The sequence below is a fragment of the Leptodactylus fuscus genome, chromosome 1, assembly GCF_031893055.1.
Source record: "Leptodactylus fuscus isolate aLepFus1 chromosome 1, aLepFus1.hap2, whole genome shotgun sequence".
Taxonomy (NCBI): Eukaryota; Metazoa; Chordata; class Amphibia; order Anura; family Leptodactylidae; genus Leptodactylus; species Leptodactylus fuscus.
In genome coordinates, this window is record NC_134265.1 from 121,930,912 (window position 1) to 122,075,090 (window position 144,179).

At 41.5% G+C, this 144,179-nt stretch overlaps 1 protein-coding gene across 2 annotated transcripts; it reads right to left on the bottom strand.

Annotated features, from left to right (window-relative positions):
- Positions 1-13,722: 13,722 nt before the first annotated feature.
- FAM222A (family with sequence similarity 222 member A) lies at positions 13,723-92,506 on the bottom strand. 2 transcript variants are annotated; one of them, XM_075276611.1, is made up of 3 exons: positions 91,613-92,506; positions 50,848-50,968; positions 13,723-15,527 (listed from the first exon to the last, which is right to left on the bottom strand). In XM_075276611.1, exons 2-3 carry the CDS (start codon positions 50,927-50,929, stop codon positions 14,287-14,289), a joined length of 1,323 nt encoding a protein of 440 aa, XP_075132712.1. In that variant the 5' UTR covers positions 50,930-50,968; positions 91,613-92,506; the 3' UTR covers positions 13,723-14,286. The 2 variants fall into 2 exon arrangements, with proteins under 2 accessions (XP_075132712.1, XP_075132713.1); XM_075276612.1 differs by lacking the exon at positions 91,613-92,506 and adding an exon at positions 88,598-89,011.
- Positions 92,507-144,179: the final 51,673 nt, after the last annotated feature.

A 144,179-nucleotide genomic window follows, 5' to 3' on the forward strand; every position in this document is an offset into this window, starting at 1 on the left:
GGCCCAAGTACCCGGGTTTTTTTGTTTGTTTTTTAATCACTACACAGTGGAGTCCAAAAATTGAAACATTTTTTTGGACTACATGCTGTGTAGTGAATAGGATAGTTTTTAAAATCCGATCTTAGATTATTAAAAAAAATCCCTTTGACTTGCATTGGGATCGGAATTGTGATTGGGTTCAAATGGAAAATGATCGGAAATCGGATTTTAAAAATGATCCTGAAATTTCAAGATCGGCTCCACCCCACTTCTCGCTCTAAGATAATGTCAAGCACCAAAAAGAGGCCTATATGTTTCTTTACTGTAGGCTCACTGGTTTTCTATATACACCAGATAAGATGGAGCCTTAGTATTACTGATAAAAACATATAGTTGTGATATTGAGGTTATGCATCAGATGGCATTGGTACGTCACCAGTATAACTAGGACTTGGAGGTAGCGTTATAAAAGCTGGTCCTTTATCTGGTGTCTGGGAGCCCTAAGTATTAAAGTACTGGGGCTTATTGAGGACTGTTTTGAGAAACACTGCCCTAACTGATCAATGAGTGATCCAGAAGATGATCATGATACTTTATTGATAAACTGTGAAATGTAAAGATTAAGAGTTCTCAGTAGTTGATACCTTTTTTAATGGCTAACAAAAATGATGACAGATTGCAAGCTTTCGAGACTACTCAGGTCCCTTCATCAGGTACGATATGGCAATATCTGAAGGCATGCACATTTATACAGGAATAGAGTGTTTGATGCACAATTGATGGAAAGCAGTGTGAACAAATAAATAGATAAGTTCCATTAATTGTGCATCAAACACTATTCCTATATAAATATGCTTGCCTTCAGATATTGTGTCATACCATGCCTGATGAAGAGACCTGAGTAGTCTTGAAAGCTTGCAATCTATCATTAAATAAAAAAGGTATCAACTACTGAGGATTCTCAATCTTTACATTTCATATTCACTGGCTAATACAATACAAAGATATATTTTCTCTCATATGATAAACTGTGGGGATTGTTACAAAGCCCTTCAAAACTAGGATATCTTGTGAATCCTGGAATGATAATGAGGCAGATATGTATCTTAAAGAGCTGTTGCACTAATTTCAGCACAGTTCTATTTTTTTCTCTAGCCCCTACAGATTCTGAGACATCAGTGCATTAAGTTTTGGTGCCCGATATGCTAATTAGGTTATCTACCATGTAGTGGGTGGTGTCAGGCAGGAGCTCTGACAGAATCACACCCCCTTGCCTGTCCCCAGCCCCTAAAAGGCAAAGTGAACGGATAGCTCAAAATTATATATAAAAAAAAATCTAATTGTGCTGGAATGAGTGGTGATGTATGTATGTATTAAGGGATGCAAAGAGCTGGAGTTGATAGAAGTAGTTAATGGTTCTCTTTAATATGGTTTGAACAGCGTGCAAAAAAAAAAAAAAAAAAAAAGTTTATGCAAAGGGTATGTTCACACGTAGGAATTTGGCACTGATTTTGAAGTGGATTCCGATCGATCTTCGCATAGAATCAGTGGCTTATTGACCGTAGAACCAGCATTGTGAAATACTCAGCCGAATATCTGCACTCCCAGAGTAGAATAATTTCAGTTCTGATTCGGAAGTGTTCGGTCTGAATTAAATTGCCGATAGAATCTAGTAAATATTGTAATAAATGAACTGAAATAACCAATGTGAACAAAAGCACATCAGTTATCCTGGTTGACATTCGGTTATGGTTGTTTTCTGACTAATCACCAAGCCCTATCACAATATCATATGTATGAAGCAGTAAAAGCAGAGGTGCTGTATTCTATTGCAGTCTGATGATGAAATAAGTATATTTCAACTACATGACAGCGAATGATAGTCTATTTGCTATATGAACAAGTAATTCAAGTGCTGACAACATGTGATTATAAATTATTACTATATAATTAAAGCTCACTGTTCTAAGTTCTTCATGCTAAATTACATTGCACTTAAGGTTAACCAGAGATGGATTTAAGGAGCAGGAAGACTAGTACAAGTGTTAGAAAAGTATAGTTTATATGTGTCTCTCACAGGTGTATGGAAAGGAGCCATGTACTTCATATTCCACCTAACCCTGAACATGCATGCTCAGTTCAGTTAAGCATGCATGTGTCCTGAATGGGGAGAGGGAAGAAAACGGCTATCAGATACCTCTGGCAGTGACTTGTCTCTCCTAACAGCCAAAGGGCAGAGCATGCAAAAGACTTATCATTCTTTCCTCTGACATCAGAGAAAAGTCAGGACATCCATCCTACATACACATAAATGAATAGTACAGGTGAACTCAAGAAACTTTCTTTTATATCTTACCCAAGAATAAAGTTCCTTCTCGGTCCATTCACTCAGACATTTACCTCTGATTGCATCTATATCAGGATCTAGCTTCATACACAGGTCTATGGAGAGGGCAGGGGAAGGAGATGACTGCAGTCAGCCTGTAACTGATTTATTGCCTCATTGTGTACAGTGTATCTTATTATAGTAAAAGTCACAATAGTTGTGTCTTAGTTACTAAGTATAGTAGCTTCTTCGCCTCCCATCTCCTTTATAGACTTGTTAAAAATAATACAGCCAGTATGTAAATGGAGAACAAAGGAGTAATTTCTCTTTAACAGGTTATACTTATTTCAATGAAAGACCAGTTGAGTTTCAGAACAAACTTCCAGATGTGGTTTAGGAATCCACAGTAAGTGAATTTAGGCATGTCTGGGATATGCACGATTATCCTAAGATGGTATTATCATCAAGGGCGGATTAGATGGACCATTTCTGGTTTTTACCACCAATCTTCTATGTTTCCTATATGCATTATTTACTTGTACTATTCACTTATGAGTAGAGATGAGCGAGTACTATTCGAAACGGCAGTTTCGAATAGCACGCACCCATAGGAATGAATGGATGCAGCCGGCCGTCTCCATTCATTGCTATGGGTGCATGCTATTCGAAACTGCTATTCGAATACTACTCGCTCATCTCTACTTATGAGTAATGTTTTACAAATTGGAGGTGCTCATTAAACCAAATGGACAAACTGTTATTAAGCAAACTACTAATAAGCCTGTGCACCCACCAACCACACATCAGGTACAAAGCAATACAACTGCATATGACCATAGACCATATCTGCTGGAGAGTGCCAGAGCTGCAAAGTATCCCAGCCAGAGAGACCTTATGTCCACATCCTCCACTTCAATTTCCTATGCTGTTTAGGAGATACTGACCAGTCAATCATGAATTGATAGTTTGTAGAAAAGAATGCAGGACTGTAGCTTAAAATCCACAAGGATCCATGTTTTCTTTGGTGCACCCTGCATCTGCATGCAAAAAAGTATAGGCAAGCTGATAATAACCTCTTATCACCATTGTTGGTGCTATAATGAAGACTGCTGAAAGTGCCAGAAATATCCCTATACTTAAGCTGGCAATGTACAGACAACAATCGGTCAATACGCAGCTGATTGATCGATGGCTGGATTGTTTGGACGAGAAATCCCACCACCAGCCAACAACTAAACTGGTAGATATGGGACTAGCTGGGGAGCCTGGCAAAAAAAAAAGCCCAATTACTCTCAGTCGGTGTAACTTGGCAATTGACAATTACATTTTTTACTAAACCAGAAAGTTCTCTGGAAAAAAAAATAAATAAATGGGGGGGGGGGGGGGGCAGACAGTCTCTAAACCGCTAATAGTTCTAATGATCACTAGATAAAATGTTTATTTTGGCTGGATAAGATCTGCTGTATAGGGCCAACTTAAATTGGTTTGTAGTAGATCGATAAGAGATCAGTACAGAAGCATGGATAAGGACAGGTTTATTGCCCTGCTGGTTATGTTATGGAGACACCGCTTGTCATTTAGGTGGGTATGAGTATAGGGAGCAAGGTATAAGCCTTTGTTTAGGTGACTATTATAGAGAACGTCCTATAATATCTAATGGTGAATGTTGCGTCCTATTGTATGCTGTTGATCTGCTTCCTCTCACCAGGATCCGTCTGCAGTAGTAATGAACTATGGGTCTACCGTCTAACGGGTTACAGACTTCATTAACTGGAACAAAATGCCTTCTTTTCAGAAGCCTGAAGACTGAATAAAAACAAATCTAAACAAATTCCTTCTAAGATAAAACATTCCCTCTAATGAGGAGAGAACCTTCAAATACATCTGTTTGTCTTAGTGTTAAGCTTTCTTTATTTTCTGCTAGGCCTCAGGCCCTGGTAATGACACACCATATGCTCCTCTCTTTAAGGCAGCTGAGATAGACAAGCCCCAGAGTGATAGCGGCAGTGAGTATGTGTGGCGTTTAATACAATTATACTAATGCAAGCGTCTCTATTGTTCACGGCAGAAATCTGTGTGCTGTGCCAGAGCAGGCCAGGTCAGTATTACTCCGGATTACCCACATTGTGAAGGATATAGTGCAGTCAGCAATTGAGGGGATTTTTTTTTCATGCTGTGGGTTTTTAGCTCTAGAAAGTTCTCCCCTTTCCATAAGTGATTCTGAGTTATTGAAGCATCACATTCTGTCATGTTCTGGTACACACAGGAGAAAAACAATATGTGCAAGCAAATTGGAATTTTCCTAAACAGTTGACTATACGTGACCTTGTTAGATTTGCTACCAAAATTAACTAACAGCATAAGGTACATATGATGTCCAGGACATTTACAACATTATATAACTTCATATATCTAGGTCCCAATACAACAAATATAACCCTGTACCCCCTTCTATTAAGGCCTTTTTATAATACTGGGGACTTATGTGGACCCCATCAGACACCAGAGCCCAAGTGCCACTGCTACCTTTGCTCTACATACCCTATACCTAGGTCAATGGGTTTTAAGATAACCATGGTCTCATTTTATCATATTATCAGGGCTATGGAGTGGGATAGTTGGATCCGAGCTAGTTTTGGGTACAGTCAGAAAGAGAGTTACCAACTCTGGCTACAAAATAAAATTTTTTGTTATATTATACAATTGTACAATTAGATGGTATTGAGTGTTGTAGAATTTCTGTTATATTTTATGAAAGTCAGGATGTGGAAGAATAGGGGAATAGGAGTTGGTGGTCTGACCAACTGTCCGTGAGTAATGTAGCAAACAATTCAGATAAATTTACATCTATTTTATGTTGTTGTAAGATGTATTAATGTTCATCATATATAAAAGTCTCATTGGTAAAAGTTTGTGAATATTTTATAGACTAGCATGTAGTATCTGATATTTGACAGCAAAGGACGTTTCAAAGTGTACTATACCAAGTAATATACATGCTTTAAAGAGGACCTTTCATGTCCTCAGTCACATACGGTTTTATATACTGCTAGGAAGTTGACAGTGCGCTTAATTCAGTGCACTGTCTGTTTTCCCGTTATGTGTCCTGGGTGAAGAGCTATCGGTGCCATTACCGATAGCTCTCCATCAGCAGAAGCGCATTCCTGACAGTCTAGCTGGGAACGCCCCTCCTGACAGTACTGTCCATAGCTCTATAATGTCAGAGGGGCGTTTCTTACCGCCCAGCCGTGACGCTGAGTGGTCAAGAATGCTCCCCAGTACCCGTCTTTGGACAAGTACTGTCAAGAAAGGATTCCTCACCACTCCGCGTCACTGTCTGCTTTCTAGCGGTATATAAAACAGTGTGTGCCGAGGACATGAAAGGTCTTCTTTAAAGCGTAAATCCAGTTATACACAGCTTTACATAAATGAATACTATAGGTGAAATTAAACTATGTAATATATCTTATTAAAAGTAATAGGTTTTCTTCTCCACTTTTCAAGCAGTTACTTTCTCCATATTAGTCTATGAAGAGAGAAGGGGATTAGAAAAGACACACTAATAATTGCTGCTGTTACACTCCTAAGTGTAGAAGCTGATAATATAATACACAGAATGAGGCAGTAAATCAGTTAACCAGCCAGCAAGAGAATTCTGCTCAGCTGCTCCATAGAGTTATATGAGCGAGGCTGAATATGGAGATAGACAGAATGTAAACTAGCAGTCAGATTGAAGATAAGGAGCAGTAGTAATAAGTGAAGAAGGGAACAGATCTCCTTAAGATAGATTGGAATCTATTTTATATTTAAATGTACTCATAATTATTTATCTATGTATATGTATATGATGCTACAAAGCATCTTACCTCTGTCCCTTTAAGTACACAGCAATGCACATTTTGGTTCCAGAGATTTATCAGAATGACTAGCTCAGGTCAGGTCAGCAAACTGGGATTTTACACAATTTGTCAGCATGCCATTTCATAGCTCTTAGAGTAAAATGATTAAAAAGTAAACATCATTTATAATCTCAGTAGATAAATTGCACTTTTAATAAACTATCCAATAAATACAGAGATCTGCAATGAGAGACTTGAGACGCACAGTTCAAATAAAATTTCAGTTTTACTCTGGGAAAATCAACATCAGAAGGTACATGTCCATTTTTGAGCTTTTGATTTTTTTTTTCTTTTTAAACAATTGTAGTGCAGACTGTTGGGTTCACAGTGGCATGTTATAAAAGAGAGCAAACCTTTAACCTACACACTTCTATTCACGTTCAATGCAGTGACGCAGACTCGAAATTCTCCATTATTAAATGCCTGGAGGGTAAATAAATAAAAGGCCTAATATTTATATATAAATTACTCATTGTTCATAAATAGGATTTTTTTCTAATAACATAATATGTAGAGATTAGAATGTCATTTATATTTTTAAATAAAAGAAATGTTAAAATTATGTAAAATAAATAGCATAGGAGGAGTAGTAAGTATGTAAAAGGAAGTTCATTTACAAAGCAAAATTCCTTTAAATATGGCATCATATAGGCGATCTTCACACCCAAATCAGAGACTACGTAGCAGATTCCATTATGTTTCATGGATAAAAGACGAACGGCTAATTTTCCTCTGTAAATAAAACTTAGTGGACATCTTGGGCTTTGGTGGCACTGGCATAACTACAGGAGTTGCACCAACAACCGGGCCTAGAAGCCAAGGGGTCCCACAGCTCACACTTAACACACTAGGGCTGGGTAAACTTCTTTTACCTCCTTTCTGATTTAACTGGATGCCTGACAGTCTGTGCATCACAAATTTCTTACTGTTCCTCTATAGTGTTCTAGAGTGCGAATATTTATGATACATAACCTTCCACTGTCAGAAAGGAGAAAATTACCCCTATAATGGCTAATATACCAATTGCTCAGTGGCATATAGTAAAGAAGGGATTCTGTGGGCAAGGCTGTGGTACTAAAGGTGAGCATGAGTATTATGGGCACTGATGGATACGGAGGGAATGATAGAAACTTTGTATGCACAGATATGTTGTGAACAAGTCTTAATGGCGATTAGGGACTAGATGAGAAGAATTAATAAGAAGAAATTACGCAGTGGGGCCCAAACTGGACTTTTGTACAAGGGTTCATGAGCCTTTAGTTATGCTCCTGTTTGGTGATGTGCATCCTACTGGCACTTTGTTATGGCTTCCATTATAAACAGAAACCAGGTTACAAGTGTGAACAGGAGCTTAAAGGGGTTGGCCATTTTCAGACCAATATTGACAAACAAATGTACAATAAAAAGATACAGTTTTCCAATATACTTTCTGTATCAATTCCTCACGGTTTTCTAGATCTCTGCTTGCTGTCATTCATTCTGTTACTTCTAGAGGATAAAAGTCTGACCATGGTCATGTGATTTACGGTCCATGGTCATGTGATTTACGGTCCATGGTCATGTGATTTATAGTCCATGGTCATGTGATGAGCACACAGGTGCCGCTCGTTACCAGGCAAATGTCTGATTATTGTGCTGTGACTATAACGAGCAGCACCTGTGTCCTCATCACATGACCATGGACCGTAAATCACATGACCATGGTCAGACTTTTATCCACTAGAAGTAACAGAATGAATGACAGCAAGCAGAGATCTAGAAAACCGTGAGGAACTGATACAGAAAATATATTGGAAAATCGGGGGCCACACGGTGGCTCAGTGGTTAGCACTGCAGCCTTGCAGTGCTGGAGTCCTGGTGTTCAAATCCCGCCAAGGGCAAAAAAACCATCTGCAAGGAGTTTGTATGTTCTCCCCGTGTTTGCATGGATTTCCATCCCATATTCCAAAGAGACATACTGATAGGGAAAAGTGGGCTCACAATCTACATAAAAAAAAAAAAAAAAAAAAAAAAAAAAAATATTGGAAAACTGTATATCTTTTTATTGTACATTTGTTTGCCAATATTGGTCTGAAAGTGGCCAACCCCTTTAAGTATAGTTTGTTTGAGGCACAGAACTTCAGGTTAGGCTATAGCAGTGTTCATGGATCATGTATATCATAGGGTGTCTGTGTGACAAAATCATATGCTATCCCAGAAGCAAAGCTTCTAGGCTGAGGGAGGGGGTAGGGGACAAAAAAAAACCCAAACAAAAAAAAAGCCACAGCAGTGTGCAAATGTGAAGCAGTGTGCACAAAACCTACATCTGGAGGCAGAAGAAAGAACCAAAGCCTTGTCAGAATTATGATAGAATTATTTTTCTCTCATTGGTTATATTTTTTTTTCCAATAAACTAATGAAGTCTGGTCACTGTAATCCAAAACATATGGTATTTTGGCACCTATTTGGTTAATACCATGATAAATGAGTTAGTTGATGCCACATTAAATGAATTCCACTGCAAATATATATATTGCCCTTCTTAACAGAATGAAGATATTAATACGGTATAAGTTTTAGACACCGCAAATTTAGGTAGTCTTAAACTGTGCCAGATTTATCAAAGTGTCTAATGTGGTTTGAGAACAACTTTGGTCACATCCACATTTATACATTAAGCCATGCCACTTTCCATGAAGTCAGACCCCTTTATCATACAAGCTGTAAATGTGTAAATCAAAAATGTGGCGCAAGGCATCTTACAGTTTCTGGTGCAAATGATGGTGCACTCTGCTTAGTATATCTACCCCAAAGAGCTCTATATGTGAAATAAGAGCCTATGAGGTACAGTAGAGCCCTCCAGAACTCTTGTGGGCACAGTATAACGTCTCTGTAAAACTCCTACACTTCCACAACACGACTTGACATTTACAACCAATCACCAAGTAAAATTCTTAGGACTTTTGCACATGGGTCAGTCATTTCTTTTTTGGCCTCAAATTGAAATTTCATACAAATTACCCCACAGGATAGGTTATCAGTATGTGATCTGTGGGGGTCCATCACCCAGATCTTGAACATGTCATCTGTTACAGCAGCATCTGTGAGCTGGAAGCCGATAGTGGACGGGCAGTATGTGAAGGATTGCTATTTGAGTAACAGCTTCTGCATGGCTCCTTTTACTTAAATAGATGCAGCAATGCATGTGCTATCCCACCATTAGCAGCTTCCAGTACACAGAGGACGCTACCACAGCTGACCCATGAGAGATCCAGGCATTGGATCCCACAGATCATATACTGATGACCTATCCTGTGGATAGGTCATAGAAATATAAATGCACAATTTGGGACCACAAAACCCATTTAAGGGGGCATTCACACGGAGGAAGTTAGCACTGATTCTGGCATGGTAACTCGTGGCAGAATCAGCGCTGAAAAAGAGACCCCCATTTACTTCAATGGGTTCTGCGTGGAAAACGGAACCCATTGAAGTCAATGGGATTTTTTTTCCAGCGCTGATTCTGCCGCAAATTATTGTGCCAGAATTGGCGCCAAGTTCCTCTGTGTGAATTCCCCCTAATGCCCTCCTTCAAGAGAAAGCCAATAGACATTTTAATAGGTATATTAGCTAAGAAATGCACAGCATACACTAATACACTTATAAGACAAGAACACATTTGCATGACAAGATTAATATCATTACATTTAGTATGCGCATTTTAGTGAGCAGTGTGCAGTATTTAATGACCCCCATGTGCACGAGCCCTTAGGAAGGGATGAGTATTGGGTCCCCAAAAGTGCTACAGCAGGCAAAAATCAATGGTACTAAAGCAGCACTGAAAGCAGTCCTGGGGTGTTGACAATTTTTTTTTTTTTTTAGAAAATTTGAGATTTCAGTCAATTTTTAGACTGGGTTCAGGCAAAATCAGAAAACTATGTTCCTTGGTTTATAAACCCACTGAGGTATGAAAAAGATATGTACAGTTGCTAAAATCATTAAGATGGCGTGTGAGCAGAAGTGCCAACAAAAGTATGCAGTGCTTTGCCCTATTCAAGAGGTTCATCAGAGGTCGAGGTTGGGGTAAGAGGCTATTGTAGTAAGTGGGTATTACTGGTTAAAGAGTGTGTGTGTGTGTGTGTGTGTGTGTGTGTGTGTGTGTGTGTGTGTGTGTGTGTGTGTGTGTGTGTGTGTGTGTGTGTGTGTGTGTGTGTGTGTGTGTGTGTATGTGTATATATATATATTTTTTTTTTTCTGTTAGGGTCTATGAATGTTCTTACGGTTTTATTACTTAGTTTAGAAGGAGAGAAAAAAAAAAAAAAAAAAAAAGTGTTTTCTGGAGAAGTAAAGGCTTCAAATGTGTCCACCCCTAGCGTAAGGCGGTTCTGTGATGTTCCCCTATCTGAGAGCAGTATAGACATTCTCTGTGCTCTTGGATTTATAGTCAGACATGTAATGATAATCTTCCTCTGAGCCAGAGCAAAGAGCTGCATTACATAGATGTCCATCCATACAATTGACCGGCATAATGATGCACTTCCCCTGAAACTCACATGGCAGGGAAATATGTGACCTCATGGGTCTTTCCTCCATTAGGTCACATAGGGCAACAGCTTATTAGTAGTAACTATGAGACACTGCACCTGCACTGCCAGCGTCCATTTAAAAGTGGTAAAAAAAAAAAAAAAAAAAAAGACAAGACAACCTTACAAAAAAAAAAAAGTGGGAATGATGATCCGCTTATTATTATGGTCTGACTTCTCTCATCCATGGTGTCTGGCTGCAACTTTCCCAGGGATAACAGCTGAAGAACCGCTACATGTAATGCATGGAAGCGTTGGGTCAGTTTTCAAGCTTCTTACATACTATGCTGCATTCAGACACAGAGCTGTGTCAACCATATAACAAATTTCCTCCTCTTCATTGAGAGAGGGTACGAGATGCAAACAAGACTGAAATGGAGAATATTTCTATTAAGCACTGTGCATCAATGAAGAAACTGGCAATTGGTGGATTAAAATAAAAGGTTAACTCCCCAAAGATATCCACAGATTAAAAAACTAGGCACCCCAGTGTCTCAATTTCATGAATCTTCTTGACCACTTGAAACAATGGAATACAACTGAAAATAAAAATATACACGGAAACCCCCCCAAAATGAATAGTATGTCTATTTTCAAGCATATAGAGCATGGGATATGAGGAAATGCTTTCAGTATTTTTGTATAGCAGCCAACAAGTAAATTATACAATATTATCACACTACAAAAATTATATTCAAGTTTTCAAGTTTTTTTTAATTATTATTTTGTGTGTATTTTAAATATCCTCCTGCATTCACTGTTCACTTCTACAATTTTTTTTTACTAGTGCAAGTAATGGACTTAAAAAAAAAAAAATAAAAAAAAAATAAAAAAAAAAAAATTAAAAATTCACGTTAAAACAAGTTTTGTTTAATTATCCCATTTTCTGCCATAACACTGACAGAACCAAAATTATTTTTTTAAAATCAGTAATGTGACATTGGTAAGATTATATAGATTTTTTTTGGATAATACATATATATTTTTTATTTTTTTTCATTTTTGAGCAAAAAGAAAGTTTATTTTTTCATTTGTTTCCAAAATAGCAGCAACTATGAAGCTTTAACCCTCATTCACATTCTTTGCATGTATTTTTGTTGTTAAGTTGAATATACTGGGCAAAAAGCATCACAGATCCAGTGGAAACATGGTAAAATGTCACAATAAAATGTATAAATAAATTAATCCTTTCACTGCCAGATACACCTGAAATGCATTGTCGGTCAGATAGGCAGTTGAATTAGGAAACAAAAAAAAAAAAACTAAAAGGAAAAAAAAAACCCCAAATCAATTAGTTCTTGAGAAAGATAATGATCCAGACACTTTTTTCCACTGAAGACTATTTTTATCAATTTTGCTTTAATGAAATAAGATAACTATTTGAATCTAGGACTAGGTCATTATCTTCCTGATCTCCCGGGGTTAGTTGGCTTCGTCTTGTTCTTTAATCCATGCCCTTGGAAATGGAGGTATTGAAATCACACTTATGCAAAATGTATATGAAAGAACTGCAAAAAAATTGTACAAAGGCGCATTTCTGTCAAAAACACTTTCTACAACGAGTTAAGCTTCTTTTCCACATACTATGGGTTTAGTGCGATACTGGCTGTTTTTGCTGTTAAAGAATATTCGTATGCCAGGACAACTTAAATTAATGTATATTGGTTAACTGTGTATATAGGTTAATTTAAAAACAAACAAACAAGTTAATCTGTATGGACCGGTCAACAACTCCAATTGATATTGCAAGTGTTGTAGTGACTAATCCAGCCAAGCTTATATATGTAACTGTGGTGTCTAATAGGGTCTTATTTAATAAATTGCTGAAATGCAAGTACTTTATAATAACAAACCATTAGAAGCAAGATGAGTGCGTAGAGCTGGCCACACAATTGTGATATAACCTAGTGATCTTGGCAGGATCGGTTAGTAATCTGGTACGTTTGGGGGGAGGGGAGGGGGGTGCGGGTCCCATCCATGCCCAGAGGGTATATAGCAGAGAGAATAGGGAATGGGCATTTTGATTTTCAACATGATCTTCCTGTGAAAAATTCCTTCTGCAGATGTCTGGTAAAGGTTTCCTCCTTTCCCACTACCAATGGAGTAGTTGACTAAAATAGCTGTTCGCTAAATAAGCATACAACTATAGAAGTTACCATATGAGTTCAAGGCACTGATGTTCCTTTTTCCTGGAAGGTAAGAGTTTTCTTAAATTGGCCTGAGTCTGTTTACTAACTTCTGCCATCTTTTAAGGCCACCATGCCCATACAAGGAAAGTCAGCCAAAGTCACAGATTTTAGCAGAACTTTTAGATATATGGTGGCCTCCCAAAAGTTGATTGCCAGAGTTGTGAGTGGCAGTTTACCCTCCATTCAGAACACTGATCTAAGTGGTGAACTCAATCCTTTATTGTTATAACAAGGACTCCAGCCATTAGATTACATTATCATCTTGTTCCTACATGGAGCAGTGACTGCCAAAATGGTGGATCTTGCTTCTGATTTGGGTTGGTTATAGACAGTATAAACCACTGAAAATGAAGTATCTCACACGAGTTTGTACTTTGTACAGTCTCTTCCCTTTATTTCCACTGGAAGCCAATGTTCTAGTGATAGGGATTAATAGTCATTTACTTAATGACATTTCTGCTTAGAACTTCCAGTGGTTTATTCTGCATACAAACCAAATAACCACAGCGCTAGATTTACGTAACTGTGCGTGATGTCATATAGCGCTCAGCAATAGTTATGGGTGGTCCAAACAGATTTTTATGCAAGGTCAACTACATTATATAGCTTTTTTGAACTGTGTTGAATCCTGATGCATTATTTTCAAGTAACTTCTTACTGATGTGAAAATAAAAAGCTGACTGATTGTTAGTAAATGTTACATGTAGAATGTACATTCAGTGGTTTTAGAATGGCCTTGCTATTAAAAAAAAAATAAAAAAAATAAAATAAAGCCTTTTCACAATGAGGTCAGGAAAGTTGGCAGTGGAGGGGTTACAGAAAAAATGATTCCAGATAAGATAAGTACCGTACCTATTCTATTGTTAACCTTCATTTCCTGCCATAATGCGGAGAAATGATGCTGCATTCAGACCAAGTTTACGATTTCAAAGCAAAAAATAAAATAATTAGGATGTCAATTATTACAGAATATCAGCAATTAAATAAATTGGAGAGTTAAAATTGCATTCAGTACGGGTATGGCCACCAATTCTTTCATTGTAACGGCATAAGACATGGAATAAAGAACCTGCATTTTGGACTAAGCCATTCTCTTCCATTTACTTGCAAGATAATATAAAGTGCAGGAGCAAAGGCAGCATAACCAGAGCAGAAAACCCTTTTGCTGCCAGGACTCTCATTACTATGCACTCTGACTGCAAAGGATGAGGGGTGGCTAGTCTCACCTCTGCCCTCTGCACTGATAAAACATGCCTTCTTATGGCTAAGTAGCATTATCTAGTGTACTGAACCAGTGTTGGCCACCTTTACATAGAAAAGAGAAAAGAACTTTATCTGTAAATGGGCAGGCGGATGTGGGCATGCTGATGATCAAGAAGCCTTGGCACAGAGACTGTTTCATAACCCTTGCCAAGCATTTGCTCCTTAATACAGGGTGGGTGAATGTCATTGATGAGATACTCCAAAGACTGAAGGCTACTGCTAAGAATAGAGGTATTGCAGAGGGTCTTGCTGGGGATGCTGGTTAGTCCATCTGATGGATGTACCCCTAAATCCCTGTGACCATTGGCAAGTTCCTGTGGATTGTAACAGTCACTGTTGGGTGTGACCAAGATACTGTTCCAAGGAGGGGCAAAGTACTGACCAACAGAGAAATTGCCATGCATACCAACACAGTTCAGTGGGGAGGAACTGACTTTCTCAACGGCACTGGCAAGAGTATAAGGACGAGACACTCCTGGGCAGACTTCAGGCGACTTGCTGACTGCTCCTCCTCCTCCACTGCCACTACTGTATATCCGGAGTTGCTGCTGTTGTTTCTGTTGCCAAATAAGGTAGTCCATGCCATCCTGGTAGGATCCAGCTTTGGCTACCACTGGGGCAGATCCCAATGCCATTTCTGTGCCAGACCTACAGTCTTGTAGGACAGTGCCTGCATAAGCCACAGTGCCACCGGTCATAGCAGTAAAGCCACTGGTCATTCCCTGCTTAGCTGGGCTGGAGTTAGTAACTACCACACCTTGACAAGCTTGGTGAGAAGCCTGAGCCTGGCACTGTTGGTTGATCTGGTAAATGATGCTTTGAATAGAGGGTAAGTTGGACTGCTGGAGTGTTAAATTTCGACCTGTTAAAGGAATGACTGAAGTTGCCACTGTCACATTGGGCGGCACTGGTGCATCCATCTGTTTCTGATTCGTAATGTAACTCAATTGTCCATTGCAAGGTTGGCCTTGTGTTAAAGTGCTTGACATGGGGTAGGGAGCAACACCAACCTGCGCTGAAGAAATTTTAGTCCGTTTTCCCTCTACATTCTTTACCACACTCTTACTAGAAGACTTAACAATAGCAAGAAGGCCTTGGTAGCCACTTGTGTGTATTGGGTAAGGGCTATAACGTTGGCCTGTAGTGTCATAGCCATTTACAGTCCTGTTTAGGTGCTTGTGCTGGGGAACCCTGATGTTGGTGGGGAAGATCTTGATAGTCAGTGGGCTGTTAGCTACTTTTTGTGCGTAGGCATCTAGTTCGGCAGGGCTTGGGTATCTTGTGGTCTGTACTGGTGTAGCAGTTTCACCTGTAACAGAAGAGAGAAATGTCATTGTATTTAAAATACTGTACACAAAATGGACAAAATACAGTGTTATTAATCTGCAAAAAAAATTAGAAGGTAGAACTGTGAAGATGTATGCAGGAGATATTGAAACTTGAACATATACTGGAAAGGGCCACAAGGCTGAACAACCGCGCGTACTAGTCCACACTTAGGGCTCGTTCACACGTGAGCCTAGGGGAGGTTTTTGACAGCGGATTTCGCGTCAAAAAACTCCCCTTACAATGGTGGTCTATGCAGACCGCCAGGCTTCTTTTTTCCGCTAGTGGCGGGCTGCTGCTAGCGGAGAAAAGAAGCGACCTGCCCTATCTTCAGGCAGAAGCCGCGCGGGTTGTTGTTTCGGGAATGTATACACTTAGACCAGCAATAAAGTAAGAGTAATTACCAGAGGTTTATTGTAGAATGGCATAAAAAAGGTAAAAAAGGAAAAAGTTTAAAAACATTTTTTAGAAGAAAAATAGGCAAGCATTAGCAACATGGTCAAACACAACAGATCTGTTATTAGATTTGCCTAAAGCCTTATTTCAGCCATTTGGAAACTTCTGTCACTCAAAGAGATTAAACATTCTCCAACTATTTAAGAAAAACATCAAAAATGCAAAATGTAGAATGTTCCACGATGCATTGTTAATGATTATAGCTGTAAATTATGTCTAATGCCTTGTGTCTTCAGAAAGAGAGCATTTTTGATTACTAAAAAAAAGTCCATATTTTGTGAGATGGCAGTTAATAATTTAATGACAGGGGAGGAAAGAGCTGTCAGCTCAGAACACGTTTGTCTCTATTCTTCTGTTAAAACAGACAAAAAGAGCCTTAGAACTGTGGCATTTGGTTCCACCCAAAGTACTTGGGGAGACAAAAATGACTGAACCGCTGTCGTTAAAAATCCCCTATAATTAATGAAAAAAATCTGTAATTTAAAATTTAACCTCTTAAAGTCTGCCTGCACAAGGATGCTACAATACTGGGAGGGTTAATAGTGCTTTAGCAGCAAATGTTTTGACTATTAATGATAACTTTCTAAGCATTATTAAAGGTTGGCCTCCAAAGTCTCATGTATACCACCATATTCTAGCACTGGATAACCTCAGAGCAATATGGATCCATAATACAGGACCCAAAAGATATGTTCTCTCCTGTAACAGTAGGCTTCTGAATTCATGGGGAATATTTTCCGTAAAACTGTGTAGAACTCTGAAAACAAATCTAACATAAATCTTACCATATTAGGCTAAGAAGCTCTGCGCAAAAGACCGCTTTTTTTTTCCCCCTGCAGCACTTTTTACAGATGGTCCACAGATTTTTCCATTGCAGACTTTGGCCATATTATATCTATACCAAAAACACTGGCGTTTAAGTAGGTGTAGTTGGCATGCTGGGATTTACAAAAATGCAACGTTTTTTGAAATCGCAACATTTCCAGTGAGCATATTTTTCTGTAATGTGTGCATGGGATTAGCCAGAATCCCATCTACTTTGCAGCTGCTGTAAAGCATCGCAATTTTTTCATAACATGGAGCCCTGGCTTATGGAGCCCCCCTTCCCCACCAGAATCAATGCAGAGATCAGCTTCATGACATGATTCCAAATGAAGGCACTATACAGTGGAATGCATGAGGCCTCTTGACATTGTAGAAACAGCAGTTTTTGTAAGACCTTAAAGGGGTTGTCCAGAAATTTATTTTTTTAAATGACAAAAGACCAAATATTTTTTATCAAATTATATATATACATATGTTTTTAATTATGGACAACTCAAACAACATTTAACCTCAATAACAGAGCAGTATGTAGAATTTTTTGGAATTTCACACAATCAAGATGTGTTAAGACTACAACAGAGAAGTCAGTGAGAATACATATCAAAAATACAAGACTTTCTAGATTCAAATTCTGCGCTCTATATCATTTTTCAAATTTAAGCATCTCTCACTTTCTGCCAGAGATAGATTTTGGGAAATGCATGTATCTGAATGTATTCCGAGATTTTGTGTTAATGTTGCAATGTTTATATTTTGTTCCACAGTATTCTTGTCGGTTTTGTGGTGCTGTAGCACAATGTATTATATCAGCTGGTATAATGCGTTACGCATTCTAAATTATTCTTGTATAGAGGACAGATTAAATTATACATTGGAAACAGATTTGCCTTTAATTGGTACATATTTCATGCGTAGATAGAAGATAGGAGAAAAAATTGCCTTGCCGTAATAACGAAAACAAATATAAAAAGAACATGATCAAATAAGAATGGATCCCAACCAAACTTCCAAAAATGAATACAGCACTTGGCTAGTGTTGTCATCAGTTTTAGGAAGTCTCCTTTTGTCTTCTGCTCTGCCTACGATGCAAAGATGAGTGCTTATTGTTTCTTTATAATACAAGTGAGGATAACATGCTGCAATAACAATCTCAAATCAATCTGATCATTCTTTTGAGATACAGAGACAGATTTGGCTTGCTGAATAAAAGCCACCAAGTTATCTTCCAAGCAACTTTACATTTTTTTTAATTTTTTTTTTTTTAACAGATTGTGATATTTGTGAGAATCGGAACAAAAGTTTTCAGAATGATCACTTGTTACTGTCAGTCATCTGAATTTAGCCAAAGTCAGGAGTTGATATGGAAGGGGAGAGGGGTGGGGGAATTATTATTTTTTTTTAGATTTGGTTAAAAAAAACCAAAAAACAAAAAAAAAACCCTGCATGTCTGTGTGCTTACAGGCATTTCCTTCTTTTCTTTTTCTAGCAGAACAACTTCTAATTTAATCGTTGGACACCTTGCTTGTCAATGAAACCAACATATAATTAGGCCAAGGCCTGTGTAGTGAAACACAGCAAAAAATAGTAAAGAAAAAAAACCTTGGCAGAAACATGTTTTTTTTTCCATAGCATTTTTCTTTAGGTTTTCGCAGAGTTTTTCTCTGCGGATTTTCTGCCCTCATTATACCTGCATTTCCGCAAGTATAATTCATATGCTGCGATTTTCGAATTTCATTTTTAAATGCAGTTGATCTGCTGCTGAGTTTTGTCTGCAATGTGTGGTTGGGATTAGCCAGAATCCCATTCACTTTGCAGGTACTCTAAAATGCTGCGTTTTGCAATTCTTCAGCATAAGGATGGATCGCTAAAAGTAAAAAAAAAACAAAAAAAAAAAAACAAACAAAAAAAAACAAACACATCAGTGTGGACAGTAATACTATATTATTTGGTGACAAAATACAACCAAATGCAAAAATCTGATTAAAAATGATACAATTTATTAGACAAATGCATCGAGGTGGACGTTTATGGGATATTTATTCATGAATATCAAGTGAATTTGATTTTACTGTGAATTATCAGTTTCCAAATTGCAATTTAAAAGTGTATATCTCGATATGGCCGAGCATATTATGTGCTATGGATTCAATTTTTACCATGGGTCATTAGCGCTGATGTATTCTCATGTTTTAACAGTTAATCATTCATGAATATGTGCACGCTTTCAATAAAAAGCCTACATACTGATGACATATTTCCCTGGTGTGCTGACTTGTTATATGACAACTAAAAACATAAATGCTGTAACATCTTGGATTTTAACCCATCGCTATACTCCAGTTCGTCATCTAATGTTTTTTTTTTTATAAATTTTTTTTTTTTTTTTTTTGACATGTTGTAGAAAAGCTGTTTTTCTTTCTTACAGATTTTGCTGAGGTTTTTTGAGCTAAAGCCATGAGTGGATAAAACATAATGCTTCCTTTATATTGCAGTGTAAGTGTGATATATTAGGTACTGGTAGAAAAATGCCCCAGAGTGGGCATACCATATGTGAATGTTGAGCCACTCCACTGGCATGAAGGCCCAGTGCGATCCATGAAAGATAATCGTATTTTTATTTTGTGCATTATGTGATCTAGTAGACAGTAACACATTCACACAACAAAATATTCAGTGAATCAAAACCATTGGCTTAAAGAGGTTGTGCCATTACTGTCACTTATCGCCTATCTACGCAGTAGGGGATAAGTGTAAGATTGCTAGGGGTCCGACCACTTGAATCTTCAGCAATCATTCAAAAGGTGGTCTGAAAGTCCCCCCAAGAATGAAGCAACATTATGCTGGTAGTCTGTTCACAACCATCTCCGGCAGCCCCATAGAACAGAGCCTGATAACCCAACCGTTTCGTTCACATAAAGGATTTGGGGGGGGGGGAGTGTTATGGGTGAGACTTTCAGGCCGCCATTTTCCTGATCAACAGTCAGATACTCTGCGGTCTGACACCGATCCTATGGAGAGGGGATAACTGTCTATAGATACAACCCCTTTAAGGCCCATTTATAAATCTACGTATACAACTTTTTCTACATACATATAAATCTATACAAAACTGTAAATCTCACTCCAGCAGTTTATGCATATTGCAATAAAATGAGATAAACCAAACACCAGCCTGGTAATTTAAGGTTTCGAGGGAATGAAGTCCAACACAACACAAACCTCATTTTAACCCAGGCAAAATAAAATGAATGTAAAATACATTATAGAAGTAATTTCATGGGTGTTTAACCCCCTCCAAAATACACACAAGCGCTATTTATGGAGTAAGGAAATCAGCATTTTTATAATAGACCCAAAAAGCCCTGTACATGCAATTTTACAGATGATCAACAAAATTAACACTCAGTTTGTCAAAAGCTCTTCATCCAGATTTTATGGCCTCAATATTTGGTTTTATTGAGAAAAAGATGTGAAAAAAAAGTTTTTTTCTTACGGTTTATTATTTCCTTTCCATGGAACAAGTGGCCGCATTATAGATTTAGTATGTCTGTTTTGTCAGAGTCTACAATGAATACTTAGATTTTTTTTTTTTTTAGGTTGAGGCTCATTTGACAGTTTCTATAATTTTATATGTAGAATATGATTATTCCTATTTAGATGAACCGAGAGGTCAACAACTATGCAGATGACTGTCGCTATATTGTAGGTCCAGACATTGATCTCTAGGTGGAGAAAATGAAGTTGGTCGTAAAGTGTATATAGGTTTATGGTGAATTGAAAGAAATAGCTGTCGGTTGAACAAGCGCTTGGCTGACAGTAATTTCACGTGTATGGCCGGCTTTACTTTATGTCCTTTTGACAGCTTTCAACACCTGGTGTGCTGTAGTGTCTGACATTCTCTTTTATATTACGAGCGATCGCCATGCTGGACGCTGAGATATACTAAGCCCCATTCAACAGCAGTTCTTTTCACAGTACTTAAACCCCACCTCCTGTATGATATTAAAAAAAAAAAAAAAAAATTAGAAACAAAAAAACCCCTCACTAGTATATGGTGTTGTATGTACTATAAAATAAAACCGTATTGTTACAATGTTTTGCCATTTATTTTTTTTTATTGTCACAATAACAGTACTCTCTGTAGGTGGCTACATACTGGCAGCTTTCTATGAAAGTGCATCCTACATCTTTAGCTGTAGTGGTATACTGGCTATATTCATTATTATCCTGCTGTTTGGCCCAAGAACCAGATTTAGAGTTCAATTCGGCCACATACGTTAAGTGCCAAGTGGATGATATCCAGCTGTTCAGTGTTCAGGGCAAGCAGCAGGATCTCTTCCTGCATCAGAAGTCTGCTATGCTAGGCATACAAAGCTATTTTTTTTGTTCAATACTGAAAATATCAGATACTTCCAAATGATCTCAGATCCCTTCACTGGATATGTGCAGCTCTGCTTTTTCAGATTACAGCTTGTTGATAATGTGAGTTTCCATACACATTTTAGATTTTTACTTTTTCGGTGAGAGAATTGATTCAGGTACTCCGCGTATTGCCATCTTTCATGTACTGTATAAATCTCAGTCCTCTGAAAATACAGATTTGCAAACTTTCTTTGACTTTTTGAAGAGGATCTGATAATTGAAAAACTCATTTATCAGCCATAAATGGAGATATTGCTTTTAACCATTTATCACTCATGCATGTAGAGATATGCTTGCATTTATGTGATACCTACCAAAGAAATACATTGAACTGAAAAAATTGTGCAGTCCCATTTTAGCGGTGTAATCCACTAGTGATGACCTGACAAAAAATCATCATTATGATAGGGAATTGCGGCGAGCAGGCGGCTACATACCAGTGGCGTGGCGAGCAGGCAGCTACCTACCAGTGGCGTGGCAAGCAGGTGGCTACATACCAGTGGCATGGCGAGCAGGCAGCTACATACCAGTGGAGGGGCGAGCAGGCGGCTACATACCAGTGGCGGGGCAAGCAGACGGCTACATACCAGTGGCACGGCGAGGAGGCAGCTACACACCAGTGATGTGGCAAGGAGGCGGCGGCTACACACCAGTGGCGTGGCAAGGAGACGGCAGCTACACACCAGTGGCGTGGAGAGGATGCGGCTACACACTAATGACATGGCGAGCAGGTGGCCACATACCAGTGGTGCGGCAAGCAGACGGCCACATACCAGTGGTGCGGCAAGCAGGCGGCCACATACCAGTCATGTGGCGAGCAGATGCAGCCACTATAACTCCATGACAAGCAGACAGCCATGTGCACATAAACCCACAAAATGTTGTTGCAGTTTAAGGCACCGATAATGGAAATGTAATTTTATCTGGTAAATATCAGTTCTAACCAGTAATTATGTAGAAAAAAAAAAAACTCTTTTCCTATATGTGTTCATCATAATAATAATCATACATAATTTCTGCTGTATGATATACACAAATATATCATAGACATAAATTCGGTCCTTTAAAGCAGTTTATTGAGAAGTAGATATGCTTTGCCTACTTAAAATTTTCTTCCAGTCCTAAACTATGTCTTATCATATGATGATAAACGCTCCTTACTTACTAACCGCTCCAACGTGCACATTTTACTGCATTATTTACTATGGGAAAAATTTGCCTCTGGTTGCATGACCGGCATTTACATGTTTTTGCATATTAACAGAAGACCATGTACATTCAAATACCAGAACTCGAGAAGATTTACCTTTCAACTGAAAGCAAACAGGTGACCTTTAGGGCACTGTGAGGTCAGGGGGCCATTCAGGTTATAAAAACAGAAGAAATTGTAATGCTAGAAAGCAATTCATAGATGAAAGAATGGAATCTTAACATCCAGCGCTGGTATAATAGTGCTTTATAAATAAATGCTAGCACTGATCATCCACTAGAAGCAATGCTAATTGAACAGAAAGAATACCATCATGATGGGCCGCAGCACACTCCATTAAATCAATGTTATACGCTAGTTACAGGTGTCTGAAACAGGAACCTCTATTAACCAGTATATTAAACTCATTTAGCTACGGCCTTTAGAGTAAAATTTTATGCTGATGGAAATTGTAATAAGATCTTTCAGTGTGGAAAATAAAATGCAGTCATTTCAATGAGATGTGGCAGACATAGTACAGTCTATCATTGTCTATATTTTTCTTAGCCAGAATTCCAGAATTCAGTTCTAGTGCACACTCAGAGGCAAATTCAAGAGAATGGCTACAAGAAAAGGGTTTGTCTTGGATTTCACGGCCTCATTAAAATAGGTGAAATCCACAGCGAAAAATCAAAGAACTGACCTGCTGCAGGTATTAAAATATCCACGTCAAACCCCCCCCCCCCCAAAAAAAACAAAACAAAACCAAAACCTGAATTGGGGGACAACACAGGGGCTCAGTGTGGCCTTGCAGCGCTGGAGTTCAAATACCCCAGGAAAAACATCTGCAAGAAGTTTGTATGTTCTCCCCATGTGTGCGTGGATTTCCTCCCATTCTACAAAGACATACTGATAGGAAAAAAAAACCCGTACATGGTGATCTCTATATGGGGCTCACAATCTACAGTAAAACAAAAACAAACCCTGAATTGTACATGATTTTCTACAAAAATGCTGTGTATTTTGTACAACATGTGCATGTATCCTACACGGTGTTCCAAATACTTTTAATAGCTTTTAGCTGAATACACATTACACCAATGGCTACTCCTCCTTACGCTCCCTTATACACATATAATCAGATAGAAGGCTGATCTCACTGAAGATCACTGGGTTTGGTCAAGGTTATTGAGGCCAATGGCCCCATGTTGTGTAAACATTGCAGAAAAAAAAAACATGGCGTTTCATAGTCTCTGCAAAGTGGATGGGATTATTGCAAATCCCATCCACACATTGCAGAAAAATACATGCAGCTGACAGTTGCGGTTTTGGAAATTGCAGCATGTCAATTATACCTACAGAAACACCGGCAGTTTCCCTATAGGTATAATTGAAGCAGGAAGTCTGCAGAGGAAACCTGAGTTGTTGCTTCGCTGCGTTTCTTGCAGCGCTTTTTTTCTTTTTTTTGCTGAGGCCGCTACGTGGGGCCTATATGTGTATTTGCACATTTATTTGTAAACCACTAAAGAAAAACAATGGGTCAAACGTATTTCAGTAGCAATTGCTGGATTCAATTACAATATACAAGAAATCTAGAAGTATATGGCATCTCCACCAAGCATATTCTCCTGCCACCAGGGTCACCTACAGTGATAGACATCATACCTTTGCTATGTATGTCACTTTTGGAGATTTGGATAAAAATAGCAAAATGCAATGAGCCAGTTGCTGCTTGGACCCCTCCTCTTGCTGCTATGAGGTAACCCACCCTACTCAATGAACTTTCAGGCAAGAGGGGGGCAAGATTGGTGCTCTTATAGCTGAAGTGACATGCATAACAAAGGTATGATGTTTATCACTATAATGTGCTCTGTAACATGATGGTGTAAAGAACTCCATGAAAATCTCCAACTATCGACCACAGCTCACACAGATACCAAATTAAACCGGTGTCCGATGTTCTATACTCTAGGAATGCTACGGATATGGGATGTAAGAGCATAAATAAGCGTTAGGAATAGAGATGAGCGAACACTAAAATGTTCGAGGTTCGAAATTCGATTCGAACAGCCGCTCAATGTTCGTGTGTTCGAACGGGTTTCGAACCCCATTATAGTCTATGGGGAACAGATACTCGTTAAGGGGGAAACCCAAATCCGTGTCTGGAGGGTCACCAAGTCCACTATGACACCCCAGGAAATGATGCCAACACCTCTGGAATGACACTGGGACAGCAGGGGAAGCATGTCTGGGGGCATCTAACACACCAAAGACCCTCTATTACCCCAACATCACAGCCTAACAACTACACACTTTACACACTCAATACCACCTCTCTGACAGTAGGAAAACACCTTGAAACATGTGTATTTGGCACTTGCAGTGAGGAGAGCTTGTCACCAGCAGTGAATTTGGCCCTTGTAGTAAGTTGAGGTTGGCACCAACATTTGTTTTGAAAATCAGGGTGGATTGAGCCTCTAACCAGCAGAGTTTGGGCAAATTCATGGTGGAGGGAGCCTCTAAACACCCCAGTTTGGGCAAATTCATGGTGGAGGGAGCCTCTAAAAACCCCAGTTTGGACCAATTCATGGTGGAGGGAGCCTCTAACCAGCCCAGTTTGGGCAAATTCATGGTGGAGGGAGCCTCTAAAAAACCCAGTTTGGACCAATTCATGGTGGAGGGAGCCTCTAACCAGCCCAGTTTGGGCAAATTCATGGTGGAGGGAGCCTCTAACCAGCCCAGTTTGGACCAATTAATGGTGGAGGGAGCCTCTAACCAGCCCAGTTTGGACCAATTAATGGTGGAGGGAGCCTCTAACCAGCCCAGTTTGAACCAATTCATGGTGGAGGGAGCCTCTAAACAGCCCAGTTTGGGCAAATTCATGGTGGAGGGAGCCTCTAACCAGCCCAGTTTGGACCAATTAATGGTGGAGGGAGCCTCTAACCAGCCCAGTTTGGACCAATTCATGGTGGAGGGAGCCTCTAAACAGCCAAGTTTTGGGAAATTCATGGTGGAGGGAGCCTCTAACCAGCCCAGTTTGGACCAATTCATGGTGGAGGGAGCCTCTAAACAGCCAAGTTTTGGGAAATTCATGGTGGAGGGAGCCTCTAACCAGCCCAGTTTGGACCAATTCATGGTGGAGGGAGCCTCTAAAAAACCCAGTTTGGACCAATTCATGGTGGAGGGAGCCTCTAAACAGCCCAGTTTGGGCAAATTCATGGTGGAGGGAGCCTCTAACCAGCCCAGTTTGGACCAATTAATGGTGGAGGGAGCCTCTAAACAGCCCAGTTTGGGCAAATTCATGGTGGAGGGAGCCTCTAACCAGCCCAGTTTGGACCAATTCATGGTGGAGGGAGCCTCTAACCAGCCCAGTTTGGGCAAATTCATGGTGGAGGGAGCCTCTAAAAAACCCAGTTTGGACCAATTCATGGTGGAGGGAGCCTCTAACCAGCCCAGTTTGGGCAAATTCATGGTGGAGGGAGCCTCTAACCAGCCCAGTTTGGACCAATTAATGGTGGAGGGAGCCTCTAACCAGCCCAGTTTGGACCAATTCATGGTGGAGGGAGCCTCTAACCAGCCCAGTTTGGACCAATTAATGGTGGAGGGAGCCTCTAAACAGCCAAGTTTTGGGAAATTCATGGTGGAGGGAGCCTCTAACCAGCCCAGTTTGGACCAATTCATGGTGGAGGGAGCCTCTAAACAGCCCAGTTTGGGCAAATTCATGGTGGAGGGAGCCTCTAAAAAACCCAGTTTGGACCAATTCATGGTGGAGGGAGCCTCTAATTAGCCCAGTTTGGACCAATTAATTGTGGAGGGAGCCTCTAACCAGCCCAGTTTGGACCAATTAATGGTGGAGGGAGCCTCTAAACAGCCCAGTTTGGGCAAATTCATGGTGGAGGGAGCCTCTAACCAGCCCAGTTTGGACCAATTAATGGTGGAGGGAGCCTCTAACCAGCCCAGTTTGGACCAATTAATGGTGGAGGGAGCCTCTAACCACCCCAGTTTGGACCAATTCATGGTGGAGGGAGCCTCTAACCAGCCCAGTTTGGACCAATTCATGGTGGAGGGAGCCTCTAAAAAACCCAGTTTGGACCAATTCATGGTGGAGGGAGCCTCTAAACAGCCCAGTTTGGGCAAATTCATGGTGGAGGGAGCCTCTAAAAAACCCAGTTTGGACCAATTCATGGTGGAGGGAGCCTCTAACCAGCCCAGTTTGGACCAATTAATGGTGGAGGGAGCCTCTAAACAGCCAAGTTTGGACCAATTCATGGTGGAGGGAGCCTCTAACCAGCCCAGTTTGGACCAATTAATGGTGGAGGGAGCCTCTAACCAGCCCAGTTTGGACCAATTAATGGTGGAGGGAGCCTCTAACCACCCCAGTTTGGACCAATTCATGGTGGAGGGAGCCTCTAAACAGCCAAGTTTGGACCAATTCATGGTGAAGGGAGCCTCTAAAAACCCGTTTGGACCAATTCATGGTGGAGGGAGCCTCTAACCAGCCCAGTTTGGGCAAATTCATGGTGGAGGGAGCCTCTAAACAGCCCAGTTTGGGCAAATTCATGGTGGAGGGAGCCTCTAACCAGCCCAGTTTGGACCAATTAATGGTGGAGGGAGCCTCTAACCAGCCCAGTTTGGACCAATTAATGGTGGAGGGAGCCTCTAACCACCCCAGTTTGGACCAATTCATGGTGGAGGGAGCCTCTAAAAACCCCAGTTTGGACCAATTCATGGTGGAGGGAGCCTCTAACCAGCCCAGTTTGGACCAATTAATGGTGGAGGGAGCCTCTAAACAGCCAAGTTTTGGGAAATTCATGGTGGAGGGAGCCTCTAACCAGCCCAGTTTGGACCAATTCATGGTGGAGGGAGCCTCTAAAAAACCCAGTTTGGACCAATTCATGGTGGAGGGAGCCTCTAACCAGCCCAGTTTGGACCAATTCATGGTGGAGGGAGCCTCTAAACAGCCCAGTTTGGGCAAATTCATGGTGGAGGGAGCCTCTAAAAAACCCAGTTTGGACCAATTCATGGTGGAGGGAGCCTCTAATTAGCCCAGTTTGGACCAATTAATGGTGGAGGGAGCCTCTAACCACCCCAGTTTGGACCAATTCATGGTGGAGGGAGCCTCTAAACAGCCAAGTTTGGACCAATTCATGGTGAAGGGAGCCTCTAAAAACCCGTTTGGACCAATTCATGGTGGAGGGAGCCTCTAACCAGCCCAGTTTGGGCAAATTCATGGTGGAGGGAGCCTCTAAACAGCCCAGTTTGGGCAAATTCATGGTGGAGGGAGCCTCTAACCAGCCCAGTTTGGACCAATTCATGGTGGAGGGAGCCTCTAACCAGCCCAGTTTGGACCAATTAATGGTGGAGGGAGCCTCTAACCACCCCAGTTTGGACCAATTCATGGTGGAGGGAGCCTCTAAACAGCCAAGTTTGGACCAATTCATGGTGGAGGGAGCCTCTAAAAACCCCAGTTTGGACCAATTCATGGTGGAGGGAGCCTCTAACCAGCCCAGTTTGGACCAATTAATGGTGGAGGGAGCCTCTAAACAGCCAAGTTTTGGGAAATTCATGGTGGAGGGAGCCTCTAACCAGCCCAGTTTGGACCAATTCATGGTGGAGGGAGCCTCTAAACAGCCCAGTTTGGGCAAATTCATGGTGGAGGGAGCCTCTAAAAAACCCAGTTTGGACCAATTCATGGTGGAGGGAGCCTCTAATTAGCCCAGTTTGGACCAATTAATTGTGGAGGGAGCCTCTAACCAGCCCAGTTTGGACCAATTAATGGTGGAGGGAGCCTCTAAACAGCCCAGTTTGGACCAATTCATGGTGGAGGGAGCCTCTAACCAGCCCAGTTTGGACCAATTAATGGTGGAGGGAGCCTCTAACCACCCCAGTTTGGACCAATTCATGGTGGAGGGAGCCTCTAAAAAACCCAGTTTGGACCAATTCATGGTGGAGGGAGCCTCTAAACAGCCCAGTTTGGGCAAATTCATGGTGGAGGGAGCCTCTAAACAGCCCAGTTTGGGCAAATTCATGGTGGAGGGAGCCTCTAACCAGCCCAGTTTGGACCAATTAATGGTGGAGGGAGCCTCTAACCAGCCCAGTTTGGACCAATTCATGGTGGAGGGAGCCTCTAAACAGCCCAGTTTGGGCAAATTCATGGTGGAAGGAGCCTCTAACCAGCAGAGTTGTGGGAAAGCAGGGTGGAGGGAGCCTCTAACCAGCAGAGTTGGTGGAAATCAGGGTGGAGGGAGCCTCTAACCAGCAGAGTTGGGGGAAATCATGTTGGAGGGAGCCTAGTATTAGCAGAATTGTGCAACGCTTATGGTGGATGAGTATGAGGATGCGGAGGAATTGGAGAGGTTGAGTACAGACATGGAGTTTCATGTTGGGGTGCTTTACACAGGTGGGCACAAAAATGAAGGCTCTATCCAGTGGTGGTTCATTTTTATCAAAGTGAGCCGGTCGGCACTCTCAGCTGACAGACGGGTGCGCTTGTCAGTGATGATGCCACCGGCTGCACTGAACACCCTCTCAGATAGGACGCTGGCGGCAGGACAGGACAGCACCTCCAAGGCATATAGGGCAAGTTCAAGCCACAGGTCCAACTTCGACACCCAATACGTGTAGGGCGCAGAGGGGTCGGAGAGGACAGGGCTGTGGTCGGAAAGGTATTCCCGCAACATGCGCCTATACTTCTCACGCCTGGTGACACTAGGACCCTCCGTGGCGGCACTTTGGCGAGGGGGTGCCATCAAGGTGTCCCAGACCTTAGACAGTGTGCCCCTCGTTTGTGTGGACCGGTGAGAACTTGGTTGCCTACTGGAGGAACTGCCCTCCCTGCCGCCACTGTCACATGCTGGAAACATCTCCATCATATTCTGCACCAATTGCCTGTGGCAAGCATTGATGCGATTGGCCCTCCCCTCTACCGGAATAAAAGACGAGATGTTGTTTTTATACCGGGGGTCAAGGATAGCAAAGATCCAGTACTGGTTGTCCTCCATGATTTTGACAATACGCTTGTCGGTTGTAAAGCACCCCAACATGAACTCAGCCATGTCTGCCACAGTGTTAGTTGGCATGACTCCTCTGGCCCCACCGGAAAGTTCAATCTCCATTTCCTCCTCATCCTCCATGTCTACCCATCCGCGCTGCAACAATGGGACGATTCGAAGTTGCCCGGAAGCCTCCTGTATCACCATCACATCATCGGACAACTCTTCTTCCTCCTCCTCCTCCTCCTCCTCCTCCTCCATTAAACGCAGTGAAGCGGACAGATGTGTGGACCTACTCTCCAGCTGTGACGGATCGGATGCTATCCCTAACTCCTCTGTGTGATCTGAGTTATCCCTGATGTCAATCAGGGATTCTCTCAGAACACACAAGAGCGGGATTGTAAGGCTCACCATCGCATCCTCAGAGCTCACCCTCCTTGTGGACTCCTCAAAGACCCGTAGGATGTCACAAAGGTCTCTCATCCATGGCCACTCATGGATGTGAAACTGAGGCAGCTGACTTTGTGGCACCCTAGGGTTTTGTAGCTGGTATTCCATCAAAGGTCTCTGCTGCTCAACCACTCTATTCAACATCTGAAACGTTGAGTTCCAGCGTGTGGGGACGTCGCACAAAAGCCGGTGTTGTGGCACATGCAGGCGTTGCTGGAGAGATTTTAAGCTAGCAGCGGCTACTGTCGACTTGCGAAAGTGGGCGCACATGCGCCGCACTTTCACCAGTAGCTCTGGAACATTGGGGTAGCTCTTTAGGAAACGTTGCACCACTAGGTTGAAGACGTGGGCCAGGCATGGAACATGTTGGAGTCCGGCAAGCTCCAGAGCTGCTACCAGGTTCCGGCCGTTATCACAAACGACCATGCCTGGGCCCAGGTGCAGCGGCTCAAACCATATTGCCGTCTCATCGAGGAGGGCATCCCTCACCTCGGAGGCAGTGTGCTGTCTGTCCCCCAAGCTGATCAGCTTCAGCACAGCCTGCTGACGTCTACCAACGCCAGTGCTGCAACGTTTCCAACTCGTAGCTGGGGTCAATCTAACAGCGGAGGAGGAGGCGGTGGCGGAGGAGGAGGCGGAGGAGGCGGCGGTAGAGGAGGAGGAGGAGGGGGGTGTTCTTCTCGTGTCCCTGCCAGGAATGTTAGGCGGGGAGACGAGGTACACCGGGCCAGTTTGGGAAGCAGTCCCAGCCTCAACTACATTTACCCAGTGTGCCGTCAGTGAAATGTAGCGTCCCTGTCCGCATGCACTTGTCCACGCGTCGGTGGTCAAGTGGACCTTTGTGCAAAGCGCGGAACTAAGGGCCCGCCTGATGTTGAGTGACACGTGCTGGTGCAAGGCGGGGACGGCACACCGGGAGAAGTAGTGACGGCTAGGGACGGCATAGCGAGGTGCCGCAGTTGCCATCAGGTCCAGGAAGGCGGGAGTTTCAACAAGCCGGAACGCCAACATCTCCTGGGCCAGCAGTTTAGCGATGTTGGCGTTCAAGGCTTGCGCGTGTGGGTGGTTAGCAGTGTATTTCTGCCGCCGCTCCAATGTCTGAGAGATGGTGGGTTGTTGTAAAGAAACGCCTGATGGTGCCTTTGATGGTGCAGGAGAAGGAGATAAGACAGGACCAGGGGAGGATGAGGTAGAAGTCAACAAAGTGGCGGAGGCAGATGAAGTGGTGTCCTGGCTCGTCCTCTGGAGTGCATCGCCAGCACAGTCAGCAGTGGCAGTGGCAGAGGCAGAGGCAGAGGCAGTGGCAGTGGCGTGAACGGCAGGCGGCCTTTGTCCTGCCGTTGCTGCCTGCCACTGATTCCAGTGCTTGGATTCCAAATGACGGCGCATTGAAGTGGTGGACAGGTTGCTCTTCTCAGAGCCCCTAATCAATTTCGAGAGGCAAATTGTGCAGACAACACTATATCTGTCCTCGGCGCATTCCTTGAAAAAACTCCACACCTTCGAGAAACGTGCCCTCGAGGTGGGAGTTTTTCGGGGCTGGGTACGAACTGGAACATCTTGGGAGATTCCGGGTGTGGCCTGGCTTCGCCTAAGCTGCTGACCTCTGCCTCTGCCTCTAGCTACCCTTTTTGGTGCTGCACCTGCCTCAACATCCACACTACTTTCCCCGCTTGACATCCCCCCTGTCCAGGTCGGGTCAGTGTCCTCATCATCCACCACTTCCTCTTCCAACTCCTGTCTCATCTCCTCCTCCCGCACAATGCGCCAGTCAACTGGATGCCCTGACGGCAACTGCGTCACATCATCGTCGATGAGGGTGGGTTGCTGGTCATCCACCACCAAATCGAACGGAGATGGAGGAGACTCTAGTGTTTGAGCATCTGGACACAGATGCTCCTCTGTTAGGTTCGTGGAATCGTGACGTGGAGAGGCAGGTTGAGGGACAATGAAAGGAGCGGAGAACAGCTCTGGGGAGCAGGGACAGTTTGGGTTATTGTTCTGTAAAGCTTCGGAATTTTGGGAGGAAGGAAGACAAGACTGTTGGGTAATAGGAGGAGAGGAGGCAGAGTCTGACTGGCTGCTGGACAATGTGCTGTAAGCGTTCTCTGACAGCCATTGCAAGACCTGTTCCTGGTTCTCGGGCCTACTAAGGTTTGTACCCTGCAGTTTAGTTAATGTGGCAAGCAACCCTGGCACTGTGGAGTGGCGCAATGCTTGCTGCCCCACAGGAGTAGGCACGGGACGCCCTGTGGCTTCACTGCTACCTTGCTCCCCAGAACCATTCCCCCGACCTCGCCCACGGCCTCGTCCACGTCCCTTTCCGGGAGCCTTGCGCATTTTGAATTCCTAGTTAGAAATTGGCACTGTATACCAGTAGTAAAAATTGTGGGTGCACGTAACCCCAATATATTCTTTGAATTCCCAGTCAGACACTGGCACTATATGGCAGTAGCAAGAAATGAGGGTATTTGTATTCCCAATATACTCTTTGAATTCCCAGTCAGACAATGGCACTGTATACCAGTAGTAAAAATTGTGGGTGCACGTAACCCCAATATATTCTTTGAATTACCAGTCAGAAACTGGCACTATATGGCAGTAGCAAGAAATGAGGGTATTTATAACCCCAATATATTCTTTGAATTCCCAGTCAGACAATGGCACTGTATACCAGTAGTAAAAATTGTGGGTGCACGTAACCCCAATATATTCTTTGAATTACCAGTCAGAAACTGGCACTATATGGCAGTAGCAAGAAATGAGGGTATTTGTATTCCCAATATACTCTTTGAATTCCCAGTCAGACAATGGCACTGTATACCAGTAGTAAAAATTGTGGGTGCACGTAACCCCAATATATTCTTTGAATTACCAGTCAGAAACTGGCACTATATGGCAGTAGCAAGAAATGAGGGTATTTATAACCCCAATATATTCTTTGAATTCCCAGTCAGACAATGGCACTGTATACCAGTAGTAAAAATTGTGGGTGCACGTAACCCCAATATATTCTTTGAATTCCCAGTCAGAAACTGGCACTATATGGCAGTAGCAAGAAATGAGGGTATTTGTATTCCCAATATATTCTTTGAATTCCCAGTCAGACAATGGCACTGTATACCAGTAGTAAAAATTGTGGGTGCACGTAACCCCAATATATTCTTTGAATTACCAGTCAGAAACTGGCACTATATGGCAGTAGCAAGAAATGAGGGTATTTATAACCCCAATATATTCTTTGAATTCCCAGTCAGACAATGGCACTGTATACCAGTAGTAAAAATTGTGGGTGCACGTAACCCCAATATATTCTTTGAATTCCCAGTCAGACACTGGCACTATATGGCAGTAGCAAGAAATGAGGGTATTTGTATTCCCAATATACTCTTTGAATTCCCAGTCAGACAATGGCACTGTATACCAGTAGTAAAAATTGTGGGTGCACGTAACCCCAATATATTCTTTGAATTCCCAGTCAGACACTGGCACTATATGGCAGTAGCAAGAAATGAGGGTATTTGTATTCCCAATATACTCTTTGAATTCCCAGTCAGACAATGGCACTGTATACCAGTAGTAAAAATTGTGGGTGCACGTAACCCCAATATATTCTTTGAATTACCAGTCAGAAACTGGCACTATATGGCAGTAGCAAGAAATGAGGGTATTTATAACCCCAATATATTCTTTGAATTCCCAGTCAGACAATGGCACTGTATACCAGTAGTAAAAATTGTGGGTGCACGTAACCCCAATATATTCTTTGAATTACCAGTCAGAAACTGGCACTATATGGCAGTAGCAAGAAATGAGGGTATTTGTATTCCCAATATACTCTTTGAATTCCCAGTCAGACAATGGCACTGTATACCAGTAGTAAAAATTGTGGGTGCACGTAACCCCAATATATTCTTTGAATTACCAGTCAGAAACTGGCACTATATGGCAGTAGCAAGAAATGAGGGTATTTATAACCCCAATATATTCTTTGAATTCCCAGTCAGACAATGGCACTGTATACCAGTAGTAAAAATTGTGGGTGCACGTAACCCCAATATATTCTTTGAATTCCCAGTCAGAAACTGGCACTATATGGCAGTAGCAAGAAATGAGGGTATTTGTATTCCCAATATACTCTTTGAATTCCCAGTCAGACAATGGCACTGTATACCAGTAGTAAAAATTGTGGGTGCACGTAACCCCAATATATTCTTTGAATTACCAGTCAGAAACTGGCACTATATGGCAGTAGCAAGAAATGAGGGTATTTATAACCCCAATATATTCTTTGAATTCCCAGTCAGACAATGGCACTGTATACCAGTAGTAAAAATTGTGGGTGCACGTAACCCCAATATATTCTTTGAATTCCCAGTCAGAAACTGGCACTATATGGCAGTAGCAAGAAATGAGGGTATTTGTATTCCCAATATATTCTTTGAATTCCCAGTCAGACAATGGCACTGTATACCAGTAGTAAAAATTGTGGGTGCACGTAACCCCAATATATTCTTTGAATTACCAGTCAGAAACTGGCACTATATGGCAGTAGCAAGAAATGAGGGTATTTATAACCCCAATATATTCTTTGAATTCCCAGTCAGACAATGGCACTGTATACCAGTAGTAAAAATTGTGGGTGCACGTAACCCCAATATATTCTTTGAATTCCCAGTCAGACACTGGCACTATATGGCAGTAGCAAGAAATGAGGGTATTTGTATTCCCAATATACTCTTTGAATTCCCAGTCAGACAATGGCACTGTATACCAGTAGTAAAAATTGTGGGTGCACGTAACCCCAATATATTCTTTGAATTACCAGTCAGAAACTGGCACTATATGGCAGTAGCAAGAAATGAGGGTATTTATAACCCCAATATATTCTTTGAATTCCCAGTCAGACAATGGCACTGTATACCAGTAGTAAAAATTGTGGGTGCACGTAACCCCAATATATTCTTTGAATTACCAGTCAGAAACTGGCACTATATGGCAGTAGCAAGAAATGAGGGTATTTGTATTCCCAATATACTCTTTGAATTCCCAGTCAGACAATGGCACTGTATACCAGTAGTAAAAATTGTGGGTGCACGTAACCCCAATATATTCTTTGAATTACCAGTCAGAAACTGGCACTATATGGCAGTAGCAAGAAATGAGGGTATTTATAACCCCAATATATTCTTTGAATTCCCAGTCAGACAATGGCACTGTATACCAGTAGTAAAAATTGTGGGTGCACGTAACCCCAATATATTCTTTGAATTCCCAGTCAGAAACTGGCACTATATGGCAGTAGCAAGAAATGAGGGTATTTGTATTCCCAATATACTCTTTGAATTCCCAGTCAGACAATGGCACTGTATACCAGTAGTAAAAATTGTGGGTGCACGTAACCCCAATATATTCTTTGAATTACCAGTCAGAAACTGGCACTATATGGCAGTAGCAAGAAATGAGGGTATTTATAACCCCAATATATTCTTTGAATTCCCAGTCAGACAATGGCACTGTATACCAGTAGTAAAAATTGTGGGTGCACGTAACCCCAATATATTCTTTGAATTCCCAGTCAGACACTGGCACTATATGGCAGTAGCAAGAAATGAGGGTATTTGTATTCCCAATATACTCTTTGAATTCCCAGTCAGACAATGGCACTGTATACCAGTAGTAAAAATTGTGGGTGCACGTAACCCCAATATATTCTTTGAATTACCAGTCAGAAACTGGCACTATATGGCAGTAGCAAGAAATGAGGGTATTTATAACCCCAATATATTCTTTGAATTCCCAGTCAGACAATGGCACTGTATACCAGTAGTAAAAATTGTGGGTGCACGTAACCCCAATATATTCTTTGAATTACCAGTCAGAAACTGGCACTATATGGCAGTAGCAAGAAATGAGGGTATTTGTATTCCCAATATACTCTTTGAATTCCCAGTCAGACAATGGCACTGTATACCAGTAGTAAAAATTGTGGGTGCACGTAACCCCAATATATTCTTTGAATTACCAGTCAGAAACTGGCACTATATGGCAGTAGCAAGAAATGAGGGTATTTATAACCCCAATATATTCTTTGAATTCCCAGTCAGACAATGGCACTGTATACCAGTAGTAAAAATTGTGGGTGCACGTAACCCCAATATATTCTTTGAATTCCCAGTCAGAAACTGGCACTATATGGCAGTAGCAAGAAATGAGGGTATTTGTATTCCCAATATACTCTTTGAATTCCCAGTCAGACAATGGCACTGTATACCAGTAGTAAAAATTGTGGGTGCACGTAACCCCAATATATTCTTTGAATTACCAGTCAGAAACTGGCACTATATGGCAGTAGCAAGAAATGAGGGTATTTATAACCCCAATATATTCTTTGAATTCCCAGTCAGACAATGGCACTGTATACCAGTAGTAAAAATTGTGGGTGCACGTAACCCCAATATATTCTTTGAATTCCCAGTCAGAAACTGGCACTATATGGCAGTAGCAAGAAATGAGGGTATTTGTATTCCCAATATATTCTTTGAATTCCCAGTCAGACAATGGCACTGTATACCAGTAGTAAAAATTGTGGGTGCACGTAACCCCAATATATTCTTTGAATTACCAGTCAGAAACTGGCACTATATGGCAGTAGCAAGAAATGAGGGTATTTATAACCCCAATATATTCTTTGAATTCCCAGTCAGACAATGGCACTGTATACCAGTAGTAAAAATTGTGGGTGCACGTAACCCCAATATATTCTTTGAATTCCCAGTCAGAAACTGGCACTATATGGCAGTAGCAAGAAATGAGGGTATTTGTATTCCCAATATACTCTTTGAATTCCCAGTCAGACAATGGCACTGTATACCAGTAGTAAAAATTGTGGGTGCACGTAACCCCAATATATTCTTTGAATTACCAGTCAGAAACTGGCACTATATGGCAGTAGCAAGAAATGAGGGTATTTGTATTCCCAATATATTCTTTGAATTCCCAGTCAGACAATGGCACTGTATACCAGTAGTAAAAATTGTGGGTGTATATAGCCCCAATTCTATTGCTAGGGGACTTGCAGGGTATTTCTGGGGTGAAGGTGGGGGGGCACACCGTTGGAACGGGTATCGGGGTATATATCGGGTATACGGGAATACACTGACAGTGTATTCCATTCAGGATCCTGGGAAAGCTGGGTTGCGGCGATTGAGCCCGTCAGTGCCACGTTACACTGACAAGCTTCTCCCTGGAATTTAGCTCTTACAAGAGCTGTTGGTTGTCTTCTCCTTCCTATCCTAGCCTGTCCCTGCCTACCCAGAATCTAAGCCCTAGCTAGCTGGACGGAAACCTCCGTCCTCGGTGAATTGCAAGCTCAGAATGACGCGAAGCTGGGCGGCGCTGTTCTTTTAAATTAGAGGTCACATGTTTTCGGCAGCCAATGGGTTTTGCCTACTTTTTTCAACGTCACCGGTGTCGTAGTTCCTGTCCCACCTACCCTGCGCTGTTATTGGAGCAAAAAAGGCGCCAGGGAAGGTGGGAGGGGAATCGAGTAATGGCGCACTTTACCACGCGGTGTTCGATTCGATTCGAACATGCCGAACAGCCTAATATCCGATCGAACATGAGTTCGATAGAACACTGTTCGCTCATCTCTAGTTAGGAAGTGTAACACACAACCCTGCTGTTTTCTAACAAACCAGTTAAATTATATAAAAAAAACCAAAAAAAAAAAAAACAAACAAACCCCACCAGCGTCAATTAAAGAAACAAGATCCATAGAGGTCATACTGTGCTGTGACTTGACCTTTACCTTACCATTCCATGTCTGTGCAAATTGAATTGTGTAACTTTTCTTTATAATTATAACGACATAAACAGATTAACGTGAGTAAATGTTAAGTCTTATTTCCGGTAGCATCAAGTCCAAAGCAAGCAAACAAAGTGATCGCTTTACAAAGGTAATATAGAGGGATATTAAATCACAACACCATATAATAGACTCTAAAGCTTCAGTAGGACAATTGGCACACGGATGTCTTATAAATAATAGTGAATAGGCCTATTCACATGTCCATTTTTAAACAGACCATTTTACATGCCCATCAAAACACGGACATGCTTTCTCTTTGTCCACTTTAAGACTAAGATCCGACATAGCGAAACAGCAAACTAACACCCCAAAAAACAAAACTCCAGCAGAAACACATTGGAGTCCCTGAGTTTTAACATGAAGGTCAGGCCAGTATATGCACTGAATGAAGGTAAAGTCTTATAGACTAGGTAAGTCTCACTACATGGAGTGATCTTTACTAAGCATCTATAGCCTTTTCCCTCACAAGGAAACAGTTTGCTGAAAATCAGATGTATTGGTTCACCCAATGGCGTATCTACCAGGATTATCAGTGGTAGCGGCTGCCACAAAGACTGGGACATTAGGGGGCCCAGTGGGCCCTTTATTTCATTTTTTTTTCTAATAGGCAGTTACCTGATTGAGTAACTCATGTCAAATGTCCGCCTTGGGGCCACCATTCCTAGTTATGCACTGGGTTCACCTTTAACATACACTGTATATAGGGAAACTGAGTATATAATATTCTAATTTACTTCTACTAATGGAACTGCTCTCAGTACAACTACAGACTTACCATTTTGGACAACAGCGCTGGGAAAACAAACTCCTTTTCTTGTCCTATTAATTTTGCAGCAGACAAGGCACATTTTATAGAAGCCTTTGATGCATTAAATACCAGCTACCCCAGGAATAATACACTCATGAAGTTATATTTAAAAAAAAAAAAACCCATAAAATTGTCTTTTTTTTTTTCTTTTTTAAATATTCTACTTTATATTGGCCCCAGGTGTTGTCCCCTAGATTTTCACAATTTCTTCTGCTTCATTATTAAAGACTCTTATAGAAGCAGAACAGGTGACTTTTCTGGTGACTTCACCACACAGTGTTTGCATTGTCCTTCATTGTGTAATGGCTGTCCTTGGCTGAATACCCAAATCTCAATTAATGCGACACTAATTAGCTTTGTGACATTTGCAAAATTTTAATTAAATAAAAATCTCAATTGAGCCTTGTAGTGTGATAAAAATACTTAAAAGAGAATAAATACACCCTCCTGGACTTCTACCAAAACGTTAATAGGCCGCATGCACAGCACTTGTGGGGATTGCACCTGTGAAAAAAATAAGGGCATGTTCACATCTCTACAGAAAGGGCTTCGGCATAACATGACTTGAAATGTTGATCCTGATTTATCACTGGATAGAAAGAACTTGGGTTAGCAGCGTCCTACAATAATATGGTATTATATTAATAAAGCCTGCCTGTAGTAAGTATTGTAACTTACTACTACATACTCACAATTTCCAGTGACTATAAACATGGCTTACATTAAGAGGTTGCAAACCCATAGAGATGAGAAACTGGATCTAGTCACACACTTTACATCAGAAGTGTAGGAGGATATATGAATTACTTTGCATGTATTTTATATTTACTGTGTATTTATTGGCCCCTGGGGGTTGTCAGCCACGAACTTCCTATCTTTCTATAGATTATAGTTGTTTTTAATTGAATTTTTGCCCGTTTTATGAAGAAATTAATATATGTTGATTTATTTTGCACGGTTGGACTTATTTATTGGATTTATTGGATTATGAAATATGCATGGGACACAAATGTAGGTTTAGTTGTATATTACCAAATATGCCCTGCAGTATTACAAATTTAATAGGAATTTGTAGGATTAATAATATTGGAAGGATTAGCTAATGTATAACCTCTGATGTATGAGCCTGTATAGCCTACACAGTAACATGTCACCCACGTTCATATATTGTGAGGTGCAATTTTCTTTACAGGTCGCCAAAGATGGAACAGCACATCAGGAAGTCCTACCACAGCCAAAAAAACAAAAAACTAAAAAAAGGAGGATATTCAGCAGTTTTTGGGCCTTTGCAGGGCAAGATTTTGTGTGATATTGCATGTGGCATCAGTTGTGTTTCTATAGACTGACTAGTAATGTGGGCATCTTAAAGTGGTTCTCTTACCAGGTTAGTTTAGGCACAAACCAATATAACTATACCAGTTTCCTCCATCTGATAATGATATTACCATGCCTGACATCTTTAGGCCTGGAGTGGTCCATATTCACTATATATATATATATATATATATATATATATATATATATATATATACATACATACACACACATATATATATATATAGTGTATAGATCCACAATAATCAAACATACACTTGAGATAAAACGTACACCTAAGCCTCTGAAATTCTGTTTCAAGCATCTGCAAATATTGATGTATAGAAAGGAATAGAATTGAAGATATTTGCCTTTACGTGTAGCTGTGATCTTTCTTAACCAGCCAAGCGCCTGTTTGACCTTATGGAATAGCCGCCTGCTGTTTGCCTTCACAAAAGAACTTTCTGGTTCAGCAAAACGGAAAGTCTGGTGCGCACAGAAATGATCTGCTCCGCTGAGCCCATTCTGGAAACATTTACATATAGATTTCCAAATTTTTACCTGAAGCATTTTTGATAAAAGAAAAACCCATTGCGCCTGACTCCTCTATTAACGTCTTCTTGAAACTTTATCTTTGCAGATGTTTTTCTGCTTAAAAAGGTTAGTCAGATGTAAAACCATATTAATTGTGTCGGGGAAAGAGAATAAAGGCTGCGCACCAGATACACGAGGTAACAGGGACATGAAAGTCACAGTGACCCTGCGTATTACAGATCACAGTGGAAATTAAATAAAGCGGTGAAGGGAGCAGTAAATATTCACACACACAAAATTCAGGAACTTCTGCTCTGCATAATGGCTTCTGACAAGGCTCTCTGTGACGGCTGAGGGGACTCTCATTGAAGACTCCAGCAAGCACTTTTACCTCAGAAAGAAGACCAGGTCCTGAGCATCAGAGATCAGCACACCAATAAATAATAGAGATGAGCGAACACTAAAATGTTCGAGGTTCGAAATTCGATTCGAACAGCCGCTCACTGTTCGAGTGTTCGAATGGGTTTCGAACCCCATTATAGTCTATGGGGAACATAAACTCGTTAAGGGGGAAACCCAAATTCGTGTCTGGAGGGTCACCAAGTCCACTATGACACCCCAGGAAATGATACCAACACCCTGGAATGACACTGGGACAGCAGGGGAAGCATGTCTGGGGGCATAAAAGTCACTTTATTTCATGGAAATCCCTGTCAGTTTGCGATTTTCGCAAGCTAACTTTTCCCCATAGAAATGCATTGGCCAGTGCTGATTGGCCAGAGTACGGAACTCGACCAATCAGCGCTGGCTCTGCTGGAGGAGGCGGAGTCTAAGATCGCTCCACACCAGTCTCCATTCAGGTCCGACCTTAGACTCCGCCTCCTCCGGCAGAGCCAGCGCTGATTGGCCGAAGGCTGGCCAATGCATTCCTATGCGAATGCAGAGACTTAGCAGTGCTGAGTCAGTTTTGCTCAACTACACATCTGATGCACACTCGGCACTGCTACATCAGATGTAGCAATCTGATGTAGCAGAGCCGAGGGTGCACTAGAACCCCTGTGCAAACTCAGTTCACGCTAATAGAATGCATTGGCCAGCGCTGATTGGCCAATGCATTCTATTAGCCCGATGAAGTAGAGCTGAATGTGTGTGCTAAGCACACACATTCAGCACTGCTTCATCACGCCAATACAATGCATTAGCCAGTGCTGATTGGCCAGAGTACGGAATTCGGCCAATCAGCGCTGGCTCTGCTGGAGGAGGCGGAGTCTAAGGTCGGACCTGAATGGAGACTGGTGTGGAGCGATCTTAGACTCCGCCTCCTCCAGCAGAGCCAGCGCTGATTGGCCGAATTCCGTACTCTGGCCAATCAGCGCTGGCCAATGCATTCTATTAGCCCGATGAAGTAGAGCTGAATGTGTGTGCTTAGCACACACATTCAGCTCTACTTCATCGGGCTAATAGAATGCATTGGCCAATCAGCGCTGGCCAATGCATTCTATTAGCTTGATGAAGCAGAGTGTGCACAAGGGTTCAAGCGCACCCTCGGCTCTGATGTAGCAGAGCCGAGGGTGCACAAGGGTTCAAGTGCACCCTCGGCTCTCCTACATCAGAGCCGAGGGTGCGCTTGAACCCTTGTGCAGCCTCAGCTCTGCTACATCAGAGCCGAGGGTGCGCTTGAACCCTTGTGCACACTCTGCTTCATCAAGCTAATAGAATGCATTGGCCAGCACTGATTGGCCAGAGTACGGAATTCGGCCAATCAGCGCTGGCCAATGCATCCCTATGGGAAAAAGTTTATCTCACAAAAATCACAATTACACACCCGATAGAGCCCCAAAAAGTTATTTTTAATAACATTCCCCCCTAAATAAAGGTTATCCCTAGCTATCCCTGCCTGTACAGCTATCCCTGTCTCATAGTCACAAAGTTCACATTCTCATATGACCCGGATTTGAAATCCACTATTCGTCTAAAATGGAGGTCACCTGATTTCGGCAGCCAATGACTTTTTCCAATTTTTTTCAATGCCCCCAGTGTCGTAGTTCCTGTCCCACCTCCCCTGCGCTGTTATTGGTGCAAAAAAGGCGCCAGGGAAGGTGGGAGGGGAATCGAATTTTGGCACACTTTACCACGCTGTGTTCGATTCGATCATGGCGAACACCCTGATATCCGATCGAACATGTGTTCGATAGAACACTGTTCGCTCATCTCTAATAAATAACAGTCTGTTATTGAGCCGTATTAACTGATGGGAACCACAATGTTGGAATAATGATCCACCTCCATAGTTTTATGTGTCACTGTAATAGAAAATCTGACTGTCTATAAAATGTGGAGGCCATTCACTCAACCAAGCAGCCTTAAAATGATACTTCGGTTTTGTATTAAAAAAAAAAATAAAAAAAATAAAATAGATATTGTGCTCAGTATATACGGTAGTATTTACCATATAAACCATTTGTCAGTGCTTAGGCCCAGGGCAACCTTATGGCAGTATAGGCTGTACTCCTGTCATAAAAACAAAAATGGAGGAAGGCCCACTTTGAAACATCAGCCTGCAATAGTCACCTATCATAACTTCTGCAGATTTCACAATTGGAATTTCAATAAATCGACACACCGCACATATTTCCACAGCATCTGGATCGGATTTGTTATCGCCTATTCACTTTGCTGTTAAATGTAACCCTACAGATTTTCCAACTCCAATTGCGCCAATGTACATGTCTCATGTGCATATACTCTTGTGAAATTCCACAACACCAAACCAAGCTTATGATACCACATTCTACGGGGGCCCAGTAGTTTTGTAGTAATGGACCCAGAAATATATAGGCCACTGTGTGTGAAGAGAGGATGACATCAATTTTATGCTGGTAAAACCATTCAATTACTGATCCCTAGTAAGCAGTAGGATCCATAATGGAAGTCTGCAGTCCGAGAGATCCTGACCATTTATTTATATAGGGTCCAAAAACTACCCATGGCAGCCATTGAAACATATTTGTTGTACAGTAGCACTTCATAGCTTGTTCTAGAAGCAAGCCATCCTAGCATAAGTCTGCTTCTAGGCCAGAAAGTATGACCAAGCAGTTTTCTAATTTAAGAGCTAGTTCACACGGGGATCAATCCCCACACATTTTGGACCTGATTCTGATGCGGGAAGCCACATCAGATTTGGACCAAAATGTGCCTGCCACGACTGTCGTGGCTTCCGACAGTCGCAGATTCCTGCTTCGGAGTAGGCTCAAATGAATGCACCTAGTCCAGAGGGTGCTGCTGCGAGGTGGATGCCGGAGCTGAATCAGCCATGGCGTCCGCCTGAAGAAAGGGCAGCTCATTTCTTTTTTCCCTGAACCATAATATACAAAAAAAAGAAATCTAGCGGTCTACATAGACCTCCATTGTGAGGGGACAGATTCTGAGGTGGATTCGGCGTCAGAATCTGCCCCCTCTTGCCCCGCGTGAACGAACCCTTAAGAGAGTTTTCAGATGGCATACATTTATGCCATGGTTTCTGTAACGCTATGCAAGTTCCAGAAACAACGTAGCTTTGAGCTATGCAGTTTCTGTACAGAACGACCATGGCTGAATGTCTTCCCAGCAAGTTCACAGCCGATGCATGTCCCAGAGGTGGCACCCACTGCTATCAGTCATTTAAGACATATCCTATAGAACTGCCACAAATGTTTTTAGCTGAAAAATCCCTTTAAATGTATCTGTATTAAAAAAGACACAAAAACAACTACCCTAAAGGACCCCTTTAATTTTGAGTTGCTACCACATAAGATTATGTCTGTTTAACATGTAGTATGTAGAATATATAGTATCGTTTAATATAAAGGGAGTTATTTAATACATAAATACCTGTATTCCTGTAGTCTATTTTTAAGCATTAGACTAAATTTGGAAGGTGCATATGACGTTCTTTCCATGATGGGAGCTGCACCTTTAAACTGGTCCAGGCAGCAGACTGTGTACACATCATTTTGCATACGTCTGCTCAGCACAAACGAGGCAAGACACGTTATTAGCCCTGACTGGTGCAACAGCACAGCTTGTCATATCGTGTTATAGTCCTAGAGGCCAACACAAATCCTAAGCGAGCAGCTCAACTGACTGGTTATAAGCTTTATTAACCCCTTACATAACAAAGTTCTTGTACGCATGAAAGGCACACAGGGACACGGTATCTATTTATATCTGTTGCATCCACCTTATGGAGTCCATAAAGTGAATTAAGCATGTATGATAAGTATTGAACCAAGTTTTATCATATTCTATATATTTGTTGTAGACAGGTAGACTGTCAATTGGTCGTAAAATATCTGTGCTATATTAGCAGAAAGCTATTTTTAGTGCTGATACAAACACTTTCTGCATACAGTGTTTTGGCCTTCAGTCGAAGATACACGCTCTACGCCTATGCTGCAGTATATGTCTGAAGTGGTATATGAAGCCCAGTGAGTGTCATTTGCAGTGACCTGCTGTACAGAAAAGTATGGTCTAATATTCAATCCAATATAATGGAATCAATATAGTTGAAAAAGGTACTGTGGTGAACAGACTTAGACACCTTATAGATATGTTTAAAGGGGCTCTATCAGCAAAATCATGCTGATGAGCCCCACATATGCGTGAATAGCCTTTAAAAAGGCTATTCAGGCACTGCAAAAGTTATATTAAACTACCCCCCCATTTTAAAATAAAACCTTAAAACAGAATATGTTCATCTTACTGAACGTGCATGGGGGCCGGGCATTCAGGGTCCGACTTCAGCCACGCCTCCTCTTCCAGTGATGTCCTCAGGTCCCATCTGACTCGCGAACTGACACTGATAAAAAATGGCCGTGCACGTTCGGTAAGATGAACATTTTCCATCTTAGGGTTTTACTTTAAAACAGGAAGGGAGGGGTAAGTTTAATATAACTTTATCAATGCCTGAATAGCCTTCTTAAAGGCCATTCACGCATACGTGGACCAGGATTTTGCTGATAGAGCCCCTTTAACGTATAGTATCGGGATATTTTCTTTAGCATGGCATGTATGGTCTACAAGACCCTGAATACCTCAATGTGACATGAAAAGGCAATCTCCTTGAGGAGACAGTACCCCTCTAACCCAGATCTATGACTAAGCACTTAGCTAACTTGCTTGGTGCTGATGATAGGAAATAACACCCAAACAGTGGTCTGCAGATGGGTTTCTTTTACGTTTAGAGGGCATACACAGGTTTGGCTTTAGTTTCAGATCATGACAATAGGTTTTCAGGAAAATCAACCATTAATCTAGAGGGAGCCACCTTCTATTCCATCAAAGAGGAATTATTTGCATATTCTTTACCTAGAAGCTTTTCTCTGCATATACATTATACACAGGGCTCTCAGGCAGTATGCACAACCCACAGCTAATAAATGGAAAGCTGTTAATATATGCACATACATGTTTCAGTACGATAATATGAGACCTGGAGATTTAGGTGATAAAGCAGTGATCATGTGGACAAACATTTTTCTGGACCTCTGAAGAACACTACAAGTATCCCAGGCTGGAGCAGCTGATAACACAGAACAATACATTATATTCCAGCACACATTAAAATCTCTTAAAATAGATGAATGCATTGGTGTCTCTTTAAATATCTTGGCAGCCTTTACCAAACTGTTAATTTTTAGCCTTTCCTATGCAGTTTTCAACTGGTCCTTTTTCATGCACAACCCTTGACCTTTAGCGACCTTATGTTCTGCAGAACAAAAATAAACTTTTCAGGTGCACTCAATGCGGGTGCCAAATCCTCGCTTTTCAGCTGTGACATCAATTTACCAAGTGTTTACCTGGTGTGTGAAAGTAATCCATTCTAATAAAATAATCAAATGATGTATTTTCAATCCATTGCTATGTCCCACCTTCCCCTGTCTGTACAGAACTGGTTAACTGATGGCATGTATGCTAAACGCTTTCTTTTAAATTACATTCTCCAACACAGGCTTGTGTCTTTAAGAGACAAATGAAATATTAATAGAGAGAATATTTGCAGATCTGTCTCTTAAATGACAGTACAGAGGGGGGTTTAAACCTGCCTCCGGCGAGCCGCAGGGCCCTTCCAATCCATTTAATGCGAGAATTCTTTTTCTCTGTCTGACAGAAGCGCTGCTCCTTTCCCTGGTTCTGTAATGCTGACTTTGCTGCTGTGTCAATGGGGAAAGAAATGGTTAAGTGGGAAAAAATACTTGTTTGTTTCACAAACACTGTTTCACCTTTTACATTTGATACTGATTCTCCCTGTCACTGTGCAATCACACAGCGGAAAGCTGCTTTCCGTAATACATACCAAAACCATATTTTATAGCCTTGGCCAAAACTTGTGATTTGTTTCTATGCAATTCATGGAACGGAGCCACTAAATTAGGCACATATTCAGAACCAATTATACTACAAGAGACAAGTTTGTGGGAGCGTAGAAAATCAATGATGGGATACAGAACATTCTCCAATGGCTACAATTCTATTTTATATCTTTAAGATATATTGGATTTCAGATGCTCCCTGATTCATCAATATACAGATGCCTGACCAGCTCAGTGGAGGAATAAAGGCATACAGTACATAAGTGACATTTAATTAAACAGAAGCCGCTCCTCTCCGTTGAACAGAGCAATACAGGAATGAATTTGGCCGCACGGATTTGCAGATGATGATTTATATATAATTTAAATACGGCTCCTGCCGTGCACTCAGCCGCGTGAATCAGAGAAGATATGCCGGCTAGGTACTTTATTACTCTGCATTGCGTGGTTTGTTCTTGTAGTGGATGAGGGGTTAAACTTGCCCGACCACATACTTAGAAGTGAAAACTGGTTGATCAGTGCTTCAGATTTAGATTAGAACAAAAACAAAAGATTTATTTAGCATTTGCCAAGGAACACGAGATCTGCAATGATGGACGTGCCATGGAGCACAAGGAAAGCACTATTTTATGGAAATGTAGGACTGCATGTCAGAACCAAGAGCTGCTGGTTGTTAGTGGTTCTCCCTCTAACTCAGTGGAGTGTCTGGAGTAGAGAATATGTACAATACATATACTCATGTACAACATATTGACAAGGATTATGCTTTAGGGTATGTCCACATGGGACGTGTCAGCTGCTGGTTGTTTATTGCAGAGAATCAATGGATTTTCCCTGAATTCTATTATGGAAAAAAGTGAACATAATGGGATGGCCTTTGCAAGAGAGTACTTAGGGAAATTGATGCAGGTAAGCCACTGCCGTCACCCTTTGGATTGTATATTGGGCCTGTCTTCCCATTATTTTAGGCTTTTTTCAAATCTTTTACTGTGAGCATGTTCGGCATATGCGCCCATTCACCTGACAGAGGGCTAAAGAGTGTCCTACTCCAATGGGTTGGTACACAGTGACTACCGTATTTTACGGACTATAAGGCGCACTGGACTATAAGGCGCATTGCCCATGAGCGCCTTATAGTCCGTCTCGGTTCATATATAAGGCGCACCGGACTATAAGGAGCAGTCCGGTGCGCATTATATGTTATTGAAAGCGGCGGCAGGCAGACTTTGCCAGCGGCCGCTTAACCCCCCACGTGCCAGCCGCTTCTATTGGAAGCGCTCGGCAGGCGAGGAGGGGCTCTGTCAGCAAAATCATGCTGATAGAGCCCAACCGTAAAAGTTACATTTAAACTACCCCCCCCGTTTTAAAATAAAACCCTGAAACAGAATGTGAAACTTACCGAGCGGTGCAGGGTGGGCGGGCATTCAGGCCTCCTCTTCCTCCGATGTTTCGTCCTCCTCCTCCGGCGCTCGCTAACTGATAATGGCCTGGGCGCATGCGCAGTAGCAGTAGTAGAAGCATTATGATATTGCGCATGCGCCCAGGCCATTATCAGTTCGCGAGCGCCGGAGGAAGTGGTCAGGACATCGGAGGAAGAGGAGGGCTGAATGCCTGCCCGCCCGCTCTGCAGCGCTCGGTAAGTTTCACGTTCTGTTTCAGGGTTCTGTTTCACGCCGGCGTGACAGCAGGGCTGCCGGACACTTCCCATTCATTTCTATGGGAGCCGGCATGCGAGCGCTCCCCATAGAAATGAATGGACTGCTTTTTTCCATTCATTTCTATGGGGAGCGCTCGCATGCCGGCTCCCATAGAAATGAATGGGAAGTGTCTGTCCATTCATTTCTATGGGGAGCGCTCGCATGCCGGCTCCCATAGAAATGAATAGGAAGTGTCCGGCAGCCCTGCTGTAACGCCGGCGTGTACGGCTGTGATACATGCCGGCATTCCGTAGTGTGAATGCACCCTTACGGTGCCTTTTATGTATGTATGGAAGCGGCACGCAGACTTTGCCGCCGCTTCCATCCATATATAAGGCGCACCGGACTATAAGCCGCACTTACGATTTCTGAGGAAATCGTAGTTTTTTTATGTGCGCCTTATAGTCCGGAAAATACGGTAATATTCTACAGTATATAGTGGGGTTCTACAAATAAGAAAAAAAATACCCCAAACCTTCTCTGAGTTTTCCTGGAACTTGTTATCGCCAACTATAACATTGTTTTCTCCACCATAATTGGTCCACAGGTGTCCTACTAAGAGCACCTTCACATTTGAGGATTCTGCAGAAGAAATTGATTATCTTCCAAGAGTTGTAAATCAGAAACTTGTCTAATACTACGAGGGATGCTAGAGGGGCAACAGCTATGGAGCTTCTAAATAGCTATGGCGCAAGCTTCTAACAGAGTCAGACTTCATAGAAAGATAAAGGAGCACAAGCAATGAGACTGACATTTCATATGCCAGTCTTAATTGTGGCATATCGGAGATCAGCAGGCCACAGATTAAAAGGCGTAGGCCTCTCAACAAGAAATGTTAGTTTTCCAGCACAATTCCTCTCAATTACATAGGACTGTGAAGTCCTGCCAATATGTACCCATCCTGACCCTGCCCACATCAGTTTTTAGAAGATGACATGTGCACAAAAAGGGACATTGTTTGATCAAAATTGGTATCAAAACCACAGCATGAAGATACACCATAAATCGCTAGCCTATTTAAAGTTCCTCAGGTTTTCTCAATATAGTAGGAGCGTTATGTTAAAAAAAAAAAAATACAACAAAAGCTAATGATTGTTGCAAATTAAAACTAAATAAGAGAATAGTATTTTGATGTCTTATCCCATTTTCTGTATGCATTAACTTGGTGAAACTAGATATACAGATGCCTTAAGATTTTAATTCCAATATAGCAATTGAAAAAGGGACAAAATGTCAGCAATGGCTAAGTGGTTAGTTATATGTCACAACCCCATTGCTGCTACTTTGTTGCACGAAATAAAGCCATTCCTGTGCGCCTTCCATTACCATCACACGTTAATATTTAATGTATTTCTTTCTCCTTGGCCTGATTTATGGCAAAGTTACATGTGCTATGATTACAGGAAGCCAAATAATATCATAGGTACTTATTTCAAACAGTTTAACCTTCATTAGTAGATGCCTGTCGCTGGCTGGTAATAGATGTTCTGTAATGCTCAGACACGTGAGGAATAGACATTACACTCAAGCCTCTTTAGTCGGGAGTTAATCTGCATTATAAACCCAGCTTGACCCAAACTCTTATTTTCATGCCACAGAAACTGGTCCCTAAATCAGGGCAATGATTTACCCAAGAAATGCAAGGAGCATGGGAGTGAAGCAATATAGATTCATTAACTAGCAGGGCACTTCGCTATAAAAAGGCATTATTAACATATGTAAGCACGCTATATCAGCAGTGTATACCCTATATGGCACGGCAGGAGTTAAAAGGAACACATAATAAAGAGAGTAGGATAAGGAGCGAAATCACCCAGAATTTAGACAAAGGAAGCTGTATTAAAATAGAGGCCTATTCAAATAAGTGAAAAGGGCCTTATCAGACCCTGTCATATCTCTGAGCGGGTGCCACTGGATATGGAAGACCGTTTCAGCTGAAATCCTCAGTGCTGCATTTCGGCAGCTTAACCTATTGAGTACTAACTGTGAAAACAAAACAAAAATGACCGTATATGGACTGAATGCAAGTTAAGACACCATTTTGTTGTTGCTAATATTCGGTTTGCATTCTTTACATATACCTATGACATATGTAGAACACTCCCTTCTGTCCAATTAGAATTAAAAATGTATTTTTCAGCAAAGTTCATGAAGTCATGTTCACACAGATTACATATTCGTCTTCTGTTTTGTACCCAAGAGCAAAATGTGCAATATTCTTCTTTGGCAATGTAAGAATACTAGCATGGGTTTTATTACAGGATTACTGTTGTCAATAACAGTATACGTCCATGTAGGAGTTAACGTGCTTCTATAGTATAACAATATAAAACAAGTATATGAATACCAATAAAATACATTAGAGACCAAACGAATACATCTTATTCTTTACTTACACTTTCGAGGCTCCAGCCCCTTGTTTGAACATACGAGGTGCTTTACAGGAGGATTCTGGGTTCTTTGAAGACAGGCCAACATGGTTACAGGGACTTATGGTCACCTAGGCAGATGGTCACACTGCAAGAAGACATTAATAACATTAGTTAATACACTGCTGACCGGGTCAGGTATAACATTACTGTAATATTCCATTCTTCAGGATGAAGGAAAATAAAAGCACAGAACATTAGCTGCATAGAAACATCCATCTACAAAACATAGGATCGTCCCTGGAAATTAGGAGCTGCTGGCAATTATGAGGACCGCAAATTGAAATCCCACAATATGAAGTACTAGACTGCCGCAACATGATCTGTTGACAGGAAAAGTCTGCTGCATGTTATTCACAGCAAGGGGAGATTGCGGCCATCGACATCCGTGACTGTGAAAAGCCCTCTGTTACGTTCTATATCAATTATGTGACTGAAACAAAATCATCTATATTATAGGAATAAGACATTCACATATTTACGGTACTCAGGAGTGAAGGTGTATTCGAGGATAGAAATGCTTGTGACCTATGCGATTTTCTAGGGAGCTATGTATTTCATTGTCCAAAAATTATATAAGTGATCAAAAATCAAGAAAAACAATTGCCAGTAAAGTCCATGGGATGTCTTCTCCTTGCACATTCCACATCTATTCATTCATCTTGGATTCTAAAAATAAATTGCCCTACAGAAAGAAAAATATATATATATATATATATATATATATATATATATATATATATATATATATATATATATATATATATATATATATATATATATATATACACACACACACACATTACTCACCTGTTAAATCCCCTGAAGCTCTAGCTCTGACACTTCAATGGATCCCGACTGTCTATTTACTTTTATGCAGTAAGCACGAGGCATAGATCCATGTGATCTCTGCAGTCAATCCTTGGGCTTAGCACCCTCGCACTGTACATGCAAACATTACTAGTGAAGTTTGCCATTGTTGCGGCGCTATTGTGACAGTTATGGTCAAAGTAATTAAAAACTAGCTGGCACCACCAGAGTGTTGGAGATGGAATGAGAGGTAGTGTAATGGTTTTTATTACTTTTCTTGGTTTTTTTTTACTACTTTTACTACTTTTTTTACTACTGGAGAATACCTTTAACTGTTCTCACACTGGTTTCTAGGAAGACTGAGTAACAATTCCCTATAGCCATGAGATTCAATGATATGCGTTTCCAGCCCATATCTCTGGAAAAGCTATATGATACTATGCAAAGGGACATTATAGCACCACAGACTACTATATGTAGCTGCAATAATATAGCTCATGATTGCTCAGGGTCCTACACAGATGTGGTGGAATGTGGTAGTCCAATGACTTGTGACTATGCTTAGAGAGTAATACACCCCTTTGATATGGGGAATGGTAACACACATTTATTATTCTGCTCCTAAATATGCTGTAATATCAGGAATAGCAAAATGCAGAGTTCTACAGTACAGGAAGAATGTTCTAGAATTATCTCCACCACCACCCCCATCAGTATGTCTGGAGTGTGGAAGGAAACCCATGCTAACATGGGGAGAACATACAAACTCCTTGCAGATGTTGTCCTTGGCAGGATTTGAACCCTGGATTCCTGCACTGCAAGACTGGTGCTAACCACTGAGCCACCGCGCTGCCCTAGAATTTTTTTTATGCAGAAGTATTTCTATAAACACACACGTCAGAAGTCAGGCCCTCTTTATATACATACAGTTATAGATTATTTAATTCTGTCAGAAGTGTGGTCCGATAATGTTTTATTGTAAGATAGGATGCCATCCTCAGTACTGAAGAACACTTAGTAAAGTAGAATACATTTAAAATTTTAAAGAAATATGCTTGGTTGCATTTTCAATTGCAAATATGAATAATGACCTGTGCAACAGTAATACTGGAAAATCCTATGAATTGAAATATTTGTTGGACTTCCTGTTAGTATTTGAGACCCATAATAGCATACATACTGCGTAATTGTAATCAAAACATTCCTATCAAGTAAAATAGATATGTGCTTGTTTGGATTAAGTATGAGAAATATAAGCACATACATTCACATAATTAAATATGATAAATGGTAGCCCTTGAAGATTAATGTTACCAGGTTTTCCATTATTCCCTTGCAGTCAGTTCTGGGATAACCCTTAGCAATTTCCTTTAAAGTAAACATTTGGAGGCTGGAGTAATTGAGAGATAAACACTCCTAAGGATCAGTGGAAGGCATGTGATCTTTAAGTTCTTGTAAGTGCAACAAATAGATTCTAAAGTGCACTCCTGTGAAAAGGTTAATGAGAGAAGAAAAAAAATAAGGGAGGCCTTGGTGCAACTTGAGAAATCTTCTGTTAAAATGGATTGTCCAGTATCCAAAGGTAGTTGATACAGATTATGACCTATCTACAGGAAAAGTCCCCATTATCAAATTGGTGGTTGGCAGACACCTGGACCCCATCCCGATCAGCTGGTTAAGCCACAGGAACAGCCCTTCTTAAATTCAAGTGACTTACTCAGCTCAGGCCTTGCGTGTTATTCTACTAACACACACCACCAAAGAAATGTCACCGTGTCAATATCACGTTGCCGCACAAATACCCGCATAGCAGTGCCAAATACCAGCATCCAGCAAAAAATACCTCCCCAAAATTGCCAAACCAATACCACTGTGCAAAACAAAATACTTAAAAAGAAGCATTACACCACAGTACCACATCACTGGTAGCAGAACTGCAAAACTGGCAGGGACCTGAGCCTAACCAAGCAGTGAGCTGTTCCTCACCACCAAGGCTGGTCTCACCATTTAAATAGAACTGATATACTGGACACTGAATAATATTATATACAGATGTAGCAACGGTTAATATGAGTCAAAGTGACAATGTGGCACCGATTGTAAACTCAACTTCCAATGGGTTTTCCAATAGTTTTTGTCATCTTCAGAGATAGGATGATCACAGCACAGATAGTTATCATACTGCAGAAAGGTTAAACAGGGTTACATCTGTATGTTCCGGACTTACATGGTCTCAAATAGGGCTCACAATCTAAATTCTCCATCAGTATGTCTCTAGAGTGTGGGAAGAAACTTGAGTACCCAAAGGAAACCCACAGAAAGAGAGAGAACGTACAAGATATGAAATATATAAAATGTATGCTTAGAAATGGCTTTTTATATACCGTTGCTGTGGCATTTTTTGCTACCATCCAAGAGACAAAGTAACTCTCAGTGTAATGTGGGTGTCCGTAGCAAAACCAAAATCTAAGGCTAGTAGATAAACTGCTGCCGTTCTTGGATTTGGTTATTTGCTCAGTCCTCCATTAGGAAATGTCCTAATGGAAATCAGGAACATGGCTGAATATGGGCAAATAACAGAAGTTTATCACCAAAGAAGTGCAGCATCCTTTCTTGCATTCTGTTTTCCATCTATCCATCTAATAGGTCTCCATCTCAAATCCATCTTTTTACTTGCCTATTCATATGGGGATAATACTAAACAAAATTTTAACAGACCATTCAACAAGTAGCTCCATGGCTGGGTTATGTATTAGTACACTTCGAACTCTGCAAATTATACATTTATTCATGGACAAAACTCTTTGTATACTCAGATTCATATCCCATCTTGGCCAGCAACCTCCTTTTAAATAACACAATGGATTCTGAACTTAGAACACATCTAAGGCTGAGTTTACATGTGCTTTGTGAACAGTTTTTTTGGTTTTATCACAAGAGTAGAAAAAGTGAATTCAAGCTGTGACAGATTTGCCGAATGATAGACACCAAACAGATTCCTTTGGTATAATACGTTTCGCTACTTTCTTGGAAAAGTAGAAAACGGACAATGAAAACAAAGTTGGCAATGGTTTCCATTTCATTCTGTTCTCCAGTTGTAGAAATACATGAAATGCATCTTTGTAAAATTATACTTCTGTATTCTGCAAGAATAAAACTCTCAAGCAGCACAATATATAAACAAGCTGTGCTCACTCACAAGTGCGACATAACATAAGATGGCTTTCTACAAAGCTTACCATGTATACAGCACCTAGAGACATGTATCACACGCTATAAAGCTGGCCACACAATAATAATCATTAATACATTTCTCACAATTGCAATTGGATTTTCCATGTGCATGGGCCTTTCACAGCTTGGTATCTATAGTTGGGGAAAATTCAACCTGTCAACTGTTTCCACAGCAATATCAGTCCAACTCATCATAGAGCTAGGGAACATTGAGGTTAGAGGTCATAGTTGTCATCTAGGAAGTGAGTCAGCTTACAGCTATACACAAGGTGTTTGTATATCATGTGTGTAGAAGTTGTGTACAGCTTCACAATGTTAATAACCACTTGTAAAAGTACTTGAGATAGTACATTGGTTTGGAAAGGTTATGACAGTATCATCCACTCTAGAAGAAATCATGGCAGCTATGTATGTGCAGCAGTATGGATGAGATAATACTTGACTACTACCATATATAAAAAACAAAACTTGAGTCTTCAGTAGTCGATACCTTTTTTAATGGCTAGCTAATAAATGATGACAGATTACAAGTTTTCGAGGCTCTAGGCCTCTTCCTCAGGTATATTTAAAAACAATTTCTCAAGGAAAACATACAAAAAAAAAAACATACTACCATATATTAATAGTCAACGTTACAGTTTAGAATAGACTAGTGACGGGTATGTGCCAGTTACCGGTAAGGCAGCCAATGGGGCAGGTACATTTACCTGTCATCATATGAGAGGTTTCCAAGTATTTTTAAAGGTGAAACTTTGTGTCATGTATTTAAGTAATGGAAGTTTGCAAGTAGAAGCATTCATTTTGCCGTAGCATACATTTTTAGAATTACAGACTTTCCACGGTATGCAAAACACAAGCGATTTGTATCACTTAAACAAAGCAGTTCAGCAAAACTGATACAAGTTTTAAAAGCCGAAGGACAAAGCTGTTATTTAAAACCAGGCAGGTGTCTGCCGAGCTCCAATTGTAAACCGTCACTTCCTTTTTTTTCCTTTATTCAGATTCTTAATGAGGTATTCATCCTTTGAAAGATATCTGCGCCACCTCCTTAAGATACTAATTTCACAACAAAATCCTCGTTACAGAGTAATTACTCTAAACGCCTGTCTAAATTCCATCTGTCCTCCTGCTCTCTCAAAGGCAAATGGAGAAGCTTGCAGTACAGCATTTAAAGTGCTGCTCATTTGTTTCTTTTCATTCATTTTTTTTTAATTAACTTTTTATGTGAGTGAAGAAGTGATCATGCAAGAATTGATCCACTGGATCTGATTCATGGCCTGGAGGAACAGAAAAGAGGGGAAAAAAAAGGAGTACTAGTTCATGCAATGGTTGGCCTGTTTGGTTTTACCATTTAAAGTGAGCCTCAACTAGTGGCCAAAGCCACGCATGGGTGTGGTGTGTGTGCATATATATATATATATATATATATATATATATATATATATATATATATATATATATATATATATATGGGCAGGTTATTTTGGTGCATGACTGACTGTGCCAAAAATGCAACATTTGTTCAAGGTGGGCCAAAGGGACACCTCTGCCTATCAGATTTACTATAACACAGACCATATAACTGACATGAGTTATACCTGAAATTTATATCAGTTCTTGACAGGCATAGAGTTCAATTCTGGTGCACGAGACCTCCAGCACTGTGCCAGAATTAAGAGATTGCTCTGGTGAGCTAGTCTTAATATAGTGAGTGCTGGAGGCAATGTAGTTGTATGCCAACCATACAGGCAGGTTACCAGCTTCTTCAAGCAATAACAGAGTAAACTGGTAAGATTACAACCCTTTGTTCTCATTTCAGAGTTATGTCAATTTAAGATTATGTGCCCTCTAATCTTTATAATAAAAGAGGCTCCTACCTAAAGCTGAAAGCGTTAGGGTTTCCACCAATGTATACAATTTAAATAAGTTATAGTCCTAACTACTCTCATATCAATTTATGAAATAAAACTTCCAGATAACTTCCAAAAGTTAAAACTACATTGAAACAATAGGATACTGACTTTAATGGCGTTTGCTGGGACTGTGATATTGAGCTCTACTTCCTGTATATCAGACAGTGGCATCATATCTAGTGGTCACGGTTAGCACTGTAGCCTTGTAGTACTGGAGTCCTGGGTTCAAATCCTGCCAAGGACAATAACTGCAAGGAGTTTACATGTTCTCCCCGTGTTTGTGTGGGTTTCCTCCAGGTACTCCAGTTTCCTCCCACACTCCAAAGACATACTGATAGGGAATGTAGATTGTGAGCCCTATGTGGGACAGTGACTAACAATGTCTGTAAAGCGCTGCAGAATATGATGACGCTATATAAGTAAGCATAATAAATAAATAAATAACATATGGCCATATTGCAGCTCAGCCTCATTCAAATAAATGTGCAGAACTGCAATACCAAGCACAGCCACTGTACAGTGTATGGTGTGTTGCTAGTTAAGTAGTGATGAGGACACAGCGATCATTATCATAGTCTCTGATAACTGACACATTAAAATCTATATGTACATTCACATTATGCATATATGGTACACCAAGTATTCTGTCCTGACAACAGTACCAGGTTGTAATTTTAGTACTCCTTATGTACCACTGTGCCAAGTGTTGCCGGTGGTGAACTTTTGACAAAGATTAATGAAGACTGATGTATTCTTGATATAGAGCCAAGCTTTACTTTGACAGAATTCAAGATATTCTGTATAGTATATAAAAGAAGGGATATAAACAGTAGGTAAATAGAGACCTGTTCGCATCAGTTAGAAAAAAAATACAGATAGACAGACCTATATTAATTTACTATTATGACACAAGAGGTTTTTATTGTAGAGGCACGGATAATAGATATCTGCAGTAAAATCATACCATGGAAATGGTCAATATCACATATCGATCTAAAGATGCAGCTCTTTCATAACAGCGTTATAAAATACTCCCCCCCCCCCCCCCAAACACACAAATGTATGCAGAAAGCATATGCAGAAACACACAATATGCCCAGCATAAGACTAAAATAATTTTTCTGAATAAAAGCATATTTGCCAACAATGCAAGCCTGCCTCCAGGCAACTGCTCTTCCACCGTTCAGTAGTAAATGAATTTGCTTCCTTACCTCCAAACAAGTATGCATGAACATATACAGCCATTAACTCTGTTGTTTCCACTACCCCATCCACAAGAAGGCTGCAGCCACTCAGATGGAAACAGCAAATTATAGTGTTCCCAGGACTAATGACAAACGAATACTTCTGACCTCGAATAGAAGAGAGGTTACGGCATAGAGGCTTAATAATTAGGAAAAAATGAAAGAAAAGAATACCCCATGGAACCGAATCGCCAACAGACAGATATTTAATATGGAGGAGTGAACTCCATTTTGTCATAATATATACAGACTAGTAGGATCCGCCTAAATCTAACTCTGCTATATTAATAGCTGTGGCTTTATTTCCAAACTTGAATGTGGTATGATGAAAAGAGAAAAATGCCTTCAATAACTGATCAGAAGACATGGTCTATAAATCCAGAAGTTCTTGGTAGATTTCAATCTACTGTAGTAACTACTAGGACTGCCCACAGTCATATTCAGCTGTCCATTCTGTATTTATTCCCTGGTGATATGTAGCTAGAGAGGTGTCTGGTGGTAGCGTACTTCATTATTCCTACTAAAAACCCTGCATACTTGCTTGTGTCAAATGTGAAATTTTATGGTTGAATCCCAACTAAATGTAGTTGACAGCTTGCACGCCTATGGCCAGTTGAAGTTTTTAATATACTGTCTACTGGTAAGTGGTCCTTCAACAGTACTCCTAGTGAACTAGTGTATGGTTACGAGGTCAGCGTTGCCAATGTTTGTTTATACCCGATTGTCTATGCGTACAAGGGGATGTCCTATGTTACATACATGTGTCCTATAGTTATTAATAAGAGTAACAGACCTGTTAGGACTTGTTCACATCTGCATTCAGTATTCCATTCGGAATTCCACTTGGGGACCCTTAGAACAGAATACCAAACGCATTAAAAAGTGGTGAGCAGTGAAAGTACACGGACCCCATAGACTGTAATGGGGCCCGAACGCAGATGTGAACCAGGCCTTAGATAAAATCTTGTGCTGTGCCTAGTTCACGGACCAAGTTTCGCTTGAAACTATCCATTCCTGTAAAAAAAAAAAAAAAAAAAAAAAAAAAAAAACACGTTGCGGAAACACAGCTTTTTTTGTTGCATATATTGTTGCTTTCCAAAGCCAGGAATGGATTCAACAGAAGATAGAAGTATAAGAACTTCCTAAATATCTCCCATTCCTTTTGTAGCTACTCTTGGCTTTGGCTCAAAAAACTGCAGCAAAATCTGCAACAAAAAAAAGCTGCTATTCCTCCCAATAGAACGCTATTGGAAGGCTTTTTTTGGAGGCTGATTTTGAGGCGGATGCAGCGTCAAAATCAGCACCAAAAACTGTGTGCACTGACTCTAATAGAAGGATCTGTTGCCAATCTAAAGTTTACTTCCTCTAGCGTTCTCCAACTGGTTGTCACCCCTCTGATCCTAATGTTGTTGACCACTACCACACAATACACCCTCTTCCCTTTATGCCAATATTCATTTGGCCTAGTTGAACACATTAATCTGGGAATTAGGATTATGCCATTTCTATGTTTTATGATATATTTTCATTTGTGGGTTGAAATACGGATGTTATATTGACATGATGTGCTTCTTTACCTTGCCACTAGGCTCAAGATAGCACTCAAAGCTGGATATCTCATCTTGGGCTACCTGGAGTCAAAGAGTAAGTAAGGACACATCTGTACAAGGGACAAGATTCCTCATCGAGTTTCATTTTAGTCATTCTACGGCTTAGAAGACATTGCTTGAGAAATCAAGGTCAGTTCAACACATGAAACATGAATTAGTTCATCAACAGGGGCTATATTACTAGGCAAAAGATTAGAGGTTACTATGGACATGCTTTGATTTTGCCTGCTTTTGCAGCACTCAATAGCCGGGACATACTGAAGATACATTGATGGCTACAATCAGCCCTTAGGGGCAAGTTCATTGCAGCTGTTTTGTGAGAGGGATTAATCAGTGAGAAAGCAGAGAGATAGCATCTCTTGACATGAAGTGATCCTGGCAGTTCTGCTAATCATCAAATTAGATTTTCTGCTACAGTTGTCTATGCATAACTAAATCTGCAGTTGATGGGGTAGAGTGGGGGAGGAACCGGGAAGAATAGAGAGGAAGAGCCACAGGGGGGAGGGAGAGAAGATCAGAGGAAAACAAGAGCATACAGGGCACTGATGAGGAACACATGACTGCATTTCTATAGCGTCCCTCATATCCGGAGAACATGGAATAAAGGAGCGAGCAATGCATTCTACGTCTTACAATTCACATTGCTGAATGTGGAGAGTCCTCAATGTATAGAACTTACCTGCACCAATCCATACAGGTTCTAACAAGTGTATTCATTAAAGTGACACGGTGGGTTGAAGCTCTGTTTTTTATATCACAGATACCCCATGTATGGGGTAAAGGTATCCATACACCATACTTTTAGCAACTGTTTCCCCCGACCCCACAGCCCTTACATTCATTCATTCTCTATTCAGCCCAACATTTATAAAGAAACAAGTCACTGTCAGACATCGGTGGTGTTGGCTAACCAAGTGAGAACAAAGGATCGGGCCTGTTGAAATTCAACATGGCTGACCCTTCTTCCCCTGAGATTATTATTTGGGGTAGAGGTGGTATATCTCCCCATACACAAAAGATAGTCAGCAAATCGGGGTTTTGCTCCTGTGTGTGGGCCCTTGCAGTCACCTCTACGGGGAGGAGCCCATGACAGAGTCAGCTTCAATTCAACTCAATCATTATAAATCTATTTTCAGTATGATCCCAAGCTCTTCCATGTGATAACATATATGAAAGAAAGTTGGGAAATATGGGGGGGGGGGGGCAGTATGAGAGAAACAAAGCTCCAATCATGTATTTATCATGTCAACCAGCATAATATGCTATGTACTTATGACAAGAACATAAAACAAGCAAATGTTTCCCATTTACATCACACCTATAATCTTAGACACTACCAAATTATGGCACTTTTATGTAGAGTCAATTTGGTGGGCATTATTTTTCGTTAACAGCCAGCGCTATATAATAATGCATTGATAGAAATTCTGTATGCAGAAAAAAAATAAATCCGTAACAGGTGCACAAAAACACAAAGGACACAATAGTATAATTGTTAACCGCTGTAACTGTACGCAGTGCTTATCCGTAAAGCTGTGGCAGATTGTACTAAATGGGTCCCTACTGATCCCAAATTAATCCTAGTGCTGATGACTAATTTAATGCTAAGTACTGGGACACTGCACATCTCACGTCCCATCAGCCGATGCAAAACGTCCTGAGAGAGTTCAACTGGAACGTCCTTTCATAGTCCACCTGCCATAACTGAACTAGAATAAGCCAATCTTTTGCAGCAGCCATCATGTGTATGTATATCACTGAAGCATTTGGCACAGCAATGCTTCACATGTATGCAAAACAAATCAAAAACCGCCAGTTCACAACTATCAATCTTCAGCATTGCATATAAAAATACAAGACTGCATGCCTTTCTATCATCAGACTTTCTATGGCAACAAGCTGAGCACACAAGACAATTATACTGCACAGGTGAGTTCAAGTAAGTACAGATGTAGCAGTGCCGAGCGTGCTACTTATTACATGAACAAGTACATGCAGTTATAACACATTTCTACTATGCCCATAAACCAGAGGTGAGATACACAGTAACAGGTGCTACTCTTTTCTACAATAAAGCACCATGTAAAACCAGCCTAAAGGGCAAGTTCACACAAAGGAATTGGCCCTGGTTTTAAGGTGAATAGTGTCTTAAAATCAGCACCGAGTCCTGTCCAGAATCCATTGATCTTACTATGGATGGTTCAGCTGCAGAACATTTCACTTGAAAGTCTGCTTCAAATCCCTCTTCATTTTCTTAAGACAACGGGTAACTTTCACAATGCACCATTACTGCAAACTCCAGTGCTGAAGTCAGCACTGCTACATATGTATACAGAGGGGTAGGTTACAGTACATACACTATACTGTATACAGGCCAAGAACAAGAAGGCAATATACTCAGTGGGGCCTAAACGTATAATATACTGTAAAAGGGGTGTTATACTGTGAGGCGGTCAGTAAATGTGAGAATATACAATTGTCAGGGCGCACTATTTGAGAGCCCCCAATGATGATCACTATAAAGGGCTGCAGTACTTCTGAATGTACCAGATCTTTACATAGACAGCAGCTTGTAAACCATATGAGCTGTGATACCAGGAAATGGTATGAACAAGGCTCATTGTTCCACTCCTAGCAAAGTAAAGTCCTACTATTTCTCAGAATTGGGATATCCCTTGTAATCTTCATTTAGAATAGTATTATAGGAGTATACTAGTGATCATGGGATCCGATCCGGAAAATATTTATTCAGCTCAAAATGGGAACGTTGGATGCAACAGAATCAATCTATATGTCCATTTGAACGCTTTTCGCTATATAGCCAACCATTTGGGGTTGAATATTGACAAAAGGAAATCTGTAAAGAAAATTTGGAAAGTTTTTTTAAGCCAGTCAAATTGGATAACGTCTCTTCACTATAGGATATATCAATAGAAACCAAGCACTCTATGTAGTTAAATGTGATAGGTAACGTATGGAAATATACACATAGCGTAAAGAGTGACGTTTCGGTTCTCAGGACCTTCATCAGACTCTAGAGTGCACACTTCCTTTGAGGTTTACAGTTGGGTTGGACCCTACTCTATCCCCCCAAATCTTTTAGTACAGAGTGGCGCACACATCCGTTTCCCGTTTCTTCAGTATACTGTACTGTGGCTGACTGGACTACGCTCTAGGAGTTTAGCAGTGCCCGCTACCTATTTCTATCTGCAAGTCATATGGCAGTCACTCATGGCCTACACAAGGAGAGTTTTTTTTCCGATGAAGCCAATTAAGAAGACAGTTCCACTTTTCACTCTCTTAAAAGAATATTTTCCAGAACTGTGAGAAAGATTCCTTTCAAACTGTTCTGCTCTTTATGAAATATTACATTTTCATTTTTGATGATAAATTCACTTTGAAGAGGGCTGAATTTTAGGCAGCCAGAAAAACATTAGTATATCTTTGTAATACTTTTGTTTGTCTTCTAGATTAATTATTACTTTTTTCTATGACATTTACTATATAGATCAGTGGTTCTTAACCAGAATTCGATCGAACCCTAGGCCATATGCACAGTTCATTTTGTGTACCAGTAAAATAAAAAAAATATACCTATGTCTTGAATTTGGATATAATTCATATTTGATTCATCACTAAAGAAGCATTCGGTGAATGTGCATATGAAACTGAGGGGTTCGGTACCACTGGTATAGATTGAGAAAAAAAATAAAAGTTTTTGGGTCCAGAATCCTGAATGCAATGGCGGACTGGGCTATTATAGAGAGTGTCTATTAATTCATATAACGTGGTAAAACGGGAGAGGGAGAGGGAGAGGGAGAGGGAGAGAGAGAACTCAGCATGCCATGACTTTACAGTCCATATGCCATTTCAGTCTGTTGTGGTAAAACTCCTTTGAATGTCAGTTTGTAGATTGCAACAGTGATGACCCCCAAGCACAGAACTTTAATGGGCCACACGGTGGCTCAGTGGTTAGCACTGCAGCCTTGCAGCGCTGGAGTCCTCGGTTCGAATCCTGCCAAGGGCAAAAAACCCATCTGCAAGGAGTTTGTATGTTTCCATCCCATACTCCAAAGACATACTGATAGGGAAAATTGTACATTGTGAGCCCTATATGGGGCTCACAATCTACATAAAAAACCCAAAATATATATATATTTTTTTTTTTACACTTCAGTGTTTTTTGGCCCACTTGCTGTGCTTTTGAATCTGCAGCACGTTTTGGTAGCTTATTAGATTTCTTTTCCCTCAGGTTTTTTTCTACTGGCTATATGAAAAAAGAAACCTAAAAAGAATACAGTGCGAATTTAAAAAAACAAAACAAAACGCAAAGCAATATAGTAATTTTTATATCTTCCCTCAGCTCCAAAACACATTTGATAGTCAGGCAGGTATTTGGTTGCTATTCCTTCCAACCCCGCCATACACACTGGTAGTGGGTTATCTTCATTGAGAACAAAAAGATGGGGCATGCTAAAATCCAACTTCCTTGATCCTCCATTTACCTGACAAATCTGATTTACCTGACCAATATCCATCTAATGTTTTTGGCTACCCTTTGGCTACAATTTGCTTTTTTTTTTTTTTTTTTTTTTTTTTTAACACAGAGATTGCAGCTCTATCCAGGTATACTAAAAAAAAAAAAAAATATCGGAGAAGCCACAGGAAGCTTCTATCTGCTCAACAGCTTTCTATATCGAGTAAGTTTTTCCAGTCTAATGTGCCTCTACCAAGTTACAGATCAGGTCGCCCTTCACTTAAACAAAGTGTGTGGTTCACCTCAAGCTGCAGCATAACCTTTTAATTCCATTGACTCTATCCACTTGCCCAGCCTCAATTAAAAATACATAAGGGTATTATTTATTCAATAAGACTTACTTATGTGAAATATAATCATAACGTCTCAGCAGTCCACAGAGGATGAAAAAGGCTTTGTGCCAAGGTGGGAAGGACAGAATTGTGGAAGTCTAAAATGCCTGCTTCCAATGTTTTTACACAACAGCGTACTATACATTTCCATGACAAGACCCTGTGTCGTAGTCTAGTCAAAAAGAATTTCTGAAAATAGCAATCTAAAATATCAAATTTGTTCTGTTAAGAAAATTTGGTTTGGAAATGCGTTTGTTATTTGTAAGTATAATGTAGACATTTTTCAGGTCCCTGGAAAGTCATTTTTCTGAAGGATTCTTTTGACTGCAGTGGGATTGTGTTTGCTACTTTTGTGTCTTAAAAGGCATCTATCAGCATGAAACATTTTCTTGTAGGTCACACTGAAGTCAATTGGGCAGAGGATGAAAACTAATGTCACTCATTGCATATGTTTTTCAAATCTGTCATCCCATTGACGTCAATGTCATTTTAAGTGGCCAGCGTTTCATCGGTTCTGTTTCATTAACAAAAAGAAGGAATAAAGAAGCAGGGTACATGCGGCATTGCCACGGTCTAAACTGAGTCGTAACAGGTCGTAAACAGATTTGGGTGTCATGCTTGCAATCTACAATAGTTTACACTGAAGCAGGTAAAACAGCTCAACCCTCCTTTAAGAATGAGTACTAGGGACTTAAATAGATCCTTGGAAGGATAGCTGGATTGCTGGTTCCAATTAAATATTGGGAGAACAGAGAGTCCTACGACTTCAGAGATGGATGACCTCGAACTGTGGATATTTGGTCTGGATGTCTATACCACAATATACAATGTTCTGGATCTCTCTTTGCCACAAAATCTAAAATGTGTTGAGTCTAGTTTCAACCAGAATCATAACATGGTTTATGTAATAAAAATACAGAAATCTCAATAGTATTTCCAAGTTAAACATAATTTACAGATTTAGATATGCCTATCCTATGGTAACGTCTCAATTATAACGATTGGTGGTGAGTGAAGTCTTGAGTCAAGAGACACATTGGAAGCAATAAATCATTACAAGGAGATGTTGAATTATGATTAAATTATACTAAAATGTAGTATATAGAATTACTATAAAGCTTTATAGGACTAAAACCCAGGTCCAATTTTCACTTAGTTATACACAGCGATCACTATGAGGGTCAGTGCACACAGTTTTTTGGGCGCTGATTTTCACACTGAATCAGCCTTCAAAAAAATGTTCCCAATAGAACTCTATCGAGAGGCTCCATGTGCACTGACCCTCAGATTCTTGTTAAAAACAGAGCAGATCACCTACAGGAATGTAAACCTAAACTAATTGTAGATAGGCCGACACCCTGATGCTACTGTACTGATATGACTGAGAAGGAGCCTTGCAACATGCCAGAAGATATGCTAGCAACTATATAGCCAGCTGTCTCAGCTCATTCAGTGATCTCTAAAAGATATACACTGTAAATATATATATATATATATATATATATATATATATATATATATATATATATATATATATATATATATATATTTTTTAGACTAATGCTATTAAGACTGCTGTGTTAGAAGCCCCAGCCGATAAGTCTTGTAAATACACTTTACAGAAATTCATGCTATAGCAATATGATATTCCATTAGATGTCTGGCAGAGAGACATTCACTTTTTTTTGTTGCAGATTTTGTTGCGTTTTTTTTTAGCCACAGCCAAGAGTGGCTACAAAAAGGAATGGGAAATCTATAGGAAGTTCTGGAAAAAAAAAAAAAGCAACAAAATCTGCAATAAAAAACAAAAAAAAGCTACATTTCCGCAATGTGGGGCCTTAGCCTAAAGAGGATTTCATGTCATCTAAGATAAGGCGTGTTATATACAATTGAAAAGCTGTCGGTGCACTGAATTCAGCACATTGGCTACTGGTATTGTCGGGGGGTGGGAGGGGTGTAATGTCCCCCTAAAATTTTCTGCGACCTTGTAAAGTAAAGGGGGTGTGCACTGACAGCATCAATATCTCTGGAAGAATGGAAGGCTGAGATAAATTCAGCTCAACAACAGCTTTACTATGTTATATAACATGCACTTGAAACATCCCATCTCGATGGGGTGATACAGTGACATCTAAGCTTACTCATTGGTCTGGTTACAACTAAAGTACCTGGCACCCTCCATTGTTGGGGTCCTAAAGCAAATTTTGAAACAACAATTTGTCATGCATAGTGCATCCACTAAAGTCTTGTAGGTGACAAGTATACAACATGGATGTATGTACTGTATGACAAACAGAACATCTTTCTAAGCCGCCTATAACCAACAAGCACCAGGGTACCACAGACCTGGAAAGTGATGGGGGACACTGGAGAATCGGGAACAGGAGTGCATGTTTTTTGTTTATTTTTCACCTGTCCCCGCCAGTTCTTCCTGCACATCCCCTTTAACCCATTTAGCTAATCACAGGGCTCATGACATCATGGCATCTTTCTTTAAGCAGTATATCCCTTATTTTATCAAAAAACAACCTTGTTTAGTAACAATCCACCACCCCATGTGTCCCTTAATTTATTTTAATATAAGGCTACACATTATTTATCAAAGTCCATTTTTATTATAGTTAGCCATGTCTTTATGTAACACTTTAACATTTACCAGTGTTTGTACCGGAGGACAAGAGGCACCTGGAAAGTGGCAAGAGTTGAAAACTTCAAGTAGACACTATGGGAAAGAAATGTATTAGTTTGAGAACTCTTCGCTACAACCAGCATAACAGCAGTACATTACACAGCACTTGCTTTCTAGATCGGGATATTTCACTCCAGTACCTGACACCTCCAGCTGCTATATAAAAAAAAAGTGGAGATTTCGGATTTGTTTTAGCAGTCTCTATATAAATACTATTAGGCCAGTCCTTTAAAATAAATAGGTGAGTGAAGAAACAAGTGTGGAATGACTCTGTCACAAGGTTTGACGTGTACTTGGCGATGCCACGTTTAACATTCCTCTGCCCATTTATAAGCACAAAACCGAACAAGCCTCTTAGCGGGGCCTCATTATTAATTAAATGTTAATCTAAAAAGCAATTTACGCTGCTGCTCTTATGACACGCGAGACTACATTAACACATCTAACTTTCATGGCTAGATTTCCCCTTACAACCAAACCTGTTAAATGCTTTTATTTGAACTCACAAACTTCATCTGTCATGTCAGTGTTCACTACATACAACTGCATTTTAAGGTATGGCTGCCGACATTCTTTATATATATATTTGCTACAGACAGCTTGCTGTCAAACCGATGAACAAAGTGTATGGCAAGCAATAGTCTCGGCAGATCCCAGTGCATTACTCGCTCATCGTCTTGCTTTATTTACTGCATTTCAACAGAGTGTATATATTTTTTTTTTCCACTTTTCTTATACAGACCTTTAATAAAATATGAATTATACTTGACTCAGAACAACTTCTTTTCTTTCTAGCAGTCTAGAGCAAGTGTACCAAATTGCTTATATGATATGGCAATCTCTGGTTAGTCTGTGGTATAGCAGTCACATACCCAGTGTAAGAAAATTATATATATATATGTGTATGTATATATTTATTCAGTTCTTTGGTATATTATGAGCCCCGTATAGGGCTCACAATTAGAGATGAGCGAACAGTGTTCTATCGAACACATGTTCGATCGGATATCAGGGTGTTCGCCATGTTCGAATCGAATCGAACACCACGTGGTAAAGTGCGCCAAAATTCGATTCCCCTCCCACCTTCCCTGGCGCCTTTTTTGCACCAATAACAGCGCAGGGGAGGTGGGACAGGAACTACGACACTGGGGGCATTGAAAAAAATTGGAAAAAGTCATTGGCTGCCGAAATCAGGTGACCTCCATTTTAGACGAATAGTGGATTTCAAATCCGGGTCATATGAGAATGTGAACTTTGTGACTATGAGACAGGGATAGCTGTACAGGCAGGGATAGCTAGGGATAACCTTTATTTAGGGGGGAATGTTATTAAAAATAACTTTTTGGGGCTCTATCGGGTGTGTAATTGTGATTTTTGTGAGATAAACTTTTTCCCATAGGGATGCATTGGCCAGCGCTGATTGGCCGAATTCCGTACTCTGGCCAATCAGTGCTGGCCAATGCATTCTATTAGCTTGATGAAGCAGAGTGTGCACAAGGGTTCAAGCGCACCCTCGGCTCTGATGTAGCAGAGCCGAGGCTGCACAAGGGTTCAAGCGCACCCTCGGCTCTGATGTAGGAGAGCCGAGGGTGCACTTGAACCCTTGTGCACCCTCAGCTCTGCTACATCAGAGCCGAGGGTGCGCTTGAACCCTTGTGCACACTCTGCTTCATCAAGCTAATAGAATGCATTGGCCAGCGCTGATTGGCCAATGTATTCTATTAGCCTGATGAAGTAGAGCTGAATGTGTGTGCTAAGCACACACATTCAGCTCTACTTCATCGGGCTAATAGAATGCATTGGCCAGCGCTGATTGGCCAGAGTACGGAACTCGACCAATCAGCGCTGGCTCTGCTGGAGGAGGCGGAGTCTAAGATCGCTCCACACCAGTCTCCATTCAGGTCCGACCTTAGACTCCGCCTCCTCCGGCAGAGCCAGCGCTGATTGGCCGAATTCCGTACTCTGGCCAATCAGCACTGGCTAATGCATTGTATTGGCTTGATGAAGCAGTGCTGAATGTGTGTGCTTAGCACACACATTCAGCTCTACTTCATCGGGCTAATAGAATGCATTGGCCAGCGCTGATTGGCCGAATTCCGTACTCTGGCCAATCAGCACTGGCTAATGCATTGTATTGGCTTGATGAAGCAGTGCTGAATGTGTGTGCTTAGCACACACATTCAGCTCTACTTCATCGGGCTAATAGAATGCATTGGCCAATCAGCGCTGGCCAATGCATTCTATTAGCGTGAACTGAGTTTGCACAGGGGTTCTAGTGCACCCTCGGCTCTGCTACATCAGATTGCTACATCTGATGTAGCAGTGCCGAGTGTGCATCAGATGTGTAGTTGAGCAAAACTGACTCAGCACTGCTAAGTCTGCATTCGCATAGGAATGCATTGGCCAGCCTTCGGCCAATCAGCGCTGGCTCTGCCGGAGGAGGCGGAGTCTAAGGTCGGACCTGAATGGAGACTGGTGTGGAGCGATCTTAGACTCCGCCTCCTCCAGCAGAGCCAGCGCTGATTGGTCGAGTTCCGTACTCTGGCCAATCAGCACTGGCCAATGCATTTCTATGGGGAAAAGTTAGCTTGCGAAAATCGCAAACTGACAGGGATTTCCATGAAATAAAGTGACTTTTATGCCCCCAGACATGCTTCCCCTGCTGTCCCAGTGTCATTCCAGGGTGTTGGTATCATTTCCTGGGGTGTCATAGTGGACTTGGTGACCCTCCAGACACGAATTTGGGTTTCCCCCTTAACGAGTTTATGTTCCCCATAGACTATAATGGGGTTCGAAACCCATTCGAACACTCGAACAGTGAGCGGCTGTTCGAATCGAATTTCGAACCTCGAACATTTTAGTGTTCGCTCATCTCTACTCACAATGTAAATTTTTACCCTATCAGCACATCTTTGGAGTATGGGATGGAAATCCACACAAAATCAGGGAGAACATACAAACTCCTTGCAGATGTTGTCATTGGCAGGATTCAAACCCAGAACTCCAAGGCTGCTAGGCTGCAGTACTAACCACTGAGCCACTGTGTTGCCCCTATATCAATCAGTTGGTTATTTTAGGACGGATTCGGCTCTTCTACCAGCAGTGGCTGTCTGAACTATTGCATTTTCATGACCAGTTCTTTAGAATACTTAGACAATATGAATGTGGAACTGACAATGGTCAATAGTGAAGGAAATATTAAAGTCATCAAGATGGCAGAAATCTAAAAGTATCAGGAAATTGCTTGTAAGTTGCCCATCATTCGCAGGTATGAACAATACTTTGTAACTAGCCAAATCCTACTTGATCTGAGTCACCTCCTGACAAGTCTGGTAGAGATCTTCATTAAAGTGGATCCTTTATTCCCCAGCATAAGCAATATGGACGCAATCCAGGCAAGTTTATTGACTGCAGTAAAAACAATGACAACACATTTCCAATCTAGGATCTGATGCTTTCTCAAGTCCAAAATAACAACTGTAGGGTTGTTCTTTGTCTGTGGGAGGCTTGGAGTTTTGTGGTTGTTATTTTGGACTAGAGAAAGGGTCATATCCTTGAAACTAAGACGTTGTCCTAGTTTTTAACACATTCGTATATTTACTTGGATTGTGTCACCAATGGTAGTACTGAGAAAAGGATCTCTGTCTTCGAACTTCTGCTCCATTACCAAAAGCCAGAAACAGGATCCCAATGACCACCACAACAATGGCGCATCAAATCCATATGCAAAAGGGAGTTGTACTTACTATAATTCCAGTATCAGGGGATAATCATACACATTAGGAAGAGTGTGTGCTACATAGACGTACGGAGACTTACAAGTCATTCCTGCTCCACTAGGGGTTCTGGGTAAAAAAAAAAAATGCAAATTATTCTCAAGAATGTAATTAGGAGAACAGTGCCTCTGTATGCTGCCCTCTAGGGGCAGCCCCCTTAACATCATGCATGGCTCAGTTAATAAGCCTACTGACATGATGCAGGGTTTATTGCCAAACTAGTATTTCTGTTCCAAAAGGAACAGATTCCCAGCTATGGACTGGTCTTTTGGACCTCATCAGCATAGCGCAGGGATACTAGTTTGGCAGAGTGAGAGATTATAGACCAGGGTCAGGGGATAATCATACACATCAGGGAGAGTGTGCCTACATAGGCGTATGGATACTTACAAGTCATTCCTGCTCCGCTAGGGGTTCTGGGTAAAGAATATGCAAATCTATTCTCCAGGATCTAATTAGGAGAACAGTGCACTCTGTATGCTGCCCTCTAGGGGCAGCCCCCTTCACATCATGCATGACTCAGTTAATAAGCCTACTGACATGATGTGGGGGTGGAATTTACTGATGACCATACAAAACTGTGAAAGTCTACATATGAAGGACCCTCTCTTTTTATTTTTTTTTTTGTATACAGACAGATCTGGAATAGCAAATACTTGTACTCCCCATAAAATTACAATTCTGGCTCATATGTTTGAACTCTATATGGTGCGGTTTTCCCTGTTATTCCTTGTTTCCTGGTTAAATAATATTGAAGACTAGAGATGAGCGAGTAGTACTCGATCGAGTAGGTATTCGAAATACTCGTACTCGATCGAGTACCACTCGCTACTCGAATGTAAAAGTTCGATGCAGAACCAACATTGATTGGCTGAATGCTATACAGTCGGCCAATCAACCCTGGTTCTTCTCCTACCTTTAGAAGTCTTCTCCGTACAGCTTCCGGCTCTTCATTCACTCTGCCAGGCATCGGGCCTGGGCAGAGCCGACTGCGCATGTCCGCTTATAGTGCGGGCATGCACAGCCGGTTCTGCCCAGGCCCGATGCCTGGCAGAGTGAATGAAGAGCCGGAAGATGCCGCGGGGACGCTGCAAGGAGATGACTAAGCGGAGGATCCAGCCTGACCCTCACTCATGGACCTGGTAAGTATAATTTCATCAAACGTTGCCTACCCCTGAAACGAGCATTTTCCCCCCATAGACTATAATAGGGTTCGATATTCAATTCAAGTAGTCGAATATTGAGGTGCTACTCGAAACGAATATCGAACCTCGAACATTTTACTGTTTGCTCATCTCTATTGAAGTCTATCCTTAGCATAGGTTATCAATATATCATTGGGTGACCGATACCTGTAACGCCCACTGATCAGCTGTTTGTAGGTGTCATAGTATATGAAGTGCTGTCAGAGCACCTTTGCTTAGTATTACAGCTCAGCCCCATCCACTAAAACATTTGGGCTGGACCCAGCTTTCCACCACTATTTTACTAAGCAGATTTTAAAAAAATGGCAGTAGATTATACAATTCTGTAGACAGATAGCAACGCACCATGCTAACTCCACTCATTCATTATCTCCAATATCTCTCACTCACCAAGCCTTAAAAGGTTACCACGCTGTCCCAACTCAATTATATTATTTTCCTGTCATTGCCTGGTATTCTTCATTTTCTCCATTCCAGCAATTCCCCTCCATCTCAGGTCTCTTTTTCTTTCCATATTCTATTTTCCTTCCTGACATTTCAGCATCTCGTGGTTCATACATTTTTAGAATATTTAGACTTGACAACAATACAGATACATTAGCAGAATTAAACTTCTCTTTCTGAAGACTAGATTATATATTCTGACAGTGCCAGCTCTCAAGGAATTGTAGCGGGTGTATGTGGTGAGTACAATATATAGTTTTACACCATTTAAATTGCTGTTGACCTGTGACATATTTCAACAGCATATTTTATCGTAGAACATCCGATGTGTTAGTGCAAAGTCATTTCGCCAAAAGTAAGCACAATTTAGCAATGTAGTCCTCAACGGCTTCTCCAAGGATCATGTGGGCTAAGAATAATTTTTATCTAAAACTCCTCTGTATGGTTCAGCCGTGCCATTCACATTCAAGGAATCCACACATTTTAATAGAAACCCAGAACTGCCTGTTCTACATTGTTACTACTCCAGGCATACGTGACCCAGGAGAATTCCTTGCAAGTGGTGCAGTGTTCATCTCGAACAGAGGGCAGTATGGATGAGACAGTAGCATTGGTTTTCTGTATGCACATATTATTGTTCTTAATAAGAGAACACATGAAAATGTCAGATACTTAGGCTAAGGCCCCATGGGACGATACGCAGCGCTAAAGTGCTGCGGGAAAAACCGCGGTGGGAACGCATCATGGTTTTTCCTGCAGTGCTTTGTACAGAAAGTTCATGGAGTTTTCCTCTACGGACTTTATTACAATTATATCTAAAGGAAAGCCACCAGCGTTTCCATAGATATAATTGACATGCTGCGATTTCCAAAACTGCGCCAGTTTTGGAAATCGCAGAGTGTCCACGCTGCGGTTTTTACCGCAAACTGGGCATGGGATTCGCATGAATCTCATCCACTTTGCAATTACTGTAAAACACTGCGATTTCTCCCACCGCAGGCAAATCGTGGAGTTTCCGACGCGTGGGGCTCCGGCCTTGAAGGAAGTTATATACTGATGACTTATCCTAAAAATAGGTCATCAATATCTGGAATGGGGGGGGGGGGAAGAGATAGGTGTGAGCCCACAAAAAAGGTGGCGGCGTTCTTCTACCTCAGAGAACAGTGAAGCAGTGTTCATTCATCACAAGGCCTATTTAAACTGAGTTCCATTAAAGTGAATAGGGCTGAGCTGCAATAGCAGGTAAAATCCATACAAACAGTACATTGCCAAGCTAACATTTTGTGAGATCCTTTGCAAACCGCTGAACATAGGGGTAGACGGTTAGCCAACCCTGCCCAAATGAAAGTTTTGGCTGATGTTAATCTCATGTAGATAGGCACCTTTACAGCAGAGACGAAAGATTATAGCAGCACCAGCACTACTGGCTGCAACTGGTTTCCAGCATTGGTTCAGCAAGCGTTAAATTTCGCCATAGATATAAAATAAGTTATTCCACTGCTCTACTAGAACCATTTTTATCAACCAGCGAAATACCTTTGGGTGTATGTATCTTAAAGACAAATGTTAGGAAATAAGATTATTTGCTAATCATCTTAATGTCTATAGATACATTTACTGTATAAGCACTTGTGACAGTGTGGTAAGGTGGTTACCCTTGGCGGTTGGAATTATACAACGAGTAATGGTGACTATACGGTAGGGATAAAGGAAATGCAATTTCCTTATGGAAATATTTGGAAAAAATCATCATCATTATATAAACTGAAAAGATCTCCGATGTCTAACCTAGAGAAAAAAAAAAATCTAGCATTTCTATGCATTATTGCCCTTATTAAATTAATGAAATAGAGCTCCCTTATTGAATATTCTAAAATCTATTAGTAAAGACAACGTGACTTATCTGCCGCTTCAGATGTTTTGCAGAGGTCTGCGGTTTTATTAAACAAGAATAAGCATGTTTTTGATGGACCACTTCTTTCTAAACTGTAACGATTAATGAATCTCGGTTTAGCAAGCATTTTCTACAGCGTCTGGCAGTTCCTGTACTACAATGTTATCCAGTAGCATTTGGAGAAGCTGTAAGTCCACCTCTCCTACAGTAGCCTCTCTACCCACATTTCGGTTTGCACAAAGCAATGAAAGTAAATCAATGCAATGGATTGGCTTTAATACAGAGACAGCAGACAGGAGCCATCTGCTTATCTACAAGATAGCACACAAGAGACTTCCATTTAACCTGTTTTTTGCCAAAATGGATTTGTATCCCAGGGATGCAACTCAGCAAATGCAAGACAATCTGTCCCTAGCAAGTAAGAGTACAATGAATTTGATGACATAATACAAATTGCTCAAAAACAATTCATATCTAAATTATACTGGGTCCTGTCCACATATTAAATATATAATGTTATATGAATACAACTACATTACATCAGAAATATAAGAACAGAATAGTTATTTAATGGACAAGATTTTAAACGACAATGTGATATCAATAATCAATATTAAAAAAATAAAATAAAATATTAGACCTATATTGGCTGTGCACATATTCCCATTTCATTTCTGTATGATGAGCATGTCCATTGTACAGCACAGAATCATTACTACAACGCTTATATATAATCTCTATATACAGTGTGGTCACTGATACAGGAAGGCATAATATGCAGAGAGGTGGAAATAAAAAGATACTGTGTTTTTACAAGTCTAGAAAGATGGATCTATTTAGATTGAAAACCACTAAAAGCTTAGCTCTCACCCACACTGGGCAATATACTGTATACAGTTCAACACATTGATAAAGGAGCCATCTAAATATGGATTCCTCCTTAACTCAACAAGGTCTTAAGTAATGAAAAATCAAAAAAACAAAAACAAAAAACAAAACCAGACATGGTTGATTCCCTTGGCCTATGACAAAGATCTGCATAAGTATTTTAAAGAGGACCTTTCACCATATCTGGGCACAGGCAGTGTTATATACTGCCAGAAAGCTGACAGTGCGCTGAATTCAGCGCACTGTCGGCTTTCCCGATCCGTGCCCGGTGTAAAGCGCTATCGGTCCTGGTACCGTAGCGCTTTACAGTCAGAAGGGCGTTTCTGACCATTAGCCAGAGACGTCCTTCTGCCTCGCGGCGCCAATCGCGCTGTGCTGTGGAGCCGGGAGGAACGCCCCCTCCCTCTCCTGATAATGCTAGTCTACGGACAAGCTGTGTGAGCAGAGGGAGGGGGCGTTCCTCCCCGCTCCACAGCACAGCGAGATTGGCGCCGCGAGGCAGAAGGACGTCTCTGGCTAACAGTCAGAAACGCCCTTCTGACCATAGAAGAGCTACGGTACCGGGCCGTAAGCTCTGTACACCGGGCACAGATCGGGAAAGCCGACAGTGCGCTGAACTCAGCGCACTGTCAGCTTTCTGGCAGTATATAGAACTGCCTGTGCCCGGATATGGTGAAAGGTCCTCTTTAAGGGTGTCTGGCTGTCTCCTATGACTATTGGTATTAAAATGCATGGGAGCTTAAGGCTAAAGCCCCACGTAGTAGGCTTCAGTGGCGTTTTTGTAGGCAGGATTGACATGCTGCAATTTCCAGAGCTGTGACTGTTTTGGAAATCACAGCGTTCCGCTGCTTGTATTTTTCCATAATATGCGGGTGGGATTCGCTAGTGCAGGGACTGTAAAACGCTGCTGTTTTTGACACAGCTAAACCGCAGCGTTTACGCCACATGGACCCCCTGCCTATCAAAGAAGTCATTTACAAGGAATCTACAAATGCTCCATTTTGCATTCTTTTTTATGGTAAATCCACAGTTTTCTCCTCTGTGGACTTTCTGCTTCTATTATATCTATACGGAAATCACAGCAAATCAAATACTGACAAATTTTTTTGTGTAGTGTGTGGATGGGATTAGCCAGGATCTTATCCACTTTGCAAGTAATGTAAAATGCTGCATTTCCTAGAGTCAAAACGCTGCATTTTTGCATCGTGGGACCTTAAAGTTTTTGGGGTTTTTTTGTAGATTGTGAGCCCTCTATAGGGCTCACAATGTCAATTTTTTCCCCTATCAGTATGTTTTTGGAGTGAGTATGGGAGGAAATCCACGCAAACACAGCGAGAACATACAAACTCCTTGCAGATGTTGTTCCTAGCGGGATTCAAACCTAGGACTACAGCGCTGCAAGGCTGAGGTGCTAACCACTGGGCCACTGTGTTGCCACTGACTTGGCCTTAAAGTTGCCAAATTTTAATCTGGTTACATTTGCAGGAAAACCACTTTAGGCTGGGTCCCCACATTGCAAAAATGCGGCATTTTACAGTACCTGAAAAATGGATGGGATTCTGGCTAATCACATCCACATATTGCAGAAACAAAATCTACAGCAGAAAAGCATTTTTGAGACTTGCAGCATGTCAGTTATACCTACAGATATACTGCCATTTTCCGTATAGGTATAACAGGTTCAGAAAGTCCGCAGGAAAAAAAAACTCTGCGAGATCACAATGAAGACCAATGCAGAAAAAAAAAAAAAAAAAAAAAAAAAAATCACTATGCGCTTTCACGGTGGTCTTCGCCACAACTTTTTTTTTTACTCCGTCTCGCTACATGGGGCCTTCGCTTTAAGGAATCACCATGTTTTGTTTACTAGCAACCTATAGTTAAAAGCAAATAGTTGATATATTTTAACCAAATAAATACATAAAATAAGATCAAATTTTAACAAACATATTTCCTTATTTGATATTCTAAATCAAAATACTACATTGAACACAAGGACAATTCTGCTATTTCTCACAGTAGTTTATAATATTGAAATATACAGTTTATGGAATTTCAACAGTTTTCTTTCTTTAGAAACGTTGTACTGTACACATATGACAGGCCAGACTGCTTGTACAAGCAAGTTGACATATGACATATGAAATGCCTCACAATGTAGTATAATTCTGTCAAACATGCCATTTTCTGCACCACTGCAACAAAAACAGTGTCACAAAACATGACACTTTTTGGTATGTGACCCCACATAACACTTAAGCGAAAAACATATTTTAGTGAATTATATTTCTGCCGCATTCACAGACATAAAATACTTCCGTTTATCCATATACACAGAGGCTGAGCTATAAGGAGCCTGATCTATAAAATAGATTATAAAGTTTACAATATACTTTTGTCTGGACATAGTGAAAAGTGAATTTTGTCCTCCATACAAGAGTTGTGTTTCCTAGTAAATCCCCTTTGAAATGGAACTATTTGGCAATTAGGGAAGCAGTGGGTAAGAGTAATAAGGTAGGACACCTGCCGCTTTCCCAGCAGGTCTTTTCAATCAGAGACTGGTAGACTATGCTGTGCAAATTTCCATGACAGCTCAAAATACACATGTGTCTTAAAGGGACAACCCCCCCCCCCCCCCCCCTAAAGTCGGTCTTATCTCCCTGCAATGTGTAGATGAATGCAAGCTATTGTTCTCTGCTATTAGCCATTTTAGCCTGGGGAGAGATTGACTGTAGTATTATCCAATCCCTGCCCACATGGTCACTACTTCATCTCATATATCCTCAGATCTGAGTGAATACAAGTGACACTGGCTATCTGTTCTTGTAAAGTATATACTGATAGAATCCACACTAAATATACTGTACAGGTGTATTTGTCAGGGCCATAATGGGGACTTCCACCAATTTGACACATTTTAACATTAATATTTTTAGCCTGAAAAACTCCTTTAGGCTAAGGCCCCACGGGCCGGAACCGCCGCGCTAAAGCGGTTCTTCCCGCAGCGCTTTGAACAGAGAGTTGGCATAGCTTTCCTCCATGGACTTTGTTACAATTATATCTATGGGAAAGCCACCTGCGTTTCCGTACATATAATTGACATGCTGCAATTTTCAAAACCGTTCTGTATAGTTAGTTGCTCAGACGAGTATTTTGTTTTTGTCAAAGTTAAGACTGTAGTCCAGGTTTATTTATCTTCCTATTTTTTCTAAATAAACCTGTTTGCTGCATGTTTTGTGTCCCTGTCTTGACTGTTTGGGTCCGCACCCCTGAATAATAAATAATAATAATAATAATAATAATAATAATAATAATAATAATAATAAATATATATATATATATATATATATATATATATATACACACACACACACACACACACACACCCCATGTAAGTAAAAAAAATAAAAATAAACTTCTAAACGATTCTTTGTCTTACTCTAGATATACTGATGAAAGCCTATGCATTCTGTAATAGGCATTTGTTCATGTACCACAGCACAAATTTGCCCCACCATTTCCCTCCACAAGGACATTTATTTTTCTGTTCACATGGTCATGAAATCATTGAAGCCTTGTCTTAAGAAAAGGGTGATCCATAGGAAATTCTAGAGAGCAGCAATGCACATACTATTTATTGCAGCCGTGTAAACAAACTCTCAATGAAAAAAAGTTAATGACCTGTATCTGACAAGAGCCTGCTGGGAATGTTTTAGAGCAGTGAGGATACTTTCGCTAAGCAGAGAAACTCTTACATTATACACACACTGGGCTTCTAACAAAAGGCCCTGCATGAAGCACCAACAGGAAATAATGGATTCCACAGAATTATTTTAAGATAATAATTCTTAGGGCATCAGTGAGACAGATTTATCAATGCGTGGGAAGTTACAGGTGACCTAGTCTTCATTTATCATAAAGCAAATCAGAATGAAAGACTATACCTACATTTGAAGCATTTTTTACTGAAACAGTGTAATTGTTTTATTAAAAATCTTCAATTGTTTAGCTTCTGATGCTTTTATGCATCACAGTACATAGAAAGCTACAAAATGCCCCTCCAAGTCAAACCCAAGACAGCTTGCCTAGCAGCTCAACCTGCAGCCCCTCGTGCGTTTCTCCTGAGCGATCATCTAAACTGAAATTATGATCCAATGAAAACTGATTAGTTTTAATTTGATCAAAATTCAGATGATCCCTAAGGAAAACATAGGCGTGGCTAGAGTTCAAGTCAGCTGATAAGCCCTATGAGTGATTTAATTGTGATATCACACTGCAGCTTTCTATGTATTGTAATGCATACAAGCTGCAGAAACCAAAGCAATCTACATTTTTCCCCATCAGTATGCCTTTGGGGTATGGGAGGAAATCCACGCAGACATGGGGAGAACTCCTTGCAGATGTTGTTCTTGGCAGGATTCGAACCTAGGACTCCTGTGCTGCAAGGCTCCAGTGCTAACTACCGAGCCACTGTGTTACCCCCTGGGTTGAAATATTTCAATGAAAACAATTATAAAATAAATTAAGCACAAAATATCTGCATTTCATTACAACTATGCCCTATAATCCTATATACACACCTTATAAAAGAAAAAAAAAAAAAAAAAGCTAAATATTCTAAAATGTCAGCAATGAGTGAGTTTGGATTATCAGAGAAAAAAAAAAAAAAAAAACCACACCCAACCATTTGTTTTCATGCAGTTTACCATTATTTACACAAGATTTTAGGAAAATAGACAGAGTTGTATAACGTGAGAAAGAAAATTTCTATGAAAAACTTTGAGTGGAGTCAAAGAGGTTTAGTCAAACCATAATTTTAATGTTCAGTGGAGGTTTTGAGGTTGACAGAACAAATTATCACCTTCAAGATCACATGCATGAACACCATTTTAGAAAAATCAGAGAGAGAGTCATGTATTCAGTATAACAGATTCAATGTGCAATGCTTCAGTTTCCCTATGGTGGCGCTGCAGGGAAACAGAACACTTACTACTTTCTCGCACAAATTACAGTTGATGGCTGGGGGTCCCAACAGAAGGACACTATAATAAGCTTATTGTCAAGGGAATCTAAACAAGTCGAGACTGTTCAAAGCAGAGAATCATGAATCTTATGACACTACAACTAGAAATTCCTAGCTTGAAGAATAGTCAGACAACACATATCTTCAAAGAATTCCAAAATTAAATAACAAAAGCGTTGTGTGGCTTCACACACCTGCACAAAGCATAATGTTCAGTTACACCCAGCCATAAACACTACAGAGGTCTTGGATCACTGATAGGACAAGTAAATACATAGATCAACCTCAGCAAAGGAAAATGCTTGCCTAAACATTAGTCTATTTTCCCTATGGAAAGTACCAAAACCTTCAAACCTTGGAGTGGAATGTCATGAATAGAGTTTGTTTCCTTCCAGAATACCTTGCCACTTGTAACAACTTCAAGAGTCAGTGAGCAATGCAATGGTTAATATATTAGGTTGCTGTCTTGAAATTAAATTTTATTCACATAGCCAAGTAGGATAAAACTGATTAACTATGGATTGTGATCACTTAGCAACATGGACCAAACCACAACAGTGCGTCCCCCTCCATGTGGAATAGCAACCTGATCCTCAGCATACAAGTAGGAGCAATGTTACATTCAAGATGAATTCATGTAATGATGGTTCCATAAATTATAAGATAAGATATTCCTTTAATAGTCCCACAATGGGGAAATTTCAGTGATACAGTTTCATAGATGGTACAGTAGTATATAACAAGAAAGAAACACATAGAAGCTCATGGCAGATAGAGAAATCCTAGGAATCAGAGCAACTAAAAAAGAAAGAAACACAGACACACTGCAGGATCATTTAGTTCTCTGTGCAGATTGATGTTAATAATATATATATTTTTTTTTTGCTTACTTATGTAGTGCCCTCATACTTCACAGTGCTTTACAGATATTGTCAGTCACTGTCCCATACAGGGCTCACAATCTACATTACCTATCAGTATGTCTTTGGTGTGTGGGAGGATATATAGGTCACAAATTCAGCATACAAAATATTACAGAATTTTAATACTGTATAATCAAGTGTATAGTTTGTTGTCCCCAAACGTAAACCTAATTTGCATAAAAACTGGTTACCTAAGGAAACCCGTGGACCTCACAGACCAAAATGAGGTCCATGTGGTTTCATTGCTCACCGCTTTTTAATGCGCTCAGTATTCTGTTCAGGGAGTTCCCATGCAAACTCCTCGAACAGAATACGGAACGCAGATGTGAAACGGGCTTTACAGAAAAGAAACTTGACGTAACACTGTTAGGCTCGGTTTACATCTGCATCTGGTATCTGTGCGGGCATTCCATTCACCTCTCCGCATGAAAAGGTAACCGCTTCTTCATGCGGGTTTCTGTTCGGGGAAGGGGGGGGGGGGGCAAACCAGATTCTCCCCCCCCTTCCCCCGGATGGAAACCCGTGCGCAAATGTGAACAGAGCCTTAGCTGGTTAAGGACCCACAGTTTTAGAGGATGTTCTCCATCTTTGGTGCCTTTCCTCTCCAGGAAATAAATCACTGCCAGGCAATTGGGAAATAACCTTACTTAATATTTAGCGCTAAAAGCTCTACATGTCTCATATCAATACTAGTGGTCATCTGCTCAACATATTTATAGATATTACCCATAATAATGCAGAACCATCAAGCAGAGACTGACCATATGGTCCTATTTTGTACATTTCTACATGTAGCACAGTTGCTCAGTAGTTTGTACCTGTATAGAGTATGAATACACCGCACACATCTGTAATTGTTTCTCCAATTGGTACTCTGGTTTTGAGATAAGGAAACTATAAGAGAAACCTCTGTACCGTGTTGCAGTAATGTGTTAGCACTATGTAACATCTGCTCAGCTGATCCCTGGCCACAGCGGTGACCTACCTCAACCAGGTATTGGATGGGCGAGCATTTCCTGCCATGTCCATATGGGACCAGGCATTAGAGACCAGTCCAGAGATTGATTTTTATTTATTTTAATTCAGCCCAATCTGTTGCTTTGTCCTAAGACACACACACACACACACACACACACACACACACACACACACACGTAAAACAATATATATTTTAGATGACTCCCCAGTGGTGTTGATGTTTGCAGAATAGCTTGAAGTAAATCTTTTATTTTCCAAGAGCTTACAATCAAATTATTTTAACCCAGGTTGCGAGAGATTAAAAGATTTGCCTTAAGGTCATGTAGCTACTGAGTAACTGAAATCCAGACACTTCAAAGGCAGTAAAATCACATTGCCTTAATGAAATATCTTTACCCTATTTACCAAAGGTTAAATGTATCAAAGGGTAAGACACTGAAAACAGCAATAGATCAGAGACCACATAGAACACTGATTTGGAAGATTATCTATCACTTCAAGCTTCATCCCAATGAAAATATTTATTTAGCTAGCAAACAGTCAAAATTAAAATGGCAAAGAGCCCTAAATGTAAACTGCTAGTGTCTGGGTCCACGCATGTTTATGTAGGCCTAATGGATGGAGAACAGGTTGGACACCTAGAATTCCAATTTATGACATGGCCAGCTGTGACCAAGGAATGTTTCAGATCATGGTATAGCTTTCATTTTTAGGCACCTAAATGTTTCAAAAGAAAATAATCTAATGATTGCAATTGCACCCATAAGTCCAGTTATAAAGAGTTACTTGGAGCTCAATAAGAAGGCCACCTATGGTAATGAGAAAGACTGCTCCTTCCAGCCTGGTCCCCAAGGCATCCATGCTGTCTTGAAACAATCATGTATGTTAAGACCAAAAAAAAAAAAAAACGGCCTACAGCTTCATCGCAGACCACTAAAGTCCTGGGGTATATTAAGATACAGCAAATTTATTGCAGAAATCCCAACAACTGTCCCATTCATCTCAATGGGGTGTGCACTGAAAAAGTATCAGATCTACTGAATGCCAGTTTGTAGTTGCAAATTTCAGAATGGACTATGGCTCCAGATCAGTAAGCAGTACAGTCCGCGTGAACTGCAGTATAAGCTTTCTATCCATGTGCAAAAAGTCTAAAAGTGTAACTAACAGAGCGCAAATAGTTTATAGTCAATAACCTACTGGTTCCAAAAAGAATAAAGCAGAGACAGATACTTTAGAAATAGTACAAATACCATGGTGTCACCTATCACAAATAAAGTAAAGCAGTGTGCAGCATATATCACTTGGACTACTTAAAAAGGGTTTATATAAGAATTGATAAGGACGTGCCTCCTCCACTGTTTATCTAAGTGTCATTGCCCTCCATAACATTGATAATGTAAACTGCAAGTCTGTACTGGCGTCTTAGGTTTTAGCAAATGGGTTAAATTTAGTCTTGTATGTGGCTGCTGGATTTACATAAAGAGTACCAGTTACTGTTCCTTGCACCCGATGACAGAATGAAGGAGTTATGTATCCGTAAGACAGAGGGCTGACATTGCTGTCAGGTTACACACTGAACCAGAGGTAACACTCCAGTTACTCTGGAACTGAAATCTCTGGTTTTAAGACTAACAGAAGGGGGTCGGCTGAGGATGTGCTTGGAAAATGCCATCAGCAAAATCAGTCTTCAAAAACAAGTGTTGTAGTGCAGAATTGAAAGGCCACAGTTCACAAAGGAGGATGCTTCTAGAAAATAGAAAGCACATATATGGGAACGAGGCACCTATACATAAACTAACATGGCAGACAATCATTCATGGACAGATGCATCATTAAGGAAGCTATTGGTGAATTGCTGCACCCATAAACCAGTCCTAATTTACATAGCTATCCAAGAGTACCATTAAAACACAAGGTCACAAAGCTTTTACATCAATGGCTTGCAGAGAACAATTTGCTGGAAAGCCTTTATTGTAAAAGCACATTATACATTGTTTTTCAATGTGAGCAATTAGCGATAGACAACTACCAAAACTGCAGTCAATGTTTTCACGACTATTGTGCGTAATACAAAGAATTTCCTTCACATATTTGACTGCATTAGTAATACAGCATAGTAGCAATAAGCAGGAGGATTATTGCCAACGTAATTATTCTTCAATAGAAAGGGTTTGTGTTCCTTCAAAGAAACAATTCAAAGTATCTGAAGGTAAAATATCAATTATTACCCAGAAAGGAGTCAGACAGGGTCAATTTTAATAAATCTAATCTCCCTTGGAGATAAGTGGTGCCAGTGGAACCTGCATCCACCGCCTTCATTTCTTATGCTGAAACACCAAGTCAACATGAATAGGTATGCTTATGGAGATTGGTGGAAGATGGCAGTCACCTGAATAATCACGTGTACGTCCAACTTCATTTAAGCATGTCGTATAACCCCCTTAGTTCTGATGAATGTCTAGGAGGGCCAACAACAACAAGTCATTGATGCTTAATATCTTCGCTCCCTTAACAGAGAATTTAGTAGGTAACATTTTGCTCTAAGTCAGTGTACACCTGCAAGAAGCTATAATGTTACAAGGCTGCCTAGAAAAGCTTACTTTTAGGAAAAGGCTTTAGGTTCATGCTGGACTGTAAGAAAACATCCTGCTCAAGTCTGTAACTTATTTTATATAACATCAATATATTCCGCAGCACAGTAATAAATATAGGTTTATATGATTTAGAGCTGAATTTCTGACTAAAAAGCAAATTAAAATCCTGACAGGACTCCTAGTAGAGACAGTAAGAGTCCTGGATGATCAATGGGTATACACAGAAGACTGGTAAACATCCTATATGGTTGGAGGAGGCATTACTCACTGCATTTTACTCAGAAATCCTGCTCCCAATTAAATAAACCTCCATAACAGAACTTGGCTTCTGTCCCTATGGTATATGTAATGTACTTAGACACTACTCCTACCGGGATGAATGCTTGCTTAAATTCAGGTAAGGCCAAGTTCACATCTACGCCAAAGTCTCCTTTAGAAACACCGCCACATAAACCTCCAGAAATCAGAGAAGAGAAAAGTTCTGCATGGAGGACTTCTCTCTCTCTGCTGGCTTCTGTACAAAAACAGTGGACACCTGGATGACTCCATTATAGTCTATGGGGTACACCAATGTCCATGGGTAACCGCTGTTTTAGTGGTCGGGCTGTCCAGTGCTGTAAGAACCTAGCCTTAATCTACTACATACAGTGTTGGCCAAAAGTATTGGCACCCCTGCAATTGTCAGATAATACTCATTTTCTTCCAGAAAATGATTGCAATCACCAATTCTTTGGTATTATCTTCATTTAATTTGTCTTCAATGGAAAACCACAAAAAGAATTGTCAAAAAGCCAAATTGGATATAATTCCACACCAAACATAAAAAGGGGGTGGACAAAAGTATTGGCACTGTTTGAAAAACCATGTGATGCTTCTGTAATTTGTGTAATTAACAGCACCTGTTACTTACCTGAGGCACCTAACAGGTGGTCGCAATAACTAAATGACACTTGCAGCCAGTTGAAATGGATTCAAGTTGACTCAACCTCTGTCCTGTGTCCTTGTGTGTACCACATTGAGCATGGAGAAAAGAAAGAAGACCAAAGAACTGTCTGAGGACTTGAGAAGCAAAATTATGAGGAAGCATGAGCAATCTCAAGGCTACAAGTCCATCTCCAAAGACCTGAATGTTCCTGTGTCTACCGTGCACAGTGTCATCAAGAAGATTAAAGCCCATGGCACTGTGGCTAACCTCCCTAGATGTGGATGGAAAAGAAAAATTGATGATAGAATTCAACGCAAGATTGTGCGGATGGTGGATAAAGAACCTCGACTAACATCCATACAAGTTCAAGTTGCCCTGCAGTCTGAGGGTACAACAGTGTCAACCCGTACTTTCCGTCGGCATCTGAATGAAAAGGGACTGTATGGTAGGATACCCAGGAAGCCCCCACTTCTTACCCAGAGACATAAAAAAGCCAGGCTGGAGTTTGCCAAAACTCACCTGAGAAAGCCAAAAACATTTTGGAAGAATGTTCTCTGGTCAGATGAGACAAAAGTAGAGCTTTTTGGTAAAAGGCATCAACATAGAGTTTACAGGGGAAAAAAAAAAAAAAAAAAAAAAAGCGGCCTTCAAAGAAAAGGACACGGTCCTTACAGTCAAACATGGCGGAGGTTCCCTGAGGTTTTGGGGTTGCTTTGCTGCCTCTTTGTTGGTAGTCTGAAGACTACCAACAAATTTTGCAGCATAATGTAGAGCCCAGTGTGAGAAAGCTGGGTCTCCCTCAGAGGTCATGGGTCTTCCAGCAGGACAATAACCCAAAACACACTTCAAAAAGCACTAGAAAATGGTTTGAGAGAAAGCACTGGAGACTTCTAAAGTGGCCAGCAATGAGTCCAGACCTGAATCCCATAGAACACCTGTGGAGAGATCTCAAAATGGCAGTTTGGAGAAGGCCCCCTTCACATCTCAGGGACCTGGAGCAGTTTGCCAAAGAAGAATGGTCTAAAATTCCAGCAGAGCATTGTAAGAAACTCATTGATGGTTACCGGAAGCGGTTATTCGCAGTTTTGTCTAAAGGTTGTGCTACCAAGTATTAGGCTGAGGGTGCCAATACTTTTGTCCAGCCCATTTTTGGAGTTTTGTGTAAAATGATCAATGATTTGACTTTTTTTTTTTCATTCTCTTTTGTGGTTTTTCATTGCAAGCAAAATAAATGAAGATATTAATACCAAAGAGTTTGTGCTTGCAATAATTTTCTAGAAGAAAACGAGTATTATCTGACAGAATTGCAGGGGGGCCAATACTTTTGGCCAACACTGCACATTAATAATTAGTACTAAGTTTGTTGCATTTTTCTACCTTAAAAAAAAACAACCCAAAACAACCCTGGTTACGCACTCCCTAAACCGGCATCTCAATGAACAATTTGCATATGCATTGTTGATTTTAACACTCTTTTGTATGTTTTATATATTCCTAAAATTCATCATTAATCTTTCCACCTATAACTAGCACTATGTCACGTGGGCTCTTAAAAGGACAGGCTTAATCTTGGCCTGGTTAATCTCTTTTTCCCTGATAGACTCCACAAAAGAACAAAAAAACTCCAGATTGTTTTTACTATTTAGATGGCCTAATAGGTCATCCAAGCTGAAATACCTAAAGTACCTGCCTGCGGCAGTCATTTCCACATCATCACACGTATGATCTAGAGGTCAACCATGTTAATGTGAAAACAAGAGAATTAAGCCACATAGATTATTGTACTCCTGATCTAGGAATCTAGTTTCTTCTCCTTTAGGACACTTTCCCCATTCTCCACAAATCTCTATACTTACAACTTCTCATTATAAACAGACAATAAATTCCATCCAGACAAAGTGTAAATCCCCATATCATGGGACAGTCCTAACCAGGACAAAATGCTAGATTCACTAAATGCCTTGGACCAAGTTTTACCCCAAATGACCTTGAAATAAATTTATCATATCCAAAACCTTTACCAGAACAGAATTTAATTTTTTCTAGAAAAAAAACAAAAACAAAAAACACTTCAAAGCTGATTTATTTCTCCCATCCTGCAATATTATCCAATACATTATACAGTACTGTAGTAGTACACCAAGTGTGAACGCAGCCAGTACCAGCCTTACTATATAGGTCTTTTTATTTGTATATGTGCATTTTACTGTCAAAGTGCTGTATCTTTATATACCTTCCATATCCTATATATTACCAATTATGTCCTTAGTCTCACACATATACATCTACTATGAACTTAATAGAAAGCTTATATAGATTTATTACCATTTTCTTGGAAGTTTAATATTAAAAAGCAGTAAAAGGGAAAAAAATAAAAGACGTAGACATAGGGAGAACATAAATGTTTTATGAAGATACTGCCCAGGTTAGATTCACGTTCAGCCAAGGCAATACCTGAGCGATATTCATACGTGCTGCCTATGCTTGTGTGGGTTTCTTCTGTATCATGAAACCTTCTATTTCAGATCTAAATGGCGATTAAAACTTAGAACGTTAGTTTATTCAGGACAATAATACCACCTTCGAGATACTGCTGAGTAAATACACATACAGTTCACATTCCACGGTACAAACATTTAGTCAAGCTGTGTATCCCGAAGAAATATATTATACATTATATAAACCCCCTATAGCTGTTTACCTTTAAACCATCTATTTTCCAAAGAGCTAATTCAGATACCCTCTCCCAGGCTTTTCAGCCTCCGCTTGTTTGTAGATGGTTACTAGGCCATATGCCATTAAGCCCTTTCATTTCCTCTCTGCCTTGTTATCTGTTTGGAGGTTGAAAGGCAGAACAGAGTTTTATTGTGTCTACCTTCATAAGTAAAACAAGGACAGACAAAAGAAGGAATGACCCATCTGCAAGCCTGATCATCAAGATGCCTACTAATCTGACTGTTCCCATTAAATCCCTAGCTAAACAAACGCAAACTGAACCAATCCTGTTCCCTATTAGCAGAGGAAACTCAATAACTATTACACTGTATTCACATGTCACTTCGAAAAATGCAGACACCCAACTTTCATTAATAAGGGCAACAACTAGGTACCCCAAGATACAAAATACTGAAGCATCAGGCCCTCTAAAATAGAAGTCTGGGCTTTTCTATGAAACTTATATAGGTAGAAATATTCCTGTTCTGACCAGATGAGTAATGTAGCAGAAGAGACTTCTCATCATGGGGAATTGTATTTAATTTTGCTAGGATGAGAACAGTTATTTCCTGTTTCCATCCTTGCTCCATATATCATGATGTAAATGCAAAGCTCAGGCCAACAACCAGATAATGAATTATACTCCAAGTATATGGAAAGATATGCCCAATAAAACTTATTGTCCTTAAAGGAGCCTTCCACAAAATAGCTACAATTCACCCAAAACATTACTTTGACCAAAAAAAGGCACCTTCTCCTGTAAACCAGTATATACAGCTACACTACTGGAAAATGAAGAATATACTCCATAGTTGGGCATCTGTGTAAGGTCTATATCTCAGAACCAGTCACTCCCACCTGCTGGTTTCGTGATGTAGAAGGAAGAATAGATCCAAACTAAAAATTAGGTTTGGAGTGAAGAACCTCAACTACAGTACTACAGGCTACAAATATAAAACTACAGCAATGAACTGATCAACCAGGCACCAGTATTGTCCATACTAATATATATATATATATATATATATATATATATATATATATATATATATATATATATATATAGTACTCTTGTAATGCTATTTTCAGTAATATAACGTAACTCAAAAAGTGCATCTGAGGAGTTCTGCCATAGATGTAACAATGACAGTACTTGCACTCCTTTTGCCTTTTTCCTTTGATGTGCAATGCCTACCTGGAGGCTGATCTGACCAAGGTCAAGGCCAAAGTAAGAAATCCATTCCATTTGTTGTGTAGATTCACAGGTTTTTAAACAAAATCCTCGCTCATTAAATAACTTCCTAAATTTAGGTCATAAAACTATAGTTCTGTTCACTACTCTCAACAGGTGGGAAGGGCACTGAAGTCCATCACTATCCAATCACATCATGTGCAGAATGATGACCCCATGCCATCCACTAGGGTTACACACTACGGGTACATCATGAATGGGCATAGATGGTGCAGGACTAGTGACCTAACATGTCATTAATAGGTGGCGATAAAGAAATTGCAGTGAGCACAATGTAAATTAAGACAAAAGGAAGGGCCACAAAAAAAAAAAAAAAAAAAAAAAACATTATTATATATATATACACACACACACACACACACACACACACACACACACGGTCCAGATGTAAAAGGAAAATATTTTCCCCAACTAAATACGTAGTTAAATATAATTTAGGCAAATATTTGTGAATATGTTTTTATTTAAATAAGTTATTTTTATAACATTGATTAAAAAGCAAAACGATTTCTAAAACACGAATGAAAAATATGAAGCTGTAGCGAAAATCCCACAATTGATTGTATTGAATTATAGTGTGAACATGAGTATTTATACAGCTGCATAAGAGAAGCGTGCAAGAATAACATCAATAGATTACCATCAGCACAAAACCAACTAAAAGAACAAACACACAACACACAAAATCCTGTTTTATACACAAGTGTATGATAAAACCAGCACACGGGTCACACATCCAGCCTGTATATAAAATTACATTTATCCTGTCCTTGACCCTTATGACACAGGCATACTAGCTAATTCCTTATACTTCTGAACTGAGCTTTTATTCTCATCATATCTACAGTATGTGACTTATACGTCTATATATCTATAGACTCACCATAGTATGCACACGAGAACAATTCAAATGCCAACATAATAACAAAAGACAATACAAGATGAATTCACAGACATACCTCCTTACTCATACACAAAGATACTGTCTGACTGTGTCTTGTGAGATGGAAACTAAGTCATCTCAACTTTCCAGAGGAAGGAGGACATTAAATGGTTTCATGTCTCTTCAGAGCAATTGACAAGCACACAATGATATACAACACCATCGCCTCTGCACAAAAATATTTACATTTTATTCTATAGAATATGAGTTCAGCGAAGATTATAGCAAATCCCCTGCAATAAATCCTGTGGGACAAAGGCCTAATGACCGACCCCCTGAGTCCTATTCAGCCTTGGTATAAAAGATCTAGATATTTAAGATAAAATGCCACATGCCAGTTTTAAGAAATTACCATAAGACATATCTACGTGTATGTATTTAGCATATATAGTACAAAGGTCTAAATACAACAGGATAATTCACTGACTTCTAGTAGAAAATGAAGACTGGAATACAGTGTCAGGACCCCTGATCTGAATGAGCAGGTCCTCACCTATCAGTATTAAAATATTCCCAGGTCATAAATTCTTATGATTAAAAAACCATTAGCAATAGGTATATAGAATAACATATATAATAAAGCACATCTAAGCACTCACAGTTAATTCTCAGAGTTCAGGAGAAGAAGAGGTTTCCATTAATTATACACAGATGGGTAACGATTAAGATAAAGTAACTAGTTTCAACCAGCATTCAGAAGAAGAAGATAGCTGGGAGGAAAATCCACCATCTGCTCTATGATACCCTTAAAATCTAAAATCAGGAAAGAATTCGCATTTTAAGCCCAGACCTGAAACAATATTTACCATAAATCTCCTTTTTTCCTGCTTTACTGCCTTTGATCCAGGAAAAATAAAGTCTTTGGAGGACTCTAAAACTCAATCCAAGCCATAAGGTCTTCAGAAATATTCCTTTAATCTTCCAGGGATGGGAATCAGCATACAAAGAGTTGAGATGAAATTTGGTCTTTTAAGAACCATCAATTGTCTTAAGTGTCATGTAGTGTTTTTGCATTGACTTGAAGTTGGGAGCATTAATCCAAGTGTCAAATAAACCATAAATAAGAATAGTAATAAGAAGTATCTGGTATGTTCCAGGACAGTACAAGCGATCTTTAGAGAAGACAAGGAGCACTCCAAATCTTGCCAGAGCAGGGATCTGAAGAAAGCCTCCGTGTCTTATTAATCTTGATTTTTTTTTTCTTCTTAGCAGTGAAAATTCAATTTCTTTGCCAGCCTCGGGGGCAGCGTCTTCATATCACGATGACAGCAGAAAATCAGGAAAACAATACAAAAAGGAATTTAAATGTTAGCAGGCAGAAGGGAGGATGTCTTTGTTATCATGGTTCTTGTAAACTCCACACACAGGGCAGGAAGCTCTGCAGACACATCCACTGATGCCTTGTGCTGCAGATAATAAATATTACCGAGAGAAGTGCAAAATGTGCTGTGACCCAGAGCTGGAGCCTCTGCTGCAGGAGGAGAATATGCACCATCCACTTAATCCGCTCCTGGATGGCTGGCAGCAGCTACGATCCTCCACATAGTCGGGCTGGCGGGGGCTTTTGTGCCAGGCTCCCCTCTAATCACACAGGGGGCTACAGGAAAGCGGAGGAACACCGCCGATCGTGCAGAGATTGATGGATGAGCCGGATCAATCTGCGCCCATGCAGCAGCCGCTCGGCCACAGCCTCCTCTCTGCTGCTCTGCACGTCGGGAACTGACAGGGAACCAGAACGGTGCTCCTGCCTCTGCTCCAGACGCCACGCCTTCGACACGCCTACTGCAGAGGAATAGCCAATAGGAGATGAAGAAAGGCTGTGGGCGGGGCAGTGGTAGGCGGAGAAGTAGCAAGCTTTCAGGACTGGGAACTCTCATTCTTCTGTGATGCTGCTGCTGTACGTACTGTACACAACGTCTATATGTATATACTGTACACACGTCTATATGTATATACTGTACACACGTCTATATGTATATACTGTACACACGTCTATATGTATATATGTATATACTGTACACACGTCTATATGTATATACTGTACACACGTCTATATGTGTATATACTGTACACACGTCTATATGTATATACTGTACACACGTCTATATGTATATATGTATATACTGTACACACGTCTATATGTATATACTGTACACACGTCTATATGTGTATATACTGTACACACGTCTATATGTATATACTGTACACACGTCTATATGTATATATGTATATACTGTACACACGTCTATATGTATATACTGTACACACGTCTATATGTATATATGTATATACTGTACACACGTCTATATGTATATACTGTACACACGTTTATATGTATATATGTATATACTGTACACACGTCTATATGTATATATGTATATACTGTACACACGTCTATATGTATATATGTATATACTGTACACACGTCTATATGTATATCCTGTACACACGTCTATATGTATATACTGTACACACGTCTATATGTACATACTGTACACACGTCTATATGTATATACTGTACACACGTCTATATGTATATACTGTACTCACGTCTATATGTATATACTGTACTCACGTCTATATGTATATACTGTACACACGTCTATATGTACATATGTATATACTGTACACACGTCTATATGTATATACTGTACACACGTCTATATGTACATATGTATATACTGTACACATGTCTATATGTATATACTGTACACACGTCTATATGTATATATTAAACACGTACATATGTGTACTGTACACACGTCTATATGTATATACACGACTGACACATATGTGTACTGTACACATGTATATACACCCTTATATATGTTTTTGTAATGTAGATTGTGAGCTCTCAATGTACATTTTTCCCTATCAGTATGTCTTTGGAATATGGGATGGAAATCCATGCAAACATGGGGAGAACATACAAACTCCTTGCAGATGTTTTTTTTTGCCCTTGGCGGGATTTGAACACCAAGACTCCAGCGTTGCAAGGCTGCAGTGCTAACCACTGAGCCACCATGTGGCCCTTATACACCCCTATATATGTGTACTGTACACACGTATATATGTATATGCACAAACAACACATATGTATTATTATATTACATTTATACTGTACACACGTATATATGTATATTCACTCGTATATATGTGTACTGTACACACATATATATGTTTATACACAGCTGTCACATGTGTACTGTACACACGTATATATGTATATACACAGCCGACACATATGTGAACTGTACACACGTATATATGTATATACACACACGTATATGTCTACTGTACACACGTCTATATGTATATACACAGCCAACACATATGTGTACTCTACACATGCATAGATGTATATACACAACTGACACATGAGATGGATAAATCTAATAAACTGTGTGGATCATATTAAAGGAGTTGTCCTGGGTTAAAAATTTTTATGGCCAAAGCTGTCCCTAGGGCTAGTTCACACGGGGGCAATGAGGCGGATTTTGCCTTAAAATCCACCTCCATACAATGGTGGTCTATGGAGACTGCTAGCTTTCGTTTTTCTGCTAGCAGTTTTTTGCTTCTAGCAGAAAAAAGAAGCGACATGACCTTTCTTCAGCCGTATTCCACCTGAGGAAAGCAATAGAAGTGAATGGGAGGCGAAAAATGCGTTGCATTTTTGATGCTTTTTTCGGCAAAAAAACGCGACCGAAAACGTGACGCTTTTTTTTACGGTCCATTCACTTTAGGGGAGGGGAAAACCGCCTGGCATTTTCTGAAGCAGTTTTTTACCAAAAACTGCTCTAGAAAACGCTCCAAAAACACGCGTATCATATTGAAAGCAATAGGGAAAAAAGCAGCCCTTTCATTTCAATGGGGAGCGCACGTATGCCAGCTCCCATAGGAATGAATGAGATCTGCTTTGTACATGCTCATTCTGAATGTGTTTTACGTTCAGAATGAGCTGAGCGTATGCTCAGAGTGAATGTACTCTAGTGGAGGTCTATCTTCTTCAGTGATGAGTCCCAATGATAGCCAGAAATTAGTCTGGAAACTTTGTAGGCAATGCCTTGAAAAGGACTTCACGGGAAAACCTCACACGAGTCCTACTCTCAGGATTATGGTGGGGGTGGCTTAATGCATGGTAGCTGGACCCCTCTAGTCTTCATCTGATTCACACTAACAGTTCAGTGCTACATTGATTTAGCTGCAGAAACCAGTGATACTACCATTTCTGCAAAGTTTCTCAGGAGCTAATTTTCAACCGGACAATGCCAGGCTGCATGTTGCTCATGTTAGAGTAAGCAACCTGCATTGCCTAAACTTCTTACCGTGGCCTGCAGTGTCTCTAGACTTGTCTCCCCTCAAGCATGTCTGGAACGTTGTCTGGCAATGGAAAAGGGAGGTGTCAGCAGCCAATGTTGATGACAATCAGGTATCTACTTAGTAGAGTTATAATTGAGTCTTTAACACAGAAGAACAGTTAGAATAGTAAGAAAACAGGAATAATATTCAAACCACCTGACCAGTGGCGTAACTAGGAGTGGCGAGGCCCCGTGGAGAACTTTTGACATGGCCCTCCGACCGACACTGACGCCGAAGACCTCGACTGACCCCTTCCTACGCATTTCTGTGCACTCTATCATGCCCCATAGTGGCCCCTGCACACAGTATTATGTCCCATAGTGGCCCCTGCACACACTATTATGTCCCTCAGTGGCCCCTACACACAGTATTATCCCCCATAGTGGCCCCTGCACACAGTATTATGCCCCACTGTGGACACCCATAAACAAGTATTATACTCTGGGGTCTTTTCAGACCTCAGAGTATAATAATCGGAGACCCAGGGGTAGAAAAACATAAACACTGTTACTCACCTATCTCCCAGCTCTGCTGCAGTCCTCTTTGTCAGCCTCCGCTGTAATCCATCTTCAATTACGTCAGACGTCACATGACCCGGGACACAGGTCGGGTCATAGACATCAGATGACTAGGCCTGAAGCCTGGCCGGAGCCTGGAGAGGTAAGTAACAGTGTTTTTTATGTTTCTTACCTTTCTTACCTGGGCCTCCGATCATTATACTCGGGGGTCTGAAAAGACCCCCGATTATAATGATAATGTTTGTGGGGCCCATGGTGTCACTTACCAATCCTGGCCCTGCCAGGATCGTTAAGTAAATAGGGCCCATTACCGTAACAGCCTATTAAGAAAAAAAACAAAACGCAGCGGTAGTTACGCCACTGCACCTGACCTGCTTCTACCTTCATCAACTAGGCCCACGGATTCCTAAGAAATTCAACTTTTCTCACACATCTGCCCCCAAGTTTCTCACCAGAGAGAAGTGCATGTGTACTCCTCAAGCCTGTGCTCTTTGGGTGACCACCAAGGCTTGTGAGACCACTACCCTCTAGCAAACTGGGGGTGAACACTCCATCATACTATGTCATAGTAGTTCACTTGACTAAAATCCTCCTGTGATGCCACAGCACCTTACCTAATTAAAGTACTCTTTTAAAGTGAAGCATATCATGGAAATCAGGGTCAAACATTCTTAAAATAACAGAAAAGGGTCATATTTATTGATACAAAGGCAGGTTAAAATGTTAATTTCCAGCAGAATGTAGACGTAGTGGCGTAATATAGATAAACATCCACTTCACACTTATCATTCATGAGGGGGATAGAGCATGTATGAGTGTTATAGGGAAGGTTTCTATATGATGTCAGACACGATTACATGTAGCACATCATGATTCTAATATATTAGATACACTCATACTATTAGATCAGATGATCGGTCCAGCTTCTCTGTAAGTACATCTCCCAATAGTGATGGGAAATCTAGTTCATTTTGGAGATTAGTTCTTTCAAACAATTAGTTCAAAAGATTAATTCACTTAGTTCATTATCTCTGTGGCTCAGGAATACTACTGAGAATATACACTATGTGATCAAAAGTATCCAGACACCCCCAAAAACATAAGTTTTTCATATTAGGTGCATTGTGCTGCCACCTACTCTCGGTATTCCATATCACCGACCTCCAGCAATACACGTGGCACTGGCAAAGCTATTCACCCTTGTGCTCAATGCAGGACACTTCCCCCAAGACTGGAACAAAGGCCTCATAACCCCCAACTACAAGAATGAAGACCAATATGACCCCAACAACTACAGAGGGATCTGCGTCAGCAGCACGCTGGGGAAACTGTTCAACAGCATCATCAATAACAGAATCCTCACCTTCCTCACACAACACGGTGTCCTCAGCAAGAGCCAAGCAGGGTTCATGCCAAACCACCGCACCACGGACCATATCTACACCTTGCACAGCCGCACCAAGACGCACGTCCACAACACCAGAAGAGGCAAAATATTCACCTGCTTCGTAGGCTTTAAGAAGGCGTTTGATTCAGTATGGCACCCAGGCATGCTCCTGAAACTCCTAGAGAGTGGAATAGGAGGAAGAAAGTATGACGTCATCAAGAGCTCCTACACCGGAAACCAGTGCAGTGTGAAGGTGAATGGGAAAAGGACAGCATACTTCCAACAGGCTCGAGGGGTCAGACAAGGCTGTAGCCTGAGCCCAACGGTCTTCAACATCTACATCAATGAACTGGCTACAGCCATGGAGGCCTCACCCTGAACAATCGGGAGGTGAAGTTCCTGCTATACGCTGATGACCTCCTACTCCTGTCCCCCACCGAGAAAGACCTCCAAGAAAGCCTGTCAGTGCTGGAAAAATTCAGCACCACATGGGCTCTACTCATCAACCACATAAAGACCAAAGTCATGGTATTTCAGAAGAAGGGCCACAATAAAGCCTCCACCCCACAATTCACACTGAACGGCTCCACACTGGAGAAAACCAACAGCTACACCTACCTGGGGCTGGAGCTCAGCCAATCAGGAAACTTCAAAGCAGCAATAGAAACCCTGAAAGCAAAAGCCTGCAGAACCTTCTACGCCATCAGAAGACAACTGTACCACCTCAAACCACCGGTGAGGGTCTGGCTGAAGATATTTGACGCAGTCATTGCTCCGATCCTTCTTTATGGCAGCGAGGTTTGGGGCCCAGCGACCTACCCAGACCAGTCAAAGTGGGATTCCAGCCCAACAAAGAACTTCCACCTGGAGTTCTGCAAGTACCTGCTCCATGTCCATCGCAGCACCTCCAACATGGCCTGCAGGGCAGAGCTAGGTAGACTCCCCCTATGGCTCACCATGCAGAAGAGGGCGCTATCATTCTGGACACACATACAGGGCAGCAGTCCTGGCTCTTACCACCACCAAGCCTGGCTGAGCCACAGAGCCCCGAGAAAAAAATTGATACCCCCCAACCAAGCATCAGCCATCTGCCAAGCCAAAACCCCCAACATGCCCTGAACAAGGCTCAAATAAAAGGAGTCATTGAGAGAGACAGAGAGCGGTACATTGAGGGAATGGAGAAGCGCAATAAATAACTCCAAGAAACTCACTGTGTACCAGTCACTGCAAAGGGACTACACCATGGCCACCTACCTGGAGAGAATACGCCACCCCAAGCACAGACAGACCCTGAGCCGGTATAGACTGAGCGCCCACAACCTGGAGATGGAGACGGGGTGACACAGGCAAACGTACAAGCCACGGGAGAACAGACTGTGCCAGCACTGTGACCAGGGGGCTCTAGAAGACGAGACCCACTTCCTGCTACACTGCACCAAATACTCAGCTGTGAGGGCCGTCTACTACCAAAGACTCTCTGCCCACATCCCAGACTTCATATCTGCAGACGAGAAGAGGAAACTCTACATCCTACTGGGAGAAGAAGAGGCCACTGTGGAGATCGCTGCCCAATACATGTCCAGCTGTCACCAAACAAGAGGAAGATGAGACTCCACGGACTGTTATACCTCCTTCTAAGGGAGCGTTCACACTACCGTCGGTGTCCGACATGTAGTGTCCGCTCCTAGTGTCCGCTCAAAATCTGTCACGGACACTAGGAGCGGACACTAGATGTGTCTGTGACACCTGTCATTCACTTGAATGGGCATCGGGTGCGTTCTTTTGCACTCCGTGCCCGTCCTTCCCTGTCCGCAAGAGAAGATGTCCGACTTCTCAAGCGGACAGAAAAATCCTGCATGCAGGGTTCCTCTGTCCGCTTGAGAAGTCGGACATCTTCTCTTGCGGACAGGGAAGGACGGGCACGGAGTGCAAAAGAACGCACCCGATGCCCATTCAAGTGAATGACAGGTGTCACGGACACATCTAGTGTCCGCTCCTAGTGTCCGTGACAGATTAGGAGCGGACACTACATGTCGGACACCGACGGTAGTGTGAACGCCCCCTAAACCCCATAACTTTTTTATTTCTCCGCACCCAGAGCCATTCATGATGCCGCCATTAATTATTCTGTATACTGGGAAGCTGGAAAAAAATTCAGAATGGCGTGGATTTGAAGAAAAAATGCATTTCTGCGATATTCTTACAGGCTTCGGTTTTACGGTGTTTACTGTGCAGCCAAAATGACATGTCCCCTGTATTCTGTGTTTCGATATGATTCTGGGGATACCAAATTTATATGGTTTTATTTACATTTTGACACGTTAAAAAAAATCCAAAACTGTTAAAAAAATTTTTTCTAAAAGTCGCCATATTCTGACAGCCGTAACTTTTTTATACATCCGTGTACGGGGATGCATAGGGCGTCTGTTTTTGCGGGGCTGGGTGTACTTTCTAATTCTACCATTTTCGGGAAATGCTATTGCTTTGATCACTTTTTATTAAAATTTTTATCAGAATCAAAACAGTGAAAAAACGTCGGTTTGGCACTTTTGACTATTTTTCCTGCTACGGCGTTTACCGAACAGGAAAAATATTTTTATAGATTTGTAGAGCGGGCGATTTCAGACACGGAGATACCTAACATGTATGTGTTTCACAGTATTTAACTACTTTTATATGTGGAGTGGAGCCTCTAACCAGCTTAGTTTTTGGCCCTTTTGTTGGAGTGGAGCCTGTAACCAGCTTAGTTTTTGGCCTTTTTGGTGAGTGGAGCCTCTAACCAGCAGAGTTTGGGGGAGTTGTAGTGGATTTAGTCTCTAACCAGCATAGTTTTGGGGAATTTGGGTGGATTTAGCCTCTAACCAGCAGAGTTTAGGGGAATTAGGGTGGATTGAGCCTCTAACCAGCAGAGTTTTGGAGAATTAGGGTGGATTGAGCCTCTAATCAGCAGAGTTTTGGGGAATCAGGGTGGATTTAGCCTCTAACCAGCAGAATTTGTGGGAATTAGGGTGAATTGAGCCTCTAACCAGCAGAGTTGGAGGGAATTAGGGTGGATTGAGCCTCTAACCAGCAGAGTTTGGGGAAATCAGGGTGGATTGAGCCTCTAACCAGCAGAGTTGGAGGGAATTAGGGTGGATTGAGCTTAGTAGGAGCAGAATTGTGCAACGCTGATGGTGGAGGAGTATGAGGAGGAGGAGCTGTAGAGGTTGAGCACACACATCGAATTTCATGTTGGAAAGTCAGCCGGTCGGCACTTTCAGCTGACAGCCGGCTGCGCTTATCTGTGATGATGCCACCGGCTGCGCTGAAGACCATTTCCGATAGCACGCTGGCGGCAAGGCAGGAAAGGACCTCCAATGCGTAAAGCACAAGTTCCAGCCACAAATCCAACTTGGAGACCCAATAAGTGTAGGGCGCAGAGGGATCGGAGAGGACAGGGCTGTGGTTGGCCAGGTACTCCCGCAACATGCGCCTATACTAGTCCCTCCTGGTGACACTAGGCTCCTCAGTGGCAGTAATTTGGCGAGGGGGTGCCATTAACGTGCCCCAGACCTTGGAGAGTGTGCCCCTGGTGGGTGTGGACCGGATGGCAGTTGTTAGCCTCTTGGAGGAACTCTCCTCTCTGCTGCCAACGAGAGTTGATGGAAACATTTCCATCATATTCTGCACCAGTTGCTTGTGGCAATCATTAATGCAATTGGCCCTGACCTCTACCGGAATAAAAGTCGAGATGTTATTTTTATACCGGGGGTTGAGGATTGCAAAAATCCAATATTGGTTGCTCTCCAGGATTTTGACAATGCGTTTGTTACTTGAAAAGCGTCTCAACATGAATTCAACCATGTGTGCCAGAGTGTTACTTGGCATGACTTCGCTGCCTCCCCTGGAATGGTCACTCTCATTTCCTCCTCTTACTCCTCCTCCCTTTCGCCCCATCCGCGCTGTAGCAATGGGACGCACTGAACTTGACCGCTAGCCTCCTGTATGACAATGAGATCATTTGCCACTTCGTCATCCTCCTCCTCCTCTTCCTCCCTCATTATACGCTGTGAAACGGACAGGAGTGTGCACTGACTATCCTGCTGGGATGGTTCTGCTCCTATGCCCGACTCCTCAGCATACAATGCATTATCCTTGAAGGCGATGAGGGATTCTCGCATCACACACAGGAGCGGTATTGTTACACTCACTAGTGCGTCGTCACAGCTGACCCTCTTGGTGGACTCCTTAAAGACATGTAAGATCTCGCATAAGTCTTCCATCTATGGCCACTCATGGTGCAGAAACTGCGGGAGCTGACTTTGAGGAGCCCTTGGGTTTTGGAGATGGTACTCCATCAAGGGTCTCTGCTGCTCACGCACTCTGCTCATCACGTGGTACGTCGAGTTTCAGCGTGTGGGGACGTCACACAACAGTCGGTGTTCGGGCAGATGTAGGCGTTGCTGGAGTGTTTTGAGGCTAGCAGCGGCTACTGTAGACTTGCAAAAGTGGGCACACAAGCACCACACTTTCACCAGTAGCTCGTGTAAATTGGGGTACGTTTTTAAAAACCGTAGCACCACTAAATTGAAAACGTGGGCCAGGCATGGAACGTGTTGGAGGTTGGAAAGCTCCAGAGCCGCTACCAGGTTCCGGCCGTTATCATACATGACCATGTCTGGGCCAAAGTGCAGTGGCGAAATCCATATTGACGTCTCATCGAGGAGGGCATCCCTCACCTCGGAGGCAGTGTGCTGTCTGTCCCCCAAGCTGATGAGCTTCAGCACGGCCTGCTGACATCTCCCCATGCCAGTGCTGCAGCGTTTCCAACAGGTAGCTGGGGTTGATGTGACGGTGGAGGAGGAGGGTGGTGGTTCAGTGCCCCTGCCAGGAATGTTAGGCGGTGAGACGAGGTAGACCGCCCCAGTTTGTGACCCGGTCCCAGCCTCAACTACATTCACCCAGTGTGCCGTCAGTGAAATGTAATGTCTCTGTCCGCATGCACTTGTCCACGCGTTGGTGGTCAAGTGGACCTTTGTGCAAAGCGCAGAACTTAGGGCCCGCCTGATGTTGCATGACACATGCTGGTGCAAGGCAGGGACAGCACACCGGGAAAAGTTGTGACGGCTAGGGACGGCATAGCGAGGTGCTGCACTTGCCATCAGGTCACAGAAGGCCTGAGTTTCCACAAGCGGGAACAGCAACATCTCCTGGGCCAGGAATTTGGAGATGTGCGCATTTAAGGCTTGTGCATGTGGATGGGTAGCGCTGTACTTTTGGCTGCGCTCAAACGTCTGGGAGATGGTGGGTTGCTGGGAAGAGGTGCATGATGGTGCAGGAGAAGTAGCTGGGGCAGGAAAAGGGGAGGATGAGGGAGAAGTCCCCAAAGTGACAGAGGCAGATGTGGAGGTCTCCTGGCTTATGGCCTGGACTGCAGAGCCAGCACTGGCAACAGTGGGAGAGGCAGTAGCGGCAACGCCAGACGACGATTGTCCTGCATTTGCTTTCTCCCACTGAGCCCAGTGCTTGCATTCCAAATGACGACGCATGGCAGTGGTCGTAAGATTGCTATTTTCAGAGCTGCTACTCAGTTTCGAATTGCAAAGTGTGCAAACCGCACTATATTTGTCCTCTGCGCATAAATTGAAAAATCTCCACACCACCGAAGACCGTGGCCTCGATGGGGGAGTTTTTGTAGGCTGGCTAGAATAGGGAACATCTTGGGCCTTGCTGGCTGTGGCCTGGCTTCGGTGAAGCAGCTGTCCTCTGCCTCTGGACATGCCTCTGCCTTTAGCCACTCTCTTTGGTGCTGCACTTCCCTCTACATCTACGCTGCTTTCCTCTCTTGACATCCCCCTGTCCAGGTCGGGTCAGTGTCCTCATCCTCCACCACCTCCTCTTCCAATTCCTCACTCGGCTCCTCCTCCTGCACACCACACATGGCAACAGGTTGCCCTGATGGCAGCTGTGTCTCGTCATCATCACTGATGACGGGTTGCGGGGCCACAACCACAAAATCGCCAGGTGATGGCGGATGCTCCAGTGTTTGGGCATCAGGACACACAAAGTCACCTGTTAGCTTCTGGAATTCGTGAAGTGGTGGGACAGAGTGAGGGACAGTAAAAGGACCTGAAAACAGCTCCTGGGAAGTGGGAAAGGTGGGATTACTCTGTTGGGAAGATTGGGCATGTTGGGAGGAAGGAGGACCAGACTGTTGGGTAGGAGGAGGACTTGAGGTAGTGGCTGACTGGCTGGTGGATAAGGTGCTGGAAGCATTATCCGCTAGACATTGTAACACCTGTTCCTGGTGCTCAGGCCTGGTTAGTGTGGTACACTGCACCCTACTTAATGTGGCCATCAAGCCGGGGATTGTGGAGAAGCGCAATGCTTGCTGCCCCTGAGGAGTAGGCACGGGATGCGCTGTAGCTTTACCACAACCTTGCTCCCCAGATGCATTTCCACGCCCCCGTCCTCGTCCCTTTGCACTAGCCTTACGCATTTTGAGATGTATATTAATGCTAATTTTATGGTGTATACACCGAGGAAAGCTGGATCAAGCATATATGGCCTGACAGATTTGCTGTATACCACTTAGGTTTTTTGGGGGGTATACACCGAGGAAAGCTGGATTGAGCATATATGGAATCCTATATACCCTATGTGATTATACAGGTTTCTGCTTACCCCTATGGGACAGGTATATACTGTATACCAGTGGTTGGGAAAAAAGGGCTTTTGGGATATTTTGGCAGGTTGAATCAATATACTTGAGGTGTATATCTCCTCTTCCTGCAGTATAGCTCTGAAAAGAGCTGTTGTTGTTTAGTTTTCCTGCCTAACAGAAGCTACAATTCTATCTGACCCTCAGCAGATGTCTCTCCCTATCTCTTCAAACCGCAACTGAGAAGAATATGGCTCCACTATTCTTATGAATCCGAGGTCACCTGATTTAGCCAGCCAATGACTTTTTCCTATTTTTTTTTTTTTATGTCTACGTTTTCCTGCTTCCTGTTCCACCTCCCCTGCACAGTTACTGATGCAAAAAGCGCCAGGGAAGGTGGGAGGGCATACAAATTTTTAGTGCATTTAGCGCGTGGTATTCTATTGGAATTGAATATCACGAATACCTTACTGTTCAATTGAACGGTATTCATTCATCTCTATTAATTAACATATCCCAATCCAAAATGCATTAGAAGTAGGCGTTCCAAACATGCTATCTATTAATTTAGGTAAACTTCTAGCTAATTTAAGAACCGTGATAAGACACACATTAATCATTACCAGATTAAACTAGCCAAATATTGGAAAAGCACAACTATTTCTTCATTGGTGTAAAATTCTTAATAATATTAATGAGAACTGTCTTTGCCTCACGTCAAGACAAAGTGGCTGTATTTAAAGGCAAGCGGGAAATATGGTTGAAATCTTCATATATAACCTGATCAGAAACAACAGAAATAGATCATTATAACAATAACTCGATGACATCAACCAAGTTCATGTTGTCTGTTCTATTTTGATTTAGGACAATTTACTTAATACATGGGTATTGGGTTGTTTATGTGTATGAGTGATATAAGCTTAAAGGGGCTATCTGATTTCTAATATTGATGACCTATCTAGGTACGGTGAGTGGGCAGCGTGGCTTGCAATATGTAAACAATATCGAGAGCCGCACTGTCTGGGTACCGGTCATCAGTGTTAATGTATGTGTTATCATAATTCTTAAGGAAACCAGATAACTCCTTTAACATTGTAATAACTCATTACTGCTTGCAATATAATATTTAGAATGATAAGGAATAGAGATGAGCGAACAGTGTTCTATCGAACACATGTTCGATCGGATATCAGGGTGTTCGCCATGTTCGAATCGAATCGAACACCACGTGGTAAAGTGCGCCAAAATTCGATTCCCCTCCCACCTTCCCTGGCGCCTTTTTTGCACCAATAACAGCGCAGGGGAGGTGGGACAGGAACTACGACACCGGGGGCATTGAAAAAAATTGGAAAAAGTCATTGGCTGCCGAAATCAGGTGACCTCCATTTTAGACGAATAGTGGATTTCAAATCCGGGTCATATGAGAATGTGAACTTTGTGACTATGAGACAGGGATAGCTGTACAGGCAGGGATAGCTAGGGATAACCTTTATTTAGGGGGGAATGTTATTAAAAATAACTTTTTGGGGCTCTATCGGGTGTGTAATTGTGATTTTTGTGAGATAAACTTTTTCCCATAGGGATGCATTGGCCAGCGCTGATTGGCCGAATTCCGTACTCTGGCCAATCAGTGCTGGCCAATGCATTCTATTAGGTTGATGAAGCAGAGTGTGCACAAGGGTTCAAGCGCAACCTCGGCTCTGATGTAGCAGAGCCGAGGCTGCACAAGGGTTCAAGCGCACCCTCGGCTCTGATGTAGGAGAGCCGAGGGTGCACTTGAACCCTTGTGCACCCTCAGCTCTGCTACATCAGAGCCGAGGGTGCGCTTGAACCCTTGTGCACACTCTGCTTCATCAAGCTAATAGAATGCATTGGCCAGCGCTGATTGGCCAATGTATTCTATTAGCCTGATGAAGTAGAGCTGAATGTGTGTGCTAAGCACACACATTCAGCTCTACTTCATCGGGCTAATAGAATGCATTGGCCAGCGCTGATTGGCCAGAGTACGGAACTCGACCAATCAGCGCTGGCTCTGCTGGAGGAGGCGGAGTCTAAGATCGCTCCACACCAGTCTCCATTCAGGTCCGACCTTAGACTCCGCCTCCTCCGGCAGAGCCAGCGCTGATTGGCCGAAGGCTGGCCAATGCATTCCTATGCGAATGCAGAGACTTAGCAGTGCTGAGTCAGTTTTGTTCAACTACACATCTGATGCACACTCGGCACTGCTACATCAGATGTAGCAATCTGATGTAGCAGAGCCGAGGGTGCACTAGAACCCCTGTGCAAACTCAGTTCACGCTAATAGAATGCATTGGCCAGCGCTGATTGGCCAATGCATTCTATTAGCCCGATGAAGTAGAGCTGAATGTGTGTGCTAAGCACACACATTCAGCACTGCTTCATCACGCCAATACAATGCATTAGCCAGTGCTGATTGGCCAGAGTACGGAATTCGGCCAATCAGCGCTGGCTCTGCTGGAGGAGGCGGAGTCTAAGGTCGGACCTGAATGGAGACTGGTGTGGAGCGATCTTAGACTCCGCCTCCTCCAGCAGAGCCAGCGCTGATTGGTCGAGTTCCGTACTCTGGCCAATCAGCGCTGGCCAATGCGTTCTATTAGCCCGATGAAGTAGAGCTGAATGTGTGTGCTTAGCACACACATTCAGCTCTACTTCATCAGGCTAATAGAATACATTGGCCAATCAGCGCTGGCCAATGCATTCTATTAGCTTGATGAAGCAGAGTGTGCACAAGGGTTCAAGCGCACCCTCGGCTCTGATGTAGCAGAGCTGAGGGTGCACAAGGGTTCAAGTGCACCCTCGGCTCTCCTACATCAGAGCCGAGGGTGCGCTTGAACCCTTGTGCAGCCTCAGCTCTGCTACATCAGAGCCGAGGGTGCGCTTGAACCCTTGTGCACACTCTGCTTCATCAAGCTAATAGAATGCATTGGCCAGCACTGATTGGCCAGAGTACGGAATTTGGCCAATCAGCGCTGGCCAATGCATTCTATTAGCCCGATGAAGTAGAGCTGAATGTGTGTGCTAAGCACACACATTCAGCACTGCTTCATCACGCCAATACAATGCATTAGCCAGTGCTGATTGGCCAGAGTACGGAATTCGGCCAATCAGCGCTGGCTCTGCTGGAGGAGGCGGAGTCTAAGATCGCTCCACACCAGTCTCCATTCAGGTCCGACCTTAGACTCCGCCTCCTCCAGCAGAGCCAGCGCTGATTGGCCGAATTCCGTACTCTGGCCAATCAGCACTGGCTAATGCATTGTATTGGCGTGATGAAGCAGTGCTGAATGTGTGTCCTTAGCACACACATTCAGCTCTACTTCATCGGGCTAATAGAATGCATTGGCCAGCGCTGATTGGCCGAATTCTGTACTCTGGCCAATCAGCACTGGCTAATGCATTGTATTGGCGTGATGAAGCAGTGCTGAATGTGTGTGCTTAGCACACACATTCAGCTCTACTTCATCGGGCTAATAGAATGCATTGGCCAGCGCTGATTGGCCGAATTCCGTACTCTGGCCAATCAGCACTGGCTAATGCATTGTATTGGCGTGATGAAGCAGTGCTGAATGAGTGTGCTTAGCACACACATTCAGCTCTACTTCATCGGGCTAATAGAATGCATTGGCCAATCAGCGCTGGCCAATGCATTCTATTAGCGTGAACTGAGTTTGCACAGGGGTTCTAGTGCACCCTCGGCTCTGCTACATCAGATTGCTACATCTGATGTAGCAGTGCCGAGTGTGCATCAGATGTGTAGTTGAGCAAAACTGACTCAGCACTGCTAAGTCTCTGCATTCACATAGGAATGCATTGGCCAGCCTTCGGCCAATCAGCGCTGGCTCTGCCGGAGGAGGCGGAGTCTAAGGTCGGACCTGAATGGAGACTGGTGTGGAGCTATCTTAGACTCCGCCTCCTCCAGCAGAGCCAGCGCTGATTGGCCGAATTCCGTACTCTGGCCAATCAGCACTGGCTAATGCATTGTATTGGCGTGATGAAGCAGTGCTGAATGTGTGTGCTTAGCACACACATTCAGCTCTACTTCATCGGGCTAATAGAATGCATTGGCCAGCGCTGATTGGCCAGAGTACGGAATTCGGCCAATCAGCGCTGGCTCTGCTGGAGGAGGCGGAGTCTAAGATCGCTCCACACCAGTCTCCATTCAGGTCCGACCTTAGACTCCGCCTCCTCCAGCAGAGCCAGCGCTGATTGGCCGAATTCCGTACTCTGGCCAATCAGCACTGGCTAATGCATTGTATTGGCGTGATGAAGCAGTGCTGAATGTGTGTGCTTAGCACACACATTCAGCTCTACTTCATCGGGCTAATAGAATGCATTGGCCAGCGCTGATTGGCCGAATTCCGTACTCTGGCCAATCAGCACTGGCTAATGCATTGTATTGGCGTGATGAAGCAGTGCTGAATGAGTGTGCTTAGCACACACATTCAGCTCTACTTCATCGGGCTAATAGAATGCATTGGCCAATCAGCGCTGGCCAATGCATTCTATTAGCGTGAACTGAGTTTGCACAGGGGTTCTAGTGCACCCTCGGCTCTGCTACATCAGATTGCTACATCTGATGTAGCAGTGCCGAGTGTGCATCAGATGTGTAGTTGAGCAAAACTGACTCAGCACTGCTAAGTCTCTGCATTCACATAGGAATGCATTGGCCAGCCTTCGGCCAATCAGCGCTGGCTCTGCCGGAGGAGGCGGAGTCTAAGGTCGGACCTGAATGGAGACTGGTGTGGAGCTATCTTAGACTCCGCCTCCTCCAGCAGAGCCAGCGCTGATTGGCCGAATTCCGTACTCTGGCCAATCAGCACTGGCTAATGCATTGTATTGGCGTGATGAAGCAGTGCTGAATGTGTGTGCTTAGCACACACATTCAGCTCTACTTCATCGGGCTAATAGAATGCATTGGCCAGCGCTGATTGGCCAGAGTACGGAATTCGGCCAATCAGCGCTGGCTCTGCTGGAGGAGGCGGAGTCTAAGATCGCTCCACACCAGTCTCCATTCAGGTCCGACCTTAGACTCCGCCTCCTCCAGCAGAGCCAGCGCTGATTGGCCGAATTCCGTACTCTGGCCAATCAGCACTGGCTAATGCATTGTATTGGCGTGATGAAGCAGTGCTGAATGTGTGTGCTTAGCACACACATTCAGCTCTACTTCATCGGGCTAATAGAATGCATTGGCCAGCGCTGATTGGCCGAATTCCGTACTCTGGCCAATCAGCACTGGCTAATGCATTGTATTGGCGTGATGAAGCAGTGCTGAATGAGTGTGCTTAGCACACACATTCAGCTCTACTTCATCGGGCTAATAGAATGCATTGGCCAATCAGCGCTGGCCAATGCATTCTATTAGCGTGAACTGAGTTTGCACAGGGGTTCTAGTGCACCCTCGGCTCTGCTACATCAGATTGCTACATCTGATGTAGCAGTGCCGAGTGTGCATCAGATGTGTAGTTGAGCAAAACTGACTCAGCACTGCTAAGTCTGCATTCGCATAGGAATGCATTGGCCAGCCTTCGGCCAATCAGCGCTGGCTCTGCCGGAGGAGGCGGAGTCTAAGGTCGGACCTGAATGGAGACTGGTGTGGAGCTATCTTAGACTCCGCCTCCTCCAGCAGAGCCAGCGCTGATTGGTCGAGTTCCGTACTCTGGCCAATCAGCACTGGCCAATGCATTTCTATGGGGAAAAGTTAGCTTGCGAAAATCGCAAACTGACAGGGATTTCCATGAAATAAAGTGACTTTTATGCCCCCAGACATGCTTCCCCTGCTGTCCCAGTGTCATTCCAGGGTGTTGGTATCATTTCCTGGGGTGTCATAGTGGACTTGGTGACCCTCCAGACACGAATTTGGGTTTCCCCCTTAACGAGTTTATGTTCCCCATAGACTATAATGGGGTTCGAAACCCATTCGAACACTCGAACAGTGAGCGGCTGTTCGAATCGAATTTCGAACCTCGAACATTTTAGTGTTCGCTCATCTCTAATAAGGAATTGTAATATTCTTCCTGTGTCAAAATTCAATGTTTTTTTTTTGTTTTAAAAAAAGTTGAAAAAGATTATACCATTTTGTACCAGAATGCAGACAAGTGCTGCAATTTCTTAATGTATCCTTTTTGTGAAGAAATCTATTACCTACTTCCATTATTTACATTTCAGCAATGGGAAAGATTCGTATAGTGGAAGCACTTACAGAAATTCCAGAAAAATGGCTGCCCTTGTGATTATTTCTTTATCTGACATATTTTCAGATCAGAGAATCTCCAAAAACATTTACATACATACATATACACTTCTATATTGTACGGGCAGAAAGTTTAGTGCTCCTTTAAGACCAAGATATACTATAGTTACATTAGTCACAATGTCCCAGGGCTTTTCACCTCTATTTCTTCATAGATGGTTACTAGGCCATATGCCATCATGCCCTTTCATTTCCTTTCTTTCGTGTTATCTGTTTGGAGGTTGAAAGGCAGAACTCAGTTTTATTGTGTCTACGTTCTGCAGCAAAACAAGAATAGACAAAAGAAGGTATGACCCATCTGTGAGGTCTGCCTGTCAGGATGCTGGCTAACCCAACTGTCGTCATTAAAGAATACAGTCAGCTGTAAATAAAAGTTAACAAGAACACAATATTATATTCTATTATAAATCTATCTATCTATCTATCTATCTATCTATCTATCTATCTCATATTATTATTTGCACAGAAGCCCTATTCTTATAGGTACTCTATGCAGCTAGGTACTATTTATGCATATTAAAGTGTTAGAAATAACAGTCATAAACAAATGAATAGTATGTGTTAATACAAGAAAGTTTGTAATGTATTTTAATAAAAAAAAATATTTCTTCTCCAAATAGAAAAAAAAAATCGTCATTAATTTTCATGCTGAGTTACTTTCTCAATATTAGTCTATGAAGAGGGAAAAGATAGGTTGAGACTAACAAATAGATTCTCAAATAATTGATGCTGCTACATTCAGCTACTCTGAACTCTCTTAACACTGCTAGGCTTGTAGATAAGAGGCTATCAGTACACAGAATGTGGCAAGAAATCAATTAACTAGTGGCAGCAGCCTCCTACTCAACCCTTCCCTTCTCCATATGTGTAATACTCTAATATGGAGATTAATCTAATGTAAACAAGTAGTCAGATTGATGATAATGAGAAGGAAAGCATATTCATTTATGAAAAGTTGTTTTTAACTAGCAGAAAGCTTCAAAGAAAGTCTGTCAGCACGAAAATCAGTATCAAACTAATGATGGTACCTTGTAGAGCTGCTTATGCACTTTCCAATGATGCCTTTCTAATTCTGCCAAGCAGCAAGCATTGTCAGATTGACATCGGATCCCGGAGAGGTAAGTAACATTGTTTATTATGTTCTCTCACCTCCCCATAGGCTCCGATTATTATATTCGGACGTCTGAACCAGCACAAGGAGAACAGCAGCTCTCCTGTGCTGGTTCAAACAAAAAAAAGTAAAAATTTTTTTAAAAAAGTCACGCGATTGACCCATACTTCCTTTGCGATCGACCGGTAGATCACGATCGACTTATTGGGCACCACTGTTCTAGTCTGTCGGTGGATGAGAACAACAGATAGGCAGACTGCAAAAGCAGTTAAACATGCAGTTCGACTGACCACCTTGACTATAATGGGGTGTGTATGGTTTCCATTATTTTAAAACTGAAACCAGTGTAGAAAAAACTCCTCAGTGCAGGACTTTTTCCTCTGCTGATTTTCAGGTGGGCGCCGTGATGGAGTCTCCAAAAGAGACTCTGACGCAGATGTGAACATAACCTGAACAGTTCTGTTTTGTATCTGTATCTTGGCATATAGGTATAACTTATCAACACCATGACCCCATCCTATATGAAATATAATAAATATTTTTCAGGAGTGCAGATGGTGATGGAGGCACAGGTTTACAAAAAGTATAAAATAACTCGAAATACATCTCCCAGGCAGTCTGAACCATTGTATCAGGGACCCTCCAATACCTTCCTACCGTCGTCTTCTTCATTGCTCTTTAGAACCTTATTGAAACAGACCTCTTGGTTGTGTGTTGTACAGAACAGGAACTTTGCAGCTCACACTACATTTTGTGCATTGTTTTCCTTTCTTTGGCCATACTGGAAAGCTGTGTAATTAATCTAGTAATCTTTTGGTACAGTAGTTCTTTCTGAGATTTCCCCTGAGCCTCCCACCCTTCAGATTCAGAAGATGACCTCTTGGTCTAGCACTTCTTCTCCTTTGAAATATGCTTCCATCCTATCTATTCTTTTTTCCTGCAGGGGAAGCAATTGCTATTAGCAGCCACACAGCAATAAAACAAAATTACCAGGTTTCCTGTTGTAAAGCTAAGAATTTATCACCGATTCACAATAAAGGGACAATACATTTGAAATCCTTTTCAAAAGCAGAGATTTTACTCTCATACAGTTGGACAGTCCTAAAGCTATGACAGACAGGTAGCATTTATAATACATAACAAATGAAGATAAAGATACAGTATACCTCCCAACTCTCAAAGAACATGAACAAAAGATAAGTGTTGCAGCAAGCTTACTTATGTTAAGTCATACCCTAACTCCAACCAGTTACGCACACAGCGTAATGCCCACCTTGTGCCTCCACATAGTATAATCTCCCCTTGGTTCTACCTACGTTTTGTAACGACCCCTTATTTCCCTCACACAATAAGAAACCCTCTTAGTGTCTTCAAACAGTATAAGGTCCAGTTAGTGCCCCCACATGTATAATCCTGCCTTAGAGCTCCCCAAACAATATAGTTCACAAGTATAATCCCTTTTCTTCCCCCCACATGGTATAATGAACACTTAGTGATCCCACTGTAGCAACTCCCCCAAGGTATAATGCCCTATTAGTGCACCCAGACTGTAAAATGCCCTCTAAGTGGCCCCATATAGTAGGAAATGGTAAATATAGTATAAATCCCCATTGGTGCCCTACACAGTACAATGCCTCCTAAGTGACTACCACACAGTAGTGGCACCAAAAATAAAACATAGTGATACTCACTTAGCACTGGCAGGCTTGATGACAGTGTCCAATATCTGGAACTGATCCTCCATATCTGCGAGATTTAGGGTTTGGATACTTTTCATTACTGTACACTGATATACAGTAGGTTTAATAGGTGAACTAAAGGTGGGAATTGCCCTAAAGTAATAAAGGCAGAATAACTTACTTATTAGATGTCCCAAATGTAAAGCACCATGGGATTAATGGTGCTATATAAATAAACAATAATAATAATAATAATAATGTTCCCTGTCAGTCTTTGTTTAATCTGCTGTAAGACTGATGTCATACTGACACATATTACAGCTGCAGTCAATAACTGACCTGTTTTATGTCATTTCCTCCCTTGCCTTGTTTTTGGTTGATCCCCAACACTCCCTTTAAGACTTTGATATAATTGTCTCATAATTCCTGAAAATCCTTAAAGGGATTTAAAAAAAAATGTCTCATTAAGGACATTTTTGCCCTATAAGGATAACAATCGAGCAATGTAGTGTCAAAATCGATATCCAAAAGAGTAGTCAATAGGGAAAACCCGAGGTCAAGAATCAGAATACAAGAATAAACAGCAAGAGAAAAGCCAGCACGCACAAGGCTATAGCAAGCATCAATGTGAATGTGAGCCAAGAATAAATATGGAGGATGAACCCGCCCTGGACTTGGAAGGAAGGCAGGTTGTCAATCACAGGGCAAGACTACATTTAACTATTAGAGGAGCAGAGGGAAATGAAGGTGAAGGAGATGCGTGTGGTGGGAAATCAATTAACAAGGTGAAGGAATAGGACAGTGTTCAGACAATGCAAAACAAAGCCAAAAGAAGAAGTCACAGCTGAACACGTCTCCTGCGCTGCAGCATGCGACCGGATGATGATGCCAAAGCCCAGACGGGCAAAGATGTTACAGTCATTAGTGGGACAACTCCTTTAAGGCTCTGTTTAAGCTAAAGTCAAGGCTTCTGTTAGATGTTGGGTTTTAATATGAAGCTTAATAGACATCATGTGCTACTGTTCAGGCTTTATATTGAAATGTTCATATGGAGATACAAGAAAAATTTCTCTATAACATATAAAACCATGCCATTTTCTATTTGATCAGTGTGAAATTCAAAAGACTGTAATTCCATAAAAAATTGGAGTCATATACAGTTAGGCAGAGACATATACACTGTAGAGCAAAAGGGTAACAATATTTTGAACTGTAACTTTCATGCTCTATATCTCACCATCCACTACAGCTTCAATTGTGAGACTACCATCATTTCATAGACAATCATCTTGTCTAACTCATATATAAACTTGACTTGAAGATACTTAGCATATGATTAGTTCTGCAGATTCTTGTCATGTAACTGCATTGTTACTGTTTTGCTCCTGGTGGTGGAAGAATCTTTATCTTCTTGGATAGTACAAATTACAACCTGTTCTCACATCTCTAGTAGCTCAGTGAGTTATTAGGTTGATTCTCAAGTGAAAGGTCACTGGTAACCTAATTAAGAATCAGCCACGAGGAAGATTTCCCAAAAAAGAGAAACAGCATCATCCAGCTCATCAATAGCGATCTTGGGGAAGTAAATTTCCAAAATGCATCCTGCGAGTGCCTTGACTGTTGGAAGAATACAAAATGAAGTATGTCCATTCATTCAAAAACAAGATGTGGACATCAAGGAAAAATATTGGAGTCAACAAGTTGGCTCATCAAAAGGTCTATGAGTTCTGGTACGACAAACACGGCTGTGGAAGTGGCTTGTATGCTTCATAATAGTGAGATCACAGAAACCCATGCAAAGCACCGTGTGACCTCAATTACACAAGTTTGGAATGGTGGCCCGAAAAAAGCAGACAAAGCCTCCACTGCAATATTGTCATAAGAAGCGTTGGCTTACCGGTAAGTTTGCAAAAAAGGGACAGTAGAAGATTGGAAATGGGTGATTTGGAGCGATGAGATGAAATTCAATAGACTAGGCTCTGATGGGTCTGGAAGAAACAAGGGAAAAGGGGGTTAACAAATTGAGAAATTGAAGGAGCTGTCAAGTGTGGTCGAAGAAGCCTGATGACATGGGGTTGTTTCATAGCCAAAGGCATTGGATTCATGACCAGGATCAATGGTGGTCTCAATGCTGAGCTATATATGAGTATCCTACAAGATGAGTCACTTTGTACACTTGACTACAATGAGTATGAAAAGGATGACACAGTGTTCTAGCAGGACAATGACCGGAATCGTACATTGAGATTATTGAAGCAATGCTCCAGTAACAATGAAAGGGGTTTTCCAGGATAAAATTTTATTTATTAACTAGGCCATGGGAGGTGAAAAAATAAATAAAAGATAACCATACTCACCAGTCCCTTTTGCTAGTCAGTGTACTACTACAGTGTGCTAAACAGTACAGCTCTTAGGTTCTATGAAGCCATAATACAGATATGTGCATGAACCCTTACACACAGATTAAACACGTTTCAAAAATATTATATATGATAATTTATTACAAATCCATATAGTCCCTATGTAAAAGAAAATAGCCTAAGGGAATATGGCATTTTGTCAGGCATTATTCAGGCTATACCTGTATACCTTTAGCTATTTTAGCTTTGTATTTAGCAGATAAATCCACCACTGTGATTTAGAGCCTACAAGAGAAGGAATAGTGACATAGTGTTACCTATATAAAGGCCAGGAACAGTCAAGACTTATTGTATGCAATTGTAAGTAGAAACAAAAGCAATGACCTAACAAACATTTGCAGCATTTTCACAGCACTCCATTTGGCTGTTATAAATTACCGTATTTTTCGGACTATAAGACGCACCTAGGTTTTAGAGGAGGAAAATAGGGAAAAAAATTTTGAAGCAAAAAATGGTAAAATATTTAATATATGGGAGTTGTAGTTTTGCAACAGCTGCAAGGCCACATTGACAGGTGACCCTGCAGCTGTACGGGGACGCATAGAGTGGTTTTTTTGCGGGGCCAGAAGTACTTTTTAGTTATACCATTTTGGGGAATATCTATTGCTTAGATCACCTTGTATTGAAAAAAAAACCCGGTGGTTTATGACATATGATTTTCTACTTTTATATATATATTCTAGGGACAGGAAGTGATTTAGAACTTTTATTTATTTCATATTTTTATTATATATTTTTAAACCTTTTTTTTTTTTTTTTTTTTTTACTATTTTATTTCCCCCCCGGGGGCTTGAGCCTGCGGTCACTTGATTGCAAGTCCCATAGACGGCAATACAACTGTATTGCCGTTTATGGGACATTCTGTCTATTAGTATTACGGCTGGTCATAGACCCAGCCGCAATACTAATATATAGCAGTGACAGGCCTGGGAGCCTCATTAGGCTCCCGGCTGTTACCCGAACAGGTCGGCTCCTGCGATATCGCCGCGCAGGAGCCGGCCTGCAACTTTACAGGTACGAGTGTCCTATAAGTTGGCGCCATGCTTCTCTTACAGGCGAATCTTCCGCATGTTCTTGGGAATCTTCATATGTCGGTGTAATGACTGTGCTCTCTGTTTGCTGAGACTGACAGTGAGTTTACAAACTGCAAATCCTGCCAATTAATGTCGCAACGTATCGGGAGGGTAAACAGTGCCCGGGAGCCTCTCAACCCGGACCCGGGGGAGAAGGGGCCACCGATACTGACCCGGCATCCGCTGTACTAGAGAGGCGGATGCCGGTGAGGGATAGACGCCGGCACAGGTGCCGGGGCCTGAGACATCGCTGCGCTCCTCTGCCCTGCATGAAGCCAGCGGCGGGGGGACGGAGGAGCGGAATAGCATCACTCCTCCCGCCGCTGGCTTCATGCAGGGCAGAGGAGCGCAGCGATGTCTCAGGCCCCGGCGTCTATCCCTCGCCGGCTTCCGCCTCTCTATTACAGCGGATGCCAGGCGGCCACATTCAGACTATAAGACGCACCCTTCTTTTCCCCCCAAATTTTGGGGAAAAAAAGTGCGTCTTATAGTCCGAAAAATACGGTATTCCGAGTGTTCATTGCTTTGAAGCGTAATAACCTGAAGACAATCCCGTCAGCGAGGTCAGAGTCACATTGTTTGGGAGGGCTATTGTTGGTACCATAACTTTAGATTTGAAACAATCCCATTATTTTCTCATTCTGTTAGATACAGAAACAAGCTGACCGTTAAACATATAAAGTGAATGGCGTCTGAAGACATAAAAGTGAAATCAAAGGAAAGAATACATAAAACATACTGTACATTAAGAACTTCAAATACTTCTGTTTAGTAAGTAACTTGAGAGATAGAGCAGATGCCATAGGGTTTTTCTATTTTAGACAACCCATTTTCATATACCCTCCTACTGTATGGTAAAGTCTATGGTCAACTTCACAGACATTATTCTTTACTAAACTGCATGTGTTGTCTACTGAAATGCATACTTGCAATTGACTTCAATAAAGTCAGCATTCGTGTACCACAACACGTGAAGATTTTGTCTGACAGCTCAATCTCCAGGCCTTCCTGTTTTTGCTTCAATGATCATCTAAGCTCATCTAAGCTCAAATCATGATCAAATGGATACACAATTTTTGTTAAATACATTTTTTATTAAAAAATCAATTACAAAAATAATTTACAGCAAAAAGTACACGTATTTCAGTAAAAAATGCCCCTGAAGGTGTTTATAACTTTTATGGTATTAGAAGGGTTCCTTATGGAGTTTTACTGTCAGATCTAGTCTGTTGCCTTCTATTAAAATGTATGGACTAAATTGATTTCAATATGCAGTTAAGCTGGATAAACCTATAAAATTGATCATCTGCCATGCAAACATTACAACCATCAACATGCCAAGGAGATCAGGGAAGCTGTTAAAAAAAACCCCCAGAGTAGACTTGCACAAAATGGCAAATTTTGTGTTGTATATGGTGGATCTTGTTTCAGTTGGCAAAGGTGAAATAATCCAGTTTAACTGTTCACATCGTTGACAGACAATCATTTGTCATTGGCCATTGCAATCATTTGCCTATAATTCTGGTGGTCAGCTAAAGCCACTATAAAGCCGGGTTCACACAGCGGTTTTTGGTCAGGATTTTGACGCTGAATCCGTGTCAAAATCTGGTTAAAAAAACCGCTTCCCATAGAATTTGAGCGGTTTGTTCCCACTTGCGGAAAAAAGAAGTGACATGCCCTTTCTTGAGGTGGATTCCGTGGTGGAAAACACCACACAGTTTGTGGCACGACACCTCCCTCCTGACTAGGCCCATTCATTTGGGCCTAATCCGGAGCGGAATGCCGCGACTGGATGCCCAGTCCAAAAACCCCCATGTGAATCCAGCCGAAGACAGGATGATTTAGAGGGCAATTTTCGGGAGCATTTCCTTAGGTATAATTGGCACACTGCAATTAAATATAGTGAATGTGCTAGCTATGATGTACCAAGACTAGAGATGAGCGAATAGTATTCGAAACGGCCGTTTCGAATAGCACAGTCAAAAGTTGTTACAGGCCCTCATGTTTCTATCCAGTCACAGGGATCTGCACTTATGTATCAATGTCTCTATCTTATAAGAAATTCTTTATGTCAGATTTTATTTTTGTTTTATATTTCCTATCTCAGGGCTATGAAAGAGAATATAATAATAAGAAAGTTACACCAGGTCGGTACTCAGAATTATTAGAGGGGTTTCTAGGGTTTAAAACACAGAATACTGTTAGTGGTATATGCAAATAAAATTGACCTTTACTCTATATGCAAATGATATTGACCTTTTCATTCACAATTCTGAGACCATCATGACATCACCATAACATGATAACATCACAATGATGGTAAGTGCATAAAGAGACCTGACACTACAGGAGCTGCTCAGTGGATGGCGATAAATGAAGATGTCCATGCAGAGGAGAAGACTACACCAGGTATGTACGGTATGGAAGAGTTACCATATTTTAGCTGTCAGTATAGATGGATCTAACCTAGTAATAATTGAATAAGGATTAATGATGGGTTAACCCCAGAAGATTTGTTTTGTCCTGTGTTAAGCTGACCCAAACCCCCCCGGGTTTGGTTGAGTCCAAATTTGTTCCAATAGAACCGGAAGGGAAATCGCTATACTCTGGGGTCTCTTCAGATTCCCGGATAATAATAGCTGGAGGCCCAGGGGACCTGTCAAAAACATTTATATTCGCTTTTCATTACATCTTCTGGACCTTCTTGCTGTGTCTGGCATTCTGTGTCTTCCTCCTGGCGGCAGCTGGTGCTCTTCTTTGACGTCATACACCTGGAGTCACCACTGAGGCCCGATCACAGGCAGGTGACAAGGGCGCGCCTAATGTGACATATAGAAAAGAGATTGTCTTCTTGAGACAGACAATAGATTTTTTTTCTTACCTCTTCACTTATATCCATTCAAATTAAGATTATAGAAGGGCATTGTATATAACAGTAAGCAGAAACAAAAGTCCTAAGAAACATAAATGACTTTACTTACTACTGTCAAGGAGTGATGAGAGAGCCATTGAGTTGCAATGAACATGCAATACAGGCATAATACATCCTCATATGTTAGTTTTAGTCAGATTGTGGATATGTGGCCCGTACAGAATTTGGACAACAGAAGGTGGACTTATCAGAAATGAAAAAACAAGGACTTTTATTTTCCTCCAACATCAATAAAATAATGATCATAGTAGAAAATATACAGAAGGCTCAAATACTTCCTTATGATATGATAGAACAGATAGCTAAATAAACTCATCTAATTGATCTGGAATGGAAGTGAAGTGAAAGCACAGGATCAGTCATGTTGGACAAGAATGCTTACGCTGGCCTTATACTTAAGTAATATTTGGCCAACAGCTATCTACCCGATCCCTGCATACATATGCAAGCTGCTAAGCTGTGTGGTGCATGTGATCTGAATGGGAAAGTGGAGAAAGCCAGTGACAGACACTTCTGGTGGTGGCCTATTTTCCTTGAAAACAAAAGGAACAGGCATATTGAAATCCAACTGCCCAATCCTTGTCTTCCCTGACTTGGAATGATCACTTTCACATTTGATGGTAGGCCAGTGTTGATCATATCAGCAGTTTCAGCCAACAACCATTTAATGTATATGACTAGCTTTAGTTTCCAGAGTACTTGGAATCAACTAAGCGAATTTAATGGGTACCTGATTTTTCAACAAGAGTTAAAATTTGTGCAGGGTCTTGCTGGGCAATCTGTTCTTTAGCTGTGTAAGCCTTCATACATGGTGTACTTTCAGTTTTTCTACTGCTAATAGCCCTATTATAGCTGCAGCACATTTTACATTTATCTATCAGGCTGTGGGCATGTACAATACAGAGCTGTAGAGCGGAAAATAAAGCTACTGTTTACTGAATTATGATCAATAAAAACATTACAAAACTTATCTGAGAAATCCTTACAGGTTATCAAAATCATACATTGTAAGTGAGTTGATATATTTTACCATTTGCTCCTTACATGCAAAAATCCAATGAATTTTTTCTGCCTAAGGGTTACTATGTTCATATTATAAAGGAGGAAAACTGAAGATACAATAATCCAAAAATAGATTTAAATATCAATATGTGACTTTCAATACTGAGTACCTTTGTAAAGCATCTTATGAGGTATTGTGCTGACAGCACGAGGCTGCACACTCAGGATATTATATAACAATAATTGGTGGAGGTTTCATCTCTTTGACCACATGTGATACAGAAAAAGGAGTAACTGATGTACTTTTAGCATTTCTCCTCACATTGGCTACAACAAGGAAACTACCGTATTTTTCAGACTATAAGACGCACCTAGGTTTTAGAGGAGGAAAATAGGGAAAAAAAATTTTGAAGCAAAAAATGGTAAAATATTTAATATATGGGAGTTGTAGTTTTGCAACAGCTGCAAGGCCACATTGACTGGTGACCCTGCAGCTGTACGGGGATGCATAGAGTGTTTTTTTTGCGGGGCCAGCTGTACTTTTTAGTTATACCATTTTGGGGAATATCTATTGCTTAGATCACCTTGTATTGAAAAAAAACCCGGTGGTTTATGATATATATATTGTAAGAAAGTGACAGGAAAAGTCCTGGAAGGACGCTATATCTCCCCTAGAGTCCTCTCATATGTCTGGTGAGTGAGGGCTTCAAGAGCTGTAGTAAGGCATATGTCTGTATTAACCCCTTCTCATCCTACTGCAGGAAGGAGCTTTCAGGTACAGGTGGGAACAGTTAGGCCTAATCACAGGCCTATAAAGCCTCTCCAGACTTCTGTCCTGGGCAGTTCCTGGGGGAGAGTGGTGGAGCCAGGTCCTGTCCATCCCAGCTGAAAACTGGTGAGACCAGTGGGTGCTCCACAGCTTGTTTTCTTGTTGGTTTGTTTTGTCCGTGTGGTTGAAGCAAGCCACACGTATAGACAGAGTGCATCTGTGTAGTTAGTCGCCTAGCCGGGCAGGTATTTGTGTTTGTTTTTGCCTGAAGTAAAGGCCTGTTTATTTTGTTTGACTGCACCTTTAAACCTTTTTTGCAAAATAAACGCACAGGGCTAAAAACCCTGTTCAAACTGATTTTGGTGTCTGTCTCTGACTGTCTGGGTCCGCTGCTGCTACCGCTGAGCCTACCTCCCCCACAATATAAATATATATATATATATATATATATATATATATATATATATTTTTTTTTTTTTCTAGGAACAGGAGGTGATTTAGAACTTTTATTTATATTTTTAAAGCTTTTTTTTTTTTTTTTTTTTTTTTTACTATTTTATTCCCCCCCCGGGGGCTTGAACCTGCGGTCACTTGATTGCAAGTCCCATAGACGGCAATACAACTGTATTGCCGTCTATGGGACATTCTGTCTATTAGTATTACGGCTGGTCATAGAGACCAGCCGCAATACTAATACAGCAGTGACAGGCCTGGGAGCCTCATTAGGCTCCCGGCCCTCACCCGAACAGGTCGGCTCCTGAGATATCGCCGCGCAGGAGCCGGCCTGCAACTTCACAGGTACGGGGCTGGTGGGGACCGGCCCCGGGGTAGAAGGGGCCACCGATACTGACCCGGCATCCGCTGTACTAGAGAGGTGGATGCTGGGGAGGGATAGACGCTGGCACAGGTGCCGGGCCTGAGTCATCGCTGCGCTCCACTGTCCTGCATGAAGCCAGCGGCGGGGGGACGGAGGAGCGGAATAGCATCGCCCCTGCCGCTGCTGGCTTCATGCAGGGCAGAGGAGTGCAGCGATGTCTCAGGCCCCGGCGTCTATCCCTTGCCGGCATCCGTCTCTCTAGTACAGCGGATGCCAGGCGCCACATTCAGACTATAAGACGCACCCTTCTTTTCCCCCCAAATTTGGGGGAAAAAAGTGCGTCTTATAGTCCGAAAAATACGGTATAACTCAGCGGTGCATTGACACATTTTGGATTATGAGTCAAATCCAACAATCCAACAATCCATGCATATGTTTGGGGTTTCTGCTACTATATTCATATGCAATAAAAGGTTTCTAAGTGAAATCCCTGAAATCTTTGCCATCTTGTAGTTGTAGCTATGGGGCACGAATATTGCAGATGCATACATCTCATGTCACTCCAGTGCAGCAGATTTTAAGGGCTGGCAATCTGCATGCCAATCAGCCCCACTGTGTTAGGAATTTGCCCAGTGGCGTAAATACCGGGGTAGTAGTGGTAGCGGCTGCCTGTTTTGTTTTTTTAAACAGGCCGTTACCTTCTGGAGTAACCCGGGCACATAACAGGCCCTATTTACTTACCAATCCCAGATCCTGCTCACGGGAGAGTGGAGGAGGCTGTGAGCAGGAGCGGGAATCAGTAAGCGAGGCTGTGGGCCCGCGAACCTCAACAAACGCTTTTCAGATCCCAGAATATAATTATTGGAGTCCCAGGGGAGGTGAGGGAACATAAAAAACCACTATTACTTACCTCTCCTGCGCTCTGGCAGTCTTTGGGCCTATTTGGTGACGTCCCAGAGGTCACATGGGGCAGACCAGCGTCATTATGCATAGTGAGGCTGGCCTGGCTCACATGACATCTGAACCAACATTGAAGAGATTTGAAAGCAGTGGGGAGAGCTCTAGAGCCCAGGAGATGTAAGTAAACACCCCAGAGTATAATATTTGTTCATAGGTGGGCCACTATGGGGCATAATACTGTGTGCAGGCACCACTGTGGGGCATAATACTGTGTGCAGGCACCACTATGGGGCATAATAGTTTGATGACAGAGGCTGTGGTGGAACAGTATACTGTTTGGAGGGGTAATAATCCCATCCCTGCCTCCTCTAGGGGAGCTCTGGCTGTAATTACGGTCCCAAAATCGTGCAGCTGCTGAAAACTGCAAGGACATACTGGTACGTCTTTCCAAAACAAGAGAGGGACCGTCCGGAAATATATAGTCTATGGTTGGTCTGGAAGCGGTTAAGGGGAATTTATTATTTGCATCCTTTTGCACTTTTTTGTTTGCTCTTTTTATATTTCTATGTGCCTAATTTACTAAAAAGTGGCACAATAGAGAAATTTATGACACTTTCAATGACCTAAGTAAAAGAAAATCTGTCTTTGTTGCACAAGTAATCAGAGCTTTTGAAAAATGAAAACTGTGCAGTAATTGTTTGCTATGGACAACACAGACAGTTTTTCTTTTAGGCACATTGAGGAAAAACTGTTTTTGTTACAGATTTTGCAGAATTTTTTGAGCCATAGATGTAGATTGAGCAGTAAGGAAAAATATAAGGCCAAGGCTCCAGTTGGCATAAACCGTCCAAATCGCGGCAGAAAAAAATGCAGTGTTTTACAGTCTCTACAAAGTGGAATCCCATCCACACATTGTGAAAAAATATGCACAGCAGACAGTCAATTATACCTACAGAAACGGTATAATGTAAATGGAAAATCTGCAGTGCTGTGGCCCGCTACATGGGGCCTTAGCTATAGGGTAGCTGCATATGACCGAATTTCACCCATGAAATGTGATCTGCGTGTTAGCCAGATTTTCCAGCTTAAACTTCATGCTGGGAGCAGGACTCTTAGCAGTATAGATATCTATGATGATAGGAGTCCATACCTCCCAGCAACATACTGTCCTGTACCAATTACAATCCGGAACAGTATGCAGAGGAAGGGACTCCTAGTATCATAGATAACTATAGTGCTAGGAGTTCCTCTCCCAGCATAAAGTTTAAGCCAGTAAATCTGGCTAACACAGGACCGGGTGAAACTCAGTCGTGTGAAGTTACCCTTAGTGATCCCTTTGTATTTCCCATTCCTTTTGTAGCCACACCTGAGTTTGTCTCCAAAACTGCAACAGAAAAGCAACTTTTTTTGCAATGTAGAACCTTAGCCTTAGGCCGGGGCCTCACGGCATTATATAGTGACAGCAAAGTGGATGGGATTCATGTGAATCCCATGCCCACTTTGCGTTAAAATCTGCATCGTGAACATGCTGCGATTTCGAAAACCGGCATGGCTTTGGAAATCGCAGCATGTCAATTATATCTACGGAAATGCCGGCGGCTCTCCTGTAGATATAATGGTAACAGAACGTCTGCGGAGGAACTTTCTGTTCAAAGCGCTGCAGAAAGAAACGCGATGCATTCCCGCCGCGGTTTTTCCCACGCTTTAGCATTGCATATCGTCCTGTAGGGCCTTAGCCTTAGTCAATTTTATAAATCTGCCGCATGTGTAATATATCTTGCACAAATTAATATCAAAATGAAATTGAGTGATTTCGCTGCTGTCTGATATTTAGTCTTTTATTGCACGATATTGGAGTCCAGTTATGTCTTGGTGAACATATCAAATGTATTGTAAATGTTACTTAAGATAAGCAATGCTACTTTCTCTGTCAAAAAAGAAAGATAAATGCTATACACAAGGGAAGATAAACTTATACTGTCTAACTTTTACGCAGTGCAAAGTTAGATTAGACTTAGTCTGCACCAGATTTTCCAATGTGACTGATGCTGTTTGAAATCCTGTGAAATTTTACACTTTCTGGTCTAACTTTACAGCACTTATTTGTTGGCTTAGGTTTTGCATATTACATATCACATTTTTTTCAGTGAGCCTTATTTGGTTATCTGTCCCAGAAATTCTTTAAAAAATATGCAGGATACAAAAAAAGACCTGATAAATTCCGCCCCACTGAATGAAGATGCTGAGCTGAATAGTCACAACTTTTATTGTAAGGCAATTTTACACTGGAGTGCAAAGAGGTTTCAGGATTGAGAGCTAGAGAAAGAGGACTCCCGTGTGGTTTACCACTGAAGAGCTACAGCTGTGTGTGAATGAAGGACTATTTACTGACAGCTGTTGCAGATGCAATCCATAAAGCCATTAAATGAAGATAGGATAAAAGACCTATTGCCACTGCATAGCGGTAACCGAAAGAGAGGACAATATTAAGGACAAAATAGGCAAAGAGGTCTACATTCAGTAGAACAGATTCTTGGCTTTGGGTAAATTATAAGTACTTGTAGCTCTACAGGCTATAAGGATAAACACATATGTTGCGGTGCCAGCCACATGCCTTTATACACTGCTGGGGTTTTCATTTACTTTTTTAAAATTCTTTAGTGATTATTGTTAGTTATTGGTCAATCAGTTTTGTGAGTTAACCTGTAAAACTATGTTACTATTATCAATAAATGATTAACAATGTAAGTGAAGACACCAGAGTCACTGGCCTGCATACTGTTGTTAGTGCATTGTGTGTCTTCATCCTAAAGGAACATCAGATAATGTTCTAAAATCAGACTTGAGTTGGGATAATTAATATGGCCCTTCTCGGGTGAGAAATGGTTATTTGGCTATAAATACTTGCTCACACCTTTACCATAGTTTAAAGCTAAACAGTAGATGACAATATGAAGTCATATAGAAAGACCTAAAAGTGTCTAAGAAGCAATTTATCAATTATTAAGCTACATTGAAGTTGCATCTGTAGTTTGCCAATCAGCTTGGCAGACCAGCTCTACCTAACTACATGGCTATTTATCCAAAGTTTCCCATAACTATGTATGCACTACTAGGTTCAGCATACGTGTTTATTTCAGTGTGAGGAAGGGAATAAGCTTCTGTCTGTCTGGATTGAGCATTGTAAAATCCAACATGCCTTATTCTTCTTTACCCATTGCCTGATAATTGTTAGATTTATAGGTGATTGTAATGAAGTTGGTAATGCTTTGTTGACATCTACGTTGGTATTCCATCAGGGGAAGCCCTCATGGAACCCCCCAAATGGAATACCGAACACAACTGCAAGCGCTGTTCAGTGAAAGCGCACAGACTCCATAGACTATAATGGGGTCTGTGTGCTTGCTACGCGCTGCCCACATGAATCATGTGGGCAGGAAAGTAGATTGTGAACTACTTTCCTGTCCACATGATCCCTGTGGAGATCTGGCGGCAAGCACATGGTCCCCATAATGGTCTATGGGGTCCATGTGCTCTCACTGGCACACCGCTTGCAATTGCGTTCGGCATTCCATTCGGGGGGGGGGTCCTCATGCAGACTTCCCCGGACGGAATACCAACGCAGATGTGAATGAGGCCTAATACATTTGCCAGATAAATGGAATCAAATGGAGGAAAGTGGAATAAGTTGCTTCCAAACCTCTTGAAATCCAACACAACAGATTTCTCATCTTCTTGCATTGACTGTCAGGGAAGACTCCAGAGTCCCCCATACACATAAAATTATTAGACAAGCCTGACAAAATTACCAAGTTCATCTTACTTTTATCTTATGTGAATGAACAGCTTTATAGACAGATAACCTGATTCATACAGGTCTCTGTATTCACTTCTTATGGAGTTCTGAAAACAGCCAAGTCCACTTGCTCCATCTGTTCTAGAATATCCTAGAGAATGAAATGGAGAAAGCGGTGCATATGTGGCCACCTATCCCTTTACTACGGGTGTGGCACCAGTGGGTCCAGGAACCCCTGTTCTGAAGATAGGTGCAGGTCCCAGATAAGGGACTTAAATGTATCAAACATTTTAGCATATCCTATGGACAGTCAATAAATATCTGTGAAGCTAATAACTGCTCGAGGTGCAGAAATGATAGAATCTGTTTTTACCATATACAACAATGTGTGTGTAAAGATTTGACAACACAACCAGTATGAATATTCCCATGTGCTAATATGATTTTGAATGCACATTCTACATTGTAGGTTTTAATGATTGTGCTACATGAACATTGTGGAACACCTTGTTTCCTAAGTTAACAGGTCTGTAAATAAATGTTATTTATGGTAGGGTCACCGCAGAAGCCAAATGCAATCTTAATCAGACAGACTGTCAGTTTTATTTTTTCTCAAGAGGAAAAGGTCTATAAAACATCTTCCTTATCATGAAGACTGTATGATGCTGTGGTTTATTAATATGTGTAAAATGATATCTTTATCATCCGAGTCACATGTATGTATATGACATGCTTATATGTGTATTGTTTAACTGCTGTAATTACCGCTCGGCGCTAATTATATGGCACCATAAATTGGCTGTTTTCCTATTAGATTTTTTTCAGAGCTCAGCAGATCTCTCTGTTGAAGTCTTCAGGGATGCTATCAATGCACTGGAGGTCTATATCCTTGTGGATCACTATATCTTAGCACAGAAGCCTGTATAATTGACCTGGGACTTGGGATATAAGAACAGATGTTTCTAGTTATATGTATGGCATATTTCTAGAACTTAGTCACATACAGTATGCTACACAGGACAGAAAAGTTATCACGGTTCTTTAATTTTGCTTGCATTTGTAATATAATTTTTAATTTTCTTATTTTTTCACATTCAGCAAGCTCGTGATTATGTTTTGATTGTATAAATGATAATTCATTTTGTTATAATCATATTAGGGAACATTTGTATATATTTGGAAGGATACATGTCTGGTAAAGGTCCAAATTATGGAAGGATATTCACAGTTTGATATTTTCAAGTCATCTCTGTCTAACTAGGTTCTATAGATACTAATCATACCATCAAATAATCTTATGTGACATTAATTTCTCGTTAGTATATAATTAATTTCCTTCAGATTGAAATCTAGGTAATTTTTCATGTTGGAGTCTTAATGTCTGCAATGGTACATGGTTTTGGTATACGCACTTGGACAAAATGTAAGGTGCAGATAACAGTCTATGATACAGACAGAAGATAACTTCATTATGTGCTCCTTCCATTTTCATGTGGTTTCCTCCCAGCACTCGGGTTTCCTTCCATAGTCCAAAACATACTGATGTACTGAAGCTAATTGGCTTTGTGTTTGTGTTCCTGAGGTAGGGAAATTAGATTTATAAGCTTCAAAGGAGGCTGGGACTAATGTGAATGAATATATCTATACAACACCGTGGAATATGTTAGTGCTAAATAAAGAATAATCAATCAATCAATGTCTCTCTATTCTTAACTGAGAACAGACCATCAGGAGATTGGTTTAAGTTAATCACTGGGATGGGGTCAAGCATAACAAGGCAATGGCACTAAATGAAGTTCCTTCCTAAATCTTAATGAATTCCCACTAATGTGTATGTTACAGCATTGTACAGCTAAACTATATGTATACAGCTATACTACACAACTTCTGGACCAGAAACTATGTGTAATGATTCCTAAAACGCTAAAGTTACATAAATTTAACATACATTTAAAAAAGAGTATTCTTAGTACTCTTGGTGAAACTATACTAGTCTTCATGCCACTTCTTGGTACCTCTTTTAAGTAGGTGCCTATTCTTATACGAGGTGCAGTTATGTACAGTCAAAATCAACCTATTCCCAGTGGCCAGACCCCCACCGATCTACAACATATTGCCTTTTCTGTGAATAAAATATGTCAATTTTTAGGACAAACTCCTTTAACACTTCCACAACATAGCACCTGCAGGGGGAATATCTCAGCAGCCTTGCTCAGAGGTATAACTTGAAGCTTCCTGGAGCCAATGTACAATATACAACAGGGCCATTGACCTATCATGTGCCTGTGATATTGTAGTTTTTTTTATGTGACATAGAAGCATTGGGTACCATTAGGCACCAAGGCCCAAATGCAAGATAAAATAGACAAACACAGCCACACAACAGAAAAATGTATCTTCCTATGTAGCTTTGGTCATCAGACTATATCAAATTTGGTGATAAAAGGAATATATTGCAAATATTTTCTATATTAAATGCAGATATGAAATATATCATTCACTGAAAAGTGGATATTGGGTCCTATCTATTCGTGTACCAATTCACTGAAGGGAATATTCCCAAAATAGGTCCAAACGGATACAAAAACTAAAACTTTATTTGTTTCTCCTAAAATAGTGCTAAAGGTTTAAAACCAATATGACCTCTCCTGACCAACCAGATCAGCAACTTATTTAATGTGCACCTCTGCCAACTTGATGCACACATGGGTACATAGGGAAAGCGGGAAGGGGACAATGAGATGACAATATGTCCCTATTCTTTAAACCCTACCTCCTTATACAGCAAATTGAAATATGTCAGGGCAAACAGCCGTGCTGATATGACACTCTGAAATAGATCATGTCTGGTGGGTGCTCCTGCCCACACCCTGAGACTACTGACCTAGCGCCACACCAACAGGGATTTAAGGCAGGAGCAATAACCACCAATTTCAGAGATTTCAGCACAGCGTGCCTAAACATATAAGTAACTCCTCAAAAAATCCGCCTACGCGTTTCATCTTTCTCAGACTCTTGAGGGGCATACTCATATGAATTGTGTTACCAGCAGTAAAAACTGCTTTTACCATTCGCCTTGCGGTGGAGTAGTCTGATCGCCGGCAGGACCGCACCCTAGTCAGCGGTGAAGCGGTGAATGTACCTATGTGGGCATCAAGTTGGTAGAGGTGCACATTAACTAACGTGCTGATCTGGTTGGTCAGCAGTGGTCATATTGGTTTTAAACCTTTAGCACTATTTTAGAGGAGACAAATAAACGTAAAGTTTTAGTTTTTGTATCTGTTTGGACCTATTTTGGGAATATTCCCTTACATGAAATATACCAATTTTTTCTAATCTTTTATTTTCAGATTGTAGAATTTTTTATTCTATTTTCTGTATATCATTATATGATTTCCCTGTATATGATTTAACACCTTCCCAGTCTATACCGTACTATTATGTCGCATTGATCGTACAGATAACACTCAGCGCTGTGATAGTATGGCATTGTAATGCTGTGGGCACAGGAACTAAACAGCCAAGGTCCAAGACTAGCCGCCAGAGTCAAAAAATACTCCAACTGGTGGATTAACCCCCTGGATGCCTTGATCAATAGCAATCACAGCATCCAGAGAGTATCCGAGCATCCCCTGCCCTAAAGTATCCCCATCAACAAAACATAAAAAAATTATAGGTGACAGAACACCGTGATCCAGGAAAATCGTTTGTGTTTTTTAAAAAAGTGACATTTTATTTGTAAAAGCAGTAAAACAAGATAAAAGTTATATAAATATGATATTGCCATTATTGTAGTGAACCGCCGGAAAAAGCTGCCATGTCATTTTTAATGGAGAATGAGTGCCATAAAAAAATGCAAAAAATTATGATAGAATTGTGTTTTTTTTACATGAACCCCCAAAAACATTAATAAAAGCTAAATCAAAACATTATATGTACCCCAATATGGTACCAAATGAAAGCACAACTTGTCATGCAAATAATAAGCCCTCAATTAAGCTATGGTGACAGAAGAATTAAAAAAAGTGATGAATTTTGGAAGGAAGGGAAAGAAAATATGAAAAAAGTCACCAAGCATTAACGAACAAGCTAACCTGTGACCTTAGAAGGTTAAACCACTAGCTCACTGTTGTACGGATGTGGGGTTGGAGTTGGGACCAATTTTGGTCTGGAGTCAGAAAAAGTTACGCCAATTCAAAATAAAATTATTAATTAGTTTCAATGATATTATTCAATTTTAATTTTGTATAATTTGAGGCATAATTACTTTCATAGAAATTAAATCCCTAATCCCTTTTAATGAATTAGAAGATTTTTACTGCATTTGACTGACCATGGCTGTCAGCCACTTATGATGGTGTCAAAGTCAAAGCAAGAGTTGTAGTCGGGCTCTGGTAAAATATAGGAGTCAGAGTCTGTGATTTGGCCTACTGACTCCACAGACTTGGTTGTTTCCCTATTAGTCTAATTCTTTTTTCTATTTATTTGCTACAAATGGCCTTTGTTTTTCTCTTTCTATACTACAGAACTGTAAATGCCAGACTTTACTATAATGATCATGTAAGTTTTCTAAAATATGACCAAATTCACTCTTCAGTATATATAGGTTATTGAATTTCCAATTCTAATTACGGAAGGGTTTAAATTTGGAATTGGGATAGGCCTGTCTGAAAAGATGTCTTTATTTTGCACTTAGCCGTAGAAATTGGGAGTTAATCTGATTGTTCGGGATAGAGCATTCCAGAGAAGTGCTGCAACTTGAGAAAAGTCTTGTATACGAGCATGGGAGGTTCTGATGATAGAGGATGTAAGTCTTAGGTCATTGAGTGAACGGAGAGCACAGATTGGGTGATAGACAGAGATTTGGGAGGTAATGTAGGGAGGTGCGGCATTATAGAGAGCCTTGTGGTGATAAGTTTATATTGTATTCTGTAATGAATAGGCAGCCAATGTAGTGACTGGCACAGACTTGAGGCATCACTGTAGCGTCTAGAGTGATAGATGAGCCTGGCCGCTGCATTCAGAATAGATTGTAGAGGGGAGAGTTTAGTAAGGGTAAGACCGATTAGAAGGGAGTTGCAGTAGTCATGGCGAGAATGAATCAGAGTGACAATAACTGAGAACATGAATTTCTCTCCATACCAAAGCATTCCTTAATCAAACTGGGTGATGCAGCAGGACAATGATCTCAAGCATACCAGAAAATCAGAATGGTTGAAAAAAGAAGAATCAAGGTGTCGCAATCACCTAGTCAAAGTCCAGACCTCAACCCAATTGAAGTTTTGTGGCAGGACCTTAAGAGAGTGGCACATAAACAAATGTGCACAAACCTAAATGAGCTGATGCACTACTGTAAAGAAGAGTGGGACAAAATTCTCTTTAAGGGACTGATAAAGTCATACAGAAAACCATTACTGCAATGTACTGCCAAGGTGGTTCTACAAGCTATTCATTTACTGGTTGTAGCTTTCCACACATGGCTTTTACACTTTGTTGAATAAATGGTGGATTCCATTGTGTTTGTTGTGTATCTGATCTGGTGCATCTTTTTCTTGCCTGGTTTAGTTTTAAGATGTATAAATTAAAGACATTAGTAATAAATCGGCCCCAATATTCCAGATTGAGAACATCTCCATTCATTGCTGATAGCTTGTAACAACCCTCTAACAACATCAGTAGTGAAAAATGAGTTGGTTCTAGGGCAAATTTTCCATGTGTGACAAAAATTATAGTTAAATTCCACTATTACCAATGTGCGGCCAGCATCACAGCAGCACAAATATACATTACAATAATTTTGTATAATAATTGTATAATAACCATATATATGTAGGTTGAAGGATTTCATAATGTAGGAACGATTTCCTTTTGTTTACTTGAAGATGTACATTATCTTTTTAGTATTTTATTTCAAGATCTCTGAGCCGGCCATCTATGATGTTATGTCAGTCCAGGTAGCTGCAACGGGGCTAAGGGATAGCAGTAGGGAATCTCGCCCTGCACTACTCCCACTAGCTATCCCGGTCCCTGCCTCACGGGTGTGGGTCGGCTGTACTCAGGCTAAGCCTGACCCCGACAGCTCCTCTCTCACTGATTCCGTAGGCCTAGAGGGAAGTGGGAGAAGGAATGCCCTATAAGACCTCTAGGGACTGGAGACTAAAGGGGGTCACCCCTAACGAACAAGTGAAGCTGCTACTGACAGGGACTGACAAGGGTGTGCGCTGACTAACAACACAAGCAGCACACAGGAAAAATGTGGGAAAGGATTCCCCCAAACCAATATGGGAAGGAACCTTACACTAGGAAACAAACACAGGGAAACTGAGCAGAAATCAAAGGATAAGGCAATTCACTCACACAGTCAATTATACACAGAGGGAGGATTGGTGAACACAGAAGGGAAAACACACAAACCAACTTGTTCACCCAAACCTCCCAAAAACCAACCACGGAACTTCCTCTATCCCAGAACACCACCTACTCCTCCTGCTAAGGCCTAGCTCTGTAAAAGCGACACTCAGCACAGAACCATGGGAGGCATGGGTTTAAATACAGAGTAGAGACCACTCCTCCCAGGTGCAAATGGGAGGACAGACTAATCAACCAGGAGATAAAGCTGCCTACCATCAGTGCGCACGTGCAAGTCAGAAGGTGTGCACCAATACTCACGACAGGACAACCCCGCAGCGCCAGGATGCCACCCCAGACACTGCGCAGCCAAAAACTCCCCAGGTAAGAAAAATAGAAAGTAAAGAACCTAAATACTCCTAACAGGATCCTCCCCTCAAGGAGAAGACTCCGGATTCTCTAGGAGCATCCTTCTTCGGGAACTCCTTGTGGAATTTCTCCACGAGTCTGGGGGCTGACATATCCGACTCCAGGACCCAAGAATTATCCTCAGGACCGCATCCCTTCCATGCCACCGGATACCGTAGCTTCCCCCGAACATATTTGCTATCCAGAACTCGGGATATCTCATACTCCCTGGACTCAGAAACTGGTGGAACCTTAACTGGAGACGTTCCCTTCTTGGCCTTCTTTAACAAGGAGACATGGAAGACCCGGTTTATCTTCCACCTTTTAGGTAGTTGCAGCTGCGCCGCCACTTCATTTACCATCTTGATGATCTTAAAAGGACCCACAAACCTGGGACCCAGCTTCTTGCTAGGAACCTTCAACCTGATATTCTTGGTGGACAACCAAACCATCACACCAGGGAAGAACTGCAACTCTCCTCTCTTCCGATCCGCCTGGACCTTAGCCTGGTGCGACGCCCGCACCAGATTCTCTCGGATACGGGACCATACCCCTTGCAGCTTTTTAGAAAATAGCTCCTCCTCCGGAACTGGGGAAGAAATGGAAGAAAATACTCCGAAAACAGGATGTCTACCACCGGAGCAAAAAAAAGGTGTGGTACCTGTGGCATTGGAATCATGGTTGTTTAGGGAAAATTCTGCCAGGGGGAGAAAGGCAGCCCAATTATTCTGGTTCTCTCGAACAAAACACCTCAAAAACTGTTCCACATCCTGATTCTTCCTCTCTGTTTGTCCGTTAGACTCTGGGTGAAACCCGGAGGAAAACGACAGTGTAACTCCCAACCTGCTGCAAAAAGCCCGCCAGAATTTAGCCACAAATTGCGGTCCCCTGTCCGAAACGATCTCCTCAGGAAGACCATGCAACCTTACAATTTCTTTAATAAACGCCTCTGATAGTGTCTTGGCACATGACAGCCTGGAAAACGGGATCAAATGGCACATTTTCGTGAAGCGGTCAACGACTACCCAAATGACCGTGAAACCCTTAGACACCGGAAGGCCCGTGATGAAATCCATAGACAGATGAGTCCAAGGTGCCTTAGGAGGTTCCAATGGATGTAGAAGACCGTGGGGACGGGTATGCAACGCCTTGGCTCTTGCACAGACCGAACAATTTTGAACAAACTGCAAGACCTCCTTACTCCACCCTGGCCACCAAAAATTCCTAGACACCAATCTCATGGTCTCTGAAACCCCCGGGTGACCAGCAAGAACCGACTCGTGACACTCCCTCAGGAGACTTTGTCGGAGAGTAGTTGGGACAAAAAGCTTGTTTCTAGGTATCTTGGAAGGTGCAGCGTGTTGCGCTTCGATCAAGGCCTTCTCCAATTTCGCGCCCAATACTGCTACCACCACTCCATCCCCAAGGATAGTGGCAGGCGTCTCTCGTTCCTCCTCAGTCGACATATACCGGGATAAAGCATCAGCCTTAACATTCTTTGAACCTGGCACATAAGTCACGTTAAAATGGAACCGCACAAAAAATAGAGCCCATCTGGCCTGCCGTGCATTTAATCTCTTCGCCGACCCAAGATAAATCAAATTCTTGTGGTCAGTAAATACCTGGACTGGCCTTCTGGCCCCCTCCAGGAAATGACGCCAATGTTCGAACGCTAGTTTTATTGCTAGTAGTTCCCTATCTCCGATGTCATAATTCCGTTCAGAGGCAGAGAATTTCTTAGAAAAGAAGGCACAGGGATGCGTACCCTCCTCGAACTCCTGAGAAAGTACTGCTCCCACCCCCACCGAGGAGGCATCCACCTCCACTCGGAAGGCCAACCTCTCATCCGGCTGTCTCAAAATGGGAGCGGACGAGAATCGCTTCTTCAGTTCTTCAAACGCAGCTAGCGCCTCTGGCGACCACTTAGCACAGTCAGCTCCCTTCTTAGTCAAGTCCGAGATAGGTTTCACAACCTCAGAAAATCCCTTGATAAACTGGCGATAATAGTTGGAGAACCCCAAGAACCGTTGGACCGCCTTTAGGTTCTCGGGTCGCGGCCACTCCAAGACTGCCCTGACCTTCTCAGGGTCCATCTCGAACCCCTTGTCCGATAGGATATAGCCAAGGAAACATAATTTATTGACTGCGAACACACATTTCTCCAGCTTAGCACTTAATTGGTTAACCCTCAGGAGATCTAAAACCTCTCTCACGCTCTCCCAATGAGTCTCCAAATCCGGGGTGTAAATGAGTATATCGTCCAGATAGACCACAACCCCCCTCCCTATGACGGCACTTAGTACATCATTAATAAAATTCTGAAAAAACGCAGGCGCATTGGTTAGACCGAAAGGCATCACAAGATTCTCAAAGTGTCCTAGGGGTGTGTTAAACGCTGTTTTCCACTCATCCCCCTTCTTGATTCTCAGCAAGTTATACGCCCCACGTAAATCTATTTTACTAAACCAGCGGGCTCCCGTAATCTGGCTGAATAGATCCGAGATCAACGGAATGGGATAGGGATTCCGCACCGTGATTCTGTTAATCTCCCTAAAATCCAAACAAGGGCGCAACCCTCCATCTTTCTTCTTTACAAAGAAAAACCCCACTGCTACTGGGGACTTAGATGGGTGAATATGCCCCACCTCTAGACTCCCCTCAATATACTCTTTGAGCGCCTCCCTCTCCGGAATAGTGAGATTGTACAACCTTGTCTTGGGTAACACTGCACTTGGTATAAATTTAATCGAGCAATCATAGGTGCGATGTGGTGGTAATGTCTTGGCTGCCCTTTCCTCAAAGACCTCCCTGAACTCACATATTTCTTGAGGCAAATTGTCTATAGACAAAGACATAACGGATATGGGCAGACATCGACCATTACACCCCTGCCTCCAAGAAACTACTGACTCGGTTGATAATAGGGTTATGCTGCTTCAGCCAGGGCCACCCCAAAACTACTTGTGCTGGTAACTTAGACAACAAGAACAAGTCAATCTCTTCCCTGTGGCCACCCACAATAAACTCCAAACCCTCCACCTGTTTGGAGATGACAGCTTGCTGTAGAGGGGTCTTATCAATAGCCCACACCGGTATCTGAGACTCCAAGACCAAAGGACTCACCCTTAATTGCTCACAAAACTCTGAGTCAATAAGGTTGACTGCCGAACCACAATCAACCAAAATCCGGCACTTCTGCCCATTTACCCATCCTTCAAGGGTCAACCCGGCAGTCTGAGTACAGGAAATATGCACACCTCCCTCCTTAGTAGGTTTTCTCCCTTTACCCTCAATAGACCTGGGGTTATTACTCTCCTTGGCGAACCATTCTCTGGAGGGGCATACCCTTGCTACATGTCCCATCCCTCCACACACAAAACAGCGTACTGTGCGGGACCCTTCACTGTTGGGTCTTGTACTTCGCACAGTGGCCCCAATCTGCATGGGTTGGTCCCCCGGGTCCTCTTTAAAAACAGAGAATTGAGGAGGGCTAAGCCCCCCAGGACTCTTGTCTCCACGCTCCCGGAGGCGCCGTCCAACTCTAATTGCCAGCTGCATGGCCTCATCTAGATCTCCCGGAACAGGGTGAGAAACTAGATGGTCTTTAACCTGGTCCGAGAGCCCTGTCTCAAACTGACTAAGTAGAGCGGGGTCATTCCAGTGTACTTCTGCTGCCCACCTACGAAACTCTGTGCAATATTTCTCTATAGCGTGATCCCCTTGCACCACACGTCGTAGGTTATACTAAGCCGTGCGTACCCTGTCTGGGTCGTCATACAGTAACCCCATTGTGGAGAAAAACGCCTCTACAGTTAGTAAGCAAGCTGAGTCGGCTGGTAACGAATGTGCCCAGATGAGGGGATCATCTCTCAATAAAGTAATAATAATCCCAACTCTCTGTACCTCAGAACCGGAGGAAAACGGCCGTAGCCGGAAATACAAAAGACAGTCCTTTTGAAATCGGAAAAAATCTGACCTCTTACCTCGGAAGGGTTCAGGTAAGCTGACTAACAACACAAGCAGCACACAGGAAAAATGTGGGAAAGGATTCCCCCAAACCAATATGGGAAGGAACCTTACACTAGGAAACAAACACAGGGAAACTGAGCAGAAATCAAAGGATAAGGCAATTCATTCACACAGTCAATTATACACAGAGGGAGGATTGGTGAACACAGAAGGGAAAACACACAAACCAACTCGTTCACCCAAACCTCCCAAAAACCAACCACGGAACTTCCTCTATCCCAGAACACCACCTACTCCTCCTGCTAAGGCCTAGCTCTGTAAAAGCGACACTCAGCACAGAACCATGGGAGGCATGGGTTTAAATACAGAGTAGAGACCACTCCTCCCAGGTGCAAATGGGAGGACAGACTAATCAACCAGGAGATAAAGCTGCCTACCATCAGTGCGCGCGTGCAAGTCAGAAGGTGTGCACCAATACTCACGACAGGACAACCCCGCAGCGCCAGGATGCCACCCCAGACACTGCGCAGCCAAAAACTCCCCAGGTAAGAAAAATAGAAAGTAAAGAACCTAAATACTCCTAACATATGAAGTGTGAAGTGCTCCAGGAGACAACTACATATTCTGTCCTTTTCTCAGCATCTTTCTATTTGATATCAACTTGTTCTATTATGTGGGATTTAGACTTATCTTGTACTGTTGGTTATGCAATGATTTTGTTATAAAGTAATACATAATATCTTACCACAGTAGAAATGAAGAATAGTTATAATACCAGGCAGTTGAAAAGTCTCCGTCTCTGAACACGATCCTGTTAGCTATCAAAGGTTTGCCGGCATTGTAACACAACGAATGCCCTGGAGTCACCAAGACCTTTGGCGGACCTTGCATAGTCACATTTGCTAAAGCCTCAGCATCAAGTCTGCTATCACTTAATTACTTATTGAGTCATCTGTAAGACTTAAAGTGATGGAGAAATGACATGTCACAAGACAGCAATCATTGAATGTTTTTGTTTGACCCTTTTAGTGACTTGTGCCCCATAGCGCTGTATAGATGTGAAGAACAGCGGGGGACAGAAAGTAGACATCTATTAATGTACTTGTTCACCACAACACACCCTCAGTAACAAATACAAGAAGCTCGACTTGTATTTAATGTAGTGTAAGCCTTTTAGGTATTTCTGATATCATAAAATATACTCTAGGAGCTAGTCAGGGCTAGTCTATATTTACACCCATGAGCGTAAAGTCTATTAAAGTTATTTGTTATATATCGGTATATATTATCATTTTTATTAAATTAAATATTCTCGTGTCTAAATTTTACATAAATTGGAAAAAAATGTTTTGTTCTTTTTTTACAGCTTGCTATAGTTTCTTTAATGTGGCAGGCAATCATATATACAGCAAGTGCACAAAAAATGCAAAGTGTGAACTGGCATTCAAGTCTTTACCAGGGCAGTCACTTATCTATGCATTCCAATACAGTGGGATTTCTGAAAATAAACTTATTGGATATTTGCATCACCCGACATGGCAAATTTGTAGTTTCTTGTTGTTGTAAGGCCGTCTGGTTTAGACAACCCCTAGTGATATGCCCTATTAGAACATGCTGAGTACAGCTCTTGATTTTGGTAAACTGCAGGCGTGCATAGAAATCAATTGACAAGCATTGATTTCACAGAGTGCCCCCTGCGATTAGAACTGATTGCATGGGCTCTCAGCACTGCCAGGATCAGCTTTATTCCAGTGGGCAGGCAATGTAAGACATTGCTATCTAAATAGTATGGGAAAAACACACCATGTCTACCATCTCTGACTAATGGGATGGAAAACAATATGAAAAATATTAACAATATTAAGTAATGTGTCCGCCACATTGACTGCAAGTGCAGGTGGCATCAAAGAGAAGGCAAGGTAGCCCCTGTAATAATGGAAGGCATTAGACAGAGAATGTGATGGGTCTGTGCCAGGAGGCTATCCTATACCTAAGCACTGACCATGGAATAGGGTTACATTTACATGATATCATATACTGTAGCACAAATGCAAGTCTTTGTGAACTGCCATCTAAGTTAACCTTAAAACCTTCGCACAACTTTAATTAAATAATGTAAAAACACTCCAATTTATGAGATACATTAAAACACAAAAAAACTCCATAGCTCACAGATATACCCCTAAAGAGTTTCATAGGCAAGTGAGTGGTTAATCCATTAAAAACCTTTTAAGCACATGTAAGGGAGGTGTGTTGGTATCTGCATCTGATTTGCTCTTCGGCTGTTCTTTTTCTGTACATTTTATAATGGACAAGAACATGGCCAGAGTATGGGATCAGCCACATTGATGTTTTTTTCTCTTTGCTTATTAGTTCTCTAATTGGATTACTAACCTTGTGCCTTGAATAGTAACTAACCAGGAAAAATCTTTCAGTGACGTAACACTAAGCAGTGATATTTTTTATTTTTAGCTGAATTTAATATACATTTACCTGCAATCCTATACTAAATTGTAAATGTGCATATATCTGTCTATCTTATAAAAATGAATTTCTGTCTGTCTGTCTGTTCTTTATATGCGACCAAACGACTGGACCGATCTTCACCAAATTTGGCACACAAATACTTCAGGTGTCCGGGAAGGTTTAACATTAGAAACCAACTCACTCCGATGTACCGTTCTGGAGATACAGCTTTCCCAAGACCCTGACCCCCATTAGCCAAAACATACCTGCAAGTCTTTCACACATATTCCAACTGCAATACACACAGTCACTGCACATGTACAATCCAACACTGATAACCAAGTTGAAATCAGAGAATTAGATACACAGGTCAGCACACAATATCATGTGTCAGAGGATTAGATCCGCACGTCTGCACACAGTTCCACAAGCCGAAGGATTAGATCCGCGCGTCTGCACACAGTTCCACATGCCAGAGGATTAGATACATGCGTCTGCACACAGTTCCACATGCCAGAAGATTAGATACATGTTTCTGCACAAAGTACCATGCCCTAAAAGATTAAATATGCACGTCTGCACACATTTCCACACGCCAAAGGATTAGATACACACTATTGCGCACAATACGACACAGGGAAGGTTAGATACACGCGTCTGCACACAGTACCAGCTATATGTTTATCCAGATTCCGCTTGAAGATTTCCATTGATGGAGCGCCCACCACCTCCCGTGGCAGCCTATTCCACTCTCTCACTACCCTCACTGTCAGAAAGTTTTTCCTAATGTCTAATCTGTATCTCTTTCCCTTTAGTTTCATCCCATTGCTTCTTGTACTTCCTTGTGCTAATGAGAATAGGGTAGATCCCTCTGCACTGTGACTACCTTTCAGATATTTGAAGACTGCTATTAAATCTCCCCTCAGCCTTCTCTTCTGCAAACTAAACAATCCCAGTTCTTTTAGCCGCTCCTCATAGGACATGGTTTGCAGACCTTCCACCATTTTGGTTGCTCTTCTCTGGACTTGCTCCAATATATCGATGTCTTTCTTGAATTGAGGCGCCCAGAACTGTACACAGTATTCCAGGTGTGGTCTGACCAGGGAAGAGTACAGCGGAATAATGATCTCTCTTGATCTAGATTCAATGCTTGTCTTAATACATCCCAGAATTTTATTAGCCTTTTTTGCAGCAGCACCGCACTGTTGGCTCATGTTGAATTTGTGATCTACTATTATGCCCAAGTCCTTTTCCCCTATGCTATCACTTAGTTCTATTCCTTCCATACTATATATGTTTTTTACATTTCTGTTACCCAGATGTAGAACTTTGCATTTGTCCCTGTTAAATACCATTAATATCAAAATGTCTAGCTAGTGTTAATTTTCTTATATATTGATTAAGGTCTATATATAGTTGTACTTCATTCACTCCTTGATTAGGGCAAAAGGATAGACCATGTGATAGTAAACTCAGTTCAGATGCTGTAAGATTGTGTTTAGAGAGGTTATAGACATTACTATTTAGACCCTGTTCTTTTTGTAATTCGGACTTTGGGGAGATGCCATTATTTTTTCCACGTCTATGTCTACCTCCTCTTGATCCTCTTTTCCTATTTCTATATCTGACTCCTGTATCGAATTGGTAAGTATCGAAACAATGCTCCCTGTTGATTCCCGATCTTTCCGTTTCAGTCGTATTGGACTGTAGTAGTCCGAAATTTTTGTTATTCTTTGGTATAATGGTGCTTCTTTGACATGTATCCCTATGCCCGGAGTGAGACACTGGGGTAACGCTAAAAAAGAACTCTTTTTAGGTCCAGGGGCCTCCTGAGTGGGACTCAATAATGCTTTATCTATTTGGGTCATTGAGAGAGGAGTCCCATATAGTGAATCTTCCAATTCACACTCCATGGAATCCTCTATACTTCCAATTGGACCGGTAGTTAAGGTCTCTATTTTTTCATCATCAAGATTCTGTATAGCATGTACTTGGGCTGTAATGGTGATAGTTTCGCCACTTCTCTTAGACTTATCAATGGGAGTGGCAAAACCAAAGGATGTGGCAGGGAGGGAGAGAGAAGTCGGTTGTATATCTCCCGAGACTTCTGTATCCCACTTATAAATGGATCTCTTATTATTATCAGGATTGTTCTTATCCACTCGGGTTACTTCTTTTATCTCTTTATTATTAGAGTTGACCATCTTATTTTTTGTCATCCAATAGTTTTTCTTACCACCCCGTTGGTTCCTAAAATCTTGTGTGCCCTTATCATAATTATGTAGACTCTGATTTCTCTTATTGAAATTTTCTTCATAATTTCTCTTTTTAAAAATTTGTTTCCTCAAGGATATGGGGTCTTTTTTCTTTAAATCGGAGGAAGACAATTTCCTTTTATTTCTAATGGGTGTATTGGTTCTATTTTGTTTTATTGTGAAATTACTTTCCTTATTGGGATTCTTATTGATCATATGATGTTCACCTGTTTTTTTCTTTTTTACCCAATATTTGATATTATTATTTTGGTAGTCATTTCGATCTCTATTTAGTTTACTAGTTTTAGTCTCTAATATATTTCTCTCAAAGTTGAGGGTCCTGGTCTGTAGTAATCTACAAAGCCGGATAAAATCTACATGGTGGTTATATTTATCAAGTTTTTGTACTAAGTTGTTTACTACTAAGCTACATTCACATGCAAGGTCCTGTCTTTTTTGGGACAGGACTTTCATTAACTCTATTTCACACTCATGTAACTGTAAATCCCATTTTCTACAAAATAATTCATCATTTAGAAAGGGGGATTGATGTTTCAATCTAAGTCCCCTAGGGACTAATCCCTCCTTTAGGTAAATCTGAAGGAATTTGGAGTCTATAGCATGTCTGGTTTCTTTAGACAATGCGTCCTCCAATTCCAAAAACATATCATCCAATTGCTTACGGTCAATTATATCAACATCATGAACAATGTCTGTCTCCAAACCAGTGATCTCTATAGATGGAGCCATGGTATATTGTTCAATCAACTCATCTCTGGTCAATAGTCGCTTCTTAATGAACTCCATATCGTTCAATGAGTTCCAACCGGTAGAAAATCAAAGCCAGCAGCAGGTTCTTTAAAAAGGTACTCGAGGAATGGAATACCCCCAGGAGTCACTTCTTAATCCACAGTCACGGGTCCTGGCGTAACATATGGTATACACTACAAAGAAAAACAAAAAAGAACACCGCGCGGCACCTTGCGCATTATCCTTGTGATGATTCTCACAAAAAAGTGCATCAATAGTAATCACCTTGATTTGCTGTGATAATGATCACAGCATACAAGCAAATCTTTCAGCAAATCTTTCAGCAAAATGATAGCAAGCAGATCTTATAACCGTGTATCCACGTATAGAACAATGCAATAAAGACCAATCCAAGGGAAAAAACCTTCTATAGAAGTTACCAATGGACAAATAGATCCGCGCTTACCAGCTGTATTCTTGTTATATTCATTTATTAATAGCCTTTCACACAACGCGTTTCGAAACAATACAAGTTTCTTCTTCAGGTGAACAAAGGACAATGTTACAAACACTGCTCAAACAGAGTATAAATGGGCTTTTAGGGAACCACCCCCCACACATGACCATTTCCATCATAAGTAGGTGTCACACATATAACACAGCATATATTGCAAAAATAAACAGCAACAAACACAGCAAATATAATGTATATATACTGTAATAGAATAGACAGACCTGTTGTTAAGTTTAACCGCACCCTCGGCGTGTTACTCGCATGGCGTGTATCTATTCAGAGAAGGACCGCACGGAAGTTCCCAATTAGGTCACTTCCGGTTATCATGGAACGCACATGCGTACCAAACTGTCCTAATCGGCCAACCTAATATATATGCCACAATATATATTCATACTAGTGGTCCACATAAAAAAGTTATATATCAGGTATTAGTGGGATACTCACACAACCGGGCACCAACATAGCTCAAAAGAGAAAAGAGCCGTCCGAGAGCGACAAGCGCTTCACTTCCGGTATCCCTAGTGGAACGCATATGCGCTCCACCGACACAACCACCGGAGCGCACATGCTATCCAGATGCCGGAAACCAAGTGAAGCGTGTACATATCGATGTATCTATTGTATTCATTAATCTATACAACATGAAATATAAAGATAAAAATTATAAAAATTATAAAAATACATATATTGCCAACAACCATAGTATGAAACACACTATGCATTAGTACTTGTATATATATAAAAAAAAAAAAAAAAAAAAAAAAAGGGGACCCCACATATCAAACCCGAATTTCCCCATTAGATTTTACAATAAAGATATCCAATAGTAAAATTAACAAGCGAACAGCAGTTCCTGCTTGTATCTATATATAAAATAGAATGTATGGTGGTCCAAGACTCACCATCTTTTTTAATTCACTTTCAAGATGTGATATCTTCCAGGGTCTCATTCAACCCAACTGGACTAAGTGTATCCAGCTGATAAA

Coding starts and splice junctions, on each gene's coding strand:
- FAM222A (XM_075276611.1), bottom strand. CDS start 50,929: ATGTTGGCCTGTCTTCAAAGAACCCAGAATCCTCCTGTAAAGCACCTC. Junction 15,528..50,847: donor GGGGCTGGAGCCTCGAAAGT/GTAAGTAAAGAA, acceptor CTTCTGTTACAG/GTGAAACTGCTACACCAGTA.